The sequence below is a fragment of the Ictidomys tridecemlineatus genome, chromosome 7 (assembly GCF_052094955.1).
Source record: "Ictidomys tridecemlineatus isolate mIctTri1 chromosome 7, mIctTri1.hap1, whole genome shotgun sequence".
In the NCBI taxonomy this organism is placed as follows: domain Eukaryota; kingdom Metazoa; phylum Chordata; class Mammalia; order Rodentia; family Sciuridae; genus Ictidomys; species Ictidomys tridecemlineatus.
The window spans coordinates 47,574,558-47,715,489 of NC_135483.1; the positions used below are offsets into that span (position 1 = coordinate 47,574,558).

At 37.6% G+C, this 140,932-nt stretch overlaps 2 protein-coding genes across 4 annotated transcripts; one reads left to right on the top strand and one right to left on the bottom strand.

Annotated features, from left to right (window-relative positions):
* The first annotated feature begins 18,999 nt into the window (after positions 1-18,999).
* Positions 19,000-59,957, top strand: Ca1 (carbonic anhydrase 1). 2 transcript variants are annotated; one of them, XM_040293388.2, is made up of 8 exons: positions 19,000-19,064; positions 49,880-49,936; positions 50,445-50,642; positions 52,009-52,127; positions 55,158-55,253; positions 56,014-56,076; positions 58,568-58,723; positions 59,510-59,957. In XM_040293388.2, the coding sequence occupies exons 2-8, from the start codon at positions 49,900-49,902 to the stop codon at positions 59,624-59,626; spliced, it is 786 nt and encodes a 261-aa protein (XP_040149322.2). In that variant the 5' UTR covers positions 19,000-19,064; positions 49,880-49,899; the 3' UTR covers positions 59,627-59,957. The 2 variants fall into 2 exon arrangements, with proteins under 2 accessions (XP_040149322.2, XP_077872523.1); XM_078016397.1 differs by lacking the exon at positions 19,000-19,064 and adding an exon at positions 48,958-49,039.
* Positions 59,958-100,001: 40,044 nt separating this feature from the next.
* Ca13 (carbonic anhydrase 13) lies at positions 100,002-129,344 on the bottom strand. Of its 2 annotated transcripts, XM_078016956.1 has the most exons (8): positions 129,024-129,344; positions 124,877-125,074; positions 120,287-120,405; positions 114,148-114,243; positions 112,767-112,829; positions 112,125-112,280; positions 111,768-111,868; positions 100,002-102,146 (listed from the first exon to the last, which is right to left on the bottom strand). In XM_078016956.1, exons 1-8 carry the CDS (start codon positions 129,058-129,060, stop codon positions 102,086-102,088), a joined length of 831 nt encoding a protein of 276 aa, XP_077873082.1. In that variant the 5' UTR covers positions 129,061-129,344; the 3' UTR covers positions 100,002-102,085. The 2 variants fall into 2 exon arrangements, with proteins under 2 accessions (XP_077873082.1, XP_005328682.2); XM_005328625.5 differs by lacking the exon at positions 111,768-111,868 and having other exon boundaries at positions 129,024-129,300.
* Between the last annotated feature and the right edge of the window lie 11,588 nt (positions 129,345-140,932).

Below are 140,932 nucleotides of genomic sequence, written 5' to 3' on the forward strand. Positions count from 1 at the left end.
CTCCTCCTTCATACTCCTTAATAACTCTGTTTTACCTATAACCTCCCATAGGTCCTGATATAAGGTACAAGAAGCTAAAATCAATTTGGCATAGAGAATTAAAAGACTTTTTTGACCTCAAGATGCCTGTCAGCAATGTGTGAGCATACCACAAAATCTCAAGATAAGCTCACAGGTTTGAACAGTCTTGGAATTTGTAGATATTTGTCCCTTAGCAACTTTACAATATATTTCTAATCCCTTCTTAATTAGCTCTGTCTCATCACCAAAGGATTTAAAACAATTAATACGTGAAATAATTAACAGGAATGGCAGAAGGTGAGAACATTTGGAGTTTACCTCCAGGATTCCTGCTCTTGTCCATATCATCTTTACAAGAGTTTCAAAGAGCATGTTATGATATGCACTTTTTTTTAAACATCAGAAATTTATTAGTTGCTCAAAACATTACATTATATCAATGTAATGTTTAGATTTTTTTTAACATTACAATGTGTTCTCTGTTTTTGTTTTTTTTTAAATGGCAACCATGTTGAGCAGGTTGTAAAAACTTTATCCAGATAGCTTGAGTGATTCAGGCCAATTGTAAGGAAGCTAAGTCCAGGGTTGACAGGCACTTATTTGAATAAATCCAAAGGCACAGGACCCGTGTGACACAAAGGGAACTGGAAAGGGGAAATCTCATAAGATTTGTCCAATCAGCAATGGGGAATCCATGTGTTCTGCCATTAACTCAGCTCCCATCCACCCATCTTGGGGCTACCAACAGTTACTTATTCTGTTCCTCCAACTCACCTGGACTATGTTTATACCTTAGTTAAACATTTCCTTAGTTAAACATTGGTCCCACCTTCCTTGTGGCCTCTCAGTTTGGCAGTCAAGTTCAGACAATCAACTTCTGCTCATGTATTAGAGTACTGATTTGTTTCATGTTCCTAAATCAGTTGCCAAAAGAAGTAAACCAACTGACCCCACCATTTCACACTTGACAGACTTTTCACAGCAGGCTTCTCAGAGGCCATGGGTTATCCCTGAGATTGGCTACTTTGCCCCTTTGAATGGGAATACTGTGTAGGCCTAATAGTAAAGGATGAAATTTACATATTCTCTAAGGCCCCGAGTATCATTAGCTTTTGTTTCAAAGAGAGTAACTATAACAAAATTTTAAAATTCTGATTGTTTGGCTCTTTAAAGTGGATTTTATTTTCTAGAACCGTTTTGGGTTCATGGGAAACTGAGCAGAAAGTACAGAATTCTCATATATCTCTTGCATACACACACACACACACACACACACACACACAACAATCTCCTGGACTATATTGGTATATTTGTTAAAAATCAGTGGAATTACATTAATATCTGATTATTATCCACAATTTTTATTAAGGTTGACACTTGGTTTTGTATATTCTATGAGTTTTGACAAATGTGTGACGCATATCCACCATTGTAGTATCATAGAATAGTTTTGTTGCCCTAAAAATCCTTTGTCTATTCTTCTCTCTCTCTCCCCAACCCTTGGTAACCACTAATCTTTTTATCATATTCATTGTTCCTTTTTTTCCCCAGAATGTCATAGAGTTGGAATTACCAATATGTAGGTTTTTTTGGATAAGTTTCTTTCACTTAGTTATATGCATTTAAGGTTCTTTCACGTCTTTCATGACTTGAAAAATCATTAATTTTTAGTCTAGACAATATCCCATTGTCTGGCCATACCACTTTGTTTATTCATTCACTTACTGAAGGGTATCTGAATTTGTTTCCAAGTTTTGGCAAAAGTTAAGAACCCACATGTGCAGATTTACACATGCACATAAGTTTTCAACTCATTTGGGTAAATACCAAGGAGTTTTGTCTGAATCATATGGTAAGAGTATTTTGAGTTTCGTAAGAAACTGCTGAACTGTCTTCTAATTGGTTGATATCAAAACTTTCTGCTAATTAGTACTTTTTTTTCCTCTGAAGGATAGAATTGGCAATCATAAAACAATCCAGTTGTGCTCCAGTCCTCTTCTATTTCCATTCTTACCACTTTCTCTTATTCTTCACAACAGTATTCCAATCTTCATACATTGGCCATCATCCACCTATTGCCCAAAATTATGATTCTAGAGAAAAGGAGGCTACAGGCTTGAACCACTCAATTACTTGACATCTCCTGGCTGCAAAATTTCTAACCTCTTTGAGTATCTTCTCTCTCTCTCTCTCTCTCCCTCTCCCTCTACACACACACACACACACATACACACACACACACACACACACACACGAGAACCTCTGCCTATAAACATAACCCATTTACCTTAGTTTGAACTTCAACCTACCCACATAATTTTAATACAGTGTTCCTTTTGTTCTTCAACTATTTCCTTTTCATTTATTTTTCCTCAGCAGGTAAACAATCTTTACTTCACTCACATATAAAAATAGGAAACAAAACAAGAGACCTCTAGCCACCTTGCCCTACCTAACTCTCTCTTCTCTTTGTAACTTCTCTCCCAGAAGCAGTGGGTCTGTCCTGCTAAGAGCTTCTGTCCTTACCCTTCAGTCTTATGCCCACTGACTTTTGTACCTCTACTTCTCTGAATCTGTGTTCTCTAAACTCAGCTCTCACCCACTAATTGCATAATCTAAGAAGTACTTTCCAGCCTTGCTCTGGCTCCATCCAGTTGCTTCCAGTGCCCAGTTTTGATGTCTTTCCAAGTTTCTATCCCATCCCTACTCTTTGGTCCAATCCACAGACTTGTATTTACTGGCTTTCCTGGCTCATGTGTATCTGTGTTACAGACTCTTCTATTCCTTACTATTCTCATCATGGCCTCAAGGCTGCCTAGACCTAGCTCTCACAGTTGATACTCCATGCTACCATTAACCTAGACCTATCGATGAGGGATAAGATATCTCAACCATCACCTCATCAGATTATATCAATCTCCATGAGCATAGTAAGGGCTCACAAATTTTTATCTTTAGCTCTCTCAAAAGCACCCATCAGGATATCTGACAACCATCTCAAACTTGAATCTCCTCATCTTAACCCATCTAATGTGCTCATTCTCCAATATTCTCTTTCTTGATAAATGGATTTCTGGTCATTTAAACAAGTTATGTTTTTGTTCCAATAACTTTGAGCACTACTACAATAGTCTTCACTGTTCTCTCTAAACTTAGCCAACAATTAACATGTATCAGAGTGTTATGCTAACAAGCAAATCCAATTGCCACTTCCCTATTCAGAAATCTTTGATAGCTTTCAGCTCCCTGTGAAAGAAAGTGTAATCTGCTTAGAGGTCAAACAAATCCTCCATCATCTGGCCATTCTCTGATTCTCTAGTTCCCCCCTCTTGTCAGACTCACTGACATACTTTATGCTTCTAGAATATTAAATAATTTATTCACACGTATCATAGAGGACATTTGGGATTTTCAAAGCTATGTTATTCAGGATGAAGAAAAAAACCCAGGAATAATACCAACTTGGTTAACTGAAAGGATATATTTTAAAATTTTTACCCCAAGTGTCTTTTCTTTTTTATTATAGTTACTGATGGATATTAACTGCACAAATTAATGATTCACTGTGAGATTTTCATACATGCACCTTGCAGATCATGACCATCCACTCTTCTAACCTTGAACCTCTCCCCCAATAAGTTTTTCAGTCCCTGTTAATTTCTTTCTATCCCCAAACCTTCTACCCTTCTCCACCTCTAGTTATCAGTATTTGATTAACAGGCAGAATTTAATGTAAGGAATTGGTTAAATAGATTCAGGAGATCTATACAAAGAAAACAACTGAGGAAAAACAAGAGTTAGTTACTATGAAGACATCCGCTCCCTACTCCTGTAGTTGGGGGAAACAGAAAAGATTGGAGTTATAGAGTTTGGACCCAGAGATCTTAAGAGCAAGTTCAGCTCTTCTGGTACATCAGCAGCTCAAAACTGCATCCCAACTAAGTTAAGTCCCAGCTCATGGAAGAGGATGTGGGCAGTTACTAAATTTGTTCTTGGAATGTGGGAAGAAACTCAACACTGGGTAAATTCACCTGACAGGGTGAATAACTGTTCCTGTGACTCTCACAGTAGTAGGGAGAAAAAGAGAAGGAACAATGCCCTTATTCCTTCCTTAGTTTTCTATCTCCTTTTAGTGCCCACTATTAGCAGACTCTGGAAGAGGTCCAACTGGCATGGAAGAAAAATGGCTTGCAAAGTCCTAGTGCCACTATCACTAAACAGAGAGCAGGGGTGAATGGCTTAATAACTAGCTTTCAGTCAAGTTTCTTATCTGAGGAATTGCCAGGACTGACATGGAGTCCTGCTTCTCCCTCTATAAGATGCAAGTGGTGGGGCAGGGATGGTATCCCTTTCTGAGCTCCCTGAAGCTGGAGCATCTGTTTTCAGTCAAAAGAATGTCTCTCCCAGGGCTTTATTCCTGGAACTAGTGATGCAAAGTGGAAACGATAGTGCAGAATTCATTCCAACGGTGACTCCAGTAGCAGCAGAACTCAGTGTCAAGAGGCAGTGGCCTCATATAAAGCAGTAATAGTGACCCGCAGTGGGGGTGACTGCTGGTAGTTCCGATTCATATAGTATAAAGAATTATCTAGGCTAAATATGAACAATGGCAATGAATTTAAAGTCAGTCACTCATTTATTCAACAAATAGGTTTGGGGTTTCTAGAATTCTCCAGTCATTGTGCTAGATGGCTGACCTCAAGAAGTTTACCATTAGAGGAGAGAACATACTAGAACATGACAGGCCTGCTAGTGGAAGCAAATAGGGTGCTGTCTACTGTCTCCTGGCTTCTCTTCTATTCTGAGCTTGGTCCTTTAGATTTCCTTAGTATTTGGGGAGCCACACAATATCACAATATCCTTTCAATACTTCACTTTTTAGCTAAGTCAACCAGTGTCAGTGTCTTTTGTTTTCAGTATCTTTTGGAATATATATATATATATATATATATATATATATATATATATATGAAAGCAAAAAATTATATATATATTATATATATAAAATAAAAATTATATATAAAAAATTATATACATATATATATATATATATATATATATATATATAGTATACCCAACATTCTCTCTGTTATGTGCAGTATTTTACCACTTATGAGATTTCTTATTTTCATTTGATCACTTACTCATCTTTCTGGTGCTACTTCCTCTGCTCCTAGACTAATGTGGGTATCCCCACTGCAAAGAGGGTATGCCTTCATATCAGCAGATGCTATCACACTTGTAGCATGTTCTAGTATGTTCTCTCCTCTAGTGGTAAACTTCTTGAGGTCAGACACCTAGCACAATGACTGGAGAATTCTAGAAACCCAAAAACTATTTGTTGAATAAATGAGTGAATGACTTTAAATTCATTGCCATTGTTCATATTTACTTTTAATGTCTAGATAGTTCCTTATACTATATGAATCAGAACTACCAGCAGTGAAAACTCACTATCCTTCAGGGCCAAGGTACCCAGTAATTTCAGTTTAAAACATTTAGTAAGATCACAAACATTTTCATCAGGTCATATTTTTGGTTTATATCTCTTCTAGTTAAAATGTTTACATAATTACAAGGGAATTCTGTTGATTAATCTAAATCTCAAGTTCAGAAAAATTAAGTTACTATGAAGAAACAACTTCCTTCCACAATGACCTATGTGCTATAATTTATGCATGACTATGATATGTATACAATGCATCTATTCTGACAGCTCCTTTGACAACTAATAATAGAAGAATCTGAAGTGATTTTTCCTTTACCCTGTGAGCCTCTTTAATCCCAGGGTAGAGAAAAGACTGGCCACTTATGGACACTTGGGTATAGTGAGAAGATCTCTCAGTCCCCCCTTTCCCCTCGAAGTGCTATTATTAAATGCCTTACCCAGACCTTGGCCACTAACTGTGGGTGGTTCTGCACCATCTCTGGGGATGGCAGTTTCCTTTTCTCCTTTACAAATCTGACTTTTCCAACCTCTAGGACACTTAGTGCTAGAGACTTCCTAGAGTACAGAGCTGGTCCCTGTGCCAGTCCATTTGAGTACACTCTACAAATGACTTTCGAACAGAGCTTGTACCTCAGAACATTGGCTGTCCTAAACCAGGGCGCTAAGAAAACGGATAATCTTTAAGAAATCATAGGAGATAACTCTAGAGGACAAATGCCTTTAGGGCATTCACTGACAGGTATTCACTCAAGATTTATATGGGCCCAAACCTTGTCCCTGATCCCCATTTGACCCTGAGTGTGCCAGAATGAATTCACTAACCTCTTCTTACTACACTGGAGTAAGTGAAGGGGAAAACAATCTTTGTTTCTGGTTTCCTTGAGAAGCAAAGACCAAGCTATGAAGTCTGAACAGAATACAGCAGGAGTTTGTTCTTAGCCCCTTTCAATTACGGAATCTTTATTTAAGCTTGCTGACCTTTGAGAGACTTGCTGGGAGGTTGGCAGTCACAGAGAGGCTTAAGAGGAAAAAAAACTAAAGAAATTAAGAAATGTTTATTGGTTTTGGTGGGTCTTTGAATACAAATTTTGTGATTTTTGTGAGTATTATTCAGAAATTCTCCCACTGATATACTTTGAGGAATTGATATGGAGCCACAAATAAACAGATGGTTATATTCACAATGTAACTATTTAAATTCAATTCAGAATGAAGTACAGTGGATTGTATGAGATTTCACATGTAATCATGTTCATTGTAATAAAAACCCATGTTTATATTTCATTCTTTAACATCTGAAAGTGCTATGAGGCTGGAAGAAACCATTGTCTTACATCATCTCATAACCCAATATATGCATATCCATCTTATTAATTACTTTGCTTAATCACGTGTCTTTTTTTCTTATTAAAGATTCTATGAAAAAATATTCAAAGAAGGAAAGGAATAATGGCTTTTTAGAAAGAAAAGGGATGAAAACTAATGGATAAGAATGAAAATATAGGTAGCTGATACTCTCAGTTCTCTATTGGACATACCAATGGCTTCTCTGATGGCTTTAGGAAAGGTCAGTTGTCAGACAGAAATTCATATGGTCCCATAAAATGAACTGACATAAAAAGGCTGCAAAAAATGTGTCTCGGTAATCACACTGAGATGCACTAAATGTGAGACAAAAGTTCTGCAAAGGTCTCATGCACTGAAAGTAAAATTAGAATTTGTCCCACAATTTCTCGCCCAAATTGCTATGTATGTTGAAACCCATATTTCTTCCAATTCACCTTTTCTAAAAAATGACATTTTTGAGGTTTTTACCTTTAGAACAATTTTTATGTAGCCTAATTTTTTATTGTTTATGGATTTCACATCATAGTTGAAAATCTTTTCCTAAACATAGATTATAAAATAATTCATACAGCTTTAATTATTCATATGAGTTCTCTCTCTCTTTCTCCCCACCTACCCACTTCTAAATCCTTGGTCCATTTGATCCACTGATATCTTTTCTTATGCAAGGGGCGAAATACTGATCTGACTCTATCTTTTCTCAATTATCTTTCATATTCCCAGAAATTTATTTAAAAGCCCATCTTTTCTCCAGTAATTTACCAGTTTTAGAAATACTATATGTTGAGTCTATTTCTGGATTTTAAGTTGTATTTCACTGAGCTGTTTGTCTATTCCTGTGATAGTACCAAATGGTGTTGAGCTTAGAGGATGACTAGTTATGTTTTACTAGCTGGCAAATAAATTTGGTCCCCTTTCACAGCTTTTCTTTTTCTGGATTCTATTGGCTATTCTTGTTCATTGTTTTCTCTTCTCCTGTGCACATTACTATCTTATTAAGATGGACAGATTTATAAATTAACCTGTTATGACTAAATCATCCAAATTTGTCCAAGTGTACTTTTTTGTGTCTTCTCATACTGCCCATTTCTTAAGTTAATTTCTAAACATATTCTCTTTTTTGCTATGTAAATGGATTTTTCTGTATCATTGCATCTTTTAGCTGACCTTTTTTGTGTATATAAAGGCTACTTATTAATCTATATTCTGCTACATTACTGAACAAAACTTCAGTTACTATAGAGAAATAAGTTTAAGTGATCTAGTATGCAGAACAGTGACCACAGTTAATAAGAATGTATTGTGTACTTCAAAATTCCTTAAAGAATAATCTTTAATTTTCTCACCACAAAAAATAAGTCAGTGAGGATATGAATGTTAAATAGTTTGACTCTATAATGCATACCTAGATAAACATTACAGGGTAGTCCATGTATACACTATTATTTATCAATTTTAAAATATGAACAGACAAAAAGAAAAAGGTTAAAAATAATTTAACATGATTACATACAGCATTTCAAATAATACTGCATTCATATTTTATGATTATAATTAAAATTACAATGCTTACACATTACATAAGCTAGAAATACATGATGTCTTATTAACAAGTAATATATTGATTTCAGAATATTTGTTGAAGGTAAAGAAAGAATTGTCAGAGCATCACTAAATTTATTTGTTTGTTTGTGAGTTTATATATTTATTTTTGCATCACTAAGTTTATAAACAAAGTCTTTAATCTTTAAATGGATGCTGATCTCAAAGTTGGTACTATTTTTGGAAAACTGTTATTTGTAAAAAGTAAAATATTTATATTAAAAGTAAAAGATTTATAAAAGATTACAATCAGAATAGAAAATTGCATGGAAAATACCATTTTTAAACAAACATTTTAGGTAGAAAACTACTTCAGCACAAAAGTTATACATATAATCATACAAAGTCATTGTGTTTTTAAAAATATAATAGTAACTGTAGTTTGTGGAAAACTTGCTAGTTCCTAGGCCCTGTGTTAGTACTTTAAAATATTACTTTATTTAAGCCTCAAAACCACTCTAGGCTGATGGTATTTATAACTATCATTTTACAGACAAGGAAATTAAATCTGAGAGACACTGGGATCTTTGTCAATGGTCCCCCACCACAGCTGGTTCATGGTGGAACCTGTCATTCTAGCAGATGCTGTGTCTGCACACTGCAGGGCTCCTAATAATTAATACTTGTCAACATGTCATCAATGTATGAGAGGGAATAAATTGACTAATAATATAAAATTGTACTACCAAAAGAGGGCCGTTTTGGCTACAGTATTTATCTGAGATTGTTTTAATTTATCATCTTCTAAAAGATTAAGCTGATCTTTTTTCCCTCTGGTGTCCCTTTTGTCTAAAGCAGAATTGGTGTTATATAAAAATATGATCACATTTCCCCAAAGGCAAGGTGGTCAGAGAAAGCCAGTGATGGTGATATGATACTGGGTATTAAATAGCCTTAAACCAGACTTAAATTTCAAGCGGAGCCACTGGTCTGCAAAGAGAAATATCAACATTGCCGATAAGGGTTTTTAGAACCCAGCTTCAGAGTTTTGGATCCTGAGTGATAGTTCCAAATGGTCAGCTAGAATCTCAGATCAGCACTTCAAATGAACTCTACAGAGTCATGGCACTGAACTCAAGAGAAAGATTGATTGTATGTTTGTAGACTTGGCAGCCCTTGCAAAGATGACTTAGGGCAATCAACTTTCACCTCTTCTTTTCCTTTGAGATTTATGGAGAATAATTTTTATTTTTGGAGGCATTTTAAAATTTTTACTCATAGTAGGTGAAATGATGCTTTTGTGACACTCTGATTTCAGGACTAACTCAGAAAATCACAACGAAGAGCTTAATATTTTCCAAAATAATGCACATTATAATTTCAGAAAATGTAGGACAAATCACTGCCCAAGCATTTTTTTTAACCAATTCTAAAGTAAAAGCTGAGCACAGACTTGCAAGTTAGCTCAATTATATGTCTTTTCTTCTATTATTTCTACCAAATTTAGGCCAATCATTAAAAGTTGAATAGAGGATGAGGAAATAGCTCTAAAGAGACAATTATTAAAATGAAAAGAACCTGAAATTAACATGATTACCTTCTAGTTATTTAAGAATTAAAATTTTCATCTACTTGTTCCCTATTCCTATAAACCTCTGGAAGAAAAAAAAAGTTTAAAGAGGCTGTTTTAAGAACATATCAAATTTGTATTCTGAAGCGTAAAAAAGTTGTTATAAAGATGGCCTTTAGTGGGCGTATACTTTCTCTTTAAGAAATCAACATGTAAACGACTAAAAAAAAAATGTGAAGAAAATCATTAAAACAAGTCAGAATCTTATTATATATATAATATTATATATATATATATATGGTGATAAGTTAATCAATAATCTGATTTCTCACATAAGACATTTCACTATGTACATCAGTTGAATTGAAAATGATATTTTTACCCATTGATGGCTCCTAGTGTCTTGGCCTTAGACCCTGGCTCTTCCTTTGAATATTTGGCTTAATTCTAGGCCAACACATCTTCATTACTCCTAATAAAAGCAGGTATCTACAGCTCTCAAATATTGCCCAGATCAACCCTTCTCAGCCCAGTTCACGTCCTCTCCAGTGACCTTCAACCAGCCTGGTCCTGGCGTTTACATAAGAACAGGATATTAAAACATTCCCTGTGCGTGTTTGAAGTTGATACTCACTGCCCAGTTATTTCAGAAACTTTTTAGAACAACTGCTCCATCTTTAAAGTGTCTGCAGACAGGTGTCATGGGTGAACTATCCAAGAGTGTCAGAAGCCATCAAAGCATTATTTGCAAAGTCAAAGCACTTTAGTGATGCTATTCATGAAACCCTATCTCAAAGCCTGGAGGTTATCGGGTCCAGCTCTCTATCTAATTCAAGAACTCCTTTCCCAGCATTTGTGAAAGGAGAAAAGAAGGGGAAAGAACTTGGCATTTGTGAAATCTGAAAGCCTGGGTTTAAACCCTAGCTCCAGCTCATTTACTTCTATGATCTCAGGCAAAATGCAAACCCACTGAGCCTCAATTTGCACATGTAAGTATGAGACTTGGGACGTATTTAATAAATAATTGAATGAATAAAAACCTCAGTAATATTGGTCTCTCAAAGTTGTACTTGTAATTTTCCAAATCATTCTCTTCCTCTCAACTGTGCTCTTATACCTTTCTGTATTTTCTGAAATTGCCTTTGCTCTCTCTCACTGATTTGCCTGGTTAACTAGTACCTATCCAGATAATGCTCTCCTGGTAAGAGCTTTCTACCTGAGGCATCTGCAGCCTGCCTGTCTGACAACCCGCTCATGCAGCTGATGTTTGTTGTTACCACTGAGTTAATCAGGTGGTATAATCATAGGTCTCCCCCTGAATCTGCCTGACAGACTGTGAGTTCCTTTATTTATGTACTTTTGTGAGGTGCGGGAGGTAAAGTTAATTTCATCTCTCAGTCTAGGGAAATCTACCACTATTTCCACAAAAGCCCTCTTTCTGGCCTTCTCCCTTTATTATATTTTTTGTAGGTTTTTTGGTACCAGGGATTGAACTCAGGGGCACTTGACCACTGAGCCACATCCCCAGCCCTATTTTGTATTTTATTTAGAGACAGGGTTTCACTGATTTGCTTAAGCACCTTGCCATTACTGAAGCTGGCTTTGAACTCACAATCGCCCTGCCTCAGCCTCCCAAGCTGATTATTTTTTGTTTATTCATCTTTTATCTCCATATCCATCTCCTAAGTACCTGCACCTGTATAAGTACCGATTATAATGTGATTATATGTATCTTTTTGTTTATGCATATTTTTCAAAATGATTTTGGATTGGACCAAAAGGAATTGGACTTACTTAATTTTAAAATTAAGTAAGAAATTACTTAATTTTAGGGGCTGGGGTTGCGACTCAGTGGTAGAGCGTTCGCCTCGAATGTGAGAGACCCTGGGTTTGATCCTCAGCACCACATAAAAATAAATAAACAAAATAAATATATTGTGTTCATGAATAAGAAAAAAAAATTAATTACTTAATTTTAATAAATTGACAGGCTTTTTGCATCAACAGCACTTGTTATCGTAGACCATCTTTAATTTTCAATAAGTATCTATGCACTTAATGCAAATAAAGAATAAGTTAAAGGGCCAGGATGTAGCTCAGTGGTAGAGTGCTTGCCTAACAGGCATAAGGTCCTGGATTTGATCTCTACTACAGAAAAAGAAAAAACCTAGAACAGGAGTGCTGACACATACAAAATGAACAGAACAGAGTTAGCAAAATTCTTCCAAGAAGGTGGGTTCCATTGTAGAATTCCCCTGAGTTCAATCCCCTGTACAGCAAAAAGATAAGAAAACAAGAAGTTAAAATATGGTCATTGAAATAAATAAATAAATCAGGATTAGAAAGAAAATTGTGAAGTGGATGGAAATAGTCCAGCGACCCCTGACCCCTCTTAGGACAATAGGAATGACAGGCCACATAAACTGCACTTTTCAGAACCAGGTCCATCCTGTGCTTCTGATTATCAAAACCTATTTGGCAGAGACCTATTCCAGGGCCCATGATTGCTGTGGTGTCAGTGTTTATTATTATTCAGGGCAGAACTCTGGTATGTCCATATGTTTCAGATGGACATTTTTGGAAGAGAGTGGCCCCTCACTGACAGAAATGGCACCACCCAGGTCTCATCTCCAATGTTGCTTAGGTATGGAGAGGCCTGACGAGTCTTCTTCATTGCTGTATCTCTCACTCTGGTTGCCACAAACTTCATGCTTCCCAGCACACAAAGCATTGTGGACTGTGCCCAGGGAGGACAGTGGCCAATGTTTAATTCAAGGGGACCAAGGAAATGAAGATTTTTATCCCTGCATTCCTAAAACACCAGCTGAAGTGGCCCCATTATTCAAACAATATAAAAGCCTGCCAAAGTCCATGAGCCCTATCGAGTACCACTGCAAACCAATAGGCCAAAGCTCTGATGAAGAAGGCCACCTCTATAAATGTGAATCCCAGCTCCTCAGAGGTGAGCTGGGCAGAAGGCCCAAACAGAGACAGCTTCCTATGAAGAAAGTCCCTGGAAACTCCAGAGGGTTTCTCCCCCACCACCCAAAAGGTCCAGGTGGTTGGTAAACCATCAGAAATCCAATTGGAAAGACATACTTTACCAGATGAAAAAACATAGAGAATATGAAGAGAGCTTTTCCCAAAAAGATCATTTTAAAAGGGCCAACTTACTACTCTGTCTGCTTACCATAAATCAGAGTGACTGTTTACTAAAGCCAAAATGAGATAATTATCTGATTTGTCTATAGATCAAAAATTGCATGATTTGTTAAGAGCACATGACTTTATAAGCTAAAACTGCCCATGATCATGAGAAGCCACAACAGAGTAATAGTCACTCACCAGTAAAATAGAAGTCAATCAGGCATAGAAGAGAGCCCCACTTTCTCTGATGAAGCTTACCCCTGGTGTTTCCTACCCTTGATACACTGGATTTCTTGGCTTGGAAGGGGGCCAAACCTCCTATTGCTGAATAGCTGTTAAGATTTAGCCCCCTTGAGAAACTTTGGAGGAGGCTCAGACAATGCATACAACTGGCATGGTGCCATGGGTATCATTTTGCAGAACTCTCCAAGGGAAAATACTCTATTACTATAACTGGCGCAGCACCTGCCAATGCTAAGGCAAAAGAATTCTTTTGACACGGTGCTCCTATCTCATTATCAGGCCACCTTGCTCCCTTAGTCCTACTAATACATTTAGAGATTAGATAGTATAGAGATGTCAGCCCATAATGAAGGAACTGTTCATCCAAATGCCTGTGTAACCACTATTATAGCCAGGCATGGTGGTGCACACAGTGACTTTGAGGCTGAGGCAAGAGGATCACAACTTCAAGACCAGCCTCAGCAACTCAGCCAGGCCCTATCTCAAAATAAAAAATAAACAGGGTTGGGGAATAGGGCTCAGTGTAAACTCCTCTAATAAAAAAAAAAAACTATTATAACTACTTCCCAGTGAGGCCCTCCCAATAAATTTAATGCTCCATGGCCTCCATCTAACCCCTTGCCATCTCAAAATTCCCAGGAGGCCTTCTATAGGCCATTAACATGTCTAGGTACAATTAGTGACTCTGTTTAGGAGCACTCGCTCCAACAAGAGCAAGATATTCTGATTTCCATTAATGCTCTGCATCCTCAGGGTGGTCCCAAGCACATCCCAAGGGCCCCCCGGGACCTCAGCCTCTTTAGCTCTGGTCCAATCCCTTACTGATTTGCACTGATGTCAAACCACCCAAACCCCTATCTTAAGAATTGACACGCTCCCTGGATCTATGCCACTACTGGGAGCTGATCACCCCCTCAATACCTTGGTGGTCCTTTGGAGTCTGCACAATTCCCATTAATTCCTGGTTCTCCTAGAATCAAGAACTGAAAAAAAAAAAAACAAAAAACAAAACAAAACAAAAAAAAAACAGTGCCACCTGAGAATCCTTCTAAACATGAGGCATGTCCTTTCAACTTTAGGTCACTTGTTCTCAAGGCCTAGACAAGTTAATTAAATTTGATGTCACATTTGAAACAATTCCACTGAAAACTTTTCGTGGTTATTACTTAAATTCAAATTTCCCGTAATTTTAATGGATGTCGTCACACGGCCATGCACCAATTAGAATAAATAAAAATCTGTGCCATTATTAGTGAGTTATGCCAGACTAAACCCCACCTATTTGCTTGTACTGGTTAAAATAGTTGACACCCCCACAATACCAGTTAAAACAAGAAACAGAAGAGCTACAACCTGTAACACAAGATAAAAGAGGGGGTCATAAGCCCCAAATTCTCCCCTTAATTGTCCAAATTTGCCTGTCCTCTGAGTCAATAAAAATACATGGAGGTTCATTATTGATTATTGTAACCACATGCCAAAGTTTCTCCCATCAAAGGACAAATATGTAATACTACTGAGGTGACTGAAGACAAAGACACCCCCATCATGAAATATCTTGCTACAATTGACTTCATCAGTATGTTTTATTCTGTCCCCATTATGGGCTTCCCAGACTCAATTTATCATCTTCCAAGTACCAAATCTACCTTTACCTGCTTGCCTCTGGGGTAAACAGCTTTGCCATGGCCCATAACCTTTGCCACCAAGAGCTAGGTAATATATTCAATTGGCTTCTATTCATTATGTAGATGTTATTCTCTGAATATCACTAGAAATTCTGAAATCTGAATCACTAGAGGCTATCTATCTAGGCAGACATGGATGCCACAGTGTTCCAACTTCGAAACAGAGACTGGGTTATCACACCACTTAAAATCCAACGGCTGGTGACTTCTGTTAAATTTCAGAACACTAGCTAAAGCTCTTGCTTTTGGTTTGGACAGTGGATAAAGGACAGTTCCTTATACAGAGTAGAGAACTATGAGCACTATCCACATAGCAAGAGTTGGCAAGTGCTTGCCTTAAAAATCTGTGTCACCCATGTTTCTGTTCATGTCACAGCCAACACATCTAAGGCTCTCTTCAATGATCCAGCTGATCCATTAATGATAGGTCACTCTACACTCAGCATTATAGGATCTATTCAAACCTAAAGTTCCACCTAAAAATCTTCCATGCTATTCATGCTCTTAAAAAATGGGTGATTAACCTAATTTTCCCCTCTAAGTCCCTCAAAGAAATTATTCCTTCAGGGCTATTTCCATTATCAGAATGGGAGATAACTACAGTTCATAAATGAAAATGACATTCAAAAGTAATGCTAGAACTGGCGCTCTATCCCACCATGATAAAACTGATAACACTGGTTACTGGTGACGACAAATTCCATTTCTTCATATGTGAAGACTGAACACCCAGGAAAAGCCTAGGCAAGCGTAGAATAGTAACACAGGCTTCTCCACAGAGAAGGGGCCCCAGAGCAGAGTGTTCCTGAGAGGGGTGACACTTGTCCTTTTTACCATTTCCAGGTTTATTAATTCTCCTGTCCTCTAGGGACATTCAGTGAACAGAGGGGCAATTCAAGGGGATCCACCCAGGGAATACTCATTAATAATTCCTTGCTGGGATGGACAATCTCCCTGGAGGCAGGTAACTTTTGAGTTATGGTTAGGGGAGGGGGAATGTCCTGAAGGTGTTACAGTTCAATCCCCCAGAAGCAGGTAACTTTTGCCGTGAGTGATGGGGATGTGTCCTGAAGGTATTAATATTCCATTCCCCTTTGAACCAGCTTCTCCCTTCCCATCCCTATTCATCTTCCATCTTCCTGACCAGGCTGGATTTCTCTATCTACACTAACTGCCTGACCTTTGTTCTTGCTTCAAAACCAATAGCAATCATTAGTGCTGGAAAGAAACAAACACCAAACGATAAAAAGCCTATCAGATGCAGCTGCACATCATGGTATAGGATCTTGATCTTATTATTATTAGTCTGGTTACTTTCATTGTTCTGTGATCTAAAGGTTTAAACAAGCCCCATTTCAACTAGACATGGCAAATGCTGGGGTCTAAATGCCATTGAGTTTGGCTAATGCAAACCCTGCTGCACAAAACTCTCACCAACTTCCCCATCACCAGCCAACTCATAAGTCAGACAAAAGATCCACATGATTGGTTAAATTGGAGGGGCTTCCTATAGGCTAACACTGAAGTTCCCACCTCAACCACAGATGTTTTAATAGGCAAACATCCTAACCAAGGGCAAATTGGGCCATACGATTGACGATCTACGAACAGCAGAACATCTCTCATCACTCATACCAGAAAAACCTTGTACTGTTGACAACTTTTAGATTCAGCTACCCTGATTGAGATTTTAATGGTGCCAGCAAGATTCAGATGTGTTGTAATTGAACACTGATCCAGTTACAGCAGTACCCAATATCATCTTTTCCTTTGACTTAAAAGATGATTGCACATCCATCCCAGAGCCCAACATGTATTCAAATTCTACAAACAATTCAGCCTCATTATAACACCATAGAGCCACAAAAATATGACCCCATCAATTTAAGTGGACTCCAATGGGAAGGATACCCCATTACCACACTGGCCCAACTCAAAACTTTGCCATTAAGAATGATTTTGCTTCTGCCTCTCAGCCAACTACACCAGAACTTGGAAAGTCTCACCCCCATAGGAGACCCCAGATTTGTTTAGTTTGGGTTTTATGGGTGTTTTTTTTTTTGCTTGTTTGTTTTTGGTTTTTGGTTTTTTGCCCAAAAACTCAGTCCTGCTCTGTGATCCTGTAAACATCTCAGTCCTGTCCTTTATGATTGTAATCCAACTCCAAAACCTCATTAAAGTTAAGCCCCTTGGGAACCAAACCCAGTGTATCCATAATGCTTCTAAGATTCATGTTCTTGCTAATGCCACCCGCCTCTCCTGCCCAGAGGGTAGTTTTACTGAAGTCTCCAAATTGCTCTCCAAAGAGTGTAACAGAATCACACTGGCCTCTCAATACTCAAATCTTTTAGTCGTTGTATTGTTTCCCTTCCCCCTCCTTCATTTTCAGCTCCCCCACTTTTACCTCAATCTCTCCTGTCCTAACAGTGTCTATTGTTCTTGTACTCTAAAACACTGAATGGCATAAAAAGTATAGACCCATTGCCCTAGGCCCTTGGATATTTACACATATATCCAAAATGCATATGCATTTGACTGAGCTTACCTATTAGGCATTGACTAGCTGTAACTGTTGGACTTGCTTATTATCCTTCCACATATCACACCACACATCTTTTCTAGAAATGGAAAATATCCAGTAAATAATTCCTCTTCCAAATTTTCCTGCATGGCCAGTGGAATGGCCTGCCTGTTCCTCAGTATGTATCACAGATGAACCGCCACTCCATTACCATATGTCCAATAAAAACCAATTTCTCCCTCTAGTGTCATTCTCTAATATTCCCATTTACCTAAAATAAGGTATGATTTTTTTTCCAGCCTAGAGATAACACCACAGGCTTATATGTTACCCAACAAATAAGGATGTATAACCCCTCTACTTTGTTCTTCTATGAACCACAAATCAGAAGCTACACAGATACATTCTGGTCTCTCTTGGCTTCCCATTTATATAAATGCTAATCATTCTCTACTGCCCCCGCCCAGTATCATTCATACCTATGATACATATGCCACGTTTATACCTATATTATGAGAGCTTATCACTACCTTGGGACTTGCTAGAATGGACATAGGGAACATTACTCTAAAAATCATTGATACTAATCAACAAATGTCCCAAACTCCAGTATCTCATATTTCTAAAGTACAACAAATATTAAGTCTGCTTAGCCAAGGCCAGGGAACCCTGGCAAAAAAAAAAATGGTTTTTGGCAATGAATTTGCCACTGATTATATATTATCTAGTCAATGTAATATTTAACATTAATGCTTCCTGCTACCACCAATCAAGTGGCCACTCTCATGAAAAGCCTGGACCACAAAATCATCATTAAAAACATAACTCACAACTTCAACACATGCTGTAAATCAAAGAAGATGCTACTGAGGTCCCCATCATGACCAATGTATTCTGGAAACACTAAACAAAGAAAGGGACTGGCTACAGACCAAACTTCAGGAACTCCTCATGTTCCTATGGGCTTTTTTTTTTTTTTTACTGTCATAATAAAACATTTTCTATGTTCATGAATTCAACCCTTAGAAAAATTGTAATCTTCTGGTCAGACCAGAAGATGGTCAATCTTCTGGTCAAACCTTTATACCACTCAAGTCACACAAATACCTTAAATAATTGAGCTCAAAATTGATGTCAAGGAATCAATTATTATATATTTTATTTGTGAATTTTTTCTCTTTTTAATTTATTGTGCTTTCTTGATCTTGTTTTGACACCCTGGCTAGAGGCTGGCCAGTTCCCTTTCTTGAGCAGCTGATTAAGTCCACACCCCAACCATTTCCTTTATCAGGGGCATTTTACTCTTGGGATACTAAGTACCTAACCTAATCACTACAGGGCCAGACAACAGACAAGGGGACAGCGCCTCTTCCCTGGAACCCACAGAAATTATGGGGAACCCGGGGAATTAGCTAACCCCACCCTGTTTGCCATAAATAAACTGTGCCTGTCTGGTCCACACTAGCTTGCTGGTACTCTGTTTGCAGGTACTACCTCCCGCCTGGCCCTGCTCAGAAGACTTCTCTGCTTGGAGTTGTAAGTAATAGAGTTCTTCTGCCTTGCATCTGCCCAAGCATTTTTATGTTGTGCCTAGCCACCAAAAGAACCTCTAGAGTTCACTGCTCTCAATGTATTAAAGTTGAAAAGTTTTAAACCAATTCGTATCAAGCTTTTAAGTCTTGTGGCAGGGGGTATCATGGGAAATTGAACCCAAGGGTGCTTTACCGGTGAGCTACATCCACAGCCTTTTTTATTCATTATTTAGAGACAGGGTCTTGCTAAGTTGCCCAAATTGGTCTCAAACTTGGGATCCTCCTGCCTCAGCATTCCAAGTTGCTGGGCTTACAAATGTGCACTACCATACCCAGCTAAACTTTTATGTCTAACAAGTTTAAAAATCTTGAAATTTTAGTGAAGAAATATAAATTATTATTTACTTATTCCTTGATTAATACTCAATGGTTATTCCTTTAAGCAATGTAGGTGATAGAACTAAATGAGTTCCTTTAAATATTTTAAACTATGTTAATTAAAAACTTATCTCTTGAACATCTCAAATGCTTGCCATGTTAGTCTTTTATAAATATTTTTAAATGGGAAGAAAATACTAATAACTAAGGAAAACTCAAAAAGGAATAGAACAAATGTGTGTACTAATAATTTTCTCTTAAACATTCAAACTGTGAAGACAGTTGGATATGGTGGCATATGCCTATAATCCCAGCCACCTGGGAGGCAGAGGTGGGAGGATTACTTGAGCCCACAAGTTTGAAAGTAGCCTGGACAACTTAGAGAGATCCCATCTAAAAATAAACAAAACCACTATGTAGAGACTCACGAAAAATTTTTCATATGGTTCATATATCTAATTTTCTAATATGCCAGGTTCTATTACAAGTTTCAAGTACCTTAAGAAACAATCTTCATAGATTATTCCAATGATTATAAAATTGGGTTTCTAGACTTAATATAAAATGTATTAACATTCTAGATTTGATTGAGCTTAACATTCCTGTAGTTATTTCTCTTTTCCCAGAATTGCAAAGTCACTTAGTCAAATAAAGAGAAGAGACTTATAACCTCATTGGGCTGAGGTAACTGTATTGAGAATCAAGGCCAAAATTGAAATGTCAATTAAAAAACTTGAGAGAGGAGCAGAGACCTAGTTAGGTATTACATCCACCTAAGGTGATCTACCTGATCCAAGGATCAGCATGCTGGTCATTTTCTTCATGAAACCTGATACATCATATGAACCTTTACCCAATTTTTAAAATTACCTCTTTAACAAGTTTTTTGTCTGACTTGGTCTATGAAAATCCTCCTCCATGTTAATATTCTTTATCACTTGGCTAAATTTAATTAATTTCGTTATTGGAGTTCACATGTTTTTTGTACTTTTCATATCTGGTTTGATGTGAATTATCCAATTGCCATTTTATTGACTTTCCCTACGTGATTAGTGCTATTTACTGGATACTTTATTTTAGAACATGGAATTAGATATGCTAGCAGGACAGAACTGGCACTGTGAATTTTCTGAAGAAGGTAATAAAAAAACAGGAAATGAGACTGTGCTAATATAGTACAGACCAGTGTGAGCTAGGTGGGTTCTCTCTGGGGCCTTTCTGGCACAAGCACTTTTTTGTGTCCTTCTTGGTGTGTCCTTAGTGTCTAGTTAGGTTTCTCTCATTGCCCTTACCTCAGTGATTTCTAATTATCTGAAGGTGAGTAGTACAGCAGCAAAAAGCAAAAATGTCGGAGTCCAACAGAATTACACTGAGGTGGCATTATGGTGAAAACAACGATGTTTAAACTTCAGGTCTACTTGCTTGGTCTACTTCCAAGATCTTGAAAGGGCCCTAGAAATGTGTTTACATTGTCATAAAATTTACAAAAGACATTTTACCCCAAATCAGTCAAACCCATTATCATTTTAGTCTCTCTACCTGTCAGTGTACTTCCTTTGTCAAGTGATGGAGAGGCTTCGAGCATTTTTCAGATCCAGACGGGGAAATTGAGTTTAGAATAATATAGGATAAATTAGAATAAATACCCACTTAGCATAGTGGGTATTTACAGGGTTCCTAGTCACTTCTGTATACATATTTATAATTTATTGCTAGCCATACTGGCATAATAAAAAAATATTCAGGGCTCAAAGCCATATCAAAATGTGCTAATAGCTCCTAGATTCAGACATTTGTGGGCTACTGAAAAGAAACAGATTATGAAAGGTACACAGACAGTACTAATCTATTGTAAATTATTTGCCTGCCAAATGTGTGAAACTGCAGGCAGAGAATTTGGTTTTCATCTCATATTAGTCAAGATGAAAGTTCTGTCCTCTAAATATATCTGATACTCTCTGATATATGATGAAAACCACATCAAACTTTAAAAATTTTTTAATGAAAATAGAACAAAAATTAAACAATCCTGTGTTCTAAAGCACAGACCTGAAGAAATATTTCAAATGCATGTGAAGTTTTTTGCATCTGGCAACAATAACAAATACAAAATGAATTTTAATCGACCATTCTAGAATTATGAATGGAGTCTCTTCCTCTTCTTTCCATAGAAAATAATACAAAATGTCTGCCATATGAAGAGTTAATCAAAGTTTATGACCCTGAAATATAGGTAAAAGGTATGATAGAATTATGTCAGGCTGTGAGTTAACATAAAATATTGTGCTATGTTTTTTGTTCTGTTTCTTCTTTGATGTTTAACATTTTTAATGTCAGATTTTTTATATCTTTTCTTTTTCCAAATAGTTGCTTTAGAAACTAATTTTTATAATTAATTTTGCATTTCCTTTTTTTGGTAAAATTACATTCACCATTTTATACATCTTCAGGTTACAGTTTTGTGGCATGACGTACATGCACAATATTGTGCAATCATCACAGCTCTTCATGTTCCACCTTCCCAAACTGGAGGTCTGTTCCCATTAAACAACAACTCCTCCCTTCCCTAGGTCCTGACAACCATTGCTCTACTGTATCTCTGTAACTAACTATTCTAGGTACCTTATAGAATTGCAATCCTAGAGTCTTTGTCCTTTAGAGCCTGGCTTATTTCACTTAGCACAGTGTCATCATAGTTTATCCATGCTATGGCATGTATTATTCCTTTCCAAGCCCAAATAATATTCCTGTATATGTGTGTGTGTGTGTATGTGTTGTTTATTCATTTATTTGCCAATAGACTTGGTTTGTTCCCACTCTTGGCTATTGTGCATAATCCTGCTATGAAAGTGAATATGCAATATCTGTTGAAGTCTCTGCTCTCATTTCTTTTGGGTTTGTACCCAGAAGTAGAAATGCTGGACCAGATGGCAATTGCATGTTTAATTTTTTGAGGAAATGCCACACCATTTTCCACAGTGTCTGTACCATTTTGCATTCTGATCTACAATGGGCAAGGATTTCAGTTTCTCCACATTATTGATGACATTGTTTTCAGAAGGGTTTTTGTTTGGTTGTTGTTTATTTTATGATAGCTATCTAGTTGTTGTGAAGTATATTTTTAAGAGGGCCCCCCAAAACCTGTGTAACCCCTGGACTCAGGTCTGAACTTCAGTTCTACCAAAGTGGACAATTTGCTCCATTTCTCTGTGGTTTTGTTTCCTCACTTGAAAGATAAGGGTAATAGTAAGCTTGTCTCTCGGGTTGTTTTGAAGAGATTGTGAATAATACATGTGGAACCATCAGCATAGCACCTCCCTCAGAAAGTAGCAATACCTACCTTCCTTACTACCTAACTACACATCTTTCCCTGTACTATATTGTGAGTTTCTTACTCATTTTTTATCCCCAGAACCCAGCTTAGGGCCCAACCACAGTCAGTAGTTTTTTGGGTTGTTTTGTTTGTTTTTCAGTACTGGGGATTAAATCCAAGGGCACTTTACAACTGAGCTACATTTCCAGCCTTTTTTTACTTTTTAGATATACTTTATTTTGAGTTAGGGCCTTGCTAAATTATCAAAGCTGGTCTCGAACTTGCAATACTCCTTCTTCAGCTTCCTGAATCACTGGAATTACAGTTGTGCACCACCACACCCAGCACACAGTCAGTACTTGATGACTATTTAATGACAGGCTTTAAAATAATTTGCAGAATGCAGGCCACATTCTTTTAGCCAAAAGAAGGTGGAAATTGAGAGCTGGGTTTGTAGCTCAGCAGTAGAGCACTCGCCTGGCACATGGTGCTGGGTTCAATCCTCAGCACCATAGAAAAAGAAATAAACAAAATAAAGCTATTGTGTCCAACTACAACTAAAATATAATTTTTTAAAAAATAATGTAAGAATTCAAATATTCTTTGGTGAAGAGAAATTAAAGTAAATATGACAATCTGGGTGCTCTATAATTCACTGAATGCAATTAAGTCCTTATCAGTATAATAAAATTTTTATTGTTCTCATTCCCTAAAGTATCTTTGCCTATGCTCAGCAAAGCATTTTATTTTTCTCATAAAATTGTAAATCATAGCATCTCTCTGCTATTGCTTTAGACCAATACTTGTATTCAGTAGACCCTACCAGACCACTGCAACGAGATTCTGGTGCCCCAAAGGGTAAGAAAGAATAATGTCATGTGATTTAGGATGCTGCCTCATCTGGGCTATTTTATTCTCAGAAATATATATATATATATTTAAAGCCTACAATATTCAGAGATCCCATTCTTATGTAGGCCTACATGCCAACACCTGAAAATGATAGTAATTATGACACCTGGTTAAAAAATAAAAGTCTTAAAAGTATCTAGAATAGTATGAACATAAGTTTAATACCTCCAATATCAATTAAAACATAAGAAGAGCTTTTATTTATATATGTCAATCATACTTAATCTATTTTTGTGTCTCGATCTGATAATAAAGTTTGAAATTATGCATCCTTAATATAGGACTGCTAAAATCACTTCTGTGAAAAGTTAATAAAAATAAATAAATATTAAACCAGGCACAATAATGTATTTATTTATTCATTTGTTTGTCAATAGATACTCAGTTTATTCCCACTATTGACTATTGTATATAATCCTGCTATGAAAGTAAATATGTAAATATCTGTTGAAGTCCCTGCTTTTCGGTTTATACCCAGAAGTAGAAATGCTGAACCAGATGGTAACTGCATGTTTAATTTTTTTGAAGGAATGCCATGCCATTTTCCACAGTGTCTGCATCATTTTGCATTGCCACCAGCAATATGCAAAGATTTCAGTTTCTCCACATGATTGCCAACATTATTTTCTGGGGTTTTGTTTGATTGTTGTTCAGTTATGTGTTGGCACATATCTGTAATCCCAGCTGCTTGGGAAGTTGAGGCAAGAGCATCTCAAGTTCAAGGCCAGCCTGTGCAACATAACCAGATGCTGTCTCAAAATAAAAATTTTAAAAGGCTGGGGGTAGAGCTCAGTGGTCGAGGACCCTGGGTTAAATCTCCAGTACCAAATAAACAAATAAATGTTGAGAAAAGGAAGAACTTGTCATACTACGAAAGTTGAAGGTACTTTTTATTCTATAAAAATTAAAAGCACCTCTATTTTCATTAGCAAGTCAAACTGGGTGGACAAGATTGTTGTTGACTTTCATGTTTATAGAAATGAGCTAGGATGTTTTACATGCTGACTACAATTAAATCATCCAAGGTTACTATGAGGGTTCCAGATCCCTTTCTTAGAAAAGAAAAAGGAAATAGAACATAGCCAACAAGTTTTAAATGTTCTTTAAGAACGTCCAAGGTTTCAGATCTGCTAAAGCAAGGTCACGTATGAAGGGCTTGGCTTGGTTTCCTCTCATTTCACTTTTCCCATGACCACTAACTGCCATTATCATTTGTATCCCCAGAAGTTTGAATAAAGTCTGAGCAAAACTAACCTTCACTGATTCTGCTTACTGAGCTGATTTTCAAAGGGGAACTCGTACAATAAACATACAAAACACAAGAAGCAGAAGTCCTGATGGGTTGATAAATTATAGATTATACAGTGTCGCCAGTTCTCTAGAACACTTCAGCCAAATCTACAAGCCATCTAGTCCAGCTTTGCAAGCGGCTGGTCTGACTCTCCTCCCTTCCATTTCCTAGCCTGATTCCAAAAGGGTGGGTGCCCTCTTATTTCTTGCTACAAAAGAAGTGATCTGCCAGACACCTTACCCCACCCCCGTATAGCGCAAACCCAGGGATCCTCACTCAGCATTTGACTATTTGTTGAACTATAATCCTGCCCTTCCCTTTCCATTAAGATCCAGAACTATAATAGTTTCTTACTCATAAGTAAACATAACTTCCAACAAGAGATAAATTAACATGGGTAACAAGGGTCAACAACCATCACAGTGCCAGGTACCCATTCATTTCTCCTTCAGGTAGAGATTTCAAGGACACTTTGAAAAGAGAACATTGCTCCTAAGTTTCCTAGTAAAAGGCAACAGGGCCAACTAACCATGGACCCGTCCATTGACTAGAGTACTGATTACGATGTGAGGTACCCTGGGAAGTTGCTCTGGCCAAAACCTCTCCGTTACCAGCCTATACACTCCATATCATACAATGGTCAGAAACATATCCCTTTATTTAAGATCTGTTGAGTTTAAAATCGCCACATAATACATGGATGGGACTGGAACATATTAAGCCATTTCCTGCCATTAATGACCTGATGTAAATTTCTTTCAAGGTAGTTAACTAGCCAAGGCTAGGCAAATTCGGATGTCAGATTGGAAAGTTCAAGAACTATGTCCTTCCTAGGAATCCAGGGTGATCTCCGAAGTGGCTTAGCTGAAAAACAGTGTTAGGAAATTGTGAACTTGGGGAAAAAAAAAAAAAAGGATAGCAAGCAGGATGAAATCTGATATGAACAAGGAGGTAGAAGGGCAAAGCCATTTCACAGATCTGTCAACCAACTGCAATCCTGACCTCTGGTTTCCCTAAAGTAAGAGCTTTCACAAAGTAAACATGGTATTTTAATGTACTATTTGAGGTGGCCATGCAATTATGATATACAGTTTAACTGGAATGAGGGGAAACTCCCAAAGGAAGAGCCCAGAAGGAGCCCAAGATTATGAGAGAAGAAAGTGGTGATTGTTTGGAAATGTTCTTAAGTGTCCTGGTCTGCCACTGATCTATGATCTTCAAACCCAAACTGCAAGGGAAGCTTTTTTCTGAGCCTCCCTGGAAGAAACCCATGACCCAAAAATCCTTCTCCAGAAAGTCTGTCCAGAGGCATGCTACTGGTCCAAGTAGAGTCCTATTTGGTTTTAGGAGGGAGGACCTGTGGGGACACAATTATGAAAAGCCTGGAACCTCTTCATTTCAATACTTAGCTCTTGGCCCACCTAAACAGATAGGGCTTTGCCCCCACCCCCCAACAGTAAAAACTTACAAATCTCTGAATTTTCTCTTTTTTAAAAAAATATTTTTCTCCTCTCCCCCCCCAAAAGATTTTAGTTTTAAGAAGGATGAAGGATCAATCTTGACAAAATTTATCAAGAAACTGATAAAAGCAAATTGTGCATGTCAACTGCTTCAGTCGCAATGTGTGGCACAATCATCAAAAACATTCTATACTTCTTTATTCGGAAAAATTAAATTTCCACATGTTCAATGCAATATGTACTGCAACTAAAGGCAGGCAGGGACATTTTATTTAAATGTAATTCACAAAATTCTGCCTTCTCTTTGCTTTCAATGTTCTCTGGTTTTATTTCCACTATGGGTAACTAACTGAAAAGTTATACAATTCATATTATCTTATAAGCAATGAAGAGAAAATGAGATTCAGTAGCACATAAATAATTCTCCATCATCCTTACATCCTTTTGATTTGTTCAGTGCTTTTGTTTTTTATAACATATGATAACACAGCATATATAGTATTGCAGGCAGCTATTAAACTGTCCATAATACATATTCTCAACCTCATGTCCCAGATATGACTTATCTGCATCTTTCCTGGCCACTGGTCCCTGCTCCTAGAAATCTCAGCCATTTCTGACAAAGGACATACAATAATGTTTTTAAAGCAGTCATCTCTAAGTGTGATTCTCAGACCAGCAGCATCAGTATCAGCATCACAGGGAAACATGATGCAAATTCTCCTCTCTTAACCCAACCCACTGAACCAGAAATTCTGAAGGTGAGGTTGGGCAAAATTTTAACAAGCTCTCCAGGTGATTCTGATGCACACTAATGTTTGAGAACCACAGGCTTAAAAACATGAAGCAAGGATTTTCATTTGTTTTGGGAATTATCCCTCAAGTTTAATTTTTCCATTCACTTTAATGTTTTTTTTATGTCATGAAATTTTCCCCTTGATTTTTTTCAAACAAGCACATTTTTCTTTCATAAGAGTATAATGTTTGTGTAGGTAGCATAAAATAAAATAACTTCTCATCTGGTCAGGTGATTTCCAATTTTATAAGGCAATAAAATAATACTCCAAAGTTGCACCCAGCTCCATAGACATGCCATGTCAGTAAACACATAGAAATTGCAGAAATGGCTTTTCTCCTCATATAAGTGTTTAAATATGAGGCTTTTGAGAAAAAATTTATATAACTATTATAGAAATAATATATACTCATTGTAATCATCAAACAATACCAATGTAAAGCAAGTAAAAATTTAGTAATCTGTCCTGACTCTTCTCTCTTCCAGTCATCTCCCCTTCAAGGCAACAAATGCTGCCAGATTGTATTATCCTTCTACTGTCAATTCACTGCATGCATAAGCTTGTATATGCAAAAAGAAAGCTTTATAAACAAAATCGGATCATATTATGCTTTTGCTCTGAATTTTGCTTTCAACACTTAAAATATCACAAACACAGTTGCCTTTTATCATTATTTCATCCATCCTCTGTTAGGTTATTTTGAAATGCCTACTCTTGGAAACACTGATTCAGTTAGTTTGAGTGTGTGTGTGTGTGTGTGTGTGTGTGTGTGTGTGTGTTTCCAATTACTCTTTTTAAATTTTCATAGTGTAGATTAATAAAAATGAGATTTTTGGTGTTTAAATCTATGTCTATTTATAATTTAAATGAGAACTTTGAACTAATGATTGCAACACTTTACATTTCTACAAGGAATAATATTGATGTTTTCAATTTGGGTCTCCCACTGTTTTGGTTTGCATTTCCAGACACAGTGGTTACCACTGGAGATTTTGCAAGAAGAGTCAAAATGCTTCCTTGGAAGCAAAGAGGAAAAGATAACCTCCTGATGTTCTGAATGAGAGTGGGTTTGGTGGGCTTCCCTGCTGCTCAGCTGTAGGGATTGATATCAGTTCTGCTCAAAGTCACAGTTCCTCATCAGGATGTTAGAGTTGACCAGCACGAAGCAGGCTACACATTGGAAACAGAGGAAAACTTTCTCTAAAAAATCATAGGAATATATTGGGTTTAACTAGTTGTACGTATTCAGGGAACCAGAGTTCTGAGTTTCTCACCTCAGGCAAAATTAGCAACCCTCCACCCAGCTGGGAGCCCCTGCCTTCTACCTGAGCCTATACACAACGAAACCTATACCTGTTTGTTCTTAAGACTAAATTTTGGAGGCACCTGGGCCTTGCTTATTCTGCTGGTTGAACCTTACCAGTCAGATGTTGGCATCGAGATTGGGCCATAGATAGGCAAATTGTCATCTTTCCTGATCTCTTATGTTTTCTTATTTGTATATGGCCATAGTTGTTCTCCCCGTGTTTAAAAATAAAGAAGCAAAGGCTATAGAGAAGATGGAGAGGAGATGATTCTAGAATGTTAAAAGTTGATCACCCTTTTATAAATTTATCTAGAATAAAACACAGAGTATATAAAGTAATTTTCCAATCCTTCCAAATGTTAATTTTAAAGAAAAAGCCCCTTTGTACAGATGAGTGCAGAACACTGCAGCATAAAGACCATATTTGGCTTCCCCAGCCTGCAATGTGAGAAATTCCTTTTACCATAATAATATTAGGAAAGCTCTGTCCAGCCAAGCAGGGTTCACTTTCTTAAGTCATAGAGGTTCATGAGGCCAGGCAAAGTTTCAGAATCATTTAATCTCACCTTTCAACATCCATGATGGTTGAACTGAAGCTATCTACTTTCAGATTTATGTGCCTGTAATTTTTTTCATGATGCTCTGAAATGTAGCACCTGGAAGTTTATTCCCCAGGAGATGCTCAGCTGCATCTCTGACCTAACCTTGAATCCTGTTCCTAAGACCTACCCCAGCTCACCAAACACCTCCCCATTTCATCTTGGATCTTTCCGTTCTTGGAGCTTTTCTCATCTGTCTTTTGGGGACCAAGGGAGAGAGCCATGTGGCAGCTGTTGCTGCCAGTATCATGAGTGGAAGCTGAGCACCCACCCCCATCCCAACACCTCTCTCTCCACATACCTCTAGGTGGCACTAAGAAGGACCTACTGCTTGGGCTAATTTGATACCCTCAGATCTGTCACAGTTTATGATCTAATGAAAATTGAACTCATATATTCTCCAGTTAGGAGGTTTCAGTTTTCTAGTACTAAGATTAGACCAGAGAGATGGTATCTCTTTGCTGAAAATGGTGTACTAAGATTCTGGCATGTTTTCCAGAGATGAGATTGATTTTTGTTTGTTTGTTGTCTAGCTCAGTGTATCGTATACCTGTTTTGCTTCATTGAAAGTTTTATTATTTGGGGCTGGGGATGTGGCTCAGGTGGTAGTGCAACTGCCTAGTATGCATGAGGCACTGGGTTCAATTCTCAGCACCACATAAACATAAAATGGAGATATTGTGTTCACCTAAAAAAGAACTAAAAAATAAATATATAAAAAAAGAAAGTTCTATTATTCCACTTCCAAATGGATCTTTTTCATGAGCGAAATCAAATGGTTTGTTCTCGTTATCACTAACCTTCCATGGAAATAAATCAATTCATTTGTTAATTCATTCCAACATCTAACAAATATTTATGAATATATACTTAGCAAAATGAAGGATCATAGGATTGATAAGATTCTGTCTCTGATTTCAAGTACTTAATCATCTATCATCTGATGGAGAGACAAGTATATATATAAATATAATCTTGACTTGAATGTGAAAAAGGTCATAAGGAAGATACAATACAAAGTCTATGGCATGTAGAGATGCTTCCAACTTTCATGAATCTCATGGAAGGATTCATTAAAGAAATACTGTAGTTCCCCCTTATTAGCTGGCTCTACTCTCTTCAGTTTCGGTTTCCTGCAGTCAACCACCATCCAAAAATATTAAATGGAAGTTTGAAGAAATAAGGCATTTTTAAGTGCTTAGTTACACTCAGTAGTGATAAAATCTCATGCCATCCTACACGGAATGTGAATCATTCCTTTGTTCATTGTATCCACACTCTATATACTACCCATCCATACTACCTACTAGCCCTCTAGTTATCAAATCAACTATCATGGTATTGCAGTACTTGTTTTCAAGTAACCCTAACATACTAGCCTAACTTACATCATGACGCCTACATCATTCACCTCACTTCACCTCATTATGTAGACATTGTGTAATCTCACATCATCATGTGTGTCCTGAATGGGAAGCCGAGCATTTCACATGAAAGAGCAACAGATGTCAAACAATGAAGGTGGAGAGAGATATATAGTGTAAATCTGGACATGACAGCCCTGTTTTATTAAAAAGTCAACAATATAAAAGAAACTTCTAATAGATATGGAAAAGTGGGCGTGAGGCCCTGGTGTGCTATGTCTGGGGTTCACTTATTAAGTAAAGTTGTGGGAAGCTGTTGAAAGTTTCTGGACTGTGAATGAGTTGATTGGAACTGGGCTTCAGGACTATGATTCTCACAGTGTGACTTGAGGTAGACCTGAAAGAACAAAAGCTCAGGCAGTGCTGCCAGTTAGGATGTGATTTTATGTCAGCAGGTGAGAGGCAATGGTAAGGAAAGGAGAATAAAAAAGGAAGGAATGGCAGAGGACATGTGGACCCATATGGGCAGAATTCCTGCCTGGAGAACTTCAGGAAGGGGAGGGATCGCTCTGAGAGATGGCTACACTCTGACCCTCAATAATGGCAGAACCATTAAAAGATGTATTGGAGGCAAAAGAAAAACAGTTCCCAACAGTGCAGGCAGCCTTCGTGGAGGCAAGAAGGGCCCAGAGTGTGGGCAAGTTACTCTAGCAGTACTGATCCTTAATCAGAGAGAAGGAGCAGACAAGTTTGTAATTAAGAAATAATATTCTCAAGTGTAGGGCAGGGCTCAATGCTTGTATCTCACTGACTACTCAGAAATTCCCTGCCCCCTTCCCCTGGGCTTGTGACCCTGCCCTGGAAGCACCCTCTTGTCCCCTTGTTGGGAAGACCCTGCCTGCTCTAGAGCTTCTTTTGCCACAGCCCAGTGCCCACTGTGGACAAGGACCCACCAGACAAGGCAGCACCCTGACCAGAGGTGGATTGGGAACCTGCCCTCTGCCCAGTAGCTCTGGTTCTGAGGTGGGATAGGGTGTACTACTATCCTGGAGCCTTCCCCTTTGGCCTCTAGAATGTTCCAGAAGGCTGGATAGGTCCTTCTTTTAGATATCTGCCAGAAGCTGCACTGGGATGCTGTGCTCATCTGCTGGTGCCCTCCAACCTGTGCAGCCTCCTCTTCCCCCTTTCCAGGACCTCCCAGCACTTGGGCCCATCTCCCCTGCAGTCTGGGGCCTGGCTGGTAAGGTGAGTGAAGCTGACATGTGCAGAGTGGCTCTGTGTACCAGGTGATATAGACCCACACTTTGTCCCCTTGGGGCCAAAGTCAGTGCCGTCAGGTAGCAGGAGACGGGCTGTTTCCTCCCACCTGACTACAACTCCCCACTTAAAGCTGTCAGAAAAGACCCTGTGCTGCTACCTCACCCCACTGCTCCATGGGCTCCTTTGTAAAGGGCTCCCTAGCAGGATAATAAAAAGTTTTGAGTTGGAAAAAAAAAAAGAAAGAATATTCTCATAGAAACACTCTGAAAGTAAATTTGCATTTTTAAATGATTAGCAGATGGACCTGTTGACATCATTCATCACCTGTATGAACAGAAATATTTGTTGTGCTGTGCTCCTGAGCACAGCACTCCAGGGGTTGGAAGCACAATAGGCCAAGTTTGGTTTTTAAATAATGTTAGAATTTCTGTCATAGTAGTAAAACTATGCAGCTACCTAAAGCAAAAGTGTTGAGAAAAGAAAATATTTCATTTAAGCTTTTTTAAAAAGGGTAACCTGAAGGCAGAATAGTAATTACCAGAGATTGCGGAGGAAGAAGAGGGGTGCTTAGTGAATACCGTATGCATGTATGGAAATATCATACTGAGCCTAATTAATATGTGCAATATATGTGAATAAAAAAGAAAGAGAGCTTTTCTGCAAGCAAAAGAGAAGATGGAGGGAGAGAGAAAGAGAGAGGGGAAGAAAGGAAGGAAGGGAGGGAAGGAGGGAGAGAGGAATGAAGGGGAAGGAAAGAAGGAGAAAGAGAGAAAAAGAGAAATGTTAGTTCTTGGAGGAGAGGGAAAGAGAGCAAGAGGAGGAAAGGAAAGAAAAGAAAAGGGGAAGCAAAGGGAAAATGTTTTATTTTTCCCCTAAATTTTGGATGGATTTGCCACAAAATAGCAACCTCGATGGCTAAGCAAACTTAAGTAGGCTTAAGAGCCCTAATAAAATAAAACTTACACCAAAATCGGTCTGACTCCTCTTCGTGCTACTGTGCCACAGGGGAATTAAAGGTGAATAGTTTACATAAATGGCTTTATTGATAATCAGTTTGCCAAACATTTTCAGTTCTTCTTAATTATTCCTGCATAAATATTTATTATTGACATCAGCAATGATACTTTCCTCAGAGCAATATATGATGTATTATCCACTTAGAAAAATAGAATAATGGATGAATAATTAGTTACTTAACATGAACTAAAAACAGTGGGAAAATATCTAAAGAATGATCATCTTCAGAGTAGTAATAAAACTTATTAGTTCACCATATTATTTCAACTACCAGTATCTGCCCTTGTTAGCCCCACCCCTCATACCCACATTTTATTATTTGTTGATTGATTGATTTAGTACTAGGGATTGAACTCAGGCCATGTGCTTCTTCAATGAGCTATTCCCCCAGCCTTGTACCCAAATTTTATAAAGCAAACTCCCTGGACCTTTTTTTAGCTCAGTATGAGCTAATTTTCTTATATCTCCTACCTAAACATGCCAATGCAATCACACTGAGCGCAGAATTTCATCTTTTGACACTCAGTTGGCCTGTTTTCTCCTGGATAGCCCATATACCCCCACCCCCAATCTCTACCATTACTTAATGAATTCTGGAGTAAGTTGCCCTTTTCTCCCTACCTATGATAGGCTAAATACTGGCCTTCAAAGACATCCACATCCTAATCCCCAGAATCTGCAAATATGTTACCTTACACATAAAAAGGGACTTTGCACATGTAGTTGAATTAAGTATCCTGAAATGGGAAGATTATTCTAAATCACTCAAGTGGGCTTAATACAAGTACAAGAGTTATTATGATAGGAAGGCAGAAGTGAAGACAGAGAGAATGGTTGGTTGATGACTTTGAAGATGAAGAAGGGAATATGAGCCACAGAATACAGGAAGCTTCTAGAAGTTGAAAAAGGCAAGGAAACAGATTCTCCCCCAGAGCCTTCAAAAGGGGTACAACACTTCTGACACACTTTGAATATAGCCTCTAAGATGCATTTCAGACTGGTGACTTCCAGAAGTGTTAAAGGATAAATTTATATTATTTTAAGCCACTAAATTTTTGGTAATTTATCATAGGAGCAATGGAAAACTACTACATCACCTCTACATGTAATGTTTCATAAACTTGTAACACAAAGCTGTGGAATGCCTATTCAGAGAGAACAAATTGCATAATCAGCACAGTCCTCAAGATAACAGCAGATGGAGAACTGGTGCTTACAACACTGATCCAGAGCCGAAAGGATAGAACAGGATCCAAATAGAGATTCCGTACAGTGAGCACCCACTGCACTCCAGACACCGCACCAAGTATTCTGTGTATATTCTCTCTTTGACACTTTCTGCTTTAGTCTCCCTTTAAATATCTCTGACATATACAATGACTGTCTTCTTGAGTATCTCATGGCCTTTGAGTGTGAACTCATTGTTTGATGATGTGGGAAGTCCTAAATTTCTAAGTTGGGCCATCTTTCCTTCAGAGAGGTCAGTAGCCACTGACCATCACCAACCATGAATTAATTCCCCCAAGTGCCAGCTCGCCAAGGTTTGGTGGTTCTACAAAAGGAAAATGGTGATGGTACAAGATGATGAGAAAGCAGATGGATTTAAACTACATTTAGGAGGAAAAGACTTTTAAAATTGCCAGAGACCTGATCTGTATGTTTGGGAAAAGGAAATATTCAAAGAAAACTCCTAGATTTCTTCATCAAGAAAGCATCAAGGAAGATGCTAGTGCCATTTACAGAGAGTTTACAGGGAGAAAAATTTGTGAGCGATAGAAGACAAGAATTGCATATTACACTTTTAATATACTTCTGATTTTATTCTAATTTTTAAAAAAGTTTTAATGCTGAGTGTCCAGAATAATTTCAATTACTTTATAGATTGACAAGAAAAGGTCAGTAGTGCCCTTGGCGTTTATATATGCGTATTTTTAGGGAAAACTGGTATTTCATCTTATAAATAAAATCTGATTGGGTTTATTTAAGACACAAAGAGTGACTGAATATATCAAACAAGTGGAGTTGCAGGAGATAAAAGAGTACAAATTTTCATGCTTTCTATCTTTCTGGAAGGATTTATAGAAGAACTGTGAAATGAGTATCCAAAACCTGACTGGCAAAGATTTAATGGGATTTGAATGGTTTTTTTTTTTTTTTCTGTATCTTTTATCTCTTGTTTGGTTTTAAATTTCTTCTTCTTAACCAAATGCTGCAACCAGGAAATGTAATCTGTGTGGAGCGTCAGCATTTGTTCTCCATGTTCCTCCAAGGAATTCAATCTCCTCTTTGATATGTCATGTATAACACCAGTAAATGGGTCTTGATCCAGTAGAGTTTACTCCAGGCTCAGTTTTTAGAATAGAGGCATGTCCTAGGGTATACAAAGGGGACAATGATCAGTGATGATATATGTGCAACTATCATGGACACTAGTGGAATGAACCTCTGTTGTAACCCCACTGTCCCACAAAGTTGTCAATGATATATGAGGTCCCATTGCAACCTGCTTCTACAGGATTCTTGCAGAGATAAAAGTGAACAGAAGCTATCCCTGAGTGAAACTGGCCTTCTCTTCCTCCAGCTTCCCCTCCTGCCTATGTCCATCTTCATGTCAGCCTTTCTTTTAGTTTTAAGCTCATCATCTTTCTTCTTCCAGATCTTCTTGACCAGTCAAAATAAGACAGGTCCTGAAGTCATCATTTGCATTTCACCGAACCTTATTTTTACTTACATGTTAGCTAGTTCAGGTATTTCTATTTTTAAGTGTTATTTGAATTCCCCTAGGCCTCATCCACCAAATGAAGTCACTGATTCATAGATCTGGCTCGCAAGAACAGATCCTCCTCACACCCTACCCCAGTGAGAACATCACCCAGTCAATTCCTGGCACCATCCAGGATATTTCCTGTGCTCAGAAACAAGTCTGCTCATGTCCACACATCCAGCCTTCCTCTTATGGCTTTTATTACCTCAAAAGCCATTTTTAAAAGGCACTTTCCCTCCATCTTGGCTGCTGATAACTGTACTTGGAATGTGGCTTTCCTGACTAAGGTACAATCTGTGGTTACTTTCTCTATGACTTCAAGGTATCAAGTGACACTGTGTTTCTTTCCGTCCTCGCTGTGCTCAAGCTACTATATTGTACTTTGTGAACTAATGGGCTGAATGTGCCCCAGGTATTGCAATTTGTTACCTGGACCCTCAGAGCAACTTTACCTTGACTGTTGATCTCGCTAAATCCATCTCGAAAACCATTTCTTTGGTTTCTACCTGTCCTATTTCTTCATTTTTTGAAGAAGAAGAGGGAGAAGGAGAAGGAGAAGGAGAAAAAGAAGAAGAAGAAGAAGAAGAAGAAGAAGAAGAAGAAGAAGAAGAAGAAGAAGAAGGAGAAGAAAATAATAATAAGATGTTTTAAATCTTCACCTTCTATTCTCTTTCTCTTCCCTCACCCCCAAGAGTTGATTGTGATGACTTGAATTTGGTGGCTACTTTTTTCAAGTACACTGTTTATGTTGTCACTACATAGTATGGAACCGTAAGTTATTTGTTAATTTTAATGCACATTTTAAACTTTATATAATTGGTGTTGTACCTTATTCATTGTTCTACAATTTGGCTTTTTGATTAATTATATTTTTAAGATTTATCTATATTGGTGCATATAGTTCTTACTCCATGATATAACACTGCCACATGTATTTGTCCACTCTTCTACTGTTTGACATATAATTTGCTTTTAGTTTTCTGCTATTAACTACTACTACAAACAAGTTTTAACATAACTTGAAGCAATCCTAAGTACGGAAAACTTAAATGAGATTGTTCTTCAGAGATCAGACTTGGGAGCCGTTGTCACTGAAAGTCACACTTCTTCGGAGGGATACAGTTTGGGTAAAGAGCATCAAGAAGAAGAGTTGCTTTCCTGGAATATCCCTTCCTTTCCTCTTCTTTCTAACACAACTTTTCCTTTTTCTCACATATCACCAGGATCCTCACATTTCACTAGTCCAGAGCCATCCAATCTCTTACGTTGGCTTTTGGAATTAGTCAAGCTCTGGGTTAAAATACCACCTCCACCTCTGTGAAAGCTTGAACAAAGTTCTAGAAGCCATCGAAGTTTCATTTTTCTCATAGAGTGATATTAATCACTTTAGTGTGAGGAATAAGAGATGATATCTGAGGCCTTCCATGGCAGGCTGGACTCTTGCTGTAGAGAGGTGGGCTGTGTCCCCTCTTCATGAATGGGGTGACCTTTGACTTAAGGCCTCTCCTGTGGTCTCTTCAGTATAATAACCAGCTTTCTGAAGGGAGGCACAGGCCTCCAATAGAGTGTTCCAAGAAAAGGAAACTAGTTTCTCCGATGTCCCTGATGCGCCTGGAAACTGGCCTAGGGTCTCTTCCACCGTTAGTCAAAGCAGCAATAGATGATTGGAATAGCCTCCTCACCGGCCTCTTCAGTCATGGATCTTGCCCCTTTAAATTTGTTAATAATTTACCATTGGGTTTACTATAAAATAACCGTACACATGTCAGGTGCTCCTGTCCACTTCCCTAAGCTCATCTTATTGGGAAAATCAGGCAAGCAGCAGCAAAGGGCACTTGAAGAGTGGCAGAAACCAAACTTTATTTTACACTGGCGTGCCCAGAGGAGATCAGCACTGCAGACTCTGAGAGTCCCTTAACCAGTTTTTCCCAACATCTATAGACTACCTAGTGTCATAAATTCTCTAATCTAAAATGATACATGATTGTGCACAAGGTTTCAAAAAACGATATATGATTGTGTGTGTTTCCAGGCAGGAAGTGTGTTTACAAAAGCTGAATGCAATAGAGGAGACTGATCCTCTTACAAGGTAAATCTCTAGCCTCGGGCCCCAGCCTTCAAAGGGGCGTTTCCTTCAAAGGAAATTATTAGATCCTAAGGAAAGTCCTTTGTATCCAAAATGTCAGAGTGCATGTTGCGAATTAGTTTCCTTGAAAACCAGCTGTCTGGAAAGGGGAGGGGAGGGAAGGAGAACTCTCCCTTTCCCAGGCACTAATTTTCACAGTGCCCTTAGTTTATTTTGTATCCAGGCCTGGGTTAGTTACCCATGACATTCTCAGAGCACCTTTTCATGAAGAGAGGACATAGCCCACCTCTCTACAGTGCCTTAGCTCTGTTTCAGTTCCTTCACATGCAACAAACCCCTTAAAAATTCAGCAGCTTAAACTATTTTTAAAAAGTCACATGACCAAACATAGGGGAGAACAAGGTAAGGGTGTGAATGGCAGGGGGCCCAGATTCAGTGGGAGCCATTCAAGTGGCAAGACTGAAACACCTAATTCTATTTAAGGCTCCAAGCTCTTGCCTACTTAAGGGCCTTTGCAAAATCTCTTCCCTTTATTCATTCAACCAATGCTTAGGTATCCACAGATACTGGATAAAATGTTCATGACTCTCATGAATCTTTCTTCCTAGAGGAGGAAAGCACATAATAAACAAGTGAAAAAATAAACAAAATGATCTTAAATGATTTTTAAAAAGCTCTGAAGAAATAAACTGGGGTAACAGGTAGAGAGTAACTTGCAAAAATGGAGATGTTAATTGAGGTCAGGAAGCTATTCTGAGAGGTGGTGCTATGTCTGAACCTGAGTAAAGAGGAGAACCAGATCAGTGGCTCTACAGAGATGGAGTGTTATAGGCAAAAGAAACAGCTCCGGCCTCTACAGTCATGGATCTTGCCGGGCCCTTACCACCACCCACCTAGTTAACTCCTTTAGAGAATGTGCCAGAACTTGTAGGTGGCTACTGTTATTTTCTTGTTCATTGTGAGTCCACAATAAACTATAATACCCATGAACATAGGGCCATGTCTATGTATTTCTTGAATATTTTCATATAACTTTGCTTAGTCAACATTCAAAAAGAATTGTTACATGAAGAAATAAATAAATTCATAGTCACTCTCACAGGCTAAAAATAGAACTACAATAGAGTAGGGTAGAGACAGGACACCTGGGTCTGGATTTCTCTCCCCAGGTTAAGGTTGGGGTCAACCCACTGTGCAGTTTCTTGGTACCCTTTTGGGAGATTCACTTGAGTGGCTATTTGGAACTTCCCTGACTCTGAGCTTCAGTCAGTGCTGCCCTGCCAAGCCCAACAGGTTTTAATAAAATTAAGTGCCAGAGAGAAAGCTTTAGGGGATTCATCGTTTTTTTTCTGTAAGAAGTTTGTTGGGATTTTTATACTAAATCCCTAAACTTTTCTCCTGCTCCCTTCAAATTTGAAACAATAAAAAACAGAGCTTGTATTCTGTTTCATTAGAAACCACCTCTCCTGAACAATAATAGCAGCTGACCATTGTGTCCTCCAAAGTAGGAGTCTTTCCCTCAGTGTTCAGAGGAAAACATGGAGGCTTATAGAATTGAATAATTTCCACAATATATTTGAGGAGTAAATGGAGATCAGGTGTTCAGATCCCCTGCGTCCATATGGTCTTCCTGCAACCCACGTTGCCTTTATGTTGACCTGCTCAGCACAGGGGCTGAAAATGCAAGTTCACAATTTCTTATCTCCAGTCCTGAAATCCCAATATCTAAAAACCAAAAGTTTCCCTGCAAAAACCTGACCTGGCTTAACTTGAACTCATCTGTGGGCAAAATCTACTTTAAGCTGACATGAATCTACTTAGACTTTTTATTCTACTTAGCATAAATACTCACACACTTTACTACAGAAATAATAATATGCTCCCTCAGGTCTTATGAAGGAAATTACTGATGTAGTTTAGACTTTGCATTGTATTGTTTTCATAAAATCTGAAAAATTCTGAATTCTGAATCTGTGTCCCTAGGATTTCACATAAGCACCTTGGAATTTGTAACAAGTAATATTTGTGAATGGCTTTATAGTTCACCAAGCTTTTTAAGAGTTGAAGAATTGTATTTTATTTTCTTCTAACACACAGAGGACTTTGGCAGATTTTTATGTGCCTTATTTCCTTTCCTTTCTTTAAAGCAATTTTGTTTCCTGATGTTTGGCTACTAACCACACTTAATTCCAATGGAACTTTTGTATTATTATTCCTGTAGAGAGATATTTAATTTTCAAATGAAATGAAATGAGGGAAAGCATCTTAAGAAACACTGATATTTTAAATTAACTTTAAATTATTGAATGTATTTATTTATTTATTTTGGTGCTGGGGATTTAACCCAGTCGTGCTTAACCAATGAGCCACATCTCCAGTCCTTTTTATTTTTTATTTTCAGACGGGATCTTGCTAAGTTGCTGAGGCCCTCAATAAGTTGCTGAGCCTGACTTTGAACTTGCAATCCTCATGCCTCAGCCTCCTGAGCCTGAGGTATATTGTTATATCTTGTTGCATGTACAAGTATGTACAAGTATGTACATGCAACAGGATATAACAATATACCTCGATCAATTTCATTTCCTAGTACCTTATCTTTCCCTCCCCGCTTTCCTCCTCCAATTCCCTTTCCTCTGTTCTATGGGTGGTTCTCAAACTTTCAATAAGAGGAAAGGGTATTCTAAACTCTTTTGTACCTTTGAACTTAGAACCACAGGAACATAGTGCCTATTAAAAAGAATTGAAGTTATACATTAAAACATCTATGGGTGATTTTTTTCACAATGTATTGGGAGGGGGGATAGTAGGGGATAGGAAAGGTAGCAGAATACAACAGTCATTAATATGGTATTATGTAAAAATGTGGATGTGTAACCGATGTGATTCTGCCACTTGTATTTGGGGTAAAAAATGGGAGTTCATAACCCACTTGAATCAAATGTATGGAAGATGATATGTCATGAGCTTTGTAATGTTTTGAACAACCAATTAAAAATAAGAAGAAATAAATTTTAAAAAAAGATGCAAATGCTGTTCCAAGTCAGCTGAGCTGGAAGTACATAGCTTTATGATAGTTTTAGTGTGGCACACAATTAATGGCCCATATTCTTCTTCTCCTATTTAGGCCAGATGTTTTTCCTCACATTTTCCACCACTGGCATGCACACAATGCCTTTTGTACCTGGCTCAAGCTAGAATGTACTCTTTCCCTAAGGCTTGGATCCTTACAGTATTCTCCAGACCTAAACTCAGCCAATGCTCCAAACTGTTACCTGAGCCTGAATTCAACTAATGGTCTTTGAACAGCAGAGGATAAGAGGGTCCTAGACTAGAAGCCAGGCTGAACTGGCAGGCAGAGGAAGCAGGAGTCCTGAGACAGGCAGCAGTCAGTGGCTGTGACATAGGCCAACCATACGTCAAAGGCAAAGTCAGAGTCCAGATTGGAGGACTAGAGCGTGTCCAGAAAGCTGAGTCGTTCCCGATGACAAATGACAGAACAGAGACCAGGCGTAAAAGTGTAGGTCTTATATTCAAACTAAACTAAATTCAGCTACCAGAAAAGTCAGGTTCACATGTCTATTCCAAGATATAACTAGAATTTATGTCCCCAGCACTGGTTTTAAGCTCTTTCCCTGCTGAGGACATATAAAAAGGAGCAGGATTCAGCAAGTGCCACTTGTAACATGGATTAGAGCCAAATGTGGTTTTCTCCCCTGCCACTTTCAGTGACATCTATTCCAAATCTTATTCTCTTTGAAGTCATGGGTCTTTGAGTTCCAAACTCTCCATCCATCCCTTAGAGATGGGTTGACTGGTTTGGATGCAACCCTGATGTTTAAGGAGATGGGCTGGTGACATCAGTGACACTACATGAATAACAATGTTGCAAAAATCAATCTACAGCTTATTTCAGCAACCAGAGTTATGGTGCCTGAGGCAAAGCCCAACTGCTATGGTACCATTTGTTTTGTTGCTTGTTCGTATTATGATGAAGGGATTAAGCTGTGCTCAATTTAGCTTCATCTAAACACTTGGTTCAAGTCCTCTGTCAGTAGCTGCCTTTTAATCCTACTGAATTTAATACCAATGCCAAATATCTCTAAGGTACCACAATTTATTATTGATCTTTACGTTGGTTCAACAGCAAGCAGCCTTATAATTAATAACAAATACATCTGGTCCTTGCCTCTGGGTTCTCTGCAGAGGGAGTGAAAAGAACTGGATTGTCGAGCTTGCTTTGGAAGAGGCAATAGGAAGGAGACTGAAAACTGATCATAAATCAGCTGCCTTAGGCAGAACACCTGCCCTGTCAGTCTTAGCTACATCCAAATGGAAAAATGGGTGATCTAGGATTACCCCTGGGCAATGCCAATGGCCAAAGCACTGAAAGGTCACATCTATTATGGTTGGCATTTCTCTCTCCACTGGGCTGTTTTCTGAGTGGATGTCATACTCGTCTCATACAGAAGGCATGTCCATCATGTCAGAACATTGCTGTCAATATTTGATCTAATAAAAGACACCCTAACTTTCTTTTCTTCAAATTTCATTATATCTAGCAGCTGCTAAAAGATGATTCCTTGCTCCCTTACTACTACTCCAGCACATTTTAGAGACTGGAGGCTTTAAGCAAAGTTTCATGGAGTGCCTCTGATTTTAAAGTGAAAATGGTTCTTTTAAAAATTATTAAGCAAATGAAATGGCACAGTCAGTCCCCTATCCAGACATGGCTTTATATAAATAGTCAAGGATCCCTTGGAAGAAGCCAGTGGCCCTTATAAATAATATCATGTTCGCCAGTAATCAGAAGTGGGAGGAGGAATGGAAAAACAGTCTTAAAACACAAAAGTAAAATAAGATAGAAAAGAGAAACAACAGCTGGGGCCAGCTGCAAGCAACCGCACAGTAAAACTCTGTCCAGATCTGCAAGGGAATTTACAAGAATGCCCAGAGCTTTCCACAGGAGCAACAAAAGACCACAGTATAAGAACAGCAAATGTGAACCCTGCCTAGCCAGTGCCCCTAGGAATTACCAGCAGGAGGCACTGAGAACATTGCCAGGAATTCATCTTCCCCAGATCAGATCACTGTAGAAAACCAGCTTTATTTGTTCTAAGAAGTCTATACTCATGACTTCATTCTTAACTATTAAGATCCTTAGGACTCTCTTGGACCTTGTGGGTCTCCATTTTAAACGTGTTATTGATATGAACCTGGGAGGTGTTTTTCCTGGAGTTCTTTCTCACCAGACTGGTTCCGGCTGCCTCCTGGGTGATGATGGAAAACTATGACACTTGCCAACATGTCATTCCCTCATTTTGTAATCCTCAGGCAGTTGCACAAAGGTTATATGGAAGCTTACCAACTAGTGAAGGCAGAGTCCAGGACGCTCTTAAAGGAATTAGGTCTATCATTGCAGTTTCCAAGTATTGCCTATTGAGGGACTCCACCACAGTGCCAGATAAACTCAGTGCGAGGGGATACAAAAAGAATCCTTTCATTTAACACCTTTTTCACTTATAACCCTGGAGTTTTGAAATGTAAGGCCTTTAAATCCCAGTTGAGAACTGCTGCCTAAGCAGCTTCTCCAAAATTTTCTGATTCCAGAAACTAAAGGAGCTCTAAGAAACCAGACTACAAAATCCTATGCCCTCTTTCTATGGGAATTGTTGCTAAGGAAGAGTCATACTATAATAACCAGAGATCTTTTAAAAGTCCTTAAAACCCATCATCTACTTATAGCTAAATCTATCTTAGAGATCAGCTTACTATTTTTTATATATTCAGGTTAACTCTTTTTGGTCTAGAACAATTTGAGAAAAAAATCAGAAAGAAAAACAGAGGAAATTCTGGCCTCTATCAGCTAAACTAATATGTTAGCCATACTTTCATTTCTGTGCCCATAATACCTGACAAGAAGAACTTAGAGGAGGAAAAATTTATTTTAGCTCACAATATTAGAGGTTCAGTCCATGGTGGGCCAACTCCATTGCCCTGGCCCAAGGTGAGGCAGAACATCATGGCGGAAGAGTGTGGTAAAGGAGCTGCTCCATTATGGCAGCCAGGAAGCAGAGAGAGAGACAGGGCCACTTGGGAGAACCCTTTCAGGGCATACCCACAGTGACCCACCTCCTCAGGCACACCCTACCTGCCTAGGATAACCACCCAGTCAATCCATTCAAACTGGGCTGAACTGATTGTTATAAGTCTCATAATCTAATCATTTCACCTCTGAATAGTCCTGCATTAACACAAGAGCTTTAGAGGACAACTTTATTTAAACCACAACAATTAATTTCCCAAGTAATCCTTTGCAGAAGGGAGACAGGATCAAAAAGGAATCAAAATATAAAAAATAAAATATTGAGAGAGACTTTAAAAAAAAGGAATTTCATTTAAATCTTGCTAGTTTGCCTTTAGCTAAAAGGATAAGGATCTTTTCTAAAATCTTGTTTTAGGGACTCTAACACATATTTACTGTTTTTTTGTTTGTTTTCTTGCTTGCTTGCTTACTTTCTATCTGACAAGTAGAAGGAAGGAAGAGCTATTCTTTTCTGTTTTGTGCTCTGATTCTTTACCCCAGGACTAGAAAAAAATGAAGGTTTTATGGAAATGCAGAAATATGCCTTCCCCAGCTACACTGGGATAAGGGAGTATAAACCTTGGTAGCTTGGTTTCTCTAAAACAAATAGGAAGGATAAGCAGTGGGAATACATGAGAGAGCACCATGATTCGGGGCAGGCTGGCTCTGGAAATGGAAAAGTCCACAGCATGCATTCCTTTGGGAGAGAGGATGATCCATATCCCACCACCACCTCTCACAGATAGAACCAAGCCCTGTCTACATGGACATACAGGACCTATTTTAGGGAAACTATAATGACTGCTTTGAAGTGATAGCTTCTCATATGAATGCATTCTTTATGATAATAAAGTAAAAAGTGATGGGAAAAAAGCTATTGTTAGTTTGATTTTGTCAATAATTTGTCATAGTGGGAAGAATTCTTGACAGGGTTTGAAGATTTATCCTTCTAATTCTAATGCTTGTATCTGACTTTTGACAAATGGCTTAGCTTCCTCATCTGGGAAATTCATTTTTTTTTCATTTTGAAATAGAAAAACTGACATTTATATTAACCAACTCGAGGGTTTCTTAAAAGTTAATAGGATCATGTGAGTTAAAACTATAGTTGGATAAAGCCCCATTCTATGGGACTATTCTAAAAGAAAGTACTTCTTTCTTGAAAAGCAGCTGTAATCATTCTGTTTACCCCTTAGCTATTTCTCAGAAAAATCCCTAGGGAGGATTATGCCCTGTGACTTCAGAGTTGATTAGCTAATAGGCTTCATCCATCAGTTGAAGTCTTGGAAGCTCTGGCAGAGCCCTGGGTCCTTCTCACTCTGGCTGCAGTTAACTCCCCCATCCTACTCAAGCATAGTCCACACAGCTTTCTGTATGATAAGTACATCCAGGAAAAATAAAGTCTCTTACAGTGTATCTGCTGCTTGCCTGTATCTCTAATACTCATTTAAAAAAAAAAAACTTCAAGGTGAGTTATTAACCCAGGTTCACACAGACACACAAAAGAAATAGCACTATTGAAAAAAAATTGCACTAGACAGATAAAGAATTCTATGGTTAATGTAATAGCTGTGAAGCAAAAGAAGTCTGGCACTGAAGGAACACTGTAAATGTCACCTCTGTCCATTATGATTTTTTGTTCACTATTTTAAGATCAGTGAAGAGAAGCTCCATAATATACTTCTCTCTCTGCCCTTGGATAAGGTGTCATTCTGCAAACTGCTAGTTCAAATAGCACACTTGCCTCTTTTTTTATTTTTAAATAAATCTACTCGAAGGAGGATCAGATAAGAACAAACTAAAATGACAACCTCCTGCATGCAAAAATGGATATTTCCCCTGTCAAAAAGCATTGCCTCTACTTAATAATGGATCTGACCTGAGCTTTTGATACAGACACTACTGTGGAGCAAGCTACTGGCCCATATTTAACATACTGATTGGATAGTTGAAAGGGTATGGCAAAAATGAATGAAAAAATCATTTCTTCTCTGGATATTACTAAATGCATTATAAACTTAAGAAATCTGATGAGAAAAAAGACTAATTTAATACAAGAATGAGTATTTTGTGAAGTGGCTGCTGAAATGAATACTAATTCACTGTTTTCCTAAAGGACAAAGCATGCCCAGCAATGTCATTTATAATCTTTAAAAAGGGGTTGTAGAAGTGCCCAAATGTGTTTTTCAAATATCACCAGGGAAATGCCTGGTAAAAAAAAAAAAAACCACAGATCCCAGGCCTCACATGCAGAGAGGTCTCACATGCAGAGGTCTCACATTCCTCAGTGTTGCAAGGGGTCCAAGTGGCTAGTGTCACTTGCAGGTATCCTGCAACCTCAGATAAGTTATATGCCTGTTTGCTAATAACACTGTCCAGCTGAGGAATTTGGCCAGAGACTTGCCCTCACTTAAATATATATCTCTCAGTAATAGATTTTGGGGGGTAGAATCAAATATCCCCCAAGGTATCTGTAATAAGGCTATCAATACTTACAAAAAGAGATTGATATTTGTTAACCACCCAAATTGGCTAAGGTCATTTCACCAAAGTAAGAAATTGAATTAGATACACACACATAAATTTTAGTATCACCTTCAGGTGAATCTGAGGCAGGTGATCTGCAAACTATACATTAAGAAACACTAGATTGAGAAAGGACCTATTTAATTATGAATGTATTTTAGAAATCTAGTCTTTGATAAAAGCTCCTTGGAGAAAAGGAGCTAATGAAGTTATTAGGTGAGTTGGAACATTTGTTAATATAATTTTAGATAGACACCCCAAAAAGGTGCATGAAAGAAATTAGGACAAAAATGATTGACAGGACTGACCTTGACCTCCTTTAAAATTTACACTTAAGAATTTTTCTAAACACACAGAGTTTAGTTTAATATGCCATAAGCAAATATCTTTTATGCAATTGTTTGAATTTCAGACCACTTTCAATCCCTTGCATTGTTTTGTTTTTATATAATCATCTATTTTCCTGAGAATTAAAATCAACTTTTTTTTGAGGCTAACTTGACCACTTAAATTTGTGCAGTGTTTTATGGTTTACAAAGAATTGTGTATTTATATTGTTTACTTTTTAAATGAAAAATGCTACTTAATGTTGTCATTGTTATAGGAGGGCATACTAACTCCCCATCTAATTATAAACACAAGATAAAAATGATATTTCTCAGTTTTAAAGATAAATATGAGGATGGTATGGCTAATGTGCCAACCTACATTAGCCACTCATGCAGTAGAAGAGATTCCTAACTATTATCTTAAAAATTCACAAACCCATATTCTCAGTGTATCTTTCCAACCAGTAATTTCAATAAGCTTGTCAGTGAATTAGACAATTTAAAATTCAAAAATTTCAGAAGCATGAATATTTAAGATACTGTGAATATGTCTATGTCTATGCTATGGGTTAAAGTGGTTATCTAGCAGAGTTGACTTAGTTGTTAATAAAAATATTCATCAACAGATTTGAAAATTGTTTTCAAAAATAAAATATTCTCAGACAAGAAATACAAGTTTGAAAATTTCCTTCAATCATGGTAATAAAATCCTCAAGAATTATGAACTTTTAAAATGTATATGTCAAAAATTCAAACCATATTTGAAGAGTTAAAGTTTGACATTTATAAAGTGTTAAAAAATTTGACACTTACAAGGACCAAGGTTGTCACTCTCCCAGCAATGACTGACAGACACAGTTGGTCACCTCATTTCTCCCATTAATAGAACAGCGAGGGGAAACTTTCTTTTTCCTTAGTCCAAATATGATCATGAGTTTACTTCTAGCAAAGCTCACTCACATGCTCACACATCAGTGTGCCACACACTGCTGAGTTTAGATCAATGCGTTGGGTAGGTTTAGTCCCTGAGGAGCATTCTGTCCTTCCAGTCTTCATAAAAATAAAATAGTTGAAGTTAAAAATGATATATAACTCTCCTCTCCACATTTATTGAGCACCACTATTTTCCAGCCAGGTTATAGATAAAGAGCATACAGTGGTGAAAAAATAGACAAGGTCCTACCATCATAGAGGTATCATTTTAGAGATGTTTATAGATATTAAACGGTCTTGTTGCTCTTGATTAAGTTTTAATTGCATAAGGATTTATTCAGAATAGTCTATCCATAAAAACAAAAAACATAAAAACAAAAAATGTTTTTGGATTTGATCACCTTAGGAAATATGCAGTTTAGAAGACCAGAGCCTATGTAGATTGAACACGTTCTTGATATATCAGTTCAAAGATTATAACCCTAGAAAAGCATACTAAAAGATGTCTATGAATGAAATTGAAATGAATGCAAAATTAAACATCTTGAACTTAGTGTAGATGTCAAGTTGGGAGAGGAAAAAGACTCTGAGCAAAAAAAGAGGGGTCAAGGTAAATTGGAGGATGTTAGGGATTAAACTATAGGTGCTCATTAAATTTTACATCCTCTATTTAATTTTATGCTTGTGGGAGTACTCAAACACACCCTGAGAATATAATAAAATAAAGGGTCATAATAGTTAAGTAATTTTGTACCTAAAACTTTAAATGAATGTTAAGGCATTCATGTGATGAATCATATTGTAATCATGTAATGAAGTGGGGGTTGTCTTTTTCCAAATATGTTGATTAATTTAATCATTCAATTTTATAGTTTAAAGAGGCTGGCCAAAGGACACATAATTTCAGTTAGATAGGAAGAATAATTTCAAGACATCTATTGTACAGTGAGGTGACTATGGTTAACAACAATTTATTGTATTACTAAAAAATGCAGAGTGGATGTTAAATGCTACCACCACAAATATAGCTATGTGAGACAATGCAATTGTTAATTAGCTAAATTTAACCATTCCACATGTATGTGTGCTTCAAAACACCACGTTGTACACAATAAAAACATCTATAATCAGAATAAATACAGCAATATCCAGTTTTTAATAGTAAATTAAAATTTAAAATTTTTAGAAGGTCCCTTTTAAGCCATGTCCCCTTATGCTTATTAATGCCATAGAAAGGAAGCTTAGCCTCTTCCCACTCAGTAGTTATTCATGGGTCATTGTCCATTCTTCACACAAGGCAGTGTTCTACCATCAGGACAGAGGAGCAAACTAGTCAGTCTTGCCAAAAATGGCTCCTGACCCCCTCTTCCTTCAGGGGTTGCAGGCAGCTTAGGCAATTCCAGCTTGTGAAACAAAGTGTAGCTTATTTTTTTCTGGTTGTATCCCCAGTGAGCACATGTTGGGCCTTGAAAAACAAGGACCTAGCCAGAGACCAACACATACTAATCCGTTATCTTTGCCTCCCTGAAAAGTCCTGTGGACCTTCTCATACCTCAATAGATGTGAGTTTTCAATTGATCTTAAGACAATTGTGGGCAAAGAAGGAGAATTAGGGGCTCATCCACCTCATAACTCACCAGCATGGCATTTGGCAGAGATATAGTGAGGGAAGCAATTTAACTAGAGGCAGAAGTCTTGACTTCTTGCTAGCTGAAGTGAAGTTCTGAACATCTCTCTACTACAAAATGCTAATTCTTACTCTATAGAGTGTATTAGTAAAATAAAATAGCTTGAAATGAAGTATAAATTTGTATGGAACTACAAATAAAAAGGCTTTTATCCTAGTAGACTTATTTTATGTAAAATAAATATATGTAATATTTAACTTTGGTATTAATAAATCTCCATTTATGAATTCCAATAGTGCCCAGAATGAAGGGCTTTATGAATAATATATATTACAAATAGTAATTTCATTATCTAATTCTAAATTAATTTCATGATACTAGCTCAGTTCATCCTGTAAACATGCAAATTAATCTTCTTATTAGATTATAGTGTCTAGTATTGCAAGGGTGGAATTGGAAAACTTAAGTACATGAAATATTTTTAATTTGGAAAATACAAAGAATTGCATTTGACAGTATTTTTGAATAGCCTAAAAGAAAGAGGACTTGGCATAATAAAATCTATAATTTTGATATCTTTCATAGTAAAATAAAATAATTAGAGCTGAGCTAACCCTTGTAGACATTTTTGTTACACCTTTTTTATATACCTCCTGATAAGCAAGAGAGATGATGAAATAGTGGCCTCATAAGGGCAGAGAAGTTTCTATAAAAACCCCATGCGAAAGTTGCACAGTTGCAGTTGGTTATTCCAGGTATTATCTTTGTTTTCAGAGAAAGAAAACTAGAAGACCATGGCAAGTTTAGACTGGGGATATGATGCCAAAAATGGTAAGAGTACTTCTTTTCCTGTAAATCAAAATAAGAGCTTATTCCTCTTTCTAATAGATGAGGTATGAAGTTTTTAAAATAATATACAGCCACAGTTATTCCTTTTTCTAATAGACGAGGTATGAAGTTTTAAAAATAATATACAACTCAATAGTTTGAGTTGACTGTTTTGAATAATTTCAATATCTTTGCAAATACTTTTAGCTGTTCTTTAGAGCACCTCTATCTATAAAAGGTATTTGATATGTGCTTGTTGCACTCTATTGCTTATAGTAAGATATTTATCGTCTAATCTTATAGACTAGGTGTATAAGCCTATATCATTGATGCTGACAAACTTTTACAGTATCATTTAGAAAAGGGACACTGCCAAAGACAGAATTTCCAATTAACAGAATGTCATTTAAGACAGCTGAATAAACTATAATAAGCAAACAGGTAGAGTCCTCAAACTTAGAATCAAGCATTCGGTAAAGTGTTAATTGTATACATTTATTCATCCTGGTAGGTCCTGAGCAATGGAGCAAGCTGTATCCCATTGCCAATGGAAATAACCAGTCTCCTATTGACATCAAGACCAGCGAAACCAAACGTGACACCTCTCTGAAACCCATCAGTGTCTCTTACAATCCAGCAACTGCCAAGGAAATTATCAATGTGGGACACTCCTTCCATGTGACTTTTGATGACAATGATAACCAATCAGGTGAGCCCTAAAATTATTCTGTTATTTTTTCCTTAGACTCTATTGGGGAAATTGAAACAAAAGTGCTAAGAAACACAAACTGCCATCCCAAGTATTTTGTGCAAATGTGTAACATTGCCTTTATCTGGTGAGGCATTTTGGATTTCTAGAAAATGGCCAAGTGGTAAAGATATTTTGGTGGAGGGTACCAGGGATTGAACTCAGGGATACTCAACCTCTCAGCCCCATCTCCAGCCATATTTTGTGTTATTATTTAGAGACAGGGTCTCACTGAGTTGTTTAGCACCTTGCCTTTACTGAGGCTGGCTTTGAACTTGAAATCCTCCGGTCTCAGACTCCTGAGCTACTGGGATTATAAGCATGCACCACCACACCCAGCAGTTGTTCTCCTCCTCAATGACACCATCCTATCACTTCTGGCCATCCCGGGATCTTTAGGCTCACTTCACTCTCTCAGTATAAACTACTTTTTCCCCAAAAGTCTAATGAACAAATAATTATGAATATAAAACTAAAAAGACAAACATATTCTAATTGAGATGAGGGTGAACACAGTAGGGAAAAGAGATGGGAAACAACTGAGTTATCCTCCTACCCTGAAATCTGTCATATTGCCTGCTACATAGACAGCTTTTCATAAATGTTTGTTGAATAAGTTGTAACAATTCCCAAAGATAGTTCTACTGATGATAAAGCTAAATTTGTTTTAGCACTTCCTTATGAGGTTTCAATCCTAAGGTACATTGGGTGCTATGTCTTTTATTAATATTGGATTAGGTCTGGTATCATGTGTGCTTAAGTACTTATGATTGTAAAGACTCTCCAAAATGACAGGCCATTCAATATAAAAGTTTTTCAAGTAACCTTGCCTCACAGGTGCTTTCTTTTGGTCCCTGGCCAGGGATTTTCAATAAAGCTAGCATGGTTGTGTCATGATTAAATACAAAGTATGTGATAAGCAATTTGATACTCAAAATAAACTGCTCTAGCCTTCAATGCATGCCATCTCTGTTGAAAGAAGGAATGAATAAACTTGCAAATTAGAGATTCAAGAAAAGCCCTTAATCATACAATCCATTCATGTCACAGTATACTTTCTTGGAAGTAAAAAATAGATAAAATTGTGCTCATGTGCTGGGAATTGTCTATAGCTCATGAACTCTGTCTTATCAAGCCACACTCAGAGATACACCATACATATACATGCCATTGCCCTAGATGAAGGGATTAGAAATCAGATGAAAATTTTGACAGTGCTGTTTGCTTTCATTTTACTAAAGAAAGATTTGTGTTGGTATATTAAAAAGTGCAAAGATAAGTTGGCATTTATGATCATCCAACTAACAGTAGTTCCCTTTTCTTCCAGTGCTGAAAGGTGGTCCTCTCTCTGACAGCTATAGACTCAATCAGTTCCATTTTCACTGGGGCAGTACCAATGAGTATGGTTCTGAGCACACAGTGGATGGAGTCAAATATGCTGGAGAGGTAATGTAATTAAGTAAGAGATACTTACACTGCAAGTACTCCCCAAAGTAGCTCCCCTACTACATAAGTCACCATCATAATGATTTCAAAGGAGTGAGCGTTCTGGTCTCTGTGAGGCACTCCCAGTCTCCACTAAAATCAAACAGATGCAGCACTACGTTTGGCAACTGAGGGACATTTTTCATGTGAAAAGGGATAGCTGAACTTGGAGCAGCACTCTGAGCCCAGAATTTACCTCTTCTGAAAATGACTAAAATAGCATGATCTAACATAATGGCCCAGCTTCCTTTGAAATTCTAACCCTAAGTGGGAACCTCACTATTCTCTTTGTACTTAGACTTCAAGTTTGGAACACACCTGTCCTTTGGGTGTGGCCAGGCAGAAACACTTCAGTAATAAGTCTCTACAAGGAGGTCAAGTTCAATTCTAGCAATGGTCACAGGGAGGAGCACACACCTAGTGAGGTTCTAGCTGCAGCAGCCTCTACCCAATGACTACCGTTTCCTGAACTGCCCTCATATGGGAGGCTGTGATCATTTCAAGACATTATTATCTGTGTATCTACAGAAAAAAAAATATGCACATGTGCATTAGATTCAACCCAGGGTCTGAAAGATTCAAAGGGAGGTTATGTGCAAATACATAATTCATATATGCCCATTTATACAGGTTAACTTTACTTTTATTAAACAAGTTTTATAATACATATACTTTTGAAACTTGGTGTTTTTCCCACTTTGCAGACTATCATGATTATTTTTCCAAATCAAAAGGTTTATTAACACCTCATTTAACATCTGTGTATTATTTCAATTCCATAAATACATCAGAATTTATTTAATTGGCCCCTGTTGGTGGATAATTATAATGTATTCTGATTTTTATTCCATTGTGTTCTTATTCTCTTACAAAAAATACTTTAATAATTAATTGCATCATACTTGTATCTCATGGACCAGTGAAAGTGATTATGCAGGACAAATTTTCACAAAAGAGATGGCGAGGGTAGAGAGTAAATGCATCTTTTATTATGAAAGAGGATTTGGGGACTGTACACAAATATAACTTGCTTTGTGTTTTATTGTAATGTTTGGATGATACCTTTTGATGCGGCATAAAATCTATTAAATGTTCATCTGCCATTTCTCACCCATAAAAAATGAAGGTAGACTAAAATCAAATGAACTAGGAATCTAAATGAGTATTATGTTTTTGGAAAGATCCTTGGTAGTATTCAAGAAATCCAAATCAGTGATTCTCTCATCTAAATGGAGAAAAGTAAATAAAATCAAGGCTAATTATGAGAGACAGTCACAAAGTTCAACAAGTCATTCAATAAACCTAAGTGGGTACCTATCACACTGCAGGTTAAGAGGTAGTACAGCCTTGGGGTGAAGAATGCAAGCTCCTCAGCTGATTTCCAGAGTTCAAATCAAAGTTCTGCCACTCACTGGTGGTACATCTTTGGGAGAAATTGCTGTGTGTCCCAATCTTCTTATCTAGAGAGCGAAGATAATATATCAGAATGTTCCTGAAACAATTGTTGAAGAGAGAGAAATGAGTAAACCCATATAAGGCACACTTAGGCCAGCTCCTTTCACACTGGAAGTACTCAGCAGTGTTACATTTTTGCAGATAAGACAAAAGCAAGTACTCCTCAAGCAAGACAGGTATGCATAAGTGATTATGATTAAACAAACGTAGTAGTAAATGCCAGTGTGAATATTCAGAAAGCACTCTGGGGATATAGAAGTAAGAATAATCAAGGATAGAGACAGAATCTAGACTGGCAGCATCAGAGAAAACTCTAAGTAATAAGATGACACTTCAAGCATGACTGGGAAGTGACCTCTTTTGATATATTGTCCTAATTATTCTTTTTTCTTTCAACAAATTGTTATTGATCTGGACATAGTAGCACAGGCCTGCAATCCCAGTGACTATGGAGGCTGAGGCAGGAAGATCGAAAGTTCAAGGCCAGTCTCAGCAACTTTGAAAGGTCCTAAGTAACTTAGTGAGACCTTGTCTCAAAATAAAATATAAAATGATAAAATGGGCTGGGTATGTAGCTCAGTGATAAAAATTCCCCTGGGTTCAATCCCTAGTACCAAAATTAATTAATTAATTAATTTAAAAATACACGAGAGAGAGAGAGAGAGAGAGAGAGAGAGAGAGAATGCACTTGCCATACATAAGATATTATTTTCAGAAAATACTTGCTATCAGAGCTTTCATTTTGATAAAGAAAAATGTATAAAGGAAGGAAGCAAAGGAAGAAGAGAGATTAGATAAGCAGTATTTCGAGAAATTATTTATGGTCATTTTATATTGGATAATCAAAAAAGAATTCTCTGAGGAGTAGTATCTGAATTCAGCCTTAACTCAAGACAAATGTCTGCTATACAAAGACCATAAGGAAAGAAATCCCAGAGAAAATCAACAGCCAATGCAAAGACTCAAAGTTATGATCAAGTGAAGAGATATCATCTGTGAGATATGATGTAGAAAATAAGAAGTTGATGATAACTGTGGTACTTTTTGATTAATTAGATGGATAGTATTACCTTTTCCTTCGAAGGGAAAATAAGGCAGATTTGGAAAGGGGGAATCAAGAGTTCTGATGTGCCCAAGAGATTCTGTCATTGGCCATGGCTCCCAGGCAAGCCAGGCAGCCCTTCTTACAAAGTTGCCACAAATTACCTCATGTGAAGGGAAATTACTTCAGTTTTTGTCCTAGAGCTAGTCAATCAGATTTCCTGATCTTTTCATGCCAGAGAGAGATTTTTTGTTAAAGGACTAACATTGAATAGTTGATGATATTGTAGGAAAATAAATCTTACTTATGGGTCCTAGGAGTTGTCATCAGTACACTCTTCCTAAGAGTGGAATGTAGACCTTCCTACTCACCGGATAAAAGTTCCCATGCATTTTGTCTGTCTAAACACATTATCATATATGGTCAAGTTGACTTGCAACTTACCGTTTTGCTTTTACCTTTATATAAATAACTAACCACATTGTCGTTTTTAGTGTCACATTGTTCACTGGAATTCTGCAAAGTATCCTAGCATTACAGAAGCAATCTCCAAGGCTGATGGTTTGGCGATTATTGGTATTCTGATGAAGGTGAGTTACAGGTAGTCACCCTGCTCTGCTAATGCTATTTCTTACCAATCAGACTTCAGAACAGGATGACAGAAGGCAAAAGATACTTGAGTTCTTCTTTTTTAGAACATTCCTCTTCTACTTATAACTACAGATAAGCAAATTCCTTATACCAAATTCCCTGTTCTCTAAACTTCCTACCTCATAGACAGGGATTTATTTATTTACTATCTCATCAGGAAGGAAATATTAAGAGAATTTTCCCTAGAAAGTTCAATAGATTATTAAAGTAGTGAATGTTGCTCAAATCCTCTATTCTGGAGTCCCTGAAAAGTTTTAATTATATAATTCAAGTTAACCTTGATTGAGCACTCAGAGTAAGCCAAAGACATGCCAATCATAACTAATAGAACAGTACAAAAATAAAAGATTTTGTATCACAGTTTTGCTAAATATCCACTTTGTCTTGTATAGCGTTGATTATCTTGCTCATAATTTAATTTAAAACAAGATCTGTTTGCTACTTTATCTGCCAGTATACCTGATGAACAATTTATAGAGTAGAAGGGCCTACAAAGACAAACACTAACAGAATCTCTGCCCCTAAAGCATACAGAAAAGTACTATACCTCTCTTCATTTACTGAAGTACATTAAATAAAGAAAGGAAGGAAAGAAGGAAGGGAGGGAAGAGGGGAGGGAGGGAGGAGAAGGATTGATTTAGTTCAACAGTATTCTCGTGATTATAATCTTTATCACTTTTTTTTTTTTTAAATCTCCAGGTTGGTCAGGCCAACCCAAAGCTCCAGAAAATACTTGAGGCTCTAAATGCAGTTAAAACCAAGGTAAATAAACTAAGTTAAATTCTGAGAACAAGAATCCAGGGAAGTAAAAAAAAAATCATTTAATTGCTTATTGAAGTGGGAGTAGGAAGACCGGTGTAAAAGCTAATTTGAAAATCAAAGTCCTACTTACAAATTGTCTGTGTCTAAGAAAAACCCCAGTGCAAGGATTTGTTTTGTTTCATTTTCATATTATTTGTCAGTTTCAGCAGGATGAAGCCTATGGAAAAGCAGGTTACTGAGTCAACCAAATTTGCTTGAAAAACTAAACCCAAATGAAATGTAAATGTTTTTCTACTTCATGAAACATATCTATATTTTTTCAGAAGTACAAAAACTTAGACATGAAGAGTATTCTTTTGAGATACCATTAATGGGCAATGTTTGATAATCATGATTCCCAACTAAAGTTTAAAAAAAAATGGATTTTTTGAAATATTCATCCTTAGCTTTACCACTTTAACAGCAAATAAACCACAGAGTCAGGGATTTCTTTTTTTCCCATAGTGTGGAGAACTGTGATATTTTTATATAAAATAAGTATGTTTTGTGCTAATTCCAAAAAAGATTAAAGCTAAATAAATATATTATAAAGAGAAAAAAAGAATATTAAAAAATACCCAAGATATATTTTAAAATATGAACAGAAAATATAAGGGCATAATGAAGTACAAAATAATAAAATAATAAAGAAAAATGATGACTAAGTAGAAAATAAATCTTCATCAACAACAAAAAAAGTTGATTCTTTAGAATAACCAACAAAAAATAGTACATTTTGGCAACTTTGGTAGTGGAAAAGTGGAACATTACAAAATATTATTAGAAATAAAAAAGAGGATATAACTGAAGATATAAAAGAAAAAAAATATGACATCATGCCAGTAAATTTGAAAATTCATATAAAATGGATGATCTGTGAAAAAATGAAGAGAACTGACTCAAAGGGTGCTAGAAAACTTACATAGACCAAAAGCCTAAAAATAAATCAAAAAGATTGTCAAAAAATATTCATTAAAAGAAAACTCTGAACCTATATCATTTTAGGGAAAAAAAATATTCCTTAACCTTTAAGAAACAATTGTGTATCAGTTGCCTAGGTGAGGAAAGAGACAAAATACACCTCATCAATTTAATTACACTTAATACCAAAACCAGATAAAAATAATGCAAAAAGAAAACTGTAAGATAATCTTTCTTAGGAATATAGGTAAAAGAAATCTTAAAATTAGTTATAGCAAATCAACTTCAACATTGTATCAAGAGAGTAATGTTTCTGAACTAGTAGAGTTTATCCCAGAAATGCGGTTAATATTAGAAAATCTCTAAATATAATTCATAATATAAACAAATTAAAGATGGAAATTATATCACCAACTTGTTACATGCTTGAAAAGCATTAGATTAAAAAAAAGAAGAAAAAGAATGGGTATTAAATTTTTTGGGGGGTACCAGGGATTAAACCCAGAGGCACTCAATCACTGAGCCGCATCCCCAGTACTTTTTTATATATATTTTTATAGAGGCAGGATTTTGCCAAATTGCTTAGGGCCTCACTAAATTGCTGAGGCTGACTTTGAACTCATGAAACTCCTGCCTCTGCCTCCCAAGCTGCTGGAATTACAGGCATTTGCCACCATACCCACCTCCATACCCATTCTTGAGGATAAAACAAAATAAATGAAAACTTTTAGAATTTGATGAAGAATATTGCTCACTATTATATATAATTATGATGTACTAATAAAAACTTAAAAAGGATTATTACCTAGAAACAAATCAAACATCAAGCTTAATTTTAAAACAACTGTGACCATCACAATTAAACATCATAATTAAAAGTCTGAATCAATATAATAGTAAAGAAATAAGGGCAAATATTGGGATGAATATTGGCAAAGCAAAGATAAAACTATTATTATGGACAAATGATATAATAATTGACATTTACCCTGAAAATTCAAAAGAATCAGCTAAAAAACAGAACAGATATAAAAGTCTGGCAAAAATGCCTATACATAAAAGGTTAGCATATAAATATCAATTCATTTCACATACAAATAAAAAAATAATCAAAAAGAAACTGGGAGAAGACTAATATATTACCAATTTGCATGTCAATAAATATCTCTGTCTCTAGAACAAAATCTAGCATCGTTTCTAGAGACACAGAAATGCTTTGTATTGGAAATTAAATATTTTTTGATGATCATAGATTGTAAAAATTTTTTGAACTTTTGTTTATCTTCAATTAAATGAAGATGAAAATTTCTTAGTTAAAACATCTATATAGTTCATCTTCTGCCTTTTCCATTGTTTTTAGTTTGTATATCCACAAACATACCAGTCAGGAAATAAAATATAGAAAGTCAATTCGACTCTTAGCTAAAATCTCTAGATAATATATAACAAGGTAAATAGTACATATGTGTAACATTGATATAACTATGTTATATCACAAAATAATGATACAGGTTTTTCCTTTTTTTCCCAGGGCAAACGAGCCCCGTTTACAAATTTTGACCCCTCCACTCTCCTTCCCTCCTCCCTGGATTACTGGACCTATGCTGGTTCTCTGACTCATCCTCCTCTCCATGAGAGTGTAACCTGGCTCATCTGTAGAGAGACCATCAGCATCAGCCCAGAACAGGTAGCGTATCCAAGTGAATGAGTGGGAACAGGGAGTGCAAAGCAGAACTATCTCTTCAATTGACAGTGCCAGCTGGAGCTATTTATAATTTCAATCAGGTTTCTGAGGACTTTATTTTCTTTTCCAACTGAAAAAGATTCATTTCTGGCATAGCTCTTCTGAATTATCCAAAAAAAAAAGCATGTTTATTATACTGTTTTTACTTTGTGCATAAAATAGAAAATGTGGAATTCAGAACTCCCACTACTCTCAAGTTTTTAAATGTTTCTTTAATTATTTTTTACAATGATGATGATAAGAATCATCATTGATTGAACAATATTTTTATTAGGTGTCTTGCATGTTTTCTGTCAGACAATTCTCATAATACACATGCAGAACAAGCCTTGTATCTATTGCTCTCTGACATTTATCAAGCACATAGTAGGTACTCTAGTATTGAGCACATTTAAGTACTATCCATGTATGGGCCCATTTAATCTTTACATCAACCCAGTGAAGTAGGTACTATATTAAAAGTGAGGCACCAAGTATATGTCACTTGCTCAAAGTACCCCAGTTGACAAGTGAGAAAGTTAGTGTTCTGTAACCCAGTCATGGATAATTTAAGCAAAATACCTAGTTTAAAGGACCATAATGGATCTTGATCTCCTCAATTCCCAATGGTGAAATACTGCGATTTTCTAAATATTCAGTTTTCTAAATAACAGTGTGTTCATTATACTGGAAGGAAAGTGCTTTGTGTGACTTACTTGCTTTTGATTCTTTTATATTTCATCCTTCCAGCTGGCACAGTTCCGCAGTCTTCTTTCAAATGCTGAAGGAGAAAACCCTGTCCCTATACAGCACAACAACCGACCACCCCAGCCTCTGAAGGACAGGATTGTGAGAGCTTCATTCTGATTGGCTTAAGAAGGAGGTTATCCTCTCTCAAGAGAAGGTCCTGCAGCTGACATAATCCAGTAAAATAATGATTTTTAGGAAACAAGTTTATTTCAATATTAACAAGATAGCATGCCTGCAACATTTAATCTGTAGAACTAAAACAACATTAATTTTAGGTTCTAAAGCCTCAGATAAAAATCTGTAAGCCTGCAAATATGTAATCTGTATGCAGAAATTTATGCTTCAATTCAACTTTATTTTGTGGAATTATTTTACAATTGAATTGAGTGATTTGTATCTTTCTCTTTGTTTCATTTTAGCTAAAACAATAAAATAGTTTGATCTCTTCCTTCTTGTCTATTATACGTTCTATAAAAACCATTAACTTTGTTCTCCATTTACATTTAAAAAATCTTAAATATCTTATTTGCAAACGTATTTTGCCTCCAATGTAATAACCTAAGAAGCTTGAGGTGAGATATTGAGAAATTCATTTGCTTACTCTCAAAGGCAAATACAGAACAAAAGATGACATATGCATGTAGTATTACTATGCTGGCCCAATATTGCTACCATCTTTTCCCCTGTGATAATAATGATATCTTTTATATACCAAGATGATGCTTCTAGAGACCACTTCCACATTTTCTCCCTATAATAGAAAGATCAGTGTGTTTGTTTGTTTGCCATAATTATAACTAGTCAATTTGCAGGCAGAATCTGTACTTTAAAATGAGGGAAAAAAAAACACAAGTGAATTGTTTATAAAAACACTGAAGAAGCCTGGTGAAGTGGTGTTTGCCTGTAGTCCCAGTAACTCAAGAACCTGAGGAAAGAGGATCAAAGTTCAAGGCTAGCCTGGACAACTTTAGTGAGTCTATGTCTAGCATGTCAGTACCACAAAAAAAAAGGAGGAGGAGGAGGAGGAGGAGGAGAATTCTGAAGGAGTCATGTGGGTGTAGAATCATAGAGAAACATTATTCAATCTTTTGTGCAATTAACCTGAAGTCAACTTTTTCCATAACTATGTAAATTCAGAATTTTACAAATCCTTTGCCCACGATTTAGCTTTGTGGTTTACTTTAGTTCTTTCCTCTGGAAAAAAAATCATATTAGAGAACAAAGCCAATCCCAATATTTTTGTTTTCTCTAATATCACAGGATCTGTCAAAACCCCTAAATAACTAGAATCAAAGTTAGACAGAAGCAGCAGATTCTTCTTTGCTCTGAGGATCTTGGTCTTCCTCTGTGGAGGCTGTGTTTATTTAGCACCTAATAATCATTCTAACAGACTTCTTTTGACATATTTTAATTGAAATCCAGAATTTACATTAATCCTCTTTATTAAAATATGGACCCAAGTAATACATTACCTCTTCTCCCATAAGCTTCTCTAAATACAAAATACTTTTTTTTGCAAAGATAATTTGTATAAACTACTCTGCACTTGCTAAATATGGAGAAAATTTAAAATAGTTACCTGTCCTGTGATCTCTTAGTGGTATTGATTTGAGATATTGAGATATTGATTGTAATTTAATCTGAACGTTCCCAAAAGTCATCATGAGAGCCAAAGAAAGAAGGATATAAATTTAATTTGAGAAATACATCTACAACTGATGTTCAGGACTTACAATATTTGAAAACATTTATGGAAAGAAAGTAAACAATTTAGAAATAAATTTCACAGGAAAGAGCTGAAATATACTTGACCTGATGACCCATGTATTTTTTTAAGAAGGTTAAAAATGGATTTCAAGATTTATGTATAAGCCCATGAGTCCTATAATAGAATGGGTAAACAGGTGACAGGAGATATACAGTGATCATCAAACTTTACCCCTAAGCTGAATGCCCCCTGGGGAGTTCATTTCCCCTTTCTGCTTCTGCCAGAATGTTATGGTTGTGGCAGAATTTTCAGGGTGCATTATGAGTGCTTTCCACATTTCTCTCTGAAGTGTTCATAAAAACAGGTGTTGAGAGATGAAGTGTGCACTAGGCGTTGGACCTTCTGGGAATTCAGCTTGTATTTTTTGTTGGCTCATGTTCCTACTGTATGCCCTCCTCTTGCGGACTTAGGTAGGGGATTTGAACATCCTGCAAGGATGCTGGTTTTTCCATGATGCTTGGCAGTTAACCTTCTTTATGCTAAATCTGTTGGGCTTCTCAGCCTCCAGAATGACAACAGCAGCTGGTGAGGCAGGGCACAGGCTCAGAGAGAGAAAAGTACTTCTCCACTTTGCTGATTGCTGCCTTGTCCCCTCCTTTTCTGAAAGATTGTACTGAATACTTCTAGCACCCTTCAGCTGATTCACAAGTCCAGGGAGCTCAAAGTATTTTCTAAGTTGTTCATTTCTGTTAAGTTTCAGAAAAAAAAAATCCTCTAATGATATTAAATTCATCAAAGGGGGGATTAAGCCAAAGAAAATAAAGGAAAAGAAATATCTTGTTTAAATTCAATTTCCTTACAAGACTCAAAAAAGCATATGTCTATTTATTATAACTCTAGTTACTCTGTATTAGTGGTTCTTCACTATATTGTGGTCACAGATGCCTGTGAATACATGATCAAATCTACAAAACTCCTTCCCGCTCCAAAAAATAATCAGATGTAGCCAAATTTTGCAGTGGGTTTTAAAATACTTAGAAACTCATGCTCTTCCTTCCTTCCACATCACAAAGTCACTTCTGAACCTCAGCATAAGATCTTTGCTCTAAACTATTAAAAAAAAATAGACCACAAAGTCTATTTCCAAGTCTCTCTTGATCTTGCTTCCTAATGTGACATGAAATTTTGCTTTTTCTGCTCATTCTTTACAGCAAGTGTCTAGAGATAGAATGATAATATATTCTGGAACAGTTAGTGAATTATCTTTTTGTTTTTTTTTCTCTTTTCAAATACTTTGATAAACTCCCATTGTAGAAAAGATGTAAAATGACAAAAAAAAAAAAAAAAACAGAGAGAGAGAGAGAAAGAGAATCCACATTTTAGTGAACTGTTAATGGGTGGGTAAATTAACAAAGGTTACAAAGGAAAAAAAAGTGAAACGGATGGAGTAGAAAACACTCACCTGAAGCAGATATCATCAGATTTGTAATGGACAATAATCACTTTGAAAGCCATCAACGTTCTCTGAATCCAAGACTATGAAAGGAAAAGAAAATATTATTTTATAAACATTATCTTCATGGTATCTATGAACTACAAATGCTTATTTGCCCAGTGTTCTCTATAAAACACTGTACAGGATTCCCTTATTGCTAACCAGATTTTGCTATTTTTCAATTGCTAGCTATACAAAGAGAGGTAGTCATAGATATAATGAATAAATAATTACATTTACTTCTGGGCTATGCTACTTTAATAAAATAGAACTATAAATATTTAACCCATTACAAGAAGATTAATGATTTTTTGTTCTAGTTTTATAGGGACACTATAAAGAAAAAAATGGATAAAATAAAAAACATTTTAATAGAAATAGAACATGTTCCAAAGAAATGAGAAATGGACCTACTGTTCTTGTTTCCAAATTTTGCTTCCCACAGAGGAGTAACTCATAAGAAGCAACTTAGAGTCTTAAAAATATGTGCCTGGTCTCATCTTGTACCAACAGAGGGAAAAGGAAGGGAAAGGGTTAAGTTGGAGATGTTGAAAAGCTGAGACTATAGGACATTGACGAGTAGTTTCTCACTATGGCCTCTGGGAGGCTGATCTCCTACTAAGAGAAGGTAGAAATAGCAGTTAAACAGTCAGGGAAGAATAGAGTTAAGTGGCTTTATTTTTACTCTCAAAGACCAGAGAGAACACCTTTTCCAAATCATCACTAAATGTTGTAATCCCTTTAGAGGCAGATTCATGTTAAACTTTTTAGGTATGTCATTTTCTCTATGTAAGTAAGTGACCTAAATTGCTAGCAAGAACAAACATGCATAACAGAACCATATTGTGCTAGAATGATGTTTAGCTACTTGGAAAAAATGAATAGAATTTGGTCTCATCTACCTATGAAAGTAAATCTGAGTTGCACTAAATGTTTCAAAGAAATCATTAATATAGTAGAAAACAAGTAAATATTAAAATAATATTTGGTGGATAACTTTATTGGAAAATCCTAAAGGAAAATAATAGGATGATTGATTAAACTATAAAAATTTTTAAATGTTCAGTTTAAAGCAACAACAATAAAAAAATTATTAAAAGTAAAATGACAGCTGGGAAAAATGTTTTAACATAAATGGCATCTATAGGAACAATGGTTTTGCTATGTGAAAAAAAAAAACTTTCACAAGTAATTAACTTAAAAATTGAATTCCTCAGAGAAAATCCCCAGAAGAGGCAATTTGGTAAAGAAGAAATACAATGACCAATAAATACCTGAAAAGTGTTCAATATTAACAATCACAGAAATACAGATTGCAACAATGTTTCATTATCTTTATGTATAGAATTAGCAAAGATTTTTAGAATAATAGTGTTAATGATGCGCAGAAATAAGAACTGTCATACATTTCCAGAAGAAGGTAAATTGGTACTATTGGTAAACTGGTACAGCATTGCACTAGTTTGTTCCAGAAGAAATCTTATTATAAAAAAATCACATAATAAAAACTATAGGCTCGATGTAGGAAAGGAAAGTTAAGTGGTAGAATTTTAGATTTGCCCTAATGAGGTTAAGTCCAAATATATTTTCATTCAAAATAGTCTCAAATGCCCACATTCAATGCCTATCTGATATCTCTACTTATATGTGTATATCATAAGAACATTTCAAGCTATTCAAAACACAAGTCTGGATGTCCCCCCTAAGTTGTTTTTCACCATCCCTGATGTACAGAGACCACAAGGTGGGAGGGCTACACATAGCTCAGGGACTGCTTAGCTGGGGGGAAACCAGCACAGCCTGACCTTAACCAGCTGATACCACACTGAACTTGAAAGGAGTCTTGATTTAACTTTTCAAGCACAACCTTTCCCTTATTACTGTGCTGCTCCTCCTTTTTCTATCATCAAGAGCAAAGTGCTCTCCAATTAAATTTCCTCTGTAACAAGCCACTTCTTACATTTTCCTTTGACAGAACTGAAGATATCTATCACATGAAAAAATAAATGTTTTTCTAGTACATTCGAGATTCCTAGGAAAAAGACCCCAACTGACTTGAATGGGGTCCAGCCCTTATCCCATCAGTGTGACTAAGCACTCAGTTGGGATGCCATAAAATTTGCTGGCTTCCAAGAGCCTCCAGGAGCAGATGTGACTCATGGTATCATGGTGAGCCAAATAGAGATTCCAAAATGGGTTACAACTTCCTTGAAGAGGAAAACAACAAAGGAAAGAGAAGTTTTTAGTCTAGGAGTAAAGTCATGTGAATCTAAATGAAGTTTAGAACTGGCTTCATTTGAGAAAGATAACTCTAATTCTGTAACCTGAATTTGCCCTAAATTTGTAATGGTAGAACCTAATACATCAGTTGGTTATTAAACAGCCATTTCCTTCTACCCTCCATACGAATTGAACAGCAAGTCAGGAATTATTTTTATGCTGTTAATACCAAAGCAAATTATTAAGCCCTGTGCAGGGATATAAGTCTGTATATAAATCAGAAAACCGAGTCAGAAAACTAACACAAAGAGAAATCTAAGCTTGTAATCTAAACACAGATTAAATAGTTAGATTTCTAATGTAAATACAAATTAAATAGAAAAAATTATTAGTTCCATAGAAATGAGTACAGAAAGTCATGCAGTTTAAATAACAAGTAAATAAAAAGGAATTAAAGTCCCTGTTAACACTTCTTGCTTCCATAGGTAGCTCAAACTCAATAAAGGCTAACAAAAATTCTACCTAGAGAGAGATTTTAGAACCCAGACATCTCACAGGCATTTTTTTCTCCTAAAATTGGAAAACAGTGATTTTTTTTTTTTGTACTTTGTACATGAGTAATGTTTAAGATTGTTCTGGAGACTTTAAATGTCCTAGCAGGAACACGGTTTTCTGTTGCACTAAATGACAGATTAATAAGGATTCCATTCCAGCCTCCAGCCAAGCCTTACGTGCTTTGACAGTGCATCAGTTTTCATTAAAAACCTGGTGAACCCAGTCCTACCAAGAGGAGAGCTCACTATTCTTCTGTTTTAAGTAGTGTTTTCCCCTTGATTTGACCATACCAAGCAAGCAGAAGCAGGTCTGTGTTCTTCTCTTCAGCTTCTATTTAAGATTTTCACCATTGTACCCTGAATTACTTATAGTAGATGTCAAAACCTTTTCTCCTACCTGAGCCCTTAGGTCTTGGCTCAAACTTGACCTCCTCCCAGTGGTCTCCCCTAATCAGAATTTTCAGCCCCTGTTACGTTTTCTCACAGAACCCCACACTTTTTCTCAATGGTACTTAGGACAGTTAAAAAATTCATATAATTACCCATTTAGTGTTGGTTAGGCCTACCAGACTGCTAACCATATGAAAACAGAAACATTGTCTGTTGGCTTCCTCTCTGTATTTTCAGTAATTCATATGATATCTGATATGTAAGAAGGACTCAATAGATTTTTTTGATGAATAAATAGCATTTCCTGGTCAGTAATCTATGATCCACAAATGACTCCCAAAACTGGAAAATAAAAATCACTTCAAGTTTTTTTTTTTTCTTTCATGAGTATAGTTTTCAAGGCCCTTTGTAGTCTTATTTAATGGATGTAGGGTGATTCAGGATCTTCCTCATAGACTCCCAAAAGATTATGATGACCTGCCTTGGGTGGGAGCCAATGGATGTATTGGGGGGTGGGGGGGTGGAGCAAGGGTGTTTCAGACTCCCATTATCTTCTAAAGTTAAGTCCAAACTCGCTAAATTTCTGTCTTAGCTCTTTTGCTAATGTGACTAAAAAGACCCAACCAGAACAATTGTGGAGAAGAAAAAGATTATTTATTTGCTCACAATTTCTAGAGGCCTCAATCCATAGACAGCAGACTCCATTTCTTGGGGCTCAAGGTGAGGCTGAACATCATGGCGGAAGACTGTGGCAGAGGGAAGCAGCTTCACATGATGATCTAAGAAACAGAGAGAGAACTTCATTCTTCAGATACAAAATATATGCCCCATAGCCACCCCCCAATGAACCACTTCCTCCAGCCACACCCCACCTGCCTCCAGTTACCACTCAGTTAATCCCACCAGGGATCAATTCACTGATTTGTTTAAAGCTATAACCCAATCCTTTCTCCTCCAGACCTTCTTGCATTATCTCACACATGAGCTTTGGGGGGACACCACATCTAAACCATAACAACTTCATACTATGTCCCATCTACTTTTACCTGGAGGGCTTCCCTCACCCTTGGTTGCTGTTTGTGCACTTTGCCTCTGCTTGGTAGACACTTTTGACATTCTCTAGACATACCTTGCTTCCCTGACACTGCTCAGGCTCTTCCCTTCTCCAGCTATCCTCTTCTAGTAAAATCCCAGCCATAGTTCTGTGTCGATCTCAAACGTCTCCCCTCTAGAACAACCCCTGGGTCCCCACAGCTGGATGCAAGTCTTCCCTCAAATCAAACTCCCATCCCACGTCACATGCATCTCTCCCAAGCTCTTCCTTTTGTCTTCTTCCTAATTCCCTTGCACTTGACTTATCTCTCCTTTTAGACTCTTCACAGAATGCAACAAGAACAGGTGAGAAAAATATCAGGAAAGCAATGATTCATTTTATCACTCATACTTCTATCTCCCAAGTTACTCAAAGTTAGAGCCTATAGGAGGAGCTCCAAGTGTTTGATTTGACTCAGTGTATTCTCACTATGAAAGAATAAGGATGTTGTATATGAAAAACTAAACATTAACAACCAATGCAATGGATCATTTATGTGCAGGGGAAAAAATCAAACACCAAATATATTTAGTAAACTCTATATTAATAAGATGCTATTCTAATTCTATTCTTTATCATTCAAACATTTAGTATTTTACTATGTGGAAAGAATCATACTGGTATGTAGAAAATATGAATAAAACACTGATTCTATTAAGAACAATCTTACAAATTCTAATTTTATATTTCTTTATTTCTTTTGATTATTTACTATGTATTTACCATTTGAAAAAAGTATTATATTAGTGCTGCTGGAGATGAAGAGATGCATAAGAATAGACTGTTATAAAGGAAGTTATAATTCCATTGGGGAAGATATTGATGTAAATAACTATAAGTCAAATTAGAATGAAATACTTACTGTAATAAACATAGAGCAAAATGCTGGGAAGGCAGAGAAAAAATGACTTCAACTCCCTGATGCTGTTTATCAGTCAAGGTTTCAACCAAGGTAAGTGCTACAAATTTGCCTTTCACTACACAATCAAACTGCTCAACAAATAAGTGCTCCTCAAACACAATGAGAGAGTTTGGAGTCTATTGTCAGTCTTTTCTCCTGTAAAGGAGAATATGCTAGGGAATACATCTAATTCAGTGAATGGAAGAAAGGTCTTCTTGGCACATGAAAGAAAATATATAAAAGGTGACGAAGCAGACAAAGAACATAGTAAGCCAATACTTAGAAAGCAAGCACAAGACAATGGTATGTCCTGAGGACATCCAGGACCAGCTATATCACCTCAAGTGCAGTTACACAATCAAGAGTCCTCATCCCAAGACTCAGATAGAAGAACCAGGATTCAATCAACAAATATATGAAAAAATGCTCATCATCTCTAGCAATTAGAGAAATGTAAATCAAAACTACTCTAAGATATCATCTCACTTCAGTCAGAATGGCAGCTATTATGAAGACAAACAGCAATAAGTGTGAGGATGTGGGGGGAAAGGCACACTCATACATTGCTGGTGGGACTGCAAATTGGTGCTGCCAATATGGAAAGCAGTATGGAGATTCCTTGGAAAACTGGGAATGGAACCACCATTTGACCCAGCTATCCCTCTCCTAGGACTATACCCAAAGTACTTAAAAACAGCATACTACAGGGACAGAGCCACATCAATGTTTATAGCAGCACAATTCACAATAGCTAAACTGTAGAGCCAACCTAGATGCCCTTCAATAGATGAATGGATAAAAAATGGCATATATACACAATGGAATTTTACTCATCAATAAAAGAGAATAAAATCATGGCATTTGCAGGTAAATGGATGGCATTGAAGAAGATAAGGCTAAGTGAAGTTAGCCAATCCCCAAAAAACAAATGCTGAATGTTTTCTCTGATATAAGGAGGCTGACTCATAGTGGGGTAGGGAGGGGGAGCATAGGAGGAATAGATGAATTCTAGATAGGGAAGAGGGGTAGGAGAGAAAGGGAGGGGGCAGGAGGTTAGCAAGGATGGTGGAATGTGATAGAAATCATTATCCAAAGTTCATGTATGAAGACATGAATTTGTGGGAACATACTTTATATACAAACAGAAGTATGAAAAATTGTTCTATATGTGTAGTAAGAATTGTGATGCATTCTGCTGTCATGTATTTAAAAAATAAAACCAATTAAAAAAAGAAGAAGAACCAGGATTCACTTCCTGGATTAAAAAATGGGTGAGTCAGGTGCAGTAATACACACCTCTAATCCTAGCTAATCTGGAGACTGAGGTAGGGAGACTGCAAGTTTAAGATCAGTCTGGGCAAGTTAGCAAGATTTTATCTCAAAATAAAATCAAGGGTTGGGATATAGCTCAGTGCTAGAGCACTTTGCCTAGCATATGTGAGGCACTCGGTTCATTCCCAGGAGCATGGGGGGAGAAGGGGGGATAAAAAGATAAAAGTACATTATTGTTCATATCTTGGAGAACTCAGGTTATCTATGCCAGGACACAGAATCTGGACAGAAGCAGTTATGGGAATTAGAGCACACAGGCTGACTAGGTACAGAGTCGCTAGTTGCTAAGGTGGGCCTTCTCATATCTCTCACTTCAAGGTCAGCATACATTTTAGAGACCAGCAGAACTGAATTTGCATCAAGCAGTTCGGTTGCCCAGTTATGGTGAGAAGACAAACATAATAAGCATAAATAAGAAGGGCTTTTAAAGAGAGACACAAAAGCAACATAATCCCCATCACCTGTGACTGCCAAATTTCCAAGTCAAGTTCAAGCTACATTTGTTATAAATCTGCTCCAAATCAGTTTTGAAAGGTTACATGAAGTCAAACTGAGCAAAACAACACAGAAGTTGTTTCAGGTTTAACTTGATTTAGATATAGATGATTCAGCACTTTGAAGAACAAAGGGAACATTTTATACAGCTACAGTTTATTTAGGAAATTCAAAAAGGATTCAAATTTTCCCACTGGGCAAAGTCGACAAAGAATCTTACCAAAGGTAACTGAAGGGCAGTGTAACATGCACATAAAATTTGTGCACATTACAACACAGTTATCTATGATCTGATGGACCTAAGGAGTGAACTTGGACCTAAGGGATGAAATTGAACCCAAGGATATAGAAGCCAAGAAGCATACTTGCTCCAAGTGGAAATGAAGACAATTATGTAACAATATTAGGCCAGCTTCACGGAGAATTTCTTGGTACAGGCTCTCCTAAGAATCAATCTTTCCTTAGTAAGAATGTACCTGCTTTGCAATTCAAAGTATTGAAAAAATATATCCAAAATAATTCAACTGAACAAAGGCACATGATAGTGCAGTTAAAATGCTGGAGGCATTGGAAAAAGAAGCACATTTCACTTGAACAGATTTTTCTTTAAACAACTATAAAGTGCCATGCCCACCTGTCCATCCAGTCCCTCACCTTATACCACATCTGCTCAACTTCTGTCATCATTTCCACATCCACTGCCACATCCTTGTTAAAGATATCATTGCCTCTCCCTGGTATAATTACCACCCACATGAATCTGTCTTTATTATTGTCCTTCTCCTAACCACAGTCTACATCCAAAATTTGATTTAATCAAAAACCGTCTATGATTTAAAAAAAAAAAAAAGCTTTTTATTTCCTCCTGTATTAGAATAAACTTCAAATTCTTTAAATTTGGCTCTTAAGATCTCTGTGGATATGTCCCAACCTAACTTTCCAGCTCAACTTTCCACCACTTCTCTCAGGCAACTCCTGCTCCACTCATAGAGACTAGTCTGTGGTTCCCTGAACAAACTGCACTGCCATATATATATCTCAGTGCTTTTGCACACTCTCAGCAAAATGCCTCATATTGTTCCCCTTCCAGATTCAAGCAAATGTCTGCCTCATCTGCAAAAGTCATTTGTCTCAGGTAGTAGTTAACATAAACCCTTAGATCTAAGACAGGAGGATCCCTGGGCTAGACATTGCTCTTTGGACTAGCTCATATATCATAAACAAAAATGAATGTATTGAGGAACATGAGGATGCCTCTGTCAAGATCCAGTTTTTGAACTTGTACAGAGAACCTAAACATCTACAATCATGACTAACATAATTCAGGTCTGTTATGGGGGGGTCTTCCCAATTATGAAGGGTTTCCCCAAATCTCCTGAATTAATGCAGGCATATTCAGAGGTAAAATTATTGGGTTTTGAGAGCTGTAACCTCATCAATCCATCCTAGCTTGAATGGACTGACTGGGTGGTAACTATAGGTCCATGGGGTATAGCCATAGGAGGTGGGTTGCAGGGGATGTGCCCGGGAAGGGTACATCTTCTCTGTGTCCCCCACCCTCTGCTTCCTGACCCTGCCATGAAGGGAGCAGCTTCCCTCTACAGCACCCTCCCCTTATGATGTCTGCCTCAGCTCCAGGGCCCAGAAAAATGGAGTTGAACGTCTATGGACTGAGACCTCTGAACCTGCAAGCCCCAAATACACTTTTATTCTTTTAAGTTGTTTTGGTTGGTTATATTTGATCACAATGAAAAATATTGACTAACACAGATCCCCCACCAAAAACTATCTCTCCACATCTCTAGCTCTCTCCTTGAAATTAAAGCCAACTACGTCTGAATGGAGCAAAATATTATGGGTTATATAGCTGTGGATATTGTAGATCTATGTGGCTGCAGAGTCTATGGAGGACTTATGCAGTAATTATGCTTAAACAAGAGAAAACTCACAGATAGCACTCATGCCACCTGAAATTTGCAAATGGATTCTTGCAAAACAAACTGCTATTCCCAGTATGCAGAGAGCCAAGTATGCACTTTCTTATTTGCCTCTATGCTCAAATTTATGGTTACATAGCTATCCATGAATCAGTGAGTATTTACAGCAGCTATGCATGGACTTGAGAATCATTTGGCAATTTTTAAAAATTCACATTACTCTTAAATTTGTATGTAAATTAATCTAGAGGTAATATGGGTGATGTCAATGCATTAGCAGCTAGATGGCTTTTAATTGCTAGGATTAGGAATTGTTTTGTTTTATAAAAATGTTTAATGTGATTCAGTTACATTTTCAAAAAAAACTGAATTAGAAATTTCAGTTTTAACTATTTTTTTAAGTATTCAGTTTTATTTTATTGTATTTTCTGTACCAGGGATTGAACTCAGGATTACTCCACCACTGAGCCACATCCCCAGCCCTATTTTGTATTTTATTTAGAGACAGGGTCTCACTGTGTTGCTTAGCACCTTGCTGAAGCTGGCTTTGAACTTGCGATCCTCCTGTCTCAGCCTCCCTAGCCACTGGGATTACAGGCGTGCGCCACTGTGCCTGGCTTATTTTATACTTCATATGTTATTTTAGTATATTGTTTTATATACAAAATAATTTTGAAAATAATTTAAGTTTTAAAATTCTGTACTTGTGTTCAACATATAACTTGATAAAATGTGATGCAAATTTTAAATGCTCTGAACACAGGTATACTTTTAGACATTCAGACCATTATTGTTAGTAGTTTACAGATTACATGAAAATCTTGCTTATAAAATTGTAATTAGTGATTTTGTTAAAACTAAGGCCGTAAAAAATATATTTGTGGAATAAATTAACTTCATTTTATGAAATATGTTTAACTTACTGCTCAACCAAATGTTGACATTCCTTCAGAAGAATGCACAAACATGCCCACTAATATTCAAAGTCAGTCTTTTTTGATATTGTGCCAGTTAATAATGTCAAATTCATGGCTTTACATATGCTGTCAATTTTGTCATTACAAAAATAGCTTTATGGAACTTGATAAATGATGTGTAAATATCTGTGAGATGGAATGTGGCTTACATTTTCACCTCTTCCGCAGCCCCTTAGATGTACAGAGGCCTACCCTCAGCTTTCTCCCTACTCTGCATCCATAGGCCACTGTTCCCATCTTCTGTAGATGTACATTACATTGTACTTATTTGTTCACTAATCTCTCTTCACCACTAAACTATGGTCTTCTCAAGAGCAGAGACTTCATCTTTGTAACTGGAATACCTAATACATTTCCTAACATATGGTAGGAGTTCAATAAATTGGCTGAAGTAATATGTATATACAATATGTATATACAAGAGGGCAGCGTTGCTTAAGAGCATGAATTCTGAAGCCTAATTGTCCATGTTACATCCCTGGCTCTGATTGTATCTCTTCATCTGGAATACTTACCTTAACCTTAACCTCTCAGCCCCTAGGGTTTCCACATCTATAAAAAAAAGAATAATAACATCATCTACCCCACAAGATTATTAGGATCAAAGTATTATTAAGTAAAAGAATAAATGAATTAGTATTTACCAAGAGTTAGAAATGTGGCTTCACCTTAAGTGGTAAATATTTGCTAAATAAATACTTAAATGATATCAGGCCATATTTGCTTAGGTTTTACTAGAAACCATATCTTATTTCCTCATCACAGCAGTTCTATGAATGATGTACAATTATTATCTTTATTTTCCAGATGGAAAAATTGAGGCTCGGAGAACTCTAAGGACATATAACTCGGGCTAAATCTGGCTTAACTACTAAAAGACTTTGCTTTCAAAAACAAAAACCAAAAAATCACTTTTTTAAATATATATATATATATAATGAAAATACTGTCCAGTTTCTTAATGCTATGTTTTATTTAATTTTTCTTAAATTGTTATAGTATTCTAAAATTTTTCAAGAGAAAAAGTATCCTGAGGCTTAATGCAGTAAGTTTAGTAAGCAGTATGTCAAACAAGGTAATGTATTTTATTGCTTAATGTGAATAGGAGCAGTGAGCATGAATGCATAGTCATTAGCCCTTAGAAATATGACATGCTCCTAAATGACCTTGGATATTGAAGTATTTTATAAGCACTATTATATGTGTTCTATGATACAAAAAGTACATCAGAATTATGGATATCTGCCTGATGAAAAAAAATTAAATCAAATTACTTCTCTTGGGTCATTTTTAGAGCAAAGCCAGTGACATTGATGGCTTTTCCTTCCCAGAACTACTATCCTACCACCATAGGTGAATATTACTGACTTTGCAGACGTTGAAGGTGTTGCCACTGTGCTTTTATGTTATCAAGTTTGTAAACTTCTTATGTGATGTTCTCTACCCTCAAGGATTTTATAATAGGAAATTAAATTTGATAAGTTTCATAAAATGTGCCTGCTAACATTGCTAGAAATGAGAGGGACTTAAGTTTATAAACCTTGGATTGTTGCATAATTCTCTGTTTATCCAGGCAGGCTGAACTACATGGAATAGTCAGGAAAGCACAATAAGAAATAAAGCAAATTGCAAAGGAGGAATCAGTACATAAAAGAAGTAGTCACTTACCTGGTGAGGTACCTACAAGTAGATCTAGTCAAGATGGTGATGTCCTAGATTGGTACTAAATCCATATAATGATTTTAGGAAAATTGTGGTGGACTGCTAGAACTGAAGATAAATAAAAAAGACCACAAGATCACAATTTCTAAAATGTTAATAAATTTTTCCTACATAGAGTTGTTACCTTTGTATTCTCTGCACACATTTTATACTCTCTATGTAGTCACTATATATCCTTTAAGAATGTATTTGCTGCACATAGTATAGATCCTGCACTTCCAGAGGCACCAGTAAAAACTAAATTTTAAGGAGAGCTACTATAGGAAGAGGAGAATGCAATGGATGTTCACATAGTACCCAGCTTCCCATCACCGTGATGTCTGGGATTCCCATGAAGCCAGGGACCTCATATGCCATTTCATTGTCATAGTGTAACTGCTTTACCTGCAGAAGGTCCTCAATAAATATCTACTGATTCATGCAGATCATTCATTAATGTAAGCTTGCTTTGTTTTGGTTCTGAGTACCATGTTGTTGTCCTTGGGGGAGAAAAAAAAGCCAAGTGGTAGAAACACACAGAAAAAAAAAAATTCTGCCAGAATTATACAAGAGCAGCAAGGCTTATATAAACAAGGCACTGGGGGTTTTTTAGCTTTCAAAATCTTGCATTTCCTAAACTTCATGTATGGAACAAATCCAACTAAAGTAAAATGATCAGAAAAGCAAAGATTAGTTTATAGTTGGGAAAGATGAAAGGGTGGGAAACCAGTGAGCCCCATGATGAGGGCAACCCACTGTACCTCATTTTCCTGCATGTAAACTGGGGATCATTTTTTAGACTATTTTGAGACAACAATGTTTTTTTAAAAGAATAATCTGAGGTGTCAAGTACAAAAGAACCAGATACAGAATCCACATTCAGTGTTTGTTGAATCTATTGAGTAAAAATATTGTCCTTTAGAGGAGATATTTGAAAAAGAGTAAGTTGTTTCAGATTTAAATGAGAACTAGAGTGTAGAAAACTTTACCCATTTAAAACACCTCATTGGGGCTGCAGGTAGAACACTTGCCTAAGCATGTGCAAGGCCTTGGATTCTATTCTCAACACCATAAAAATCAATGAATAAATAAAAGATCTCATTAAGCATTCCCCCCATCACTCTGCCTGAAAGAAGTGTGTGGATCATTTTTCAATTTACTGGGGGGAAGTATTATTTTTCGCCCACGCTTAACCCAACTGAGTAAAGAATGTATCGCTTGCATATGCATGGTTTCAGTTTTCAGATATCTTTTTCTCTCTGAAATCTTTTGTTTTTAGGTCTGCTCTAATTCCCTTCAGGACCTTGTTAGTGGAAGCCTCTGGAAAAAGAGGCTTAGAGACAGAACACCTGCTCAACCCAGAAGAAATTTCGAAAACTAACTGAATATATGTCACTTTGTGGCATAACATTTTGAAAATGCAGTATTAATGTTTTATTTATCTTTAAAAATGAATGTAAAATTGACTTAGAAATATGGATCTCAAACCACAGCACTGTTAATTGTTGATAGCATAATGATATTAGATTTGCGGGTCCTGGGACCCATGTGACACCTATAGACCACTAAAGCCAAGCATGTGAAGTGTCCGTGCAGAAAGATAGTCTGGATGTTTTATCAACAAAGCAACCAAAAGATTACAGCTTGCAGAAATGAACTCCAGGCAAATGCCTTTGTAGAGTGTTCAGGTCACCATAGCATTATCTGCTTACTCTCTGAATGAGTAAAGTCGTCCATAAAAACAGATTCTCTTGGCAAGAGCTAAATTCTGCTCTAACAAAGTTTTTGTTTTTTTTTTTTTAAAGCTGATAGTCAGCACACTGACCTCTGAATTTGGGTGGGCATACCACGTTGAATGCTCTGGCACGGTAACATTGCCTGATAATCCCCGGGCTAAAAAAAAAGATGCAGAACACAAAAGACATCCCGACAGTAGACCTGGCAACACTTTTTCTGTGACCAAACCGGTAAGCCTTGTCATTGCTGAACCATCTTCACTTCTGATCTCCCCACCAGCCATTTGCTGACTCGTAGAATTGTATAGTACTGGTCTTCTTTAGGAAGAATTTAGGATACATTCCTTTAAAAAGACCCAGAATGTCTCAGTTTCTTCTGTGGATAAAGAAAGGAAGGTCTGAGGCTACATACATGCAAGAGAAGCCTCCCCCTTCAAAATTGTGAAGTTGCCAGCATATAGTATATTTCAGGATCTGTGGGTAGAGCGTGTGGGCTTGTAATACAGGTTCAGTGGATGACAATTATAAAAGACAAATAATTGAAAGGATGAATAAAAGTCACCCAAATTCGACTAGACATGCATCAAAACATCACACTCCATAAATAGGTACAATTTTATGTATCAGTTAAAATATACAATGTTATTAAAAATTTTTTAAATGCATTAATAGCAAAAAACATCACCCATTTCCTACTACCCAAACCACTATTTAGATTCTGATATGCAATCTTCCACATATATATGTATGCATAAATAGAGATAGAAAAATTTAAAGATATAGGTACATACATAAAGATAGAGGAAGCTAGAGTTAGAGATATATGATACAGACAGATTAAAAATGTAGGATAGACATTACAATGCATACCTTGTTCTTTTGTAATTTGCTTGTTTAATTTAATTAATACATTACAGGTTAATTTTGGGGGGTACCAGGGATTGAACTCAGGGGCACTCAGCCACTGAGCCACATCCTCAGCCCTTATTTTGTATTTTATCTAGAGACAGGGCCTCACTGAATTGCTTAGCACCTGGATTTTGCTGAGGCTGGCTTTGAATTCGAGATCCTCCTGTCTCAGCTTCCGGAGCCACTGGGATTACATTTATGTGTGAGTGTGCCTGGAATTACAGGTTAATTTTTAATGGCAAATAGTGTTCTAGTAAATGGATGAGCCACAATTTATTTTAATAAGTCCCTTACTTTTATACATTTGCACTGAAAGTTATTTTCTTTTTAACAAGCAACTTTGTAGTGATCATCATGTACAAGATGCACAGATATTTGCACACTGGCTTGACTTTGTTTCCTTGATATAAATTACAAAAAAAAAGTGGAAAATAGACATATTTTCAAGATTTTGGTCTATAACATTTTTATTTCCGTTGAAAATCAAACCTAGGGACAGTGAGGCAGGATCTTCCATGATTACATTCATTGTTGGTCAGGGACAATCAACCAAGTATGGGATCTAATATTTCAATAAAGAACATCTCCTTAGGGGAAAAAAAAGTAGTTTTTTTTTTCCTCTTCATTCTTTTCTGAGAAACTAATTCTCCAAAATTTCACAGACTAGCATATCCACTGGGTCAATGTACTATGCACTATGTCTGATCCTCTGTAGCAGTTGACCGTGGAGGGGAGTGGGTTTCCAATCTGTGAGCAGGATTTCAGGAGCCAAGTCCCAACCCTTAGGAATAAAGATGGAGCATGTTCTTCCTCCCCTAAAGAGGACTTATGGTGCCCAGATCCATCCTCTGCCTTTCAACAATGAAGCCACAAGCCATAGATATGATGATTTTGAACCATGGCCCTCTGGTTGTGGCTCACTTTCAGAAAGTGACCCTGCTTTGCTCCTGTCGTTCCTTCCACCACCTTTCCCTGAATACGCCCATGTTTTCTTTACCCTACATAAACTTTGTACCCCTATATAAGCCATATAACTCCCTGTGTACACTCATTGCTTGTCCTCTTTTATATGCATGTACATTTCCCTATTGCACAAAATCCCTGTCTACTTTCCCTCCTCCTGCTTCCTTCCTGTACTTTAGCCTCCTTCCTGATGCTCTGGCTCTTTCTAGGAAAGGACAAGAGCTAGAGCACTAGTGATCTGGGGATAACTTGGAGAGTCATAGTAAACACTTAAAAGTGGTTTAATATGCATAAAACAGAGAAACTGAAGGAGAGAAGGGATCCAACTCTAGCATTAAAGAAAGATGATGTTGGGGGCTGGGGATGTGGCTCAAGCGGTAGCGCGCTCGCCTAGCATGCGTGCGGCCCGGGTTCGATCCTCAGCAGCACCACATACCAACAAAGATGTTGTGTCCGCCGAGAACTAAGAAAAAATAAATAAATGTTAAAATTCTCTCTCTCTCTCTCTCTCTCTCTCTCTCTCTCTCTCTCTCTCTCTCTCTCCCCCTCTCTCACTCTCTCTTTAAAAAAAAAAAAAAAAGAAAGAAAGATGATGTAGATGGTTTCCACTTGCTGTCGTCAAAACTTTCAACAACTGCTATAACTTTAAAAGTTCACTTACATGAAACCACAGGGATGAACCAATAGGCATCAGCACTTACTAAGATGGTGTTGGCAAGGATGTAGAGAAATTAGAGCCTTCATACATTGCTAGTGGCGGCCCGTCAAAAAGCTAAACATAGAACAACCACACAGCTTAGCAATTCCACCTCAGATATATACCCAAAGAATTGGTAATAGCCAAAAAGCAGAAACAACCTAAGTGTTCACCAACATATAAAGAGATAAACAAAACATTATATATATATATATATATATATATATATATATATATATATATATATATATATACATATGCACATACATACATACATGCAGTGGAATATTATTCAGCCATAAAAATGAAGGAAGTTCTGATACGTGCTACAACATGGATGAACCTTGAAAACATCATGCCAAGTAAACAAGTCAAACACAAAAGAACAACTATTCTATGAGTCCACTTACATGAAACATCTAAAACAGATAAATTCATAAAGATAGAAAGTAGATCAGAGGTTACCAGGAGCTGAGGGAAAAGAATAAACAATTATTGCTTAATGGCTACACAGTTTCTGTTTTGAATGACGAAAAGATTTTGGAAATGGGTGGTGGTGGTGGTTTGCTCAACACTGTGAATATCATTAATGTCACTAAATTGTACACTTAAAAGTGGTTAAGATGATTAATTTCATGTTTTTATACACATATATTATATATTTTTCACAATTTTTAAAAAATCAATAATGTGATGTACCAAAGAAACTGAATCATATCCTTTGAATGGGTGAATTGTATGGTATGGGAAGTACTGTTTCTTAGTAAATCTGTTTTCGTAAGCTCATTTACAAAAATTCTTCCTCTCTGTATCCAAATCACTATAATTACAAAGAACATACAAGCAAATTTGGGAAAAAAAATTTAATACATTTAGAATTCTATTTCCATGGCTTATTTTCCTTTTTCTTACTTTTAGTTTTTAATACATTAAGGTTAATTTTGGGGGTTACCAGGGATTGAACTCAGGGGCACTCAGCCACTGAGCCACATCCTCAGCCCTTATTTTGCATTTTATCTAGAGACAGGGCCTCGCTGCATTACTCAGCACCTGGATTTTGCTGAGGCTGGCTTTGAACTTTCGATCCTCTTGTCTCAGCTGGTAGCAGAGACAAGTGCCTTCCCTGCAAGGTACTCTATTTATTCACAGACCTGCTCACCTCCATGGGCAGCTGGGCTTGCTCATGTTACGTGAATGAAACGGTAGCTAATGCAAATGGTTTTCATCTGAGTTTGTGCTTCTGCTCTGAAAACACTGGCAAAGGAACTAACCCAAAATCAGCTCATAGGAGGGCAAGATAACCCTGGTTTTCCTTTTTTTCTGAAATGTTCACATAGAATTTGGAGAATAGAACGTATAGTATATATTAATTTTTACTCCATTGATAATAAAAAAAAACTTTGGGAGGAAATATTATGATCAATAACTAAAGATAGTCCAATAAAAACAGGAAAGGCACTGACTCAGGCTTGTAGTACAAACACCTGTTCTGAACATGCTGGATGATATTAAGGTGGCCTTCGAGTCCTTCCTTCCTCCTTTACTGGATGGGTCATTTAATATCTTACCTGTATTTTCTCTTCTTATCTGCAGTTTTTCTTATGCAAAATGGGAGACATGTTAATCAGGATTATTGTGTCAATCAAATGAAATATCAGTAATGCTAGTTCTCAGCAACTAGAAACGTGAAGTGAGAATCAGCTCCCTGCATGAGGTTTTGCATGATCTTTTTGAGATTTCCCAGGTAGGGGCAGAAGATTTTCTTTTCTCCTTATTCCAGAAAAAAAAAAAAAAAAAAGGAGTGAAATTCTGATACATGCTACAACACAGTTGAAACTTGAAAACATTATTTCAAGTAAGCAATCCATTTGTATATATATTATTTGACTCTACTGTTATGATTTGGATGTGAGTTGTCTCCCAAAAGCTCACATTTGAGACACTGCAAGAAGGGCCAGAGAAGTGACTGGGTTTTAAGAGTCTTAATCCAATCAATGAATTAATCCCTAATAAGGATTAAATGAGTGGTAATTGAAATAGTAGGGTGTGGCTGGAAGGGTTGGAAATTTCGACATGGATTTGGGGTACATATTTGTATCTGGCAAGTGGAGACCTCTCTCTGCTTCCTGATCATCGTGTGAGCTGCTTGCCTCCGCCACAATCTCCCACCATGACGTTCAGCCTCACCTCGAGCCCTGAGGAATGGAGCCAGCCTTTTATGGACTAAAACCTCTGGATCCGTGAGTCCTCAAATAAACTTTCTTCCTCCATAGTTGTTCTGTTTGAGTCCTTTAATCACAGCAGTGAAAAAGCTGAGTATATCATATCTACTTAAATGAAATATCTAAATTAGAAAAGTTCATAGAGACAGAAGGTAGATCAGAAGTTACCAGAGGTTAATTCCTTCTAACTATGACTGAGTGGGAACTGCCTGTCAATAGACACCTCCTACAAAGGACCACAAGTATTTCATTGCACCCTGGTCCCATAAATCAGATCAAATCTTCTTGTCAGGGACTTATAATTATTTGCACAGTGAATTCCAGTACAAATTTTCTATTGTTTCCATAACAACTTAAAATAAACCCAGTGTCTTAACACAACATAAAATTTATTATCTTATGGTTCCCTAGGTCAGAAGTCCAAAAAGGCTCTCACCGTGCTAAAATCAATCATCAGCAGGGTTAGTTCTTTTTTTGGTGGCTCTAGGATTGCATCTGTTTCTCCAGCTTTCCTGGCTGCTACAGGCCGCCCACATTCCCTGGCTCATGACCCACCTCTTCCATCTTCAAGGTGCACAATGTAGCGTCTCTCTAACCCGGCTCTGTCAACACTTCCCTTTCTCTTTCCACAGCCAGAAAAGATTCTCTGCTTTGAAAGATTTGTCCAGGTGAATCCACCCGAAGAATCTGAGATAATCTAGACTGTGCCTTTATTCCTATCTGCAAAGTCCCCATTGCCACATTAGGAAATGTGTTCAGAGATTCTGAGGATTAAGATATAGGTGTGTTTCAGGGTCATTATTCCTCCCACCACAACTTCAGCAGACCGTTTAATGATCTTTCATAAAAATGAGGTTATTTACCTCTATGCAATGCTCATTCTCAACTGAACATATTTCTTGAGGTCTTCTTACTGTATTCCATTTCAAAAGCTCTCCAATCTCAAACATAATACCTGGTCAGTATAACCCTTAGAATAATACATGGTCTTTAATTACCAAATCCAAAACTTGTCTTTTCTATAAATTTGTATAGCCTCTCCATCTTTGATTAGCAGACTACATTTTAATGTGTTTATTACACTTCTCTGGAAAATGGTAACAAAAGGCATCTTTTTTTTTTTTTTTTAGACATTGCACTTAACCTTTGGAAATATAAGAAGAAAGAGAGCTGATACATTAAAATGGTTAAAATGAATACCATAAAAGGACTGATATTTGAGAAATACTGTTGCTTAACTCTTTAGCTCATGCTAACATTCTTCATAACCCTCCTCGGATTCTCCTGTACATCTTATAACTGGTAATTCTGCATTTCCACAACTGGAGCCAATACTGGCTCCTTTGTGACTTGCTCCCATGTCACAAAGAAAACAACAGCACACCTTCTCCTTTGGAAGGACTGACATTTGTTTCTATGGTATTTTCAAGAACACCCACCTTGCAGGGCATCTCATGATTGACACATCCAATACTGTATTACCTTTCATAATCTTTAACATGTTTACTCTCAAGACATGAGCAAAATAGTAATAATACATGTAGGAAAGTTCTAAAATATTTTACAGGTTATGTCTTAGATTATCAGCTCATATGAAACACAGGTTTTAACTGATGCTAGTCACTGGAAAAATACTTGGCTTCCAGAATTGGATCCAGTTTATTTGGTTCCTTCTATTTTTTTTTCTTTTCTGATTGAACATCCTCCTACTTGGAAGCAAGGGTTGAACTACTTGATTTTTCTTTTAGATATAATTATTTTTATTGATTCTTCTTAGTCATACATCAAATTAGGATTCACTTTGACATAATTATAAAAGCACAGAATACCATTTGCTCTAATTCAGTCCCCAGTGTTACCTGATCTCTTGATGTCTCTTCTAGCCTTAGGATCCTAGGCTTCTGGATTTTTCTCCCTGTGTAGTAGAAGAATGATTGTTGAAGAATGAAGTATCTGCACAAGACATTTTAATGGTAACCTCTGACCTTTACAAAATGCCAGTTGACTATCTCAGGCTGTCTCTTTATATGTCACGGTTCATTAATAACTGGGACTCCTTGTATCGCTAGGACAAACTAAAGGAAAGTTCTAGCAAACACTTTCCAAGCCCAGGAGATGGGGAGATGCTGAAATCAAAGGAACCCCTCTGCTTCTCCTGTTATCTCTGCTCTATCTCCTCCCTTCACCAGAAGAAGGCCAAGGATGTTTGTGGATGGAGCTTATGGCTAGTGCAATGGAGTCCTGGAACAGGAGCGAAGCTCAGCAGGGCTCTGGTAGTGCAGACAGCAGCTCCTCTGCCTGTGAATCCCTCTCCTACCTCTGCTTTCCTGTTGGCAGGGCCATCCACTGTGGGGGAGGCTGCCCAGGGTAGGAAAAGAAGAGTCCACATCCCCAGCACTCCCAGCAGAAACAAGCGGATTTGTGCCCTTGTTGATAGAGGAATTATCCTTCAACATTTCTTTTTTGAATACTATAGAAAAGAGATTAGATCTACTTTTTGTATTTTTACCACTTATGCCCTTAAAATTCCACTATTCACTCTAATTTCATGCAGGCGGGGGGGACAATCAAATATTTTTTCATAGGGATACTGGAGATTGAACTCAGGGACACTTGACCACTGAGCCACATCCTCAGCCCTATTTGGTATTTTATTTAGAGACAGGGTCTCACTGAGTTGCTCAGTGCGTCACTTTTGCTAAGGCTGGCTTTGAACTCATGATCCAACTGCCTCAGCCCCTGTAGCCACTGGGATTACAGGCGTCACCATTGCAACTGGCAAAAAAAAAAAAAAAAAAAACAGTAAAATTTAAAAATATTTGTTTTATTTTACAAAATAAATACATGAATGTAATTCAAACTGTGTGTCCATCTCTCTCCCAAAATTGTGAGCCCCTTCGGGTCAGGAAGAATGTCTTTTTCATCTTTAATGCCAGTGCCTATCACAGTGCCTGACGTATAGCAGAGACAACAAGGATCGGTTGAATAAATAAATAACTGACCGGTGATCATAACTTTTAGTACATTAATAAAATCACTCAAAAAATATTAAACCAGCATCTACTGGGTGCCTGATGCTGTGCGAGTTCTGGGGCTACAAACATGAAATAAACATACCCCTGCCCTCCAAGACCCACTGTCATCCAGGAATGGGAGACATAGAAGAATTGTAGGCAGCACCATCAACAAAACACATCAGAGCCGAGTTCAAGAAGCTTTTCATTCAGTCCAGTAGGGAGAAATGTTCAAAAAAGAATTCAGAGAAGAGGCTACATCTGCTGGTCCTTAAAAAAACAAAGAAATAGAGAAAGGGCATTTCAAAACAGAGAAAAAAAAATGGAAGCTAGAAGAGAGGTTAAAAAAAAGGGCAGGCCTTGCTTAGAGAATAACAAAGTTGACTGCAAAGGCCCCACCCAGGGGGGGCTGGCCAGGGAGTGGCAGGAAATGAGGCCAGAGAGGGGTTGGAGCCAGTGATGTGCACTCGTGAGTGCAGGAGTAAGGTGTCTGGATTCTGTTCTGTTAGCAGGGTGACATTCAAGAAAGGCATGTGGTCAAGGATGGACCCCACCAGCTACCACACAGTGAGGGAGTCTGAGTGAAGGCAAGAAAGATGGAGGTGATGTGAGCCTTGAGCAGTGGTGATGATAAAGAATTTCTGCTTCCAAAAAAATGGAAACAATTGTTGCATACATGATTTCCAAGTTTCTTCATGGGTTCTGAGTGGGGTACCCTCTTATTCCCTACTGCATCCCATACAGACGCAAACTTAAGCCTATGTCCTGGCAAAAGGCAAACTTACGACTCTTGGCACTTAAATCCAGCGTCTCTTTGAACACATATTTAATCTGTCCTTGTTTGCTCTAGCCTTAAGGTTGGCATCTATGTGACACCATAGACTGAATGTCTCTCCTTCATGAGAAGAGAGATTAGCACCTTCAGGGCAATGAGTGACATTCCTCAACCATTTGCTACACTCTGCCCCCTGGGTGATGTCACCTGGAGATGAGGAAATGCGACCATAGCTCCTTGTCCTCTCTGCTGAACTTCAAACGGAAAGGCCAGTGGGGGGTGTATGCCTTTGACTTAGAGAGAAGTTACTTCATGCTTTTAGACACAAAGCAGACTTTAGTCTTCAGATTACAGAATTCTTTGTAAATTACTCAAATCTTGGATTGATAAGCACCAGAATTATACCCAGAGTATGTGGTTCCCTCAACTTCTCTTTGCATCACTCAATTTATAAGAAGTAAAACACATTATCCAAACTTTATAAGAACGAGATACATTCAAGTTTCATTTTCTAAAAATGTCTAAAGAGCAAAATGATTAGAATTGTTATTTGTATGGAGGTGAAAACATGAACTTTTTTTTTCTTTTTTCTTAGTGATAATGTGTGATTTTAAAATTGTTGTCTGCAGGTGTTAAATACATTAACATGTCCCGATAGAGCCTGTGAATAAGCAGCATCAAATAAATTCTATTCTATTTCAATTTCAGATCAAATATCTTAAATCTAGATCTCAGAATGTAGTTCCCCAAACATGGTCCAAGATTCTAGGAGGCCCAGGATCTGTGACCTTCAATGTCCCTAAATGCCCTCTGTTATTGGCCCTGAAGCTCTTCCATGTCAGTAGATTCCCATTCAGAGTTAACCTTCTTTCTAACTAACTCCCCAGCCACCTATTACAAGCACTTTAGTGAACTGAAGCTCCAGGCTATCCCTGGGATCTGTCAGTTAACCTCCAGCTTGAAGCACAATGTACAACCTCCCTTTTAAATTGGGTGGCCCAAAGACACTAATTTATGTTGCTGTATTTTGCATTGTCTCTCTCTCTCTCTCTTTTTTTTTTTTTTTTTTTTGGCATTGTTGTAGCCCTCACTGTCCCCCTGTGGGAAGACTGAAGATGTTAACATTGCCTCTAGCACTGTAAACCATCTCAGAGAGGGCAACTTGACAATTCTGCTTGACATGCCCTTCAGGCCTAAATCAACCCTCAGGAATTTGAAGTAAAAAACAATTAAAAGTGGGGGAAAAAAAAAAGGATACATATAGGAAGATGCTTATAGCAATACTGATGATTGTAATAAAAAATGGAACTAACCCAAATAGTCAAGAATAAAAGAATTATAATTAGTGATACTTAAACTTTGTTTTGACCATGGGACACTCTCTTCAGTGAAACACTGTGCAGACACAAAACACATAAAGTGATATAAAAATATTTACTTTTTAAAGAAAAACTATGGCACGTAGAGAAAGTATGGAGGGAAGGGGGAGTGAAACCTATCTGTTTCTGCTCCTGACTCATCTCCAAAAGTGTGGCCCTGTTAACATGTCTGAGGACTTCTCAGGGTACTATGAAATCTGACATCATTTCCTTGGTAGCTAAAAATAAGAGTATAACCACATAAAATGTTTATAAGACAAAATCTCTAATGTGATATTATTCAATGAGATGATTGGAACACATGTATATTATCTCTACGTACAACTGTATAAAATATGCACAATTAAGATGATGAGAAAGATGATCAATAGATGAACAAAATTATCTTACCTTAGTTTATGTCGTTTTTTAGAAACAGAAACTACTTAGTGGAACTGTGTTTCATCAAACCCACTGACTAGCCCTAAGGCTTTAGGCAGCTAACCTGGCCCTCCTGGGCACTGTCCTCTGTAAGATGAGGAGAATCGTGGCCATGGGGTTATTGTGAGTCTCAAATGAGTTGATTCAGTGCAGGGCTTAGAACAACACCTCAACAGATTCTAGCTGCCGTTGATAATATGATCATTTCCATTGTACTCAGTTGTAGAAATTTTAAGGTAAAATGTGGAAGCAAAAGAGAAAAAAAAATTAGCTATAGCCAGCTGCCTGTCTCCTTGCTGATTCTGCTCAGCACAGTTAATGCCCACCCCCCACCCTGCTCAGTGCCAGGGACACCGATGAAGAGGGCTGCTCCTGAGCTAAGACCCCTAGCAGGGGGTAGCCACAGAAAACAGCAATAGGCATGCTCTAAATCCTGCTAGCTCCCCCTTTTAGTACTTGATATAAAGGGGTATGTCCCTTCTCCCACCTCTTATTCCCTTGAAAAAATCAGAGCAGCAACTTGAAGCCCTATTCTTCTTGCACATCCACCAAACATGGGGATTTTACTTTGAGCTGTGTATTTTCATTTAATCTGATGTTCTAGAAACATTTAAAAAGCATTTAAAATAAGGCTTCTAAATGCAAGCAAATTGTCTTGAAACTTAACATAAAGACAAAAATTCATATTTCTGTGGTGTCATGCCTCTGTCCTATAAATACAGGGTCAGTGGGGTATTCCGTCTCTCACTGTCCCTGCTCCTTCTGTTACTCATCTGCTTGCTGACATCCTCTTCCTGTCTCCTCCTTTGTTACTCTAACTTCTGAGGTTGATTCCTTTATTTCGGTTTCTTCAGTACCTTATCAATATCTATTGATTTTTTTTTATCCATCAGTTAAATCAGCAACACATATAGCTTAATTGATTAATTGATGTCTTAACTATTTTGATAAAAATTTTTCTAAGGTCCACTTTTCATTTCATATGGAATTTAAAAGAAATGCTTTTGAGACTTAAGTTCTTAAAAGAACCATCTCTCACCCATTCCTTTTCTTAGATCTTGCTTAACCTCTGTTTGAAAAATACTCAATGTCAGCAGTGACACCTAGTGTTGCTGCACCTACAGAGACATCTTGAACTACTAGACTATTCTTACACTTTCCTGTTAGTAGACTATATTTATTAAGTGTGCCAGACTCTGTGATAATCCCTTTAAGTGCCTTATGTAAAATGCACAACAAATTTCTTCCATTGGCATCATTATTATTCTCCTTTTGTGAATTAGAAAACTGAAGCCTGGAAATGTTAAGAAGCTTGCCGAAATGCAGAATGAATTCTTTAAAAATCATGTTACGTGCATGTGTGAATATGCCACAGGAAATTTCACCTTTATGCAGAGGCAAATTATAAATCAAATATAAATAGGCATGTGAAAGGAGGTCTGGTAGAGAAAGGAGAATGGAAGAGGGAAGGGAGGATGAGGGTGAAAAGAGAGAGGAAAGGGGAGATCATGAACTGAAATTGAATGCTATGTATGCATGAGTTTTGGGGGATGAACCCCACTACTATGTATAACTAAAGAGGTCTCATAGAAAAAAATGAATAGACAAACTTGACAATACTCATAAGTAACTGCACTCCACCCTCTGACCTTCTGAACAAATCAGTGCTTCTCTCCAGACACACTGCCCTTAACCTCAAATTTTAAAATAAGCTGGTGAAAGTGTTTCTGTTTGTCCTGAGGTGATTCAGTTTTGGGTAAGTAAAGGCCCAACCCCCCCCCCAAAGTCCTCTCAAAACTTTTCTTATTGAGAAAACAGCATTCTAAGTTCCCTCGAACACCGAGGCTAGAACATTCTTATCATGTCCCCATAATGTTTTATGAACAATGTGTTTTACTTTCTGTTGTTCTAGAAATAGCCTTTGGGTTGTGGAGTCGTGTGCATGGATTCATAGATGAATGGGGCACCTTGGTGGGGTGGTGAGGGGGCAGATAGACTGCTTATAATAAAATTTCTGAACCTGACGACAGGGATGTGATCTTGACCCAGCCTAAAAGTGAGAGCTGAATAAGAATCAAAGAAAGAACAGTAGCTGGACTTCTCACCATGAATCTCAACAAGAATGAGGCATGCCAAAGAGCTCAACAGGTGGTAAGTAACACAGCAAAATAAGCTATTCATAAGAAAACCTCAAATATAAGGGTCTTTGTAATTGGATGACAGATTAAGACTGCTTGAAGACCCCTAATCTCATCCAGTACTCACAGAAGAAAACTTACAAAAGAGTTACACATTTTTAGAAGTACAGGTGAAAGTAACCTAACATTGACCTAGAAATTTAAGTCTAAACTTGCTTCCACCTGAGGCCATTTCTCCTTATCTATACTTAGCAAAGGTAGATACACAGGGCTGAGCATCTCGCATGTTTACTGTTAGTGAATACTTCCTCAGCCTCCCCTTTCCTGGCAGTGGCAGAAGCAGGGCCCACTGGAATCAGTACGGTACCCTGAGGGATAAGAAGTACCCAGAGCAGGTGGCACTGCTGCTCTCAGAGGGAACTGTGGCCAGGAGATGCACCTGGGGATGGAAGAAGGAGGGAAGGAGAGAGAAGAGGAGAAATTAAGAGAAACCAAGAGTGAGTAACTCGTGAGCACAAATGAGAGACCCTCTGGGAACATTTAGAAATAATGAGGAGAGGAATCCTTTGGAAGGGGCTGAAATACTGCACAGATGGGAGTTAAGTGATGGCAACCGTTTCCATTTTCCCCTTGGCTGAGCTATGCCTCTGTGGGCAGTTTTGTGATCCAACAGCACCACCTGGTGGTTAATATGAGGAATAACTCACCTCGTCCACTCTCCCTCTTTCCTATTTAAGAAATTTACGTTTACATAATTTTTCCTTTTAAAGTTTCTTTAATTTCTGGTAAAATGTTTGTTTCATTTACCAAAGAGTCTATATTTACTGAAATATTATCTTTCTCATAATTCTACCCATCGTCACCTGTATTCCATTCCTCTAACAGTGTCTCTCACCTTAACTGTGTTATTCTGGAAGATCCCGTAACTAGAGTGAAGTGACCTGAATGTTAGGAAACATGTATGGCATCCACTATATTGTGAGTAAGGGTATTCACATGAGTAATATTGATACTTTTAAACATTTCAAGAAAATTTATACAACATTTCAAAGTACTGCAGTACTGTATAAAAATGGTTTTACATGTGTGTATTGCTAACACTTAAAAATTGCAATATCTTTAAGAGTTTCTAAGGAATGCTGTGCATTCAATATAATATCAAAGTTGATATATAATTATAGTTCTTCACCTAGTCTTCTACAGAAGTACAACATTAGTCCAGAAAATTGGAGATTATATTATAAACCTGAGCATGAAAATATCATTTATTAAGTATTTGTTGAAATCTACCATGTGCTAAGCACTGTCCAGATGCTAAGAACAGGTTAAAAAAATAAAATTCTTGTCACTAAGGAAGTTAAATGCTAGTGAAAGATACAGAAGGCACATAAAAATAAATAATATTATGCTATGTTAATTATGCTATGGGAAGGCCATAAGAAATTACAAAGCAGGATAAGGATAAAGAAAGTAACAGAGGCAGGGCCACTACTTCAGAGAGCAGAGTCAGGAAAGTCTCTTTAAGAGCGTGACATTTGCGTGAATGAGAAAGCTATCCTTGTGAATATCCAGGGACGATCATTCCAAGCAGAGAATATCAGATGCACAGGCTTGAAAAGGCCTATTCAAGGAATAACAAGAAGTGTGTCAGTGATGGAGAGAACGGGGATGAGATAGCCAAGCTAGCGCTCAAGTTTACAGGTTAACCCACACCCCAGAAAATCTAGAGTTAAAAAGTGAACCATGAGGCTGAGGTTGGTAGCAGAGCACTTGCCTCCAACATGTGAGGACCTGGGTTCAATCCTCAGCACCTCATTAAAAATAAATAAACAAAATAAAGATATTGTGTCCATCTATAACTAAAAAAAAATTTTTTTTAAAATTTGAATCAGTCTTCAAAATTGTGGAATTAAGGTAAGATACCTGGAATAGGAGGTAGGGAAGTCAACTCAGATTTCCAAGGACTATGTGGTCAGCAGAGTAACAAAAAGCCAAGAAAAACAAGATCATTAAAAGCAAACCGCAGAGGCAGAGTTGTGATCTGCTGTGCTCCAAAACCCACCTGAGAACTTTCCTAGATGATAAGGGGCAAATTCCAGGTGGTAAGGGGCAAGCACATGTGTCACTGAAGTAGCCTATAGTTAGTTACCTTTGCTCTACTAGTATCATAGCAATCACATCTCAAGGCGGAGACCCAGGATGGTAATGGAGATGCAACTCACAGGAAAAGGCATGATGCAAAGGTGTTCAGGTGTGACTAAAACTCCACCTCTCCATGCGATGACTTCAAGACGGTGGGTCCCTGTCTACCTGCATAAACGCTGTGCACCTTTTTCCTTGGAGTCAGCCTGGGATTTCTGCCCCCCTGGTGCTGCCTCCCTTGTGCTTCAGCACAGGAAAGAAGAGCCCTGTTTCTGTGCCAATGTGCCCTTATCTGATTGTTCTGCTAGCACAAAAACTCACTGAGTCAGTAAGAGAGTCAGGAACAGCTGGTGCAAAAATCAGGTAGAACTCCACATATCAACCTAAAGATTTTAGATTTTATACCAAGGACAGGAAGTCATTGGTGTGGTGAGCTCAATGAAATGATGGGCTCTGACCTGCTTCATAAGAATCACCTTGGCTGCTATGTGGAGAAGACTATGCAGCAAGAGTGGAGCAAGGAGACCAGTGGAGAGATAATATCTTAAGAGTAACAATCACAGAGCTTGCTAACAGCTTCAGTTTGTGTGTGAGAGAAAGAAAAAAGAGATGGACGTGTGTTTTGAGCAGCTGATGCTAACCTCTACTGAGATGGAGCATCCTGGGAGAGGGGCCATTTGCAGGAAGGAACAAGAGGATGAGAAGTAGAACTGAGAAATCTGTTTGGACATGTTATCTGACATCCCCAGAGCTGTCTTATAGGCAGGTGAATGTAGGACTTCTGAGCTCAGGGAAAGAGTTGGGGATGGAGATATAAATTTGTGTATTTGGCATGTGTTTAAATGTTATTTAAAGTCATGGGATTAGGAAAAAAATCACCTAGGGAATGAGTGAAGAAGAGAGATAAAAATAGACTGGAAAGAAATAGCTAGTGAGGGAGGAAACCAGGAAATTGGTCTCAGAAGACAAGCGAAGGGATAGAAGCACACATGCACCTGTGTCCAGTAAATAATTAAATTCATGATTAAACATCTGCTAGATCTCTGATTCTGTGACAAGCACTAAAGGCCAATAGAGAAGAGCAAGGAATGAGCAGTGTAGACAATTTGGGGTTTTAATTGATGACTTAGCTGCAGGATATTTCAAATGAAAACTCACCTGAATGAAAAATATTACAGAATAAGAGGATGTTGTAAAGTTTTACCAAGTTATTTGAAAGACTTCATGAGAAACTGGCACATGTACAACAAACATTAATTAGCTGTAGGGACTAATTCAAGAATTGATCTATTTGGAACATTAGTGTATTCAATATTGGTATATTGAAACAGATACCTTTGAGGTCTTTATTTTTAAAAAGATTAAAAAGGGATGTATCCTCCTAGCATTTTAATCCCACAAATTTTTAACAAGGATACACTTGAATTATATACAACAAGGAGTTTTTGTTTGAATAGGAATGAAGTGTATCCTCCTAACAAGGAAAACAAGTAGAGCTTTCTGCTTTCTCTGTTCCTTAATGTGGTTGGAGAAGTAAAAGAATAACTGGGCTCCAATTTCAGGCTCTTGTGATGAGTGAGCAAACTCAGCCAAAAGTGTGCTTCTGGGTGGCTGCACAACAGAACCTTTCATTGTTTGGGGAAGGAGCCCTTGAAGCTTGTGTTTGTTCGGATTCTGATTTCCAAAGGACAAACATGGGAAGTATATCTACAGCACAGCAAATAAAGGAGCAAATGGATTGGCAGGAGGGGGGCTAGGAATTGTTTCACCGCTGGATCCCAGGATGTCTGAGTGACAGATGAAGAAACCCTACCCAGCAGGTCTCCAGGCCAAGAGAAAGGAGCACTGTTTGGTGTGTGATAATTGGTAGACCCCTTGGGACTAGAGCTGCAGGAGGTTCATGGATCCCAAAGATTTTGATTACATAACAACCCTGAAAATTGTTTCCAAAGTCTTCATACCTATGAAGTCTCTACTTAGGCTCAGAATGTGATTAGTCTGACTCCCATTTTTCACATCCAGTGTCTTTCATCTGTCTTCCAGGTGACTGAGAAAAGACAGCACTGACCTGTCTTTTCTGAGCTGCTTCCCTAGAAAAAAACATCCCCAGGAAAATCAAAGGGGATGAAATGATGAAGCAGGTTATAATGAGGCCTTTTGCCTGCATTAACTCATTTCCTGAATTATCACACTCTGTTTTCTTTATACATGCAATCGGTAGATTGAAACAATATTTTTTAGTGCTTGCAGGATCATATTGAGATTTTGCACCGAAAACTTAAAAATAAGGAAAATGAGTTCAAAACTCTACATTTTCACTAAGTAGCTCCAAGAGTTAGGCTTTATTTTATATATATATAAATAAATGTGGTGTGTGTGTGTGTGTGTGTGTGTGTGTGTGTGTGTATGTGTGTGTGTGTGTCAGACTAGAGCAGAAATAGGAGAACTCTCTTTAAGGGACAGAGGACTTCAGATTTGAACCTTGCTTGAGTGAATGTGTTAACGTGTCTGAAGGTCAGATGTGCCAATTAGAGAAAAGGTTGATTAGTGACAGAATAGAAAGATGAACACCACATATATAGAGTTTATCCAAATATGACCAAAGGTTAAGAAAATATTAGCTATCAAACTGATTCTTTTAGTCCTCTTGCAAAAAAATAATGTCTATACTTTGAGGCTAATGCTGGGAGATATAGAGAACAAAATTCTATTCTGAGGAGAAGTATTGAAAACACACAATGCTTAGAGCAGTAGAGTATTAGGAGCAAATGTAGAGAGGGAATTTCTCATGACAGAGCCCAAGGAACCGCTAGGCCAGGGCTCCAAATGATAATGTGATGAGTGGTTTGGATTTGAATTCAAGTAGTTAACCCAGACATAGAGGAAACTGCATTGTCCCTTCCCACACATAAACAGGAAGTGATGCATATTGTTTGGCCTTGGCCTTGATGCTTGCTGGGAATTAAATGACAAAGTAGAGAGAACAGAAAAAGTGAGGGAGGGCCACAAGGAAAGAGGGAACCTGAAGTATCTGAATGGAGTGATGAATTCTACGTTCAATAGGGTGAGACTAATGCATACAAGGTGGCTGAGGTAGAATCTACGTGTGTTGGGTGGTTTTATTACAGCATAATCCAGGCTGTTCACTAGAACCGAGCACAACTTTCAGAGGAGTGGAAATCTGAGAAGAACAGGGGTGGAACATTGAATCTTGGCATGGTTCACGAGATGGTTCTTGATCCTTTTTGTCTGGGGACCCTTTACAGTCTTAAAATTTACTAATGATCCCAAAGAGTTTTTGTTTATGAGGGTTTATCTATTGATATTTTATAGTATTAGAATTAAAACAAAAGTATCAATGTGTTTGTTAACTCAAGGATCATAGATGTATAAAATAAATAATTTACATAACAATAAGCAACAGATTTTGTGATAATAACAATATTTCTAAAAACAATAAAAAAGTGATATTTAAATATTTTTGTAAATCCCCTAATGTCCAGCTAATTAAAATACAGTTGATTCTTAATAGCTTCTTCTCCATTCAGTCTGTCGTGATAGGCTGTTTGTTTGAACCATTTGAAAGAAACCCAGCCTCACACAAATATGTAGTTAGAAAATGGAGCAAGTTTCTAGATAATCGTGGATGTTCTCTTTCAGTACTTTTTCAGTAGGTTTTAAAACTTGACAAGTGGCAGTTTCTTAAAAGTTAGTTGCATCTCAATTAACTGTATGAATAAAGTTTTCATGCTTTGTTTTACCAAAATATATTAGTCTATTGTGAATTTGGAACAGATATTTGATCTGTGCATGAATAGGTAACGCGATGCACTTGTCAGAGAATATTGTTTCTCTGATGTATCCATATCTTCAAAACATAGACACAATTCATTATAAAATATCAAAAAGAAACAGACTTGTTAAAATCATCTCTGGCCTCTTCAGAAATGTGTTTAAGCACTAAGAAGCTGGCAAGCTTATGGAGGTAGACACTCCCATTTTCCCAAATCATCATTTTCTCTTGAAAGTGGTTCTAATTCCATCACTACCAACAAATACTTTCAGTTGTTTTTCTTGAATTAAAATTCTCACTCGGTTCATATTCAAGAAAACATTTCCCAGTTACCCACATCTAAACCTCCATTGTTTGTCGACTATTCTGTCAGAAATGGTGCTCCGTGAAAAGAGTGGTGCATTCGGTTGGCCACTCGGTTTGGATGTTCTTCCCATTTTGTTACACCAAACATTAAAGAATGTAAACTAACAATTTTTACTTCAGAACACGGACATTCTTAAGAGACTCTGGCATGTCAAAATTGTGATCACTTGGTGGTGACAAAAATAATGACTGGTACTGTCATTTACTGCCACAGCCTACAAAGAAATAGTCATTTTTACTATCATCACTTTCATAGCAGAAGCACAAATAGAAAACCAGTAAAAAGGCAAATAACATCTTGGTACTATTAGGAAGTAGTACCAACTTCACCAACCTCCTGCAAGTGTCTCTGGGATCTCCCAGGGGTCAGCTGGACACTCAGAGATCAGTCACTCCAGAGCACAGGCTGAGGAAATTTCCTGGTTGTCCAGGTGATGGCAGAAGAAAAGGTTTCCCTCAGAGGAGAGACTGGTGGACCTTGGCCAAAACAAAGACAGGTGACATTTGTTTGGAGACCATCCTGAGGAGAGGGTGTATCCATTCTGTCACAGTACAAATCTACAAAATTCCACTCCCATTTATCTTGGACCAATTCCAAAATTGTTAGACTAGCATTTCTTTTTTTTTATTGATTTTATTTTTTAAATACATGACAGCGGAATGCATTACAATTCTGATTACACATAGAGCCAATCCCCCCCAAAAAAAAATGCCGAACGTTTTCTCTGACATAAGGAGACTAGCATTTCTTTAGGGAACAAACTGCTGGAGTTGATGAATGATCTATGGGCACTTGTTATTTCATTGAGGAAGAATGGATTGCAAGCTGTGCCAACTTGACATGTCATCAGAGCCCTTAGTCACGGGTGTTCTCATCCATTATGCTTTCAACAAGTTCTTCTTGAGTTGCCAGTAAGAACCAGATGCTGTGAAGAGAAGGCATGCTCCATCCATCCTGGTTGCTGGACAGGTTCGATGACAGCTAAGAAAGATAAGGATGAGATCTAAAAGAGACATTGCTTCCTCCTTGGAACTTGAGAGAGGTCACCCAGAGACACACCACAAGCATGGGAATTCAGTGTCTACACCTGAGCCCCCATGGAACAACAACTGAATTGTGTCATCAAGCAGCTTCGTTCCACTGAGCTACTTCACTATAGCCACCCCTCCTCTGGCCTTAGTCCAGTCAGTTTTGAAAGGGGTTGATGCCACCTGCTCTCCTGTGCCAGTGTTCTCCTGCTGACCTTTGATGGCTTGGTTAAGGAAGGGCAAGTGACTCAGACCAGACAAATGAGAAGTCGTTCTTGTATTGAGATCTTTGGACACAGAAGCTCGGCTGGCAGCACAGGTGTAGCTTACAGAGGTGGCATAGGTGCAGAGGGGCAAAGACTCATCCTGAAAACATAAAAGGAAAGTCTGACTGGCTAATGAAGCCCACAGAAGTGGAGGCAGCCAAGACATAAGAGAACTGAGACCTGATCTAAGCTCCTGGCTTTATCACAATGAGAGTCAATTTTACCATACTGAAATCTGGCTTTACCTGTGATTTTTTTTTCAATTCTGTGAAACAGCAAACCCCATTATTTTCCTTAGCTATTTTAAAGTGGAGTTTCTATCATTTTCAAACAAAAGCATCCTTAATGACATAGTTCCCTTCCCAGGTACAAAACCACATAGAGAACAAAAGAAATCAAATTCCAAATATATAACATTTGAAAACCTTGATGTCAATTTCTCCAGAATTAATTCATCTACAATTAATGTTCTCAAGCCAGGCTCGGTGTCACACACCTGTAATCCCAGCAGCTCAGGAAGCTGAGGCAGGAGGATCGCAGGTTCAAAGCCAGCCTTAGCAAAAGCAAAGTGCTAAGCAACTCAGGGAGACCTTGTCTCTAAATAAAATACAAAATAGGGCTGGGGATGTAGCTCCGTGTTTGAGTGACCCTGAGTTCAAACCTTGGTACCAAAATTTAAAAAAAAAAAGATAGAATTAATGTTCTCATGATACCCTATAGATACCTCAAATTAATATACTTAATATATTGTATTCATGAAATTTGTATTTACAGTTGCCTTGGAAGATCTGAGCTGTCAAACAGCAAAATCACTTCCTCTTTTATCTTTTTTTTTTTTTAGGGGTAGGTACCAGGGATTGAACTCAGGGCACTTTACCACTGAGCCCCATCCCAGCCCTATTTTGTATTTAATTATAGACACGGTCTCACTGAGTTGCTTCGTGTCTCACCATTGCTGAGGCTGGCTTTGAACTTGCAGTCCTCCTATCTCAGCCTCCCTAGCGGCTGGCATTACAGGCATGCACCACCGTGCCCAGCACAAATCACTTCTTAACCTTTATACCTCTATACTTAGCACATAAGATGTTCAATAAATAATGGTCAAATTAAATTTCCTGAGTGGAAGAGAAGTTTAGCAATGGCCTTCCATCTCTGGAAACTTCTAGTCTAGCCTCATATCCATTCACCTGACCTCCCTAATGGAGGTTCCAGCCAGTGCCTTTCCAGGTCCTAAGTCCATTTGCCCTCATATCCACTACTGTACTTGTCCACTGATTTTTTTTTTCTGTATAGCAAAGGGGATGACCTCATATGTCTCCATGTAGTCTGGTTTCTGGCTAGGCTCCAACACTGGGTATCACCAGTGGGAGTTTGGAGGATGAAATGGACAGAGAACCTAAAGTATTCCTCCCTCTCTGTCTCAGTCAGGGTCTCAGGTAGTAGCTGATCTTTCCAAAAAATAACAAGATCCTGCTAACCAGGCCCTTTCCTTTCAGCTTCAACTGTGTGGCCCTGGTTCCTAGGCTCTAGAAACCCTGCCCTCCTCTAAGGAAGGAGGAAGGTTTTCCTAAACTTGATTGTCTCCCTGTCCTCTGTTTTTTCAGCATCCTCCATCACTTCTGTAATTAATTTTAAGCATTTACACCCTCTCTTTGAAAAACTGAGTGGTTTCTGTTTTCCTGTAGGAATCTGATAGTGCCACATACATTTTTAAATGACAACGTGCATTTAATTATATGTTTGTGTCTGTGACCCTCAGAGAGGCTCCCTATACCTCCAGCTCCTTCAGTACCAGCGTGACCATGGATGCCTATTTCCAGAAGTCCTTGTTAAAACAGCAACCTTTGTGTGACATGTTTTTCTAAGTTATGCCTTCCATGAGGAACTTAGGACCAAGTTATGGTCCATCTGATCTCACTGAGACACAAACCCACACAAGGGTTTCTATAGCTCTCACCCATAAGCACAGCTAAGGTAACCTTGAGCCCAGCTAAGGTAACCTGACCTCCCTTTTCACCCAGAGGACCTTGTACTGAAAACAAACTCATTGGAAATGGGAAGTTCAATGGACCCACTCCCTTCCACCGAGTGATTTATTCTGATGGGTGTAGAGGAGCAAGGAAATGCTGAGAATCTTCCAGCAGGAAGACTTCTCTCAGTCCATGAGGGGGCTGGGGTGAGGGTGGGGGTTCCTGAGTGTTGTAATTCCTCTCCAGGAAGGCAAAGGTGGGGTTTTAGCCACACTGGAGAAATGTCCAGTCAATTCAACTCAATGAAGAGTAAGGATGTAGCTCAGCACACACAAGGCTCTGGGTTTAATCTCCAGCACTGCCGAAGCAAAAGGAAAACAGTATTCCTGTTCACCAACATTGAGTTTATACCTTTATTTTAAAGGTATCCTTTATTTTCCCTTCCCTTCTGTTCCTAAATAACTTGGTCCATCAACCATTAGGTAGAGTCAAGCAAGTGAACATTGTGCAATATCCGGGGACAAGGAAGCCCAGCAGGGGACATCAGAGGGAGAAGGGAGCTTCTGTGGAGGGTGGGATGAGAGACCAGAGGTGGTGGTGGAATATTGGCAACATACAGAAGAATGGGCCAAATAAGTATGTTAAGAACAACAAAAGTCTGGATTTTCACTGCTAGAAAAAAGAATTACAAATATAGAATGAATCCTAAAGTGTTGGATTGAAATTGTAAATACAAGTATGAAATCAGTTTTTAAGACATATAGACATTTTTAAGTACACAGAGGTGTGTGTGTGTGTATGCACTCATTCTTGACATCTGTCCCCTGAGAGGGTCTTGAAGTAGCAACACTTCAATATCACTGAGCTCACCTACTGAGCAGATCATGGTTTTTCCAATACTATTTTCTACTAAAAGAAGCCAGATCTCCTTGAAAAATTACTGATTCTAAATCCTGAGAAGGAAAAGTATAAGATGAACCAGGAGCATCATATAACTGTCAGAAAGTAACAAAATAGAGACTCAGATGGCCAGAGAAGTCAGCTTGAAGATGCTCCAGCTGGGAAGGAAGGAAGGAAGGAAGGAAGGAAGGAAGGAAGGAAGGAAGGAAGGGAGGGAGGGAGGGAGGGAGGGAGGGAGGAAATATAACAATAATGGTAGTAATAAAATAGGTATCTTTAAGTCCATGATGGAAATAAATGAATGCATAGGAGGTTTAATGAAGAACTGGATATATACAGTATTGAAAAAAATCCCTCCTAGACACAAATATTTGTTAACTACAAAAGATAATCACTTTAAAATGAAGAAGGCTAGCAGACAGAGTCATAACCAAGTGACAAAAGTGAATGGTACTCTATAATAGGACAAATCAAAATTGACTACCTGGCAGAATGCAATGGGAACACAGCACCTCTTGTGATATTCCTGCCCACAATACACAGGCTGAATCTAATCTAAGAAAATACTAGGAAGCCCAAATTAAAGGAAATTCTATGAAACAGCTGGCCCATAATCTTCAAAACTGTCAAGATCAAGAAAACCAAGACTGCAGAACAGCTCCTGACTGAAGGAAACACAACAACTAATGAACAAATCATTCTCTAGTGGATTGGGTGGGCAATAATGGAACAATGTGAATCTAATGTTTATTTTAGCTTTATTGTAGATATGTAGGACCAGGACCGTGTCTTTGTTCCAGCTCAAAGGAAATGAATACACACTACAGCACACAAGATAGTGAGAAATCAGGACACAACTTACATTTAAACATTTGAGGGAGGAAATGTGTTTTTGGCACTGTGTTTGCAATGTTCCTAGGCAAAACTATAATTTGATTCTATGTATTGCATATATATAGCTCTCATACAGTTGAAAGTTTTTTCATTTTCTTTATTGCGGTTAAATCCAATTTAAATTATAACACAAAATGCTTAACAAACATCAGATATCTATACTAACATTTAAAATTCTAACTTTTGTAAAGGAAATAAAATAATAATTTTAAAACACACTTAAGCCTTTTGTCCCTAAGAGATACATAAATAAGCAGAAAATCTTCAAGGAGATCAGTACAGTACGGAATTTTTTAGCCTACTAAGGGGCAACCTGTGGCATAGAACTGATGTAATACTGCAGCAGAAAATTACAAAGTGGTAAATTACAAAGTGGTAACTCTCGCACACAGTAATCACAATCCCCATCCTAAACACCATCTAGATACAGCAACTTACATTCTCTAAGAAAACAAGCTTCTTTCCCTCACTAGGATGCTTCACAACATGTCTCCAAACTAAAGAAACGCCTTCCCATCCAACACTGGTACTTTTAAAACCATTAGAACTTCTGGTTATACAAATCAGGTTTAATAAGTTATTCCTTTCAGAAACCATTTTAAAGATATTAAACATATTTTACTTGTTAGATTAATTTATAGTGCATTTGATCTCAAGCAGAGAGATAATCATGAAGATAGTAAAAAAATTTTAAACATTCATTCATTAAATATTTACTGCATATTAATTCACAAAGCCTCAAGCTAGAGACAGTCAGCCTTAATCTTCAGGAGCTCATCTTGTGCACCAGGAGATATCACTGGAACACAATTTACTGATACCCATTTGTTCTATTAAGGAGAATATAACAATAATTTGAATTAATAAAATCCACATTCACAGAAAGAGAGAGTCCAAAAACAAATCACCAAGTCAAAGACATCCAGGTAAACTTCTCTCAGAAGATAACTACTTGAACTACTACTGTTCAAGTCTTAAATGTGGCTATTAAGTTAATGCTTGGTGTCACTCCATAACAGAAAGGGCAAAAGGAACTCTTCTCTCATTCTCCCCAACAAAAGCAACCAAAATAAACAAGAAATAGGAGGTAAAAATTAACATCAAGTGCCATCTTACAAAATTACTTAATAGGCTAAGGGGTGTGTATAAACGAGGAAATGGGTTTTGCCATGGAAATGGGCTGAAGGTTTTATGGACCAATGGGGTATTTATATGAGATGCAAGTAATTTTTTCACTAATTGACACTAAAAATGACCCATAAAGGATTGCTCTATCATCAAAACAGGGCAAAGCAGGTAACCTGTTTATCATGCTCGTGAGCAGCTCTGCCTGTACTGCTATTGTGTAATCTGTTCATTTCAAACCACAGTAAGGCCAGAAACTGGCAGACACTTCATCTTCTCAATTTTAGCTGACTCATTATTAACATTACCAAATGATGATATATGCATAATTGATTAAAGTGTAAATAGCTATTTTATATCCTAGGGAATCCCTTACCAAGTTATTTTTTGCTCTGAGAAGTAAACACATTGAGTACAAAAGTAGACAAATTGAGTAGCTATATCTCACCCCCAGAACCCTCATATCTTAAAAGTATCAGACTCGATTCAGCAACACAACCATAGCAAATATTCACTTTAAAAGGAAATACCGACTTTTGATAAACACACTATCAAAACATTAAGAATTACTTGTTTAGAAAAAGACATCACAATCCTATCATTCTGGAAGTGATAGAAGTTTGTCATTAAACTTCACAGAGAGACATGCTGAAATGAGTCAGTCTCCGGCAAGGTAGGATCTTCAGTACATTCTGACGTTTGTGAGGCCAGCCGTGTTTTTGTTTTGTACTTCAGGGGTTTTAACAACATCAGACCAAGTTTACTGCTTGATCCCTGCATGCAAATCCGGAGCAGATGAGCTAAGTCGGTTTAACTAAAGAGATCTGGCTTTCCTCATGGTGTTAACACTGATCATAAAATGGTACTCGCAGATTAAAATTCTAACTTCTTTCAAGTGTTAGTGGGGATTTTTGTGTTTTGTTTTGTTTGCTGTCTCTCTGCAGTCACGTTTAGGGATGTCCACTGGAGACCACTGCTAATAGAAAGAGGCTCTCACTTTGCGGCCCTTCAGCGGCTGGGGTGGACGGTGATTACTCAACAAAAATGCCGCGGCTTCACCCTCTGCTGTACACAGGAGGCTGCGGAATTTAGCCAACTGTTGAAGAAAAGATAAGCATTAATTTCAGCATGGAAAGTCACACCAATGCCAACAAAATGTATAGCCAACTCAAGAACCATAACTTTTCCTTTACCAGGAACCAAAAATATTACAATGAAAATTTGCCAAGTTGTGACATAAATGTTATAAAGAATGTTTCCATCAGATTCTCTTCACTGCAAAAACCTGTGTTCTGAAATTAAGTACACATGAATTCTTTATTTCAAGATAAAAGTAATAGGGCTGGGGTTGTGGCTCAGTGGTAGAACACTTGCCTAGCATGTGTGAGGCACTGGGTTCAATCCTCAGCACCACATAAAGATAAATAAAGGCATTGTGTCTATCTCAATTAAAAAATATTTTTTAAAAGAAAGATCAAAGTAATAAGAGGAAGTGACATTTAAAACGTGGTTTAAAGAATATGCATCTAGAAATGAGTATTTTTCCTTCCTACACACACTCACACACACACACTTTGTTTTATTACAAAATAAGCTCAATTATAATGTCATTTTGAAACCTTATTTTTCCATTTAATATATACCCTAGGCATTTTTGCAAATCAATAAACTTATATGACTATTTGTAACCACTGTAAAGTTCTATTATAAATTTGTTGCTCTGTAGTAAGTATGTTTTGTAGAATTCTAACAATTTTTTGGTGGCTTAATATTATTTATTCAAATTTGGGGCTGGGGCTGTAGCTCAGTGGTGGAGCACTTGCCTAGCACATGTGAGGCACTGGATTTGAGTGTCAGCACCCCATAAAAATAAATAAATAAAATAAAGGTGTTGTCTCTATTTACAACTAAAAAAAAAAGTCTTTTTTTTTTTTAATTTAACACAAGCCTACAGTAGTAAAATAAGGATTGGATAAAATACTTGAATAATTCTAGCTTCTCAAAAAATGTTCATCAAAATTATACTGCCAAACACAAGTTTTTGGTATTTGTTCTATTATTGTTGTTGTTGTTGCTATGTTTTTGTTATGGCTTAGATTTGAGGTGTCCTTCAAAACTCATGACTGAGACAATGTAAGAAGGTTTAGAGGGGAACTAATTGGGTCAGAGCACCTTAACCTAATCAGTAAATTAATCCCCTGATCAGGATTAACTGAGTGGTTAACTGAGTGGTAACTGTAGGCAAGTAGGGTGTGGCTGGAGGAGTGGGTCATTGGGAGTGTGCCTTTGGGGTATATATTTTGTCGTGGTGAGGAGAGTTTTCTCTCTCTGTTTCCTGATCATCATGTCTTGAGTTGCTTTCCTCCACCACACTCCTCCACCATGATGTTCTGCCTCACCGTAAACCTCAAGGAATGGGGCCTGCTATCTATGGACTGAGACCTCTGAAACCGTGAGCCCCAAAATAAACTTTTTCTCCTCTAAAATTGTTCCTGTCAGGTCTTTTGGTCACAAGAGCAAAAAAGCTGACTAAAACAGTTTTGATGAGGACGACTTAGTAAACTATTAGGAATGAGAGCCTCCATTCTCTAAACTTCTTTAGTTATCTACTCTCAGAATCAAGAAAATTTGGACGAAGACACATCAACTGGGTTTCCATCATCTTCATTCACCTGAGGCCTAAAATATTTCACATATAGTATTAACCTGATGGGAGGCAGAAGGAAAGGGCCATTCGTAATAAACAATAATAGTTTATAACCACTCTCTATGGAGCACAGGATCATCCATCGTATGCAAACAACTCTGGATTTTCACAAGTGATATCCTGAGTCTCAAAAAGCCCAGAGATGGGAAGGATGAAACGCATAGCTACAGCTTACTATTACTCATAATTTCATTAGACCAGGTCATTACAGCTAAAACTAGATGGAACTTAAGAGAATGTCTGGCGAGGTCAAGTAGCAGAGACCAATGAGGATCTCATTCCTGGGAAGACACCCAGCCTTCTGCAGATCATGAGAATCAGGTCCATGTGGAGGGGCCATTCCAAGTGGCTGTGGAAACATGCAGAGTCCCACCTCAGGGTGCTGGTGCAGGAGCCTCACATAGCACAACCTGCCTCCCAGGTGATATTACTGATTCCTCTGAATACCTTGGCTCTATTTAAACACACAGGCCATTCAACTCCTCTGGCTCCCTACCTCTGCACCACTTCAGCCTCATTAGTTCAGAACTGACTCTTACTCTAGATCTTTCTCTGACCAACCTGCTCACTTTGGCAGAAGTCCCCGAACCTGTCCTGATGTCTTATAAAATCTCTTCCTTGTTGGACTCTCCCAATCTCTTGATCAGCAGGATAGGACCTGTACCTGCCAACCCCTGCTCACATTTGCTTCTTTTGGGTCCTGTGTCCTCCCCTGGTTGGCCTTTACCAGTCTCATCCTCTTATGTAGCCACAGGCTCATTCAGGCAGAAAACCTGCTCTGCTGTCACTAAGGCTGACTCAGCATCTACACGTTCCTGGCAAGGAGTGTCACTAATTCCTCCTTGAGGCTGAGGTAGGTGTGACCTGTTTTGTTGGTTTACTTGGCTCTAAAACTAAAATTCCAGTTTTCTTATGTAGCAATCCCAGTAAGATGAAATACTCTTTTTCAAAGGTTCTGTAAATAATTCTATTTCATATGCATGCTCAGCCACGCGTAACAGAACACCCGTTGCCTGCCAAAGTGGAGTAACAATGAAAATAAGCTCTCCTATGGAACATGGTGATCTGGGCACAGCTTTGCATTACATTAAACTCATTAAATCTCCAAAACAACCCTATCAATAATCTACTATTATCCTGTTTTATAGACAAGGAGCTTGAGAGCATTACAATAAATCATCTGGCAAATAAACCATGAAATGACCATAGAAGTAGATTTCATTTTTAACTATTTTTCCCATTTCCCCCTAATATCTTCTTATTTACTCTGTATTGTGGAAACAAGCATATACAAAGGCAGAAAAAAATAGCAAATAAACTGCCAAAAATCTATCACCCAGCTTCAACTATCAACACACACCCAATTTTTCTATCCATGTTCCCACCCATTCTCTCTCCATGCCCTACTCTGCCCAAACTGGACTCCTTTGAAGTAAACTCCAAACATCACATCATTTCAGTATAAACATATCAAAATACACCCCTCAAGTATGTGACATTTCTAGCATTTTAATAGGTGCTATCAGCATGGTTTCTGAGCCTTGGACCACCCACTTTCTTTTTTTTTTTTTAATAGAGAGTGTGATAGAGAGAGTGAGAGAGAGAGAATTTTTTTAATATTTATTTTTTTTTAGTTTTCGGCGGGCACAACATCTTTGTTTTTACGTGGTGCTGAGGATCGAACCCGGGCTGCAGGCATGCCAGGTGAGCGTACTACCGCTTGAGCCACATTCCCAGCCCTGGACCACCCACTTTCAATCAATTTTTCTAGATCTACCTGGCACTTTCACATGCAGATATCGCTCTAAGCCAGTTTGTGAAGGATGATCCCAGACATCTAAATGAACAGACTTGGGGATGATTACTAAGAATTCAGATTCCTGTTTCTTACTCCCGACCTCCAAATTAGAATTTCTAATAAGGCCCAAGTTCCACATTTTGCTCAGCTGCCCTAAGTGGATCTTGGATACACTAAACTTTGAGCATCACAGGTACAAAACTGCCAACATATTTTCTGCTCTTCCCCTTCTTGACCTTATTTTTTTATTTCCTTCTTGAAATTCCCTCCTTTCCTTGATTACCTGCAACCAGTTCTCATCTTTTAATCTTTTAACCATCTCAATATCACTTTGCCATGAAATTTTTCCTGATTTTTCCACTGGAAAATAGTCTCTAATCTTCTAAACTTCCATTATTTTTTGTGTTGGTCTTATGGCACCAAGCATAGCCCACTGTGTTATGGTTTTTGTGTATCTATATTATGCTCTCTATTGAATTTCAAATTCCCTAGGGCAAAGGCCACTTTTTATACATCTTTTTATCTCTTGTATCATTCCTTGCAAAGATCTGGCAACTAGTGAACAATTTTACCATTCACTTGTACGGTCCTCCACAATTTTGAACTTTAATTTCAAGCTGATGTTATACTGTTTTATACATGAGCTCAAAATTAATGTCAAAGTGACTGAATTATTTTCTCATCTTCCATGTAGTATAGCAATGCAGAAGTAAAGGAAAATATTCCTAAATCATTGATTATCATTAGTTGTAAAACACAAATTTTACTATTTAAAAAGCACATTTGGGTTTTGCTTCTAGCTATTCAGACTGAGATCTTGCACACAGTATCCTTAATAGAAAACAACTATAAACTAAGACATAATGCAAAAAGCATTAACTGCAGGTACTGCACAGTGAACAGGGATTTGAATGGCTTAAAGGTGGAAGAGGAGAGCTCTGCAGGTAAATTCTGGTCTCTCCAGCTTTTAGCCTGGAGCTGAGTTCAGTCTGCCAAGTACACACAGCCACAGTGGGGAACACCTCTCTTGCAAGGAGAGATCCAGAGAGAGGATCCTTGAACTCTCTAACCACATATCTGACTGATCCAGGATACATGTATACACTGAACAGATTCTAAGCAGACCAGCTGAACTGAGACCAGAGCTACAATGCAAGAAAAAGATTTGTACTTCTAGTTCAGCCAACAAAACTGTCTGCTGAAACAACAGAAGCAACACTTATCAGAGAAAAATAACCAAATCCAGAACCTTTACAATTTAATGTTCATATCATCTAGAATCCATAAAAAATTACTCAGCATATAAAGAATTAAGAAAATGGAAAAAAAAACTCAATGAAATAAAAATCAACAAAATCCAACTCAAGATTAACCCAATGTTGGAACTGAAGGACTTTAAAGTGGCTATTATAACTACCTGAGGGTTAGATCAAGTTAAAGCATCTTTTTAATTCATGAGAAATCTCAGCAGGGTAATAAGAAGTCTTAGTAAAGAAATAAAAACAATCAAAGAGAACCAAGTAGAAATTTATTTTATTTTTAAGATAGTCTCACTATGTTGCCTAGCATCAAGCTCGTGGGCTCCACTGATCCTCCCACTGAGTCTCCCAGGTGCTAAGACTATAGGCACATGCCGTCATGCCTGACCAAATAGAACTTTTAGAACTAAAAGATAACAGCTGGAGGGACTTAACAGCCAAATTGACATGACAGAGAAATAAAAAGCAAATGAACTTGAATATACATCAATAGAAAATATCTATGATGAAAAGCAGAGATTTTTAGAATTTTTTTTGAAAAACAATGTCTCAGGAACCTGCTAGATGATATTAAAAGGTCTAATATTTGTGTAATTAGAGTATCAGAAAGAAAGAACAAATGGGGATATCATACACAAAAACAAACTCAAAAACAACCAAAAAGGGCGGGGGGAATCAAAGGAAAATGTAAGAGCTAAAACTACTACTTAAACCAGTAGAAAAAAAAACTGTAGCTTATTGTTAAATAAAGATTCTTAAATAGTAAAAAAAAAAAAAAAAGTGCAAATTTCAAAAGATAGATTGATAAAATATACATAATCAAGATTAAGAACTTTTGCTCTTCAAAAGACATTATTAACAGAAACAAAAGGCAGGCAGCCACACACTGGGAGAAAAGTTAAGCAAAACATGCATTTAAGTAAGAATATACCACAGAGAATCCTGCATATATATAATTATAATGAACTAAATGAAATAATAATAATACAAGAGATATCAGTGGAGTAGAGCAAGTAGATCAGGTACAGAGAAGAGGGGAAGAAAAGGAAGGTTCTAGGGAATAAAATTGATCACATTATGCTATGTGTGTGTATAAACACAGCATAATGAATCCCACTATTATGTATCATTATAATGCACCAATTTAAAAACATGCATTTGAGAAAGAATTTTTATCTAAACTATATTTTAAAAAACTTTCACAACTCTATAGTGAGAAGATGAACAACCCAATTTAAAAATATGCAAAGAATCTGAACTAATATTTCACAAAAGAAAACACATGCATGGTCATGAAAAAATCACTAGACATTTATGGTCACATATACCCACTAGAATAGGTCATTTAGAAAAACTGACAATACCAAAAGCTAACAGAGATATGGAGCAACTAGAAATCTTGTAAATTGCTGATGGGAATGCAAGGTGGCACACCACTTAGGAAGCAAGATGACAGTACAATCAAACATGCATGACCTAACGACTCTAGTCCTAGGTACTGACCCAAGCCATAGAAAAAGTGTCCACACAAGTGTGTATGTGAATTGCTCTTAATATCAAAATATTACTCACATAATAGCCATAAACTAGAAACAACTTAAACATCTCAATTACTGAATAGATTTTTTAATGTGGTATAACCATACCACGGAATAAAAATAAAAGAAATGGCTGGACACAGTGGTGCATGCCTATAATCCCAGCTGCTTAGGAGGCTGAGACAGGAGGATCATAAGTTCAAAGCCAGCCTCAGCAAAAATCAAGGTGCTAAGCAACTCATTGTTTCTTAGATTCTGTCTCTAAATATACAAAATAGGGCTGGGGATGTATCTCAGTTGTCAAGTGCCCCTGAGTTTGATCCCTAGTACCAAATAAATAAATAAATAAAAGAAATGGGTGAAACTTAAATATTATGCTAAGTAAAAGAAATCAAACACAAAAATCTATTTGCTATATGATTCATTTAAACAAAATTCTAGAAAATGCAAAAATTCTAGTGATAACATGCCAGTGGTTGCTTGGGGCTATGAAAGCAAGACAGCTATTCTCTCTTGATCGTGGTAGTTGTTGCATGGTTGCATGCAATCACCAAAATCAGCAACCATACACTTAAAAAATTTGTGAGTTCCTTAATGTACAGATAATGTCATAATTTAAAAAATGATTTTTTAAAGGAGTATTCTGCACACTGAATTTGAGCAGCTGAGTATATCAATTCAGATGATTTAGGTGAACTCAAAGAGATTTGGCAATAAAAGTCAGCCTTCCAAAGAAAATGACAGATCTGTTATTAAAAGTATTAGAAAACGGTATATCTGCTCACTGGCATGGCAGTTAAATCAAGAGTTTAGTGCTCACTGGGTGACTCTGAGGAAGAAAAATTGATTGGAATCAAGAAAAAGAAAATAAAAAATATCTTATTTTCCCTTTAGGTCAAACAGTGACTTGCTAAGAAATAGCATTAGAAAATCCTAGGGAAAAAAAAATTTGGTATCAACTTAAGAGGATTTATTCTTCACAGCTAGTGACATTGCATGACAGAATTGGAAAATGAATAAAGGCAATATTTCCCAGTGACTTTAAAAAGAAAAAGCTGCCAAAATTGAGATTAAAAATTATCTTTTGGAAATTGATAACTCAGTGATATAAGATTTTTCAACTTAATTTATATAAAAGAGCTAAAAAGAAAAAACTAAATAATTTTACCAAACTGCATGTTTTCCATTTTTAAAATAAATTGTTTCAGGACAATCTTACATTTATAAAAATTACTGCAAGCTATTACTAATATTTCTGACGTACCTCACACTGAATTTCCCCTATTATTCACATTTTATATTAGTACCACACTAATAGTGTGGTACTTTCTCCATAATTAATGAGCAATATTAAATATATGTTATCTAATGGCCTTCCCTTACTCAGGTGTTCTTTGTTTTGATCTAATGCCTTTCTGTTTCAGAATCCTATGTAGGAAACATTATATTCAGTCACCCCCTCTCTGAAGGCATCCCTTGATTGTGAGTTGCTGAGACTTATCTTGCTTTTGATGACCTTGAAGAGTCCTAATTAAATATTTATAGAATTTTCCTCGGTTGAGCTTTGTTTAATGCTTTTTTTCTCATATTTAGAACTGGATTGGATGTTTTAAATATCTTTAGCTTCATTCTTTAGCTCTTAAAACCATCATAATATTATCAATATAATAACTGGAATTATAGCCAAACAATTTTGCATTCTGGTTAAAAATCAAAACTCATGAAAGTGCTCCTGCTATAATCAATGTAAGTTAATTTTTCAAAGTGTACTACCCATTACACTAGAGCTCTAAAATGAAGCTATTTTTATTATACTCTCTTGCATAAAAACCACATCAATAATATTAATTCAATAAGCCTCAAATGAGACAGTCATGAATCCATAGCCATGTGGTTATAATTTTTAAACTTGCAGGGAGTTGTTTTTACTAAGTTTAAGTTTATTCTTTCTAAGGAATTATATATTATGATATATTCTCTTAGAAATCACTAGTGTGTTGAAAAAATAAAAGCAAGAAACAACAACAAAATAAGTATTTTCCAAGTGTTTTTAAGAAATAGAGACAGCCTTGAAATATAAAGGAAAATATGAGCCTCTTTGTTTTCGATAACTTGATGTTATAATTAACTCTTATTCTTAAATTGTTTAAATTTAATAAAGGAATGTGAAAGTAAGCAGTTTAGCATGTCAAGGAGAGAAACAAACCCCTTTAATGAGGCCCTAAATCAGCAGCAGGTCACTTTTCTCATGATACAATGATGAAAAAATTTCACAGGAATTTTCATATCAGTCAAGGTCTGGATTCTATCCAGACTGCAATAAAATATTTTAACATGTATACACCAAGGTACTATTTGTCTGTAATCCTAAAGAAGAGGTCAATGAGGAAGAATACCCAACAGGAAGTTAGATGTGTTCCCAAGAGGAAATGCTGCTTAAAAAGAACTTGGTGAAGGTGAACCAGTCCTAGTCTGATGGGGGTGGCTGTGGGAATAAACAGCTAGGTAGGAGAGCAATTGGGAACAGGAAGAAGTATTTAATTAGCTGCAAAAATAAAATAAATTATGTTCCTACTAAGATACTGTAGAACCTAATTCAAAAAAAGACAACAAAACTAAAAACCCACTAAAGAGACCACATCCCAGAATATACGTCAGTCAACTGTTAAAGTTTAAGTGGTTTCTGGGCACTAATGACATCCAGAGTCTGGAAGAATGCTTGGCCTTATGTGGGTGCCAGTAAGCAGAAAGATGAAGGGATGGAGCCATAACTCAGCAGTCAAGTACTTACCTAGCATGCCCAAGGTCCTGGGTTTGATCCCCAGCATTGCAAATAACTAATTAATTAAAGAAAAATGAGTAAATGTCTTCACAGGAAGGCCATAGGTGGCCAACCCACAGTTTCTTAGCAAATGCTTAGAAGCCCCTCAGGCAGCCCTACAAAAGTTTTGTTAACAAAAATCAAAACCAACTTTTCTTTCTTTTTTTTTTTTTTTCCTAGTTCTAAGGATTGAACCCAAAGACTCACACTTGCTGGGTAAGCACCATAAGTAGTATGAGCTATAGCTGTCCCTCTTGAATTCTCAAGTGTACCATAAGACCACTTCTTAAACTTAGCAGGCACACATTTCTAAGCATATGATGCCACTTCTCAGTGTTTACTCTGAAATCTGTGGAAAAAGCAGTGGAAGGACTGAGATCAGAAATGAGAATGTCGCCTTCTATATGGCCTCTCTCCTGATTTTCCTGTTTGTATCCCAGTCTGTTCATGTCTCAAAGCAAACAAAAGAAAAGCTAGCATTTGAAACAATGGGCTTCTTTATGTGCCTTACATTTTTAAGAGATTGGAAAGAGATCATCAAATCATTGAAGATCAAATAAGAAAGGGTGACAAGCTGGGCACTTTGGTACACACCTGTAATCCCAGCTGCTCAGGAGGCTGAGGCAGGAGGATCTCGAGTTCAAAGCCAGCCTCAGCAAAAGCAAGGCACTAAGTAACTCAGCGAAATCCTGTCTCTAAATAAAATACAGAATAGGCCTGAAGATGTGGCTCAGTAGTCAAATGCCCTGAGTTCAATCCCCAGTAAATGCACCCCACTTACCCCCACAAAAAAGGGAAAAGAACACAAATCTCATCTAGTTCAACCACCCATCTAATTAATGAAGAGAAAACACAAGCTTAATGATGTGGCAGAAATGATGAACAGGATTTTTAAACTCAGATACAGCAGGTCAATTTCCTGAGTGAATCAACATGAAAGAAGCTACATACCTGTTGAGAGCTGATATTTATGGGTTGTTTTAAAACAATCCATGTGACACTCTCAAGAAGAGGTGGAACAGTCAGAGAACCAGGGTATGTCCAGTAGTCCCAGGAGGGTGGAAGCAGAGATAATGGGTCAAAATTTGTGAATCGAATTTGTTTGCCCTGGACAAACAGAGAATTCCCACAAATTACTGTGGAAGAGCTTTACACACACGCACGCACACACATGCACATATCCAATGAAATACTATGGAGTTATTCAGAATCTATCTTTAGTATCTTAAAAAAAACTGCTTCATCTTAAATAACACATCATATAGATTTATTTCAGAAGCACAAGATTTATTTTTATATAAGTGGTCTTTATAATATTTCACAAATCAAGATGTATTTTGTTAAACTATAATACCAGAAAGTAACTTTGTATGATTTATTAGTGATTATCTTAGATAATGTAAGACCCTTGGTTATTTTCAAAAGATAAGTGATACTAAGTTACTTCTGGTTGCTTAGTCAAGAATGTTGCAAACTTGCTTCAAAACAGGCAGCATATACTCTGTCCAAGGTTTAAGTCTTTGAAGAAAGATAAGAGAAATAAAGACAGAAGGAGAAAGACATCAATCATAACTACCGAGTAATTCATTTCACCTTTTCTTTAATGGAATCCAAAATGTCAGTAATCTTTTGCAGTTGGGAATTGTGTTCACCAATCTAAAAATACGAATTTTAAGAGAAATGGTTACAGTAGCAAATAAAGTCTGATCTTTCCATTTCAATCAACTGTTTTTAAATTAATTTCTGAAAATCTACACCAGCACAGAAGATACAGTGATTGTTCTAGAATAAAAGTTCTCTTCTGATAGCCTTATCATGCCAGAAGAATCTGAATGATAATATTGTATTACAGGGTTCCTATACTGAACTTTTCACTTTGGTTTCAAAACTGGTAGCAACACTCCTCTTACCACCTCCCCTTCCCCTAATGAATGTTTGCCACATAGATTAACTTAAGAGAAACCGTGCTTAGGAAACTCTTAAAACACCTGCACTAATAACCCAAATGTGATATTCAGACCTTCAATCCAAACTGACTATGGTATACTTTTGTATACCTTCAATCCAAACTGATTATGGTATACTTTTGTATTAGACAAAAAACATCTCTCACATCTAGCCTAAAAATGACTTGAGGTCCCAAATCAAGGTCCTAAAAATGACTTGAGGTCCTCAGAAGCAAAGGCATCATAAATACATAAATACAAATATTTTCATTTTTATGGGTGTTCTGACTCTACCCAAAGGTTTTAAACCCTTCAGGATTAAATTGCATTCTTTTCCCCACCTGGATCCTGTTGCCACTACTCATTCTTGGTGGCCAAAAATAAAAACCTACCACTATCCGTGGCACTTCCCACCTCTGCCTCATGCCCAGCCCCCAATCCCAGTTTCATGAGTTACAACATCACTCAGAGAATGTGGCAAAACCGCTCAATCTACAAGACAGGGGTAGCAGTGGAGTTGAGGGGCCCACGCCACCCCAAGTTTGAGGATAACAGTGATCACCTGTCCCTATGGAAAGGTTAGACAAAGGGAAATACAACCAAACATCTTTAAAAGTTGTTCAGTTGGTTTAAGACAACATGTCACTGTGTCAAAAAAAAAAAGTGCTTCAAAAATCACGGGCTTGAACTTTTTTCTGTCCTATATCTCTAAATACTGAAATCAGGAATCAGGAAGATCCTAGAATAAAAATCTTCTTTGAAGGGTCTCAGTTGTTATTTCTGCTGCTATTCTTCTTCTTCTTAATACTGCTGTTGCTACTCACATGAAAATTATAAATGGACAATCAGAAGAATCACAAGACGATGCCCCTACGTGAATATTTAATTTCTTAGCATTCACTTCCAAAGGAAAATACTAGAACTAGAACAGGTCTGCTGTGAAAAAAAACAGCTGAATGTACACTCCATGACTGAAGCTCTTTATCCAACATAGCTTCTTTTTTAAAATGAAATCAGTGGATTCTCACCTGTAAAAATACTCCCAGGACAGCTAGTCCATCTGGCTCATGAGCTGCCTCAACAAAGCTGGGGTATTTGTCTGAATTCCAGTGGACAACATGGAGCTGAAAGAGGGAGACACAACACAGGTCAAATGTTTTTTTTAAACATCCTGAAAAATGTAAATGCAAATAAACATTGATACACGAGTTTTGGTGCTGTACACTCATAAATATAATATATATTTCACAAAAAACTTGGACACAATCCTCCTTTTGACTTATTCAAAAACTCAAGGACAGCAATGAAGGATATGATCATTTAACTAGTTTGTAGTATACTCTTTTTGTTTTCTAATACTAGGGATTGAACCCAGGGTCCCACACCTACTAGGCAAGTGCTGTACCACTGAGCTACATCCCCATCCCTTTTTATTTAGAGACAGGGTCCCACTAAGTTGCCCAAACTTGTGACCATTCTGTCTCAGCCTCCTGAGTAGCTGTTTACAGTGTAGATACTATTTGCAATGCCCTGAGCATCCTGTCCAATCTCTCTAGCTCTAGCAAATTCCAACCAGTGCCCCTAGTGACTTGAGGGGCATCTCTGTGTCTTCCACTGATGGGATTGCAATGAAGCTGCCTTAGATCAGATCCCAGCTGACAACAGGGTCCATCAAGGAAACCTGGACCTTGATGGCTGGGTGGAGAAGTCAACTTCCTACACAGCAGGTTTTCAGGGACATTCCTGTTACCAAGGACAATGCAGTTGCTCTTGAAAATTACCAGTCAGATCTTTATTACTGTAACTTTACATTTTTGATAGCTTTGTCCTTATGAAAAACTATTGTAAGAAGAATTCACACATTTTTATTATTAGATTGTTTTTAATGGACAAATAATAATTACATATATATACAGGAAATGATGTTATGTTTCAAAGTAGGTATACAATATGCAATAACTAAATCAAACTAATTGACATATTCCTTCCCTCACTTTCCTATTTTTATGCATTTATTACTTTATATAAATATGTTCAGATACTTTGATGAGAGCAAGTTTTAATGGTGAAAAAGTAGCTTTGGGTCTAGGAACCAGTGTTTGAGGATGAAAATGAAAGGCAGCTGGTATTACTGGGTGGTGGGAGGAAGGGGAAGAAGAGCAGGAAGAGGAGTTCATAGAAGTGAACTTATGCAAAACCCAAAGGAGACCTAAATGTTCTACCAAGGAAGCCATGAATTACCCCAAATACACAAGCAAGTGGGAGAGACTCCAGAATAACAATAAAGTAGAAAACCAATTTTGGAAGAGTCATCAGTACTGGTTGAGAGAGAGGCAAACTATGAGAGAAACCAAAGGGCAATGTGACACACCCAAAAGATTTAGCAATAGTCATAAATGGTGAAGGCCAGTCCCTGCTATCCAAGGACCTGATATGAAGGACCGCCTCTAGATAAGAACTCCAGGTGAATCCTTTGGCACATCAGGAAAGAAATGCTTATGCAAGCTTTCATGCCCAAAATACCCTTTCAGCTGGTGTTAGGTCGAAATCTTAATATGTTCCAATGCATATTTTTATCCCTTCCTTCAATTATACCTCTATATCTTACAGACAAGTAATATGAAGGGGTTGCAGGATTAGATAAGAATTATCATAACTAGTCAGCTATAAAATCATAAAACAGTTCACCATCCACACATGATCAGATACAATTGTGGGATTTCTATTTGGAAAATATAAAGGTGGACGCCTGTGGTGGTATGTTCCAAGTTTCTCTGAGAAAGTTGGGGGAGGACAGAAACTTGAAACAACTGGAGGAGGAAACAAGATCCACGTGGCTCATTATGAGAGAAAGACATTCCACTCTCCGGGAGGGGCTGATAAGGATGCTGGAGTTGTTTAAAATGGCTCCATGCCAATACATCTGCTCACTTAGTAGGAAATGACACCCAAGGGTCACAACTACATCTGAATAGAAAATGAGTGTATAGATTGAGATATATTATGTCCTGTAGATAGTCATCCTTCTGCTAACTAAGTAACAACAACTATATGTAAAAAGGTGGGCAACTAGTGCAAGAAAATATTTTTTAAAATAAATAAAACAAGTCCTCCTCTTACCCACACACTTGCTTAACTGGCAGCAATACCTTCAAAGAGAAACTGACATCACTTGTATCAACATTTTTATTTGAACGAACCCTCAAGCAATCAAATAGCAAACTCACAATTCCTGACTAACAATAACAGCAGCAGTGATTTGAGCTAAATAATAAGAAGGCGTGGTAGCCACTGCAACAATGGGAATAAGACTCTTCCCCACTGAAAAATAATTTCTAAAGGACAATATGATCCAACTTCAGTATTTTAGAACTGCCTGTTAGAGATATGTAAAATATCCTGCCAAATATGATTCCAAAAATCTGCCAGGAACGTAGAAATCATAGTTTTACTTTTAACAACATATATATTATGCTTATTATATATTATTTTGTTAGTCAGTTTTCTACCTGACCTGAGATAATCAACTGATAATGAGAAAAGGTTTATTTTAGCTCACAGTTTTGGAGGTTCCAGTCCCTAATGTGTTGGCCCCTTGCTTTTGGGTCTGCATGAGGCAGCGCACCATGGCGGGAGCACATGTCAGAGCAAAACTGCTCACCTCATCACCAGGAAACAAAAAAGAGAAAGAGGTGGGGGTCCTACTATCCCCTTCAAGGGTGCACCCCCAGGGACAACTAATGATAGTCATGAAATTAAGTAAAAAGTGCTAGAAAAAAAAAAGACAATTAACACCTTAGAATCATTTCTAGAACACAAAGGAATTCTTTTAAATCTAAATCCCAAATGCCACCATCTCCAGCCCCGACCTCTTTGTCAAACTCCAGGTTTGTATCCACGGACCACATGAACATGAGCCTAGAATACCTAACAGGCACCTGAAACTTAACATGTGCAAAATTGAAAGGTCATTCCTCTATGGAAACTGCTCCCAGTGGACTCACCCTTCACAGTGAATGGTGCAACCATCCTCCAGGTTACTCAAGTCAAAATCTTAGAATATTTCTAGACACCTCTGTGTCTTTCCTTTTCCTAGGCAAGTCCCATTGACTTTACCACCCGCACATTTCATGGATCTCTCAGTTGTCTGCATCTCCACCACCCCACAGCCCAAATTACTATCACTGCTCACTTGAACTATGTCCATAATCTTCTAATTTGTCTCCATGCTCCAACACTTGCCCACAATAACCTCTCCTCCACATGGCAGTTACATATTATAAATACGAAGCAGAGCTAGGTGTAGTGTTCACACCTGTAATCCCAGCGACATGGGAGACTAAGGTAGGAGGATCACAAGTTCGAGGTCAGCCTGGCAATTTAGAGAGACTGTCTCAAGAAATAAAAAGGGTTGGGGGTGGAGCCTTGTGAAAAAACCTTCTGGGTTCTTTCCATGGTACTGAAATAAATAAATAAATAGCAGAACATGCCACTGTCCCACTCAAAACCTTCCACTGTCTTCTTCCCGCTACATTAAGGGTAAACGCCACACTGCTCAACACCAACAGATGAACATGGCCTGTGCCTGTGTCTCTGGTACACAGCCCATACCTTCATCTAACTCCAGTCCTATAGGCCAGTGTCTTTCTCTTCTTCAACATGCCAACATCGTTCCTGCCTTAGACCCCTTGTACTGCTGTTCTCATTTCCTCTCTCCAAATTTTCCCATGATTTTCTTGTCACTCAGTCCCAATGCGTGTGTCACCTCAAAGAGGCCTTTCCTAACCCTTCAGTTACTCAACCAGATCACCTGATAACACTGGCAAAGAATTTACCACCTATCAGGGTTTTTTTTTTTCCAAATTTGTTAGCTTGTTTACTGCCTACTTCTGCCATCCACCAAACCTGAGGTCTTACCCAAACTTCTTTCTCTCAGCAAATTCTTACCTCAAAGGAAAACATGGACTCCTCCTCTTGCTCACCCAGAAACCCAATCAAATCAACAAATCCCACTAGAGTTGCTGTTCCAGCTGGGCAGCTCTCCACCTACACCATCATCTGTTACCTGAAACTTCCCAAAAGCCTCCTCAGGCTTCCTTTAGCCACTCCTGTTCAACCCAAGAGACAACTGTCGCTTTAAATGACATTTCTGAAATGCAAAGACGATCACATTCCAATTCAAAGCCATCCAGAGGCGTCCTGATGCACCTAGAATAAAGTTCATAATCCTCACCAGGACTCAGTAAGCTCAGGCCCTTCCCAGCCTCTCCAGTTATGCTTCTGACATCTCTCCCCTTCATTCTCCAAGCTCTGGCCACACAGGCCATTCTGGTTTTCAAAAGTGTGAAGCTCTTCCCAACTCTGGTTCTCACACATGATTCCCTTCAGGACCACTGCTGTCTCTCCCTTTGCCTGGTTCACTCCTTCACATGCTGCAGGTTTCAGGGTTAAAGGCCTCTTCCACAGGGAAGGGTTCTCTGACCCACAGTCTGGGTTAGGCTGCATGGTAATAAATTTGTGGCACCCCTTCCTCTTGCAAGCCCTCCCCTCAGACAAGCACAAATAAACTGTGCAAGAGGACATGGCTGGCTCTCGATGAGTTCTTACGTAGTGAATGAAGGACTGAATATATGAACCTGTGAAGTAGGAAACAGCCTTAAGTACGGATTAAAGAACAGCATGAAATTCCAGTCAAAGTTTTATCTATAAAGATGGCCCCTGATCTATAGGCGAGGACTCTGAGCATGTGACCAATTTCAGGTCAGGAAACCCTTTTCAGATAACGACTTGCCAACTGGCAGTAAATCTGAGAATCCACATAGAAGTTTGTGAAAGTACAAGATATAACCATAAAGGTGACCAATCCTACTGAGTTGCTAGGGAAAGTTAAGAGACCAGTGATCCAAAGCAGCCACCTCTTCATCTCCACAGAGATTTTAAGATTTAGTACAACCATTAAATTTAGAACACAAGACTTCAGAAAGGAAACATGAAAACTCTTTAGTAAATGATATAATTGGAGACACCACAGATGCAGGAATCATCCTTTCTACCTTCTCATCGTCTTTTGTTCACCATCATAGAATATTCTGCACACAAATCTGTAGCCAGAGCAAGTCCCATACCCTAAGGCACTTCACCCCAGACAAAAGTGATTTAGTTGGCAAAACAGACATTTTGGATGATAGCCTCCAAGGACAGCTGTACATGTTCATAGAAAAATAAAACTAGAAAGAAGTTCAGTTTGCTGGATTTTTCCATACAGCAGGGCTATAGAGGGGCATCTAAACTCTGTAGTTCAGAAAGCATGAGAAAATGAAGAAAATTTGTATTCATCTGGTAACCCTGCCTAGAAGACGCAAAAACCAAATTAGTTTCAGTTGAATGGTTTTGGTTGAGTCATGCAGTAATTCACTTCATCTCATGGGAAAGTTAGTATTAGCAACATTTAATCATATCAAAACTTGAGGCATATTGTGCTTTGTCCTTTAGCCAGAGGATTAGAAAAAGTGAAGTATCATTAATGACTACTAATATAACAAAATAGAAGTAACATTTCAGTGAAAAAGAATCACAGTAATGAATTCTTTATTTTGGTGTTATGCTTTACCAGTGACCTGAATAATTAACAGATTCCATTTTACATCTATAAATGTGGAGGTGACGTAGAGTTTAGGAAAGTTTATGTCTTTATGATTTTTTTCCAAAGTGAAACTCTGTCATTTATTAACATGATTAATAGGGGCTTTGCGTAGTCACGTATGTTTGTGCCTGGATCAAATATATAGACAGTTGGACCTAACACAAACGTATCTTTTTCTCCCTTCTCATTGACCTTTCAGAAGATGCAAGAGAAAAAATAGATTTTAATTTGTTATCAGACAGGCCTGGGTTTAAACCCACTCAATGTTTACAAGTCTCCAGTTTATTCATTTCTAAAATGAAAGCACATAACTTTCAACTCTCGTGGTTAGTTTAAGGGTCAGACAGGCCACATTGGAAGCTCTCATGTCAATAAACTCTCCTAATGAGTGAACAAGTCATTTCAGACTCTGAGATACCTAATTGGCTCAGGATCTACGAAAAGTCAAAGAATTGGCCCTTATGACCCTTAAATCGCATCACTTAGAAAAACCCTGAATGACCCAGATGTGTCCAATGGCTTACCTCTGCAGCATACTTCATCCCATCCACCATGTGCTCAGAGCCATGATCATCAGCAGACCCCCAGTGAAGGTGGAACTGTCGCAACCTGTAGCTTCCGGTGAGAGGACCCCCACGCAGGACTAAAAGCCAACACATTTCAAGTGGTTAGCAAGGAAATGATTTTATGCATACTGACATGACCCACATCTCCCTGAATTACTCAACATGTTCAAGTCATCTAAGGAATATTTTTACAAATGTGTCATTAGGTTTACTGACAGGAATACAATTTTTAGGTTTATGAGGAGTCAGAACACAGTGCAGCTCGTTACAGAACACCAGGGAAATCACAACAGACAGATTGGTTGGAAAGTAAAAAAGATTCAGAGTTCTGAAAGACAAAATATCATTTAAGGAAAGGCAACCCAGCCTCTCTGAATAAGGACGAGACATGCAGGAAGGTCTAGTTGGAGCTTGGTAAAGCAGGGCAGTTGTATGTCTAAGACACAGGTGTCTGCAAGTAGAAGATGAGGGCTCACACTCCCTATCACTGTGTGATCTTGGACAAACTCTAACTTCCAAGCTTCAGCTTCCACATCTAAAAACTGGAAATAGGGCTGGGAATGTGGCTCAAGCGGTAACGTGCTCGCCTGGCATTCGCGGGGTGGTAGGCTCCATCCTGGGCACCACATACAAATAAAGATGTTGTGTCCACTGAAAACTAAAAAATATATATATTAAAAAATACTCTCTCTCTTTCTTTCTCTCTCTCTCTCTCTCTCTCTCTCTCTCTCTCTCTCTCTCTCTCTCCCTCTCTATCTCTATCTCTATCTCTATCTCTCCTCTCTCTCTCTTTTAAAAAAAATAAAATAAAAATTGGAAATAGTAATGGGCTTCCCCTAATGTTGCCACAAAAATGAAGAACCGAATCAAGGCACTTATCACTGCCTTTCATACTGAGAGGAAAGGAAGCATTGAATGCGGAATATACCACAGCATCACTACACTCTAAACTTCCATCAACATCCAACAAAATTAAGTGTTAGATGATTTGATTTAAATTACCCTCCTCTTCTGAGATGTCATACACACACACATACACACCCATATATACATACATATGTGTATATATATGGCATTTGAGGGCATGTATATATATATGTATATTCTCAAAATTTGTTAAAAATGATCCACCTTATATATAAGAAGTATTTGGATCCAGGTTTTTTACAATACATAAAAATGGCTATTTTAAAAGCACTCTGAAAGATATATAAAAAAAAAGAGAGATCAGACTCAGGGACCAACTTCCCTAGAACTCTTTTAAAAACAGAATAATTTTACTGCTTCTTCTCCCACTGGGCAGTGCTCAGGAGGGCACAGTCTGGGTCCCTGCTGTGCCTATCACCTGGCATAGTAATATTACAGAGGAGAGGCACAATGACGAGTTGATAAATAAATGAATAAAATATTTGATTTGTCTTTAAGCAGTTTCAACATGATTTGCAAAGTCAATGTAAAAGCTTGTTTCCCTGAGTGACACCATAGTCTGCATTGATTGAGGATGAAATGACATTCCAAAGGAAAAGAAATCAACAGCTCTATTGTTCTTTTTTTCCTTGTTGTTGCATAATAAAACCTGAGCTGAATGAAAAAGTCATTCCTTCATAGATAAAAGGCAGATTAGAGGGTTTGAATAATCAATGTGGAATTGACTTTGGGATAAGATGCAAGCAAGCTGGCTCTGAAGAAAGAAAGTGATACAAAAAACACACACTGGTCCGGAGACATCCAAGAATAATGGCTGATCTGGGGAAAGACTGCTCTGAGTCCAGGGCTTAAAATCAGATTAACACAGCTCTGCCCAATTAAACAACAAAGATTGCCTTACACACTACATATTTAAACTTCCCATTTGAGTGTTTCAAATAAAATGTCCAACCTGGAATTATGATTAGCAAATGCCTAATGGTGGAGAAGACCAGTCTCTTGGAGCAGAGGTCTTAGTGAGTGGAAATATCAAGGTTCATTTAACACCAACTTTGAGATGGTCTATAACAAAACAGCTAAATTATGGTACAAAATTAATAATGGCAAAAAAAGTTCTTTTAATGAGAATGAGCTCATGTTTCCAAGTGTCAAATTATTCATCCTACTTTCCAGCCTAGATAAGCAAGTGAATATTCTTGTTTCTATTTTATGCTTATAAATATCATTTCTCCAAATGGCATGTGCAGTTCATTTACTCTTTCATTTAAAATTTTGTATAAAATAAAAACTATTCCAGATGATACACTCATATAAGGGGTCTACAGAAATTAAGACACCAGAGCTAAATGTCATAAATAATCCATTCATGGCTACTACCCATGAGGAGTCTTTGGCTCAGGGGAAAGACAGACACCAACCTGGCATTTATGACATGGTGTGGAAAATTCTGTGACTGGGACAGCCCAGGATGCCATGGGAACCCTAGCAGAGGTGACAGGGCCAGTCAGGTAAGATTCCCAAAGAAGTGAGATGCTGAGTCCAGAAAGACCAGTAGCTGGAACAAGAACAGTCCTGTCTTTCCTCATGAGATTATCATTTCCTCATCAGACTACTATTTCCAGTAGGAATTCTCCCTAAAGAATTTCAAATCCACCTGTCCTCCTTTTAAAGATCTATTAAAATTTCAAAGGGTGGTTGCCTGTAGGTTAACCATGAGTGTGCATCTGCCCAGCCAAGCAAGCCCTCCAAGTACTATGGGGAAGACTTCATGACTGGTTTGTTGACTAGTAGAATTCAGAGTAATATTCTTTTCCTCTTCATTTAGTCAATAAATTAACAAATGACTAAAGTTCTATTTGATGGGTCCACTATTTATTCACATTATGAAAGATGCTATCCCATGAATGAATCAAACAAGACTTTTATTCCAAGTCCTAGCAAAATACTAGTAAGAATAGATGTTTCATATATTCCTTTTTTAATATTTATTTATGAATTAATGATGGGGATTGAACCCAGAGGTGCTTTACCATCGAGCCACATCCCCAGAACTTTTTATTTTCTATTTTGAGACAAGTTTTCACTAAGTTTCTTAGGGCCTCACTATGTTGCTGAGGCTGGCCTCGAACTTGTGATCCTCCTGCCTCAGCCTTCTGAGTTTCTGGGATTTCAGGCATGCACTACCATACCCAGCAAATATTCCTTTCTTTTTTATCTTTTTTTTAAATATTTATTTTTAGTTGTAGTTGGACACAATACCTTTATTTTATTTATTTATTTTTATGTGATGTTGAGGCTCGAACTCAGGACCTCTCACATGCTAAGTGAGAGTTCTATTACTAAGGCACAACCCCAGCCTCCTTTTTTTAAAACATTAAACTTGTATTTTTCTTTCCTATTCTATGTTCATTGGTAGGAAAATGGTGTATCAATTATGATACAAGAACAGCTGGTACAATTCATTGATGGATTTCTTTGGATCTAAAAATATATTTAGATTTGGAAGCTGGGCACAGTGGCACATGCCTATAATCCCAGTAGCTCAACTGGGGAGGCTGAGGCAGGAGAATCTCGAGTTCAAAGCCAGCCTCAGAAACTTGGCAAGGCCCTAAGCAAATCAGCGAGACCCTATCTCTAAATAAAATATAAAAGAGGGTTGGTGATGTGGCTCAGTGGTTAAGCACCCCTGGGTTCAATCCCTGGAACCATATTCATTCATTCATATCATAAAAATATGAATGATTTGGAAAGATGACCATACCTTTCTTTTTCAAATAAGGAAACATGTTCCAAGCAATAAAACAATAGTCCAAGTTTATTGTTAAAAAGAAAAGGTAAAAAATATGCACATCTATATGCACAGCTACATAGTTAAAAAATACAGAAGAATCAGTAGTGGTTAAATTCAGACAGTTTTTAATCATAAAATTCTGTATTATTTCTATTTGTTATTATTTGTTTACTATGAGTATAGATTACTTTTATAATTTTAATGAGAGATTATGATACTTTAGAAATGTTTTTTCTATTAAAACAAATTAAAAATTATTTATGAGACGGATGCAGTGGCTCACACCTGTAATGCCAATGGCTCACACCTGTAATGCCAGTGGCTCAGGAGACTGAGACAGGAAGATCACGAATTCAAAGTCAGCCTCAGCAACAACAGTGAGGTGCTAAGCAACGTAGCAAGACCCTGTCTCTAAACAAAATACAAAATAGGGCTGGGGATGCAGCTCAATGGTTGAGTGTCCCTGAGTTCAATCCCCAGTAGCTCCCCCCCCCAAAAAAAAAGAAAGAAAAGAAAAATTATTATGAAATGCTATTAAACTTCTATATTTTCATAGTGATAAATGATAAGTGAAGTCATAATAAGATACGGTCAACTTAAAATTACATTTACCATAATTTTTTCTGAATCTTCTTTATGTTATTTTAAAGTAACATTATCATAAGGTCCATATACATAACAGGACATCTCAATTCACATGAAAACACAAAATATGCTTCGATCTGGAAAATTCCAGGTCTAACATAAATAAAATACGAAAGAGAAGAAAGTAAAGTCCAATTGTTCAAATTCCTCGTTTCCCACCAAAAAGAAAAAGAAAAAAAGCCAACCTGATTTGTCTTCTGTGTCATCAAAGTCAACGCTGAAGGAGTGGCCACTATTACTGATGATTTTAGCTGAGCTGGGATCATACTTGATACTAAGAGGTCGGAGTGAAGAGTCATATTTTACTTCTTTGGTTTTAATCTCAATTGGAGATTGCTGATCACCATCAGCAATGGGGAAAAATTCATTCCAGTGAATAGGACCTTAAATATAAAAATCCAAAAGAAAAGGACTAAGTTAAGTTCTTTCATTCAATAAACATTTGGTAAGTGCAACACAATATGTCTGAGATTGAACAATTAATAATATCCTCATTCTCAGGAATTTAGCATCTAATTTTTAACACAAGATTATTTTTTAATGGGTTTGGAAAACACCTGGTTTGCCTAAAGTCCTTTCCAGAATCAATTACCCTTTGTACATAAAAGAACATGTAAATTTTTTTATAGTACTTTCCAAAGGTACTCATAAATCAAACTAAAAACAACAGTACAATTCACCACTGAAAACAAAGAGATTCAGTCTTAGATTCAAGAATGTGCTCTGGTTGCTCCAGAGGTCAACAAGTTTACAGAGTGGAAAGAGTAAAAGTTGCTGAGAAATCTAAGCAAAAAAAAGGAAAGGGTGTCATCCTCAAGAATTTTCTTCATTTTCTTCTTTTTTCTACCACTTGCTGGTATATTTTAGTATCATCCAGGTCTCAGCTCAACTAGCTGTAATATGCAACAAGCAGACTAAGAACCTACATAATCTTTCATATACAATAATCCCAATAAAATGGCTGTACCCATGTCAGGAAATACAGTATTGTTGGTTATCTACAATAGAGTCAGGTCACAGTTTATTTCTCTTTTTCACACTTCAGAAGGTCCCTCAGGGGTTTCTTTGCCAATGCTACATTTTAATTCCAACACAAGGGACAACTGTCATCCTGATCGTCTATTCAAAAAGTCAAAATTGCATCAAGTTTACAAATCAAATATTCATAGGTACATTGAAGTAAATCGATAAACCAGCTGTTCCCTTATCTATCCTCTTCATTTCTCTGGGAGATTCCAATCAAGTTCTGACCCTCAAAATCAACATCTAAGTTGCAGCTCACATAAGCTCTAAGTCATTCTACAGATGTGAGTCACTGTACAGGTCACAGGCTCTTATTTTCTCCTCTCTACTATGAATGCAATTTACTCACCAGGTAAATAGGGCATAGGGCTACTGACTAAGCTTTTCCCTACTTTGCTAACCACTTTTTCTCTAGAAATCAAGTACGATTGAAACAAAATAGCATGACAGTTATTAGATATTCGTTACAAAAATTATCTTTAAATGATAAAACTTAAGAGTGAGATTTAAAGGAACGCAATATATCATAATCATCAACAGTTTGAACCAGTAAATCTAATGCTGCTTTTTACTTTTTATTATTGCGAAGGAGAAAGCATATATTATTTCTTTCACATATACTTCAGGTACAAAAATGTCATAGCATAAATACATACCTAAACATAACTAAACACTGAAGAGCTGCCTGACACTTGGGACTTCAAAGCAACTTGAGCATTTGAAAGTCTTCGATAATATTACAGAAAAGGCATCTATTTCCTTATTTATTAAACACTTCTATTTACTTTTCTGAGTACTCTTTCTGTACACAATATCATCCTCTTTTTTAATGCAGACGGAGCTTTCTATTATCACTACCAGTAAGGTTGAGTTAACCCAACGAGAATCAGATCGCAAACATGCAATGCAAGTGTCACAACATGCTGTTGTCTCTTTTTACAATCAGCAAGGAGCTTCTCTCTCAATTCCTTTCCTCTCCTATTTCTAATCCTTTATAACTAAAGCCATTTTTAGAAGAGTCAAACCAAAATAAAATAAAACTATGGTGTCAAATATCCAATATTCACTGGGCACGGTGGAGCGTGCCTGTAATCCCAGCAGCTCAGGAGGCTGAGGCAGGAGAATCACAAGTTTGAGGCCAGCCTCAGCACCTTAGCGATGTCTTAAGCAACTTAGCAAGACCCTGACTCAAAATGAAAAAATAAAAAGTACTGAGGAGGGCTGGGGTTGTGGCTCAGTGATAGAGTACCTGCCTTGCACATGTGAGGCACTAGGTTCGATCCTCAGCACCACATAAAAATAAATAAATAAATAAATAAAGATATTGTGTCCATCTGCAACTAAAAAAAATATTTTTAAAAAAGTGCTGAGGATGTGACTTAGTGATTAGGCACCATATCCAGCATAATCTATTAACTAGTATTGTTGGTTCATTTCCCTGACTTGACTCCTAATGTCCCATCTTATCAATCTGCTATTCCCAGTTTAAGTTTCCTTAAGTCTCCTCAAATCACTGGTTTTGCCAATGTCTTAACATAAAAAAAAAAAAAAAAGGCAACAAAATTTGCCTAGTCAGGATTCAAAACATGTCCTGAGGTATTCGGCCAAATTAACCTACTTAAGGGTGTGGTTCTCAGAAAACCACTGCACCTAAAAGACAGGAATGGCCAAAAAAAATCCTAGCTAAAATACAAAGTCATTTCATGTTAATGCCTTCACTGAGATGAATTTTCTAAATTTCTGAAAATGAGCTTCATTAGAGACAAAATTTTCTAATCTTAAAGTATAGCCAATACCCATTGATTGAAATACCCTTTTTCCAAATCACAGTGTGGGCACTTTTGCCACTTACTATTAAGCAATGATAACAATGATTCAAGCAGACAGATGAAAAGAAATTCGTTTTGTGAGGTTTGTTTTTTCAAAACATAAATTAGAAATTAGCAAGATGTAAGATTATAATTATGGCCTCAGTCGAAAAGAAATCTGCCTAAATTTTATCTTTCATTATTAAAATTCTATATCTGCTTCCATTTTGAGGCTCATATTTCAATATTCATAACCTCAAGCTATGGTTTGAAATGAGACTTTTCTGTTTCTTTGTGAAAGCAAACTTTCTAGAAAAGTTATTCTTCAGTACTGTTCAATAATGTGCATGTTAATCAAAGTTTTATTATTCATAGCCCACATTTTGACACTCATCTACTGTAAGGTTTTCTTGATGTCATTTTTGCAGTTACCTGGAAAAATCATTGCTTGAAACAATCAGTTCAGTTTAACATACAAACAAGAAAAATGTTTGATCTGATAATTTAGGATATGTAAGAAGAAAAGTGGCCGGACCAATGGACCATGCCGGTAACGCCAGCTATTTGGGAGGTTGAGGCAGAAGGAGGATGACAGGTTCAAGGCCAGCCTGGGCAATAGAAGAGGCCAGGTCTCAAGTAAAAAGGGCTGAGGATGAAGCTCAATGGTAGAGGGCGCCCCTGGGTTCAATTGCGAGTACCGCACGCACCAGCACCATTAATTACCATTATCGCTCTTATCAATTAATAAATTTTATCACTATATTATAACTCCAATAATGCTAATCCTCAGTCTCTGCAAGGATGAGTGTGGAAGGAGAGGCAGAAAGAATGGAGAAGAGCCCGAAGTATAACTTCATTTCCCAGAAAGAATTTGAAGCCTCATTACAGAATCCAAAAGTAGCAGTCAACCAACTGATCATTGCTGTGGCAATATTTTATAGTAACAGCCAAGAAGCCAACTTAATCTTCAGTGTCAACATGCAAGCTATTAAAATTTCTTAAGGAGCTTTTCAAAGATTTTCCATGATTTGTTTCTACTAAGTGAACAGCTTAAAGACCGAAAGCGAACTTGTCCTCATTTCACTCTGACTTCTAATCTCCAAGCCTTAATTGATAAGGGGTTATTACTAGGGAAGTTCTCGGCTTTTCAAATCAATGAATATATATATATATATATATATATATATATATATATATATATATATATATATATATCGAGGCAATTAATATATATGAAGAGTTGGGATCTGGGGACTTCTGACAAAGTCCCCAGTGTTGGACTCCCCAACACTCCCCACTACCAACACCCGCCAAAGACGCTTTCCCGTCTACACCGGACGAAATCCGCCCTCCGCTTCCTGCTTTGGGCTGCAGGGAGCGCCGCTCAGTTTAAAGAGGAACCTAAAAGTTTCTTGCAAGTGTGAGATCAGCGCGGGGGCATCCGCCGGCCCCTCGGTGGTGCCCGGCGCAGAGCCCCCTCCCATCAGTGAAAAGCACTCACCGTTGTGTTCGCCGTATCCCCAGCTGAGCCTCGACATGGTCCCTCAGGGTGGCAGGCTGTGGAAGAAGTGGCTGGGCAGCGAGAGCAAGGAGGGTTGCTTGCGGGCGCGAGCGCGGACGCGGGCGGGACCCAGCCGAGGGCGGGACCGCGGGCGCAGAGCTCAGCAGTTGCAACCCTCGAACCCCAGGGTCCGGCGCTCGGATTTCGTCCTCCAGGGGGCGGTGGCGCAAGCAGGAAGGCGCCCAGCGCAGGAGTGTGAAGGGGAGTTGGCACAGCTTGGCTGCATCCTGGAGCACAGTCCCTGCTGCTCTTACTTTGGGCTCAGGAATGAGAAACTGGGTTAGGCATGGAGAAAGAGAAGTACCCGCCACCCACACACACAACACGCGGTTCCAGAGGGGATTTCCTGCCTTCTGGAAAGTCACCCAGTGGAAAGTTGCCTAGAGGCTATACTGGAAATGAATGACCCAGCCTGCATCTACCCGGCTGGGAGGTGGGCGTCCTGGTGGAAATGTGAACAGATTGGAGATCCCAATGGTGGTGGTGATTCCAAATACGCACACAAGAAAGGTGGCAATAACCACCGCTTTAAAATAGTGTTACTGCTGTTCACCCATGAAGAATTGCTTCCTGGAATGCTGAAGTGTAACACCAGAGAGGCACCCCAGGCAAGTTTAGAGTGGAAAGTGGAAGCTTTATTAAAGGACAGCAGAAAAGACTTCTCCCCACGGAAGAAGGGGACCCTAAAGGCTGACTCCATGTAAGGGGGAGGTATTCCCTCTTTTATAGCTAAGGTCTTCTTTCAGCTTTCCCACACTCATGTCTTTTGTTTCCCTTTATCTTGCAGTGACAGAATGCAGGTGGGAAGGCCCAAAAGGTGGGAGATAGGTGGGCTGGAGGAGTAAAGTGGGCAGGAAGGACCTGGGGCGGCTCTTGATTAGCACCTCCCTGTTTGCTCAGAGCTGCTTCATTAACTTTTCCTTAGGATGGGCTCAGCTCCTGGCCTTGGGGACATTAACATTTCAATTTCCCCAAGTGCTGCTCCGCTTTCCTGGACTCCCTTCTCTATAATGCCTCCATTTTATTTATCTTACTCAATATTAGACCAGATTTACCTAACTACACTAACTACCTATCTGTAAATCTGGCTTCAATAGCAACTACTATTTATTAAGGGATTACCATAGGGCAGGTCTTAACCACATTTTTTTTTCATTGAGATCCTTTTCAGCATTCCCTTGAGAAGATATAATACACGTCCCTAATTAGGAGAAAGGAAATGAGACTTAAAAATGCTAAGTGACCCATCCTGGTTCACCTAGCTAATAGGGGCAGGAGCTCCCTCAGGAAGAGGAATGGAGACCCCTGCCCCAGCTGGCTCCATCCCAATGCCTAGGGCTTATTCCTGCACCCTACAGGCCTGTGATTGTAGGAGGAAACCGCTTATTGACACATAAGTCCCTGAATTCTACTGCCCTTCCTAGGCCAAGAAGGGAGGTTTCCAACCATCTTTCTCTGGATGCCTGGCAGGCCTGCTGCCCTAGACAGAAGGCAGAACTAGCTGTGGATGTGGTGGGTGTTTTGAGTTGGCTCCCGGCAAAATACAGTGGTCAACTGTGTGACTTGCCAGGATTGTAATTACTGTTTTATTTGACTGAAGTTGAATTGAGGTCAATTTGAAATTTTCAATTGAACTGTGCAGTGTTATCTGTGGTCAGCTAATATGAAGAGTTTCTTAATGGGCACAAGCCTTCTATTTAAAAAATAAAAGGTGACTGTTTTAAGTATCACTTCTTTATTTTATTTATTTACTTTTCTTTAATTTTTTCCCCTTGCTATCCATACAGCTTCTACATGAGTAGGAATCCAATCTCCTGCTAATGGCTGCATTGTTTAAGCACCACTAAATTAAAATCCACTTAAACTATCCCTCTTTAGACCTGTTTTAAATATCCCTTACTGCAGCCTCTGTTTGTATAGTATTAAAGGCTAGACTGCAATAAAAGAAAAACTTTTTAATACAACATAAGAATAATAAACTTTAACCTTCTTTTAAAACCAGGGGAAGGCTCTCGCTTTTTTTGATATATTATCTGGTACAGTTGGATTCATTTATGCCATGAGTGTAGTAGAAGCCAAACTTTTAATAATGATTCTGATTTATATTTACTTTCATCACAGAATAATATATACAGATATCCCTCAGTATCTGTAGGGATTGATTCAGGACCCTCTTCTGACCCCAAAATGTGAGGGTGCTCAAACTGCAAAGTAGTTAAATACAACCTATGGGTATCCTTCTATACACTTTTTTTTTTCCTGGTCAAATATATTTTTTTTCTATACATTTTTTTTGAGGGGAGCGGGTACCAAGGATTGAACCCAAAGGAGCTTTACCACAGAACTACATCCCAGGTCTTTTTTTAATTTTTATTTATTTATTTATTTATTTATTTATTTATTTATTTATTTATTTATTTGAGACAAGGTCTCCACTGAGTTGCACAGGCTCTAATCCTCTTACCTCAGCCTCCAGAGTCCCTGGGATTATAGATGTGCACCACCATGCCTGGCTTTTCCTCCTATATACTTTAAATCACTTCAAGATTACTTACAATATCTAATGCAATTTAAATGCTTTGTAAATAGCTTTTATACTATATTGTTTAGGGAATAATGATGGGGGAAAGTCTGGACATGTTCAGTACAGATGCAATTTTTTTCCTAATATTTTTGATTCAAGGTTGGTTGACACCATAGATGCAGAACCCATAGTTATGGAGGGTGGCAGATAGATAGATAGGTACATAGATAGATAGATAGATAGATAGATAGAATAGATATAGATATATAGATATATGCATGTGTGTTTTTTATGTGTGTATTTATTTTATATTTGTGTACATCTAATATGTATTTAAGAATATTGTCTTGAAAATTTAAGCCTTGCTTACTTGGCTAAGTAAGGGCTCTAATTTTGCATCAAACCTATGGATATAGATTGCAAGTAGTGGAGCCACATCTATGCATGGTATGTATGCAGTGAAAGAGGTAATAAGAAAGCTATCTACCCAATTTTAGATTTGTAATTCTGTATTCTTCCTTTTAAAAAATCCCAAAACTGTATTTGCTTCAGCCACCATAAATCTGGATCTACCCCTTGCTATTAGACACCTAACACTGAGATTTTTGTTTCTAAACACCATTTCCCATTAGAAGGAACCAGAGATACTGGGAGAAGTGATTGGTTTCAGTTCCAGGGCAGTGAAAGATTAAGATCAGCCTAGGACATACTGTATATGCCAGAGAACTAGAAATTTCTCAAAAACTAATTTAGGTTGTATGATACATACATACATATGTACATTAATGAGCTACCTTGAAGGAGCTCCCACTGCCAAATTTAGGATAATGGGACCATCAAAAAGAAAAATGATAGTAATCGTTTACTATCCCCCTCCAAATATCCAGGAGTCCATGTAATGTTCACAGCAAGAGCTAGAATGTGAAAGAGAGAGAGAGAGAGAGAGAGAGAGAGAGAGAGGGAGAAAGACACACCAAAAGATATTCTTTTTGGGGGGGATGGGGTACCAGGGATTGAACTCAGGGACACTTGGCTAATGAGCCATAACCCCAGCCCTACTTTGTATTTTTATTTACAGACAGGGTCTCACTGAGTTGCTTAGCATGGCTCACTTTTGCTGAGGCTGGCTTTGAACTCATAATCTCCTGCCTCCCCGCCTATCAAACTGCTAGGATTACAGACCTGTGCCACTGTGCCCAGCTGAGAAAAGCTTTATACCATCTATCAAATACAGATAAAATGATAAAACTTTAAAATAATAATTTCTGCAAGATCAGTATATTTGGTTCAAGCAAAGATCAGTAACGGGTACTAAAACTTCTGGGCAAAAGGTTATTTATTAATAGAATATTCACACTGTCTAGAATGAACCCCAATGGGATCTTAGGTTATGAAGAAAGTTGTAATAGATATTCTGAATCAGTTGGAGAAATGTAAACAAGACAGCATAATATAATTATGATTAATTGATGTGAGTTCTCTTAGGTATGATAATGGTAGATGAAATGCTTTAGGAGATAGATGCTGAAGCTATGTATCTAGATTTGGGAAAGTAACTTTCACTTATCTTAGTCAATAACTGGTGAATCTAGTAAAGATACTTAGTAGGTTTCCATATTATTCTTACAGTTTTTCAATATGTTTAAATTTTGTTTAAAACAAAAGTTTGGGAAGACATCACCCTTTTCTCTCCTCTGATCAATGAACCTGTGAACTCACTAAATAACCCTTCATAACCATTTGTGACCTTTCTCCTTAACAAAGAGCCCCTGTCTCAGCCTTTACAACCAGTAGGTGTAAACAAGTAAAGGAAGAATTACTGTGACTAGGGAACTCAGGGATCCTGACCAACGATAAAGTGATTGTCTCCCCTTTACTTTGTACCAATGATAGAAAACAGAGAAGTGGGAACATGTAGTTAAGGGGATAATTCTATAAACAGGGCCCACTGTGCCGACCCCCACATACTTTCTGTTTTAAAAAGCAATTTACCTGCAGCCCTATCTGACTTAAGCTGACAGAATACATTACATCCCTCAGCAAACAACCTTTTGTGGCAGGGAAAATGCAGGCCCCAATGCTGACAAAAAGAACACAAGATATGAACTTGAACTTCTGTAATCTTTACACAGACCAGATCCCAGAACTCAGGAAAAGAAGGATGATTCCCCCTAACCATAAAATCTGTAATAACAAGTTCCAATTAGAACTGGTGAGCATGGGCCAAAGTGACCCAGAGTTGTCAATGGCAGTAGGGACTAGAAAATCTGATGTCATCTTGCTGCCAGTCAAAAGCCAAGATATGGGCGGGCTGGGGTTGTGGCTCAGTGGTACAGTGCTTGCCTAGCATGTGTGAGGCACTGGGTTTGATTCTCAGTACCGCATATAAATAAATAAATAAATAAATAAATAAATAAATAAAAATAAAGGTCTATTGACAACTAAAAAATGTTAAAAAAAAAAAAAAAAGTCAAGAGGTGGGTGTTTGAGTGCAGTGGCACACACCTGTAATACCAGCCACTTGGGAAGCTGAGGCAAGAGGATTATGAGTTCAAAACCAGCCTCAGCAACTTAGCAAGGCCCTAAGCAACTTAGTGAGAACTTGTGTTTAAATAAAAGTGTAAAAATGAACTGGGGATAGGGTTCAGGAATTAAGTGCCCCTGGCTTCAATCTCTCATACCAAACAACAACAACAACAACAAATATATATATATATATATTTTTTTTTTTTTTCAGAGGTGGACCTGAGTACTATCTGGAAGCTTCCCTGGACCTCCCATGAAGGGGAGGGCAGGAAAGACATGGTCTGAAATCTTTCTGGCATGATTGTAAGAATCGGGGTTTGAAGGGGGACCTCCATTCTGCCTCAGTGTCTGTGCTCTGTAACACTGGTTAGATCCAGGTTAAGCTTCCGGTGCAACAAAACATGCTTTAATGGGCTCTCCACTTTAATTAATCACATACTGTGTATCATAATGAGCAGCATTTGTAAATGTCAAACCTAGCCATAAAAGTACTTAATTTAATTGTATAATAAGAATATCAAAGTATGAGTTAATATTGTTTTCTTAGGGTATGTAATAGCATTTCTTTGTGATGCATATTTTTTCAGGCATTCTATTTATAAACTCCAAATGTGAAGCTAATTATCTCTTACCTTCTGATTTTTAACAAATGGGGAGGTGAGTTGAGCGAGATTGTCCAGTTACCTAGAGAAGCAAGCATACTGTCAGGGATATAGCTCCAATCTGCACAGTTCCAAGTCCAAGGTGTTTTCCAACAATTTGTGCCCTGTGTTTTCCCTCATCAAGTTCTATGATTTGTGCAGCTGGGGTTTATTAACCACAGATATGTTTTATCATTTGTTATCTTGTGGAGAGTGTTGATTATACAGCATTGATATTATATGGGGTTTCAATTTCTTTAATTTTCCATTCCTAAAGTTATCCTAAGGTTAGGGTTGAATAATGCAATCTCCCAAGGATGAATTGAGTCCAAAAAAAATTTAAAGGACTTGCCCAAGTGACCTAGATTTCATGCCAAGATGAGGATTCTTAGGCCAAAATTGAAAGGGTAACTTCAATGAATCACTCTCAAATCTCTTCTCAGATTATAGCTTTCAGAAGCTAGAGCCAAACATCTCTTTTGTACTATATTGGCACAAAAACACATTGCTAAAACCTACTTTCTACATTTTTGTTCTTTAGTTTAATCTTCACAATTTCCTACTAGAAACATATTCACACTCTATTTGGTAATCATGTTACAGAAGGAAGTAAAGTATCAATGAGAAAAAAAAGAAAGCTAAAATTAATGTAAAAGGAAATGAACTTGTATAAGTATCAGATCAGTGTAGAAAAATTCAAATAATCTAGTCCAGAACAATTCAGCTGTTAAAAAAATTAGTTAATAGTCCCTCTTGACTTGGATTCAAATAATCTAGTCCAGAACAATTCAGCTGTTAAAAAAATTAGTTAATAGTCCCTCTTGACTTGGATTGTCACTATAGCTGTCAACTCTAATAATGACAAGAGAAAAATTATGGGTGCTACAGTTATTCCATTATTGGCTGGTACAAGGTTAATCCACTCCTTTTTGTTCTTTAGGAAGGACAGACTGTTCTATCAAGAGCAGTCTCCTTATCCCTATCTCACCTTAAGGAAGGTGAGATTTGCTGTCACTTCAAGAATTTCCCCATCTGCATCCTACCTTTCCACTATGGAAGTCTTGCTGCACTGGCCCTAAACACCTATCAAGACCTCCCTCTCCCACCAAACATTCCCTTATATCTTTCATAGCCTACATTGCTAACTCCACCCCCTGTTCTTCATCACTACCACCCACATACTTTCATGTTTTAATATTTTTTTCTTTAATGGGAAAATCGATCCCTGAACATTCATACATCTCCCACTTGCTCCCCCTCACCACCATAACACTACTCAGATTCATCCTTCCATGTGCAATTGTACAATCTTATTAATTAGGGTTCTGCAGAGAAATAGAATACAGATAGATAGATAGATAGATAGATACATACATACATACATACATACATACATACATACATACATATTATAAGTAATCAGCTCATCTCATTATGGAGACAAGCTGGGGGCTGGGAACCCAGGAAAACTGATGGAAGATATTTTCATTCCAAAAATCAGAAGGCTCAAAACTCAGGAAGAACTAACATTTCAGTTTGAGTCCCAGGGTAGGAAAATACCAAAGTCCCAACTTAACTGCATTGTGGTTTCATAAATTTTCTCTTCTTTAAAAGGTCGGTATTTTTACTATATTCAGGCCTTCAACTGATTGGATAAAGCCCATCTCACTAGGCAAAGCTATCTGCTTTAATCTTTCTGCTGTATGCAATATTAGTCTCTTCCCAAAAAATATTAACATTAGCACTCCAGAGTAATATCTGATCCAACATCTGTGTGTGTGTGGTGCTGGGAATGAAACCCAGGACCTGAAGCATGCAAGGCAAGTGCTCTACCAATGAGCTACATCTCCAATTTTCTGACCCTCATAACTGAGCATCTCATAGCCCATACTGATAAATTATTCACCATGCCAACCTTTAAATGTAGGGGGTTGGGGACTTTTTACTAAGAGCCCTCCTCTCTCTACAATCTCTTCCTAGGTGCTTCCATCAATTTCTGTGCACATGAGCTATCTAACTTAGACATCTGTTCTAGCATAATCCAAGAGAAACAATGTGAGTTAAATTATGACTGTAAGCAGCATATATAAATTCAAACTTTTCATTAGTTAATTCTGAAAAATAAAAATAAAAGTGAAATTAGTTTTAGTGATATATTTTACTTAATCCAATATATCCAAAATATTATCTTTTCAATATGAATCAATATTTTAAAACATTAATTGCATCAGTTATCAATTTATTACCTCTCAGATCTAAATTCACCAGGCATTACCAGTTTTGTGATCATGAAACCTGAACACCCTCTTCTTTGCCCTCTGGTAGGAGAACATTGCAGGAGAAAGGAACATCTCTTTTTGTTTACAGAGTTCTGTGTTTTTGTTTTCTTCTTGGTGCTGCTGAGCTGTTACCTGAGCCATCCAGATGAAGACCTCTAGGGCATCTACCTGTACAACCAGAGTGTGCCTTTGCTCACCAGGCCCTGACCCCAGCCTAGTGATCATCTCAATGCCCATCCTGAAGCAACTCAGTCCAGGTCCCATGCCACCCTCTGGGCAAGCAAATGCCCCGACTCCCTCAATATGGCTGCCCACCAGCCTGAACTCCAAAGGGGTTCTTCTGACTTGGACCATGTGTACTCTAGGTTGTGTATGACACAGCCAGAGAGTTCCCAAATTTTTGAGTCCTTTGGCACATGTGAATGCCTGCACACCAGCCTTAGCTCACCCGTCCATAATACCAGTGCAAATGCCCTGCAATGGTATTGCCTGCTTGTCTGACAACTGTGGGCCAGCTCTAACCTACACAACCCAGCAAACTTCTCTGCCCCATACTGAGTTGCAACCATGCCTTCTCCAGTTGGTCTGAATCTCAGTTTTGGAGAGGCACTGACTCCCAAACGAGTTGGTCATTAGAAACTCCCTTAGGCTCAGGGAATTCTTCAGAGTTCTCAGACCATCTTAGAGTGTTCCTTGTTAGAGTCAATAATTCTTCACAGTAAACCTTCCCTGTTTGAAATAATGTATGATTTCTATTTTCTGACTGGAGCTTAGTGATACAATCATATCTTTTACATTGTTTTTCTCCTACAAAGTGTTTCAAATCTGGTGTGTATTTTAACCCAACAACATATCTGAATTCAGACTAGTCACATGAGCCTACTGGCTACTGGGCAGCCCCGTTCTACATGAACTAATTACACACAGCTGCTCTTAAAATGTCTGAAATGGGAATTATAGATTCCTCCAGTTTTCTCTAACTTATTAAATGGCACCACAATCCACACAGTTGCACAAGTCAAAAACTTAATAATTATATCAATTACTCCTTTTGTCTTTTTCTCCTTGCCTCTAATTGTTTTCTGTTTTAACATCTAAACAATCAGTTAATTTAAAAACAAGAAAGCGATACTATGAACATAAAACAAAATACAAAAATAAAATTTATAATTTTTTTAAAAACCTTTTTTCATTTATTTCTTATCAACATTTTAAAGGTATCAAATAGGTGTGCTCACACCCCTAAATGTAAAATATGTGATCTTTTAGAAACAACTTAGTAATTTAAATCAACAATTTTAAATGGTCATAACTTTAGATCCTATTTCTTTTTTTTAAATATTTTTGAGTTGTAGTTGGACACAATACCTTTATTTTATTTATTTATTTTTATGTGGTGCTGAGGATCAAACCCAGGGCCTCTCACATGCTAGGCGAGCGCTCTACTACCAAGCCACAAACCCAGCCCTAGATCCTATTTCTACACTGATGAACCCCAGCCTAATTCCATTTTAAGATTGGGAGCCATCTCGTCACAAAGTCATGAAAAGTTAATTTCTTTTTTACTATAAATGATTGCGATTTCTCAACTTGTTTGGAATTCCTAGCCCCTGCCTTGAACTCACCCATGCCTGGCTTTCCCTGACCAGATAACAACTCTCTCAGAAACCTCAGTTGGCATCTCATAAATTCTGATGTTGGGATCTGAATTTACTCCCTACCTTGAAATATCATGCCATGTAGATCATTAACCTGCTATCTGCCTTTGTATTATGCTTGTCAAAATCCTGTTATCTGTAAGTTCTGAAGCTACCCCCTTTACAACTTTGGTGTTATAAAACCATGTCCCCGGAAAGCTGGGGTACTGATCTCTACCCCGGGATTTCAGGTGAGACAGTCACTGGCCAGACTTTGTGTATACAATTACAAGCTTGCTTTAATTTGACTTAAAATTGGAGTTGGTGGTCTTTTCTTTGTGTCGGGGTTCAATATAAACGTGTGTTTTTTCATCACAGTGTATTTATAACAGAAAATAATTGAAAAACAATAGGAATGCTAATGATAAGAAGCAGTTTGAAACAAGTTATATGGTAGGCTTTAATCTTTAAAGGATCTAAGATATCCTATTTTAAAACTATACCTATTAATATATGTATACATGTATAATTATAACATTTTATTTATAGGGAAGTTCTAGTTTTTAATAAACAATATAGTATGTTGTCTAGAAAAAAATGACTGTAAAGAAATATATCAAAACCTACTGAGTGGCGGAACTTATTTATTTGCCTAGAAGTATTTCTTGGACTCCTGTTGTGTTCCAGGCACTGTTTCAGGCACAGGGGGCATAGAGATGCACTAGTCAGCCTCCCAGGCAGTCCTCAGTAATTCTCCCCTCCTGGTATTCAGCTCTTTGTATAGTCTCCTTCCTGGCTGAATCAGAACTGGCATGTGTGATTAATAAAATACAACGGAAGTGATGGCATTTGACTTCCAACACTCAGTCATAAAAACCACTGACTTCTCCCATACTCTCTTGAAACACTCAATATGAGGGAAACCAGCTGCTGTGTTCTGAGGATACTATAGTAGCTCTGTGGAGAGGTCCATTTAGGAAGGACTTGAGTCATCGTGGTTATAGCCCAGCACCAGTTTACAACCATGTGAGTGGCTGCTTGGGAAGCAGCCCCAATCAGGCCTTTAGCTGACTGTAGCCCAGACTACATATGACTGAAACCTCTTAAAAGACTGTGAGCCAAACCCACCCAGCCTAACCCCTTCCAAACTCCAGACCCACTGAAAACATGACAGTAAATGATCGCTGTTCTGAGCCACTTGATTTGGATATGATTTGTTATGAAGCATTAGAAAACTAACAATAGCAGCAAACGAAACCAGACAAAAGACCTGTCTTTATGGAGTTTACATTCTAGCAGAAGGAGACAGATAGAAATTAATTATATGTTTTATAGTGATAATGGGACAGCAGAGAAGGAGGTAGGGATCTTGGAGGACTACAATTTTAGAGGTCATTAGGGAAGTTCTCCCTGGAATGATAATGTTTGAGAGAATACCTGAAAGAGGTGAGGAGTTAGCCTTGCTCCTATTTAGGGAGAATGTGGGTGCTCCACGCAAAAAGGTCCAATAGCAAGGGCACACCTGGTGTGATAAATGAGTGATAAGGAAGCAGCAGGGGTCAAGGGGAGTCAAATGGAACTTCACAAGCCATTATTCATACTTGCTTCTGTTCTGAGTGATGAAAGAACATTGGGGGATTTGGAGATGAGTAGTTCACAATCTAATCAACATTTTAGCACTGATATTTCTGGCTGCTAGGCTGAGATTAAGAAACAACTGGGGAAACAATTAGGATGCCATTAACAATAATCCAAGTCAGAGAAAGATGATGAGGGCTGATCAGAATGCAACGATTGTTGGTTCTTCATCTTCTTCTTCTTTATACTATTCTGAATTTTCCAAATGTCCACTGTAATGCTTCATCATTTTTCTAATTCAAAATGAAAAATAAAAAGTTTTAAGGAGCCAAATGTTTGTAAAATATTTCATTGTCTGCAAAACTTTTTGTTGTATTTATCACAATGTAGATACCCATGTCATTCAAAGTATGACCTCAGTACAATGGGTTTGCTATAGAACAAGAGTAGGCTCAAAAAATTTTGCTGAGGCAAGAAGATCACAGGTTCAAAGCCAGAGTCAGCAACTTAGCAAGATCTTGTCTCAAAATAAAAAATAAAAAGAGCTAAGGATGTAGCTAAGTGGTTAAGCACCCCTGGATTCAATCCCCAGTACCAAAACAAAAACAAAAATGTCTGTGTAGACTCTGAACATAATTTCCAATGAAAAACAAAACCATTATTT

Bases quoted from the DNA above. Each gene is read 5' to 3' on its own strand.
- Ca1 (XM_040293388.2), top strand. From the start codon at position 49,900: ATGGCAAGTTTAGACTGGGGATATGATGCCAAAAATG. The intron at 49,937-50,444 runs GTAAGAGTACTT...TCATCCTGGTAG, and splicing joins GGGATATGATGCCAAAAATG to GTCCTGAGCAATGGAGCAAG. The intron at 56,077-58,567 runs GTAAATAAACTA...TTTTTTTCCCAG, and splicing joins TAAATGCAGTTAAAACCAAG to GGCAAACGAGCCCCGTTTAC.
- Ca13 (XM_078016956.1), bottom strand. From the start codon at position 129,060: ATGTCGAGGCTCAGCTGGGGATACGGCGAACACAACG. The intron at 112,830-114,147 runs GTGAGAATCCAC...TCGTATTTTTAG, and splicing joins TCCTGGGAGTATTTTTACAG to ATTGGTGAACACAATTCCCA. The intron at 111,869-112,124 runs GTATGTAGCTTC...TATTTTATTTAG, and splicing joins TAAATATCAGCTCTCAACAG to AGACAGGATTTCGCTGAGTT.